Raw genomic sequence first — 131,676 nt, 5'->3', positions numbered from 1 at the left:
TGGTGTCGTAGTGGGTTAAGTGGGAGCCTGTGACACCAGCATAACCCATGAGCACCGGTTCCACGTCCCTGCTCATGGGCCTGGGAAAGCAGCAGAAGATGGTACAAGTGCTTGGGCCCTTGCCACCTGTGTGGAAGACCTGGATGGAATTCCAGGCTCCTGGCTTCAGCGTGGCCCAGCCCGGGCTGTTGTGGCTGCTTGGGGGGTGAACCAGCAGATGGAAGCTTTCTTTCCGTCTCTCTCTCTTCTCTCTCTCACGCTGCCTTTCCAATGGAAAAAAAAAGTTTTTTTTTTTTTTTTTAAAGAAAAAAGATATATTTTTAACCATTAGTGTCCTGAAAATCACAATGTGGTACATCACAGGTGAGACTTTTTTTCAATCCTTATTGTGGTAAGTGCTCTAAGCAGCAGACTCCAATATGGAATTATTAAGAACACCTCAGAAGGATTCAGGGAAGGTGCAGAATTAGGGGGAGAGGGCCTTCAGATGGCTGTTGACGGTTGACAACGGCAGCAGTGTCCATGTGAAGCTGGCTTTGCAGGCACGCAGAAGGCGAGTCAGTCATGGCAGCCTCCACCGAGATGGCGAAGGAAAGCTTGGGAGGCCAGGCAGACTTGTGCCGCAGGGTTCTGAGCCCTGTATGGGCCTCTGATGGGGCAATGCCAATGGACTGTGGGAGTGGAGCTGAAATAGAGACCTGACAGAGGCAGAGATACCAGCAACATGAGATGCCCACTGTGGAAAGCTGCACTGTTCCAGGCAAGCCTGGGAAAGCCACAGACAGTAGCATGCAGCCCCACCCAGCAGCTGTGTGGGCAGAGACCTCGGAGCTGTATAGGCGTGGAAGCCTCCACCTAGATTTCAAAGGAATCAGACAGCACTGGGGCTCAAGTGGACACTTTTGGCTTGGAGGGGGGGGTGGTGGATGGACAAAGCCTCTACTAGGGCTGTGCCATGTGCAAATTTGGAGTCAGGGCTGCCACAGAGAGTCTGTACTAGGGCAGTGCTAGTGGAGCTGTAGACAAGACTAAACTGTGGGGGCTGAGGTATGGGCTGTGACTAGGCTGTGACTAGCAAAGTGGTAGGAGTGGGACTGCCCAAGCCCTCTGGTAGCTAGACTTTGCCACAGTGTTTTCCAGATGGATCCTTTTTTTTTTCTTTTCTTTCTTAGATTTATTTGAAAAGGCAGAATTAGAATGTAGAGGCAGAGAGAGCGAGCGAGCGAGCGAGCGAGCTCTTCCATCCATGGGTTCACTTCCCAAACGGCTGCAGGGTTGAGTCAGCCAGCAGGCTTGTGGGTGCAGGGGCCCTTAAACTGAGGCCATCTTCTGTTGCTGTGCCCAGGCACATTACCAGGGAGCTGGCTTGGAAGTAGAGTAGCTGGTATCACAATGCCAGCAGTGAGGCTCTGGATTTCTGATTGAATGTTGCATAGAGTTAAGATTTTGGAACTATTGGGGATGGAATCATTTTAAGATTTACTTAATTTGAGAGGGAGAGTTACAACAGCAAGAGGGAGAGGGAGAAAGAGATAGGTCTTCAATCAGCTGGTTCACTCCCCTAATGGCCACAGCAGTCAGGACCGAGCAAGGATGCAGCCAGGAGCCTGCAGCTTCTTCCAGGTCTCCTATGTGGGTGCAGGAGCCCGAGCCCTTGGGCTTCCTCTGCTTTCCCAGGCCATAAGCATGGAACTGGATCTGAAGAGAACAGCTGGGACATGAACCAGTGCTCATATGGGATGCTGGTGCCGCAGGTGGAGGCTTAACCTACTACACCACAGTGCTGGCTGGCCCCAAGGATGGAATTATTGTTTTGTATGTGGGAAGGACTTGAATTTGGGGGGGACCTGGGGTGGATGCCATGGTTTAAACAGGATATGGCTCCCAACTCATGACAGATATTTAAACCCCAAAGTAATGGGTTAGTGGCGCTAGGAGGATGGGGCTTGATCTAATTGTTGTGATTAGCATAGGCTTTGTTGTAGGGGGCTGTTCCTTGGTTCACAAGGAGGGTGCCCTCACAAGGTATTTTCATGGGAAGATGTTTACTAAAGCCAGGTTGGACCTACCCTCTCTGCCTCGTGGCTCGCCCTGTGATGGATTCTCTACACATGCTCTGCATGGCCATCCTCTTGGTGAACCAGGGCTCTGCTGGACTGTGAACTGTGAACTGCCAAAACTGTAAGCCAAAATGAACCTCCTTTCTTTATGAGTAGCCTATGATAGGCAGTTATAGTGATGAAAGTGCACGAACACAATTGTCCTTTAAGATGAAAAATGGTCCAAATTAGTAAGAAACAAAATCATCCAAGGCCATCACCAAAACAAAATAGGCAACATTCTAAGAAATAGTAGCTGAGGATTTCCCAAGACCGACGAAATACATAATTTCTCAGATTGTAGAAGTGCTGAGTCCAAAGCAGATTAATAAGAGTATTGGAATTTGAAGAATATTAGATAATTTTTAACGAGTGATTGCTTTATTTGAAGGATGGAGTTAGAGAGTAAGATCTTCCATCTCCTGGTTCATTCTCCAAATGGCTGCAATGGCTGGAGTTGTACAGATCTGAAGCCAGGCCAAGAGCTTCTTCTGGTCTTCCACATAAGTTCAGGGGCCCAAGCAGTTAGGCCATCTTCTGCTGCTTGCTTAAGCCAATAGCAGGGAGCTGGAACGGAAGTGGAGCAGCCAGAACTTGAACCTTTGCCCATATGGGATGCTGGCACCACAGGTGGTGGCTTTTACCTTCTATGCCATGGTGCTGGCCCCTAGGAAAAAAACCACTTGTTTGACAGGCAGAGAGAGAGAGAGAGAGAGAGAGAGAGAGAGATCTGCCATCTGCTGGTTCGCTTCCCAAACAGCTGCAACAGCTAGGCCAAAGCCAGGAGCCTCAAACACCATCTGGGTCTCCCATGTGGCTGGTGGAGACCCAAGGACTTGGACCATCTTCCACTGCTTTCCCAGGAACATTAGCAGAGAGCTGGATCGGAAGTGGAGCAGCCAGAACTCAACTTGTGCCTACAGGGGATGTGGGCACTGATTACTGATCCTGGCTTAACCCTTACTCTATGCACCCCCCCACCTCCCCAGAAATAAAATCTTAAAAGCAATCAGTAACACATATTACCTATAAACAAACAGCAAACTGACCACTTTTCTCAATAATGATAAAGTTATCATGATAATGACTATATATGTTCACACAGTAAATGAGCAGTACATTCAACACTGAGAAAAAATATGGATATGGTTATCTATTTGGAAAAAGGAAGATATGTTCTTTTAAAAGGAAAAACATCAGAAACGAGCTTGAAGGGGACTGAAAATGAGCAGCTCTTTGCTATAAATATCCTATGGAGTAGATATATTCTTTAAGTTCAGTGGGTACTCATCAAGGGACTCTAACATTCACACAGGTTGAGGCAGCTGTCCTCTTCCTGTTCAGGGCGTGTGTTCACATGGAAACTGGGCAACTATTTGACAAGGTCCGAGGATATTTCTGTATTTGGAGGCTGGACTAGTAACCCTCCAGGATTACATTCAAATTCCAATTCTCCAGCTATTAGTAATAGCAGGGGAAACTCATTTTTGCATTTAGCACGTAATGTTTTTCCAAGTAATCCTGTGAAGGAGTTAAGGCAGCTGCTTTTATGCTTGTTTTCGATATAGCCTTAGGAGGCAGGTCTTTTAAATTTGGTCTTTAAAACTGTGGTTCATGAGGTTATATAATCTGCCTCATTTTTCAGTTCTGTTACAAGGGTCTGGATGTGGCAGATAGAACCAGAGACCAGAGACTCTTGGTTTGGTATGTGTAGTTGGGAAGTAAGTATTCTTCTTCCTATGGACTCATTATTAGGGGGGAACATTTGCTCCCAATCAAGACTTGCTAAGTCTCTTCTGTTTTCTAAATTGTTTTTCATTTATGGAAGAAGGCTAACACTTCAGTTGTAAAGAACTGGCTAGCTAAATACAATAGTATGCTGTTGGCTGAATTTCTTCTATTTTTTCCCTGTGGTATTCCTGAAAATGGTGTCTTAGTTCATGCTTTATTCATTATTTATCTTGGATAGAATTTATGCTGTGTTAAGTTCAACCTGAAATTGTAAGGCTTTTAGAAACTGTAAAATGAGAACATCATTACAATTGTGGATCTAGTTCAGAGAAGAAAAGTTCAAAGAAACAACCTGAACAGTATTTTGTTGAATACTTTACATAAATACACGATTGACTAAAGTTCATCTTCTGTCCTAAGCTCTTGAAATTATGAATCCTCTTTGGAGAAGAAATCAGATTCTGGTAGGCTTTCTTGGGTGGCATATTTTAATTATATAACTTTGGTTGTAACCTAAAGTAAAAGTAAGAAATAGTGAAAAATTGATGTATTTAAATTTTTTTTGTAAAGTGAAGGAACTAGACAAGTTGACTTCTAAAAGATTTTTAATTAAAAGTTTCATATGATAAACTGTCATTTTGTGGAATTTTTTTTTTAGCATTGATTCATTTATTTGAAAGGCAGAGTTTACAGAGAGAGACAGAATCTTCCATTCACTGGTTCAAACCCCAAATAGCCACAATGGCGAGAGCTGATCTGGTACAGTAGCTTCTTCAGGTCTCCCATGCAGGGGCACAAGGACTTGGGCCATTTTCCCTGCTTTCCCAGGCACGTTTGCCGAGAGCTGGATAGGAAGTAGAGCAGTCAGCCCACATGGGATGCTGGCATTGCAGGTAGTGGTTTTACCTACTATGTTACAGTGCCTGTCCAGGGCTTATTGTTTTTAAAAATTAAATATTTCAGACATAAAACCAGAATTCCAGCATTAAAAAAAGATCAGTTTTAATAAATTAACTTATGAAAACAGAAGCATGACCAGTTTTAGATATTCATTACTATTATTATTTTATATATATTTTAAAGATTTATTTATTTATGTAAAATTGGAGTGGTGGGGGAGGGAGAGGGAGAGGGAGAGAGAGAGAGAGAGAGGGAAAGGAGATCTTCTATCTGCTGGTTCACTCCCCAGATGGCCACAAGAGCCAGGGCTGGGCTGAAGAAGCCAGGCACTTCTTCCAGGTCTCTCATGTGGATGCCGGGGCCCAAGCACTTAGGCCATCTTCCACTGCTTTCCCAGGCCATAGAAGAGAGTTGGATCAGAAGAGGAACAGCTGGGACATGAACTGGCACCTATGGGATGCTGGCACTGCAGGTGGGGGCTTAGCCTACTCTACCACAGCACTGGTCCCTATTTTATTATTTAAAAGGTAGACATAAAGATCTCCCATTCCCAGTTTACTTGCCAAATGGTTATAACTGCTGGGCCAGGTGGAAGCCAGGAGCTGGCTTTTTCCATGTGGTTGTCAGGGACTCAAGTACTTGAACCATCATCTGCTGCCTCAGTGTGCACATTATTAGGAAGCTGGAATTGGGTTGGGAGTAGAGCTTGAACTTGAACCCAGGCTCTCCAATATGGCATGAGGATATCCACATAGAGTTTCAACTGCTGTGCCAAATATCCACTCCAAATATTTTATTTTTTTAAAGATTTATTTTATTTATTTGAAAGATAGAGTTACAGAGAGAGGTAGAGACAGAAAGAGTCTTCCATCCATTGGTTCACTCCCCAGATGGCCATAATGGTCGGAGCTGCGCCAATCCAAAGCCAGGAGCCAGGAGCTTCTTCCGGGTCTCCCATGTGGGTGTAGGGGCCCAAGGACTTGGGCCTCTTCTGATCCAGCTCTCTGCTATGGCCTGGGAAAGCAGCTGAAGATGGCTTAAGTGGTTGGGTCCCTACACCTGCGTGGGAGACCCTGAAGAAACTCGTGGCTCTTGGCTTTGGATTGGCTCAGCTCTGGCCGTTGTGGCCATCTGGGGAGTGGAGCAGCAGATGGGAGAACTTTGTCTCTGTCTCTCCATCTCTCTGTGACTCTACCTCTCAAATAAATAAATAAAATCTTAAATAAAGAAGTTTTGAAAATAAAAGCAGTACCATAATGCCAAGCCCATCTGCTACTCATTTAGTGTTTTACCAATGAACAGTTACTGTTTAAGAATTTGGACAGTATACAAAGTTCTTGATGAAGTAACAAATACCGAGTATCACTGACATCTATCCAGTCTGTTTTATTTCTTCTGGTCACTGTTCCTTTTCTATTTAAAGAGTCAGTTTTTGTCTTATTTTGCTATATAGTCCCTGTCATTTCAAATATTTAAATTTGCTCTTTTTTCACATGCCTTTTCTCCTAATGAATGTTGTTCAGATACAGTGATATAAATTAATTAAATCAATTTTAATATGGTGTATATTTTGACAAATGTATGATACTCTATGTGCTTGGTATTTTTAAGTGCACAGGAGACAGCCAAGAACAATAAGTTTTACTATATGGGGGGAGGTGAAGGAGGTGGGGAAGGAGGTAGGGAGAAAGAGGTAGGTACAATTGTAGATACAATTAACCTCATGCCCATCCATACCCATTCATGCTGTCATGTTCCACAGGTAAGCACTATTTGTTTTTTCAGTTAAATGTGTTTGTTTATGTACAATGTGTAGGTTTATTTGTCTTATCTTTAAAAAATGTTCCTAAATGGCATCGTTAGTTCTGCAAGGCCCAAGTTGGTCTAGAGTTGCAGGGAAGCAAGAGGCACTGTCCAGTGCAGTGGGGGAGCAGGCAGCCAGCCAGCAGTGGCAGGAGCATGTGCCGGGGTCGTAGGGGTGGCAGGAAGGAGCAGAGTGCTTACACTGAGGATGCTTTCAGAGCTAAGAGGCAATCAGTTGGTACCTGACACATACATGACTTTAGAAAGGAAAAGCAATGCTGAAAATTCCCCAGTGCTGAAGGACTCACTGCATTCTCCTACCGCTAGACCTTGGGGAGCCCTGGGTTTGCACTGGGAGTTGTGTCTGTACAGGCAGGTGGCCTTTAGAATACGTGAGTGTGGCTGCAGCTCTGGTTGCAGTGTCAAGAGGCTGAAGGGCAGTGGGGCTGCAGAGTTCACAGAGGGCCCTCATCAGCCTTGTGGCTGAGGCATGTTCCGCTGGGTGGGTATCTTCACACCTACACTGCCTGTCCTGTTAAGTCCTTCAGTGCCCTTACTGAGAAGTTAACGATGCTCTCATGCTAAAGGCTCAAGGAAAGGAAATGTGTTATGGACAGCATATGTTGAAGAATACATTCAGAGCCAAGAGGAAATAAATGGGTAACTGACACAGTATGAGTTTAAGGAGGCATGTAAAATTTCCAAATGCTCAAGCGCTAATAGCATATTTAAAAAATGATGGATGACAGGAGTACCAAATTATAACAGCATTTCAATTCTGTTACACTGAAAAATGTTTACAGTTCATTTTAAACTATTACTGTGTATATGTGTTAAGATTATAATAGTTTTATAGATTTAAGTTAATATATGAAGAGGTATACAGTTTTTCAAAACTTCTTTAGAATTTTTAGGGGTCATGAAAACAAGCTAGGAGACATGGTGTTAGTAGACTTGCAGAAGTCAAAGTCCTGGGTCATAGGGCACAGGTGACTTTTGACACTTTACAAGATACTGCAAATTTGCTACCATGGACACATCAATTCAAACTCCAGCTGTCAGTGTTTCCCTCTTCCTTGCCGTCACATGGTCTGTCTTGTCCTCAACTGTTCACTTTTTTGTCTTCCAGGAAGAAGGGAAGGATGATTCAAGTATCCTGAAAACTTGTTCATGACACATCTTGCTTTTTCTTTCCAAAACCCCCAACCTAAATTAGATCATACCAGGATGATGTCCCTCAAGCCCAGCGGGGGTTGGAGCTGGGGCTGAGAGGAGGGCTCCCTGGAGCCCTCTAAATGCCTTCCTGCATTCAGATACTTCAATCTGTTTGTGGCTGACGTGTGCTCCCAGATGTGGCTCAACTAGGGGTTGTGAGTGAGAGATTACAAATTAGAGCTTCATCAATATTTTGAAATACCTGTACTGGAAAAAATCAGTTTGATTTTGAAATTAATTCCCTTTATAGGAAACCTCAACATTATTTACCAAGGAAACAGTTGTTAAATTTCAGCTGGTTTTTGGAATGGTTAAAAAAAATTATTTCTGGGTGTTTCTCATTGGTGGCAGTATTAAAATTTTGAAAAGATTATCAGTTAAAATAATTGACAAGATTTTGAAAGTTCTATACAAATTTCCTATTTTTCCTCAAATCCTCTGGCTTTTCCATCAATTACATGAGAAAGGGTAATGCTCTTCCCTCCAGCCCTTCTAGTTAATACCAGTATGCTGTATTTTCTTTAGATGCCAAGACATAAAAAAGGTTAGAAAGCATTGATACCAAGCTAGTGCAGTCCCTGTGCACTATCCACACTGCCTGAGTACTACTCCCTTAGGACTGTTAGATTACTGGCTTCATAAAAATCCAGTCTGATTCATGCTGTAAGTCTCAAGCAAGCTTGTTTCTGCATTTTTGTGTCTGACTGTAAGCATCCTTCTCCCAGGCCTCACCCCATTAACTCTAACTTTTTCATTCCGGGGATGGTAGAGGATATCAGGAAGTAATTTTAATATGTAAATTTTACAGTTCAGTGTTTTAAAAATATTTAATACCTTTTTTCAAAGATGATCTTATATGTCTGTGAGCTGTTAGGTTAACAATAGTTGAAAATTTCAATGAAGAATCAGAATTTTCATAACCAGTGTAATCCTCTGTTTTACAGATGAGGAAACTGAAGCACAAAGGGGAGTGTGTGCTCAGGTGGCATCAGAGCCAGAACTTAAGAGTACAGCACAGATGAACAGTCTCCTGGTTCAGGGCCTTACTACACCTTCACTTGCGTGTTATTCACACTTGTTCAAGACTTCCTTTTTCATGCATTTTAACGACAAAAGTATGTCTGGGCAGTGCTGTGGCACAGTGGGTTAATGCCCTGGCCTGAAGTGCTGGCATCCCATATGGGTGCTGGTTCAAGTCCCGGCTGCTCCTCTTCTGATCCAGCTCTCTGCTATAGCCTGGGAAAGCAGCAGAAGATGGCCCAAGTCCTTGGGCCCCTGCACCCACGTGGGAGACCCAGATGAAGCTCCTGGCTACTGGCTTTGGATCGGTGCAGCTCCAGCTATTGTGGCCAATTGGGGAGTGAACCAGCAGATGGAAGACCTCTCTCTCTCTGTGTAACTTTGACTTTCAAATAAAATAAAATAAATTTTTTTTTTAAAGATAAAAGTACGTCAGTTCAATCAGAGAAGTTAGATATATCCAGGAAATAAGGGAGCGGTAGGTATAAAGACAATTCTTTATGAATACCGGATTATTCCAAGATGGGGCAGTACCTGGAAGGAAAATGGAAGAAGGAAAAGAGCCATTTTCTTTTCCATAAATGAGAACTGTTTGTCTCAACAAACAAGGATGATGATCATAACACCAAACTAAAGCAATATAGGAGTTTATGAAGTATTGGCATACTTAAGTACTTGCATCCAGAACAGGATTTTATATTCTTACTCATTTTTTATTTTGAAAGGCAGAGCAAGAATCAAAATGAGAGCAAGACAGATCTTCCATCTGCTGGTTTACTCCTCAAATGGCCAGAACAGCCAGGGCTGGGCAGGCTGAAGCCATATGCCAGGAACTCCATCTGTGGCTTCCATGTTAGTGGCAGGGACCTTGTACTTCAGCCATCATCTGCTGCCTCCCATGTGTATTGGAGAAAGCTGAATGGGATGTGGCTGACCAAAGTGATGGCTTAACCCATTATGTCACAATGCCCACATCCACAATAGGAATTTTTAAAAATAAGCTGTATACCATGTACTCCATGCATGCGGTTTTATCATTTCAATAATGTAGTCTAAGTGTACAATATACTAGGATTTTGTGCTAACCAGTCTAATGTCTGCTTTTAAGCTTGTATTCTCAAGCCAAATTTTTTTTTAAATTAAAAACTATTCAGCCTGTAGCTTTATGATATATTCCTAAATCTACGCATTATTGCACCTGAACATAATAGGAGCTAACATATGATTGTACACAATGTAAGGATTGTTGCAGTTTATTTAACACTAAAAGTTTCATGCTTCATGTACAACAAAATATATTACAATGATCAGTTTTTAATGTTTTATTCATTGATTAAAAGAATATACATTTAACATAAACCATACAACATCAGTCATCAGGTCAAACATTCAGCTGGTTTCCTTACAGTTTCTGTCAGGAGTTATTTTATCTGATCACATTTACAAGATAAAATCTCACCACATCTGGCATTTACACACACTGTGCCAGTGGATTCACACTACTGATGTACATATAAAATCTGCATGGTATGTGCTCACTGGAGACAAAACAGTGCACACCTGTCAAAAGGTCATTTTTAATATAAGATGGTAAAACCATTTGTAAAACACATATAAACTTTTTCCATAAATAGAATCATATCTGGACATCTGTTGCATAAATTGTGTTTCCAAAGCTTACAATATAGCAGCCAGGTCTCAGCACTGCTGGGCACCCACGTTGGCTACTTACTTTATTATTGCAGACTGTCCTATAACATTAAATGCACAACATTCGTACCACTTAAAACTGGGGTCAGGTGGAAGTCTCACAGAGACCACGTCTGTACCGCGGTTGCCCTGAAACAGTTAAATCGGCTTTTAAAGCCTCTCAGATATAACAAGGTTTTAAAACATACTTCATGGAATGTTCTTCATGTATCATAGCAGCTCATACCTGTGATAGAACAAGCTTTCAGTTTTTCCTTTCTTTCCTTTACATTCACTATTCACAGTGAAACAGGTGCATGGTTTTTTTTTCTTTTTTTTTTGTTTTGTTTTTTTCAGAGTTCTGAGGTTGCTGACTGAGCCACAGCACAGCTGTGTACCACAGGTCGAAATTCGACCTTAAATATTACAATCTAGCAGTATCCGGCTGGCCAGAGTGGGCCGGCCCCTGCCAGCATGTGGGCACTTCTTCATTTAAGTCTATTCTTTGGCAGCTGACACGCGTGCTGACAGAGAAAAATCCAGTGACTTGTTGCTAAGGATTTCACGACTAATGTCTGCTTGCAAGCATGTATGTTTACAACTCTGTAGTTTTATTCTCTTTAGGAGGTTTTACCCTGGAATATATAGTTTCTTTTTCCCTCCACTATTTGAAATCTGGGCTAAAAAGCTAACTTGAATATGTAATATAATTGATGAATAAAATTAGGTTACAGTTTTAAAAAGTACAACAATTCAGTTTTTATGTTCATCTAAATGCATTTTTTTTTTTTAAAAAAGGATTAAGCAATGTTCTAACCTAGTAATACACAAATTCAGAATGGTAACTGGTGATCAACTATTATATGTATAATGAAAATTAAAGTTGGCTTTTCTGTTACAGATAATTCATTTGGGATATTACTCTCCCTCTCCCATTTCAAAAATAAAAATGAGTGAAATGCTATCTGAATGCATGGATGCAGTGCATTGCATACAAATCCACCAGGCTATGGATATATAGCTTTATATGTATAAAAATATTTTGGCTCCTGAGCTGTGAACTCTGACAAAAATAAAAATATCAAAAAGGCAGAGTAACTCAGTGAAAAGTTAAGTTAGCCAGCAACCTCAGACAACCCTTCGGTTGTATATCCTTAAGGTTTGGTAACAAGTCCATTAACCGTGAAAACCCTACACATTGTCACTTTGAACTTCTAAACCAATACCTGACTACGTTCTTTGATCAAGAAGTAGAATATACATATATAATTCTATAAAGCTAATACTGATTAAACACAGCACAAAGGGATTAATTCACACTACTGGAAAAAAAAAAAACATAATAGGACCCTACTTGCATATGTAACCACAGGAATAGTACTTTAAAAAAAGCTAAATGTCTTCACTGAAGCTTTGCATCTCTCTGTAAAAATGGCGATTTGGTTCAGTGAAGACACTGAGTGATTCAATGTCCATGACTGCGTGCCAAGATTGACCCAAGCCCAGGGATACCTGCTCAATAAGGTTATGCACTGGATCCACATCCTGGTCAGCCAGTTCACCTTGGTCAAAATCAATGCTTTCTTCGGTGACTTCAAGCACTTTTAGATCAGAGCCACGAAGACGGGCAATGGCAATGAGGTTGTGTGCCCACACTGTGTAACCTTAAAAATAAGCCAAAGACAACACTGTTATTTCCTGGCATTTTATTTTCTTGTCAGTTAAGTCAGATTTCTCATTGTTCAGTGCTTCTTGCGAACCTCTGAATTTGTATTTCACTTAGCAATTTGGTCCTTTTCCTTAAAAAATATACTAAAATTGGAAAAGGAAACATGATTTTTAAGTACAGATTTTTTTTTTTAAAGGCTAGAAGTATGATACAGTCCTCAGGAACACCAATGTGTGTGTGTGGTGAATAATCTAAGTAGGTGATGTAATCCTATTCTGATACTGTTTCATTCAGTAAAATAGAAGACATTGAGTTTATGTAAAATATAAAATAGTCATGGGAATCATATGTACCAACCTCAGATTAATGGTTACCTCCTGTATTTAACATCTTGTTTCTTCAAAGAAGATAAAGGGCATTAAAAAGACTGCTTAAGTGAACCTTTAAATAATGTGACATTTCTTTATTCCTCACTTTTCTTAGTTCTTTCTTTTTTATTTATTTATTTTTTTGGACAAGCAAAGTTAGACAGTGAGAGACAGAGACAGAGAGAAAGGACTTCGTTTTCCGCTGGTTCACCCCCCAAATGGCCGCTATGGCTGGCGCGCTACACCGATCCGAAGCCAGGAGCCGGGTGCTTCCTCCTGGTCTCCCATGCAGGTGCAGGGCCCAAGCACTTGGGCCATCCTCCACTGCCCTCCCGGGCCACAGCAGAGAGCTGGACTGGAAGAGGAGCAACTGGGACAGAATTCGGTGCCCCGACCGGGACTAGAACCCCGGGGTGCTGGCACCCTAAGCGGATGATTAGCCTAGTGAGCCATGGTGCCGGCCTCTTAGTACTTTCTAACTGATCTATTCTATTCTTTGCTACTACCTCTGGATGACTGGCCAAATCATAAGCAAAGATGAAAAGCAAGAGATACACATTCTCAAATACAAGTTCAGGCTAAAAAAAAATTTCAAAAATCATGAAACAAAGTTACTTTCTCTTCCTCCTGTGCTGTTTTTAGCAGTCTTGTGACTGGAGGAAATACTTATCTATGGTTTTTTTTAACCTAAATTAATTTCACATGACATTTCTGTGAAATCCCACACGGCAGAACAAAAAGTAAGAGAAGCTGGAGAAGGACACTCAGCCTGATGTGATTTTCCTTTTGTAAATGATGTGTTTTATAAACTTTAAAAAGCACGAAAACAGCCAAGATTTACTAACATTATAAAGGTCACTGCTATCTTTTTACTGGCATAAAATGTTTTAGGTATAATGCTGATATAGAATTTTAGTGAACAAAACCACATACCATGAACTGCCAGAAGGGAGAGTTTTGTGCACCTCCATGCTAACAAAACCAACGGATCTTCATTTCGGTTGTCACTAAGATCTGGAAAGCCAGATGTGTCAATTACATCATTCATCAATATAAAATGTGTGAGGAACTTGTCATATTGCCTGGATATAAGGTCAACAATAGCCCCTGAAACACAAGTGATGTAGCTATCAAAATGAATTCTCTCTAGTGGTATACTGGGTTTCAGAATCTTTAACATATCTTCACTCTTGATATCAAATGCCATTATGTAGACCCGAAGACTGGCGCTCTTTCTTAACAGGGCTTTCCAATGCTCATCATTTGGCATGTTGTCTAGAGACTTGTGCATCACAGAAGCATTGTGGACCAGCAGAGACAATCGCTGCAAAGGCACATGGTTGCTGTCAGTTAAGACTCTTGCCATTTCAGCTGTAAAGTCACAGAAATCCAGGGCAAGTGAGCGCAGATTCACAAATCGCTCCAGTTCAACTGCAGTGATAAGAGTGCTGTTACCAGGAACATTGTTGTCCAGTAAACTCAGGTGCTCCATTGTGTTGGCAATAGAGTTAGGGAGAGATGACAGTGAAGTTGGGGTTACTATTTCCAGCATAAACCCACAGGACAGCCATTTCAGTTGCCTACTATTACTCAATATTTCTTCAAACAGCTGCTGAATTCTATAAGGAAAACACATGCCACAATGATCTCATTAACATTTAGCTCTACTCTTTTAATGCTGACTTTTGAAAATAGGCAATAAATGGCATGCACTGTTGAGATACATTTTTTATCATCAGCTAATCAATCCACAATAAATACCGTTAAAATCCACATTAAAATGTAATTAATAAGATGGCTTAACCACATTAGAAATGTTCTTCATCCACGGAAATTAGAATTTCACACCAATTTGGTAGAAAAGATTGATGACATCCAACTTCTTGTTATAGCAAAGGCAAGTTCAGAAATAACAATTTTAAATAGAAATATCTAGCAAGTTATCTGATTTGTCTTAAAGGTTTATGACATTGAGTTGTATATACTTATCACTGTGTTTCACAGTTAAGACATTTCCAGGACATGTTCATTTTAGAAAAAAAATCATTACTCTGCTGATTGTGTCTTATAATTTCTCAGAAAAAATGAGAATGACTATTAATCTAAACCCCTTTCCACTAACTAAATAACTTACTGCTTAATTTTTTTGCCATCAGGGTCCACCTTACTGAGGTATGTACTTGACAAACTTCCTTGCTGTTGTAGAACGCTTATGTCTCCAAAAAGACTAAACTTCTGGAGGTTCCTACAAGAAAAATGGTTTAAAATGATTTTCTAAATAATACAAAGATAAAAATATGCAAAAGGAATATTCTAGAAAAGCTTCCATTTTATAATTCACTTAGAATCAAGTCATTTCAGATTGTTTTATGTGTACAATGCAAAACTGTGTGAGGAACAGCATAAGGTTTAAAGAATGAGAACTGGTTTATAAATATAGGTTCAGTATTTCAATGACTATGGAATAAAGTCTTGCAATGTGCCTAAGACTTCTTCATCAGCAGTAACTATACCTACCTTATTGACTTTAAGGATGAGTAACAAAATGACATAAAGAACAAAATCTAAGTTTTATATAGATACTAATTACAGCATAAATTATATTGTAATTATCAACATGAAATATAAAAATTTCTCAAACCAGTTAACTTTGCCAATGTCAGTCTAACGCTCAAAGGCAGGGGTACTGCCCTGAAATTATCTTCTCAGTAAGAAATATCCTTTGACTAAAATCTTAAGACCCTTCTCCAGTTTTATGAGGTAGCAACAACAACTTAGTTTTATTTTAAATTATAAAACATCCTTTTTAAAAAATTATACAAGTTCAAAAAAGGAGGCTTAAATAAAAATACCAGTTCTTGAGAGTATGTCATATTTTCTCCAATTAGTAACCACAGTGTCACGAAAAAGCCCGAAGAGACTAAAACTTAGCTTGAAGAAAGGTAACGTATTCATATTCATACTCAACCAAATTTTCAGAGGGACTAAGTGCCAGGTGCTGTGCTATATGTGAATGACTTTACAGGGATCCAGTGCTGTGAAAGACAAGGATACGGTGCCAACTATCAGGGGAGTTATTTGTCACTGTGTAAGTCAGATAAAGATTCCCTAAATACACTGATTAAAACAGATCTTAAAGATAAGTGGCAGTTTACCAGAAAGAAGGTAGGAAGACAGTGTTACAGGGAAGTGGAAAATCATTTGCAGAGCCCCTGAAGCTGCAGGTGACAAAGTGAGCTGAAAGGAATACGGATGAGAAGAGAGTAAACATAAAATGAAATGTGGCTATCAACATAAATGGGGTTCTGCATCCAAGACAAAGTTCTAGTTTTGGTCTTAACAATAGAGAGCAGCCTAAACATGTTTTCAAGCATTATTACATTTGTGTCTGGAAAATATTACTGTAACATCAGAACAGCCTGGAAGGACAGCAAAGTCAAATGAGGAGATATTAGGAGGGTATTATAGTAATAAGATGGGAGTTGGGCAGGTGTTGTGGCATGGTGGGTAGAGCTGCTGACTGCAGTGCTGGCATCCCATATGGGTGCCAGGTCAAGACCCAGCTGCTCTACTTCCCATCCAGCTCCCTGCTATGGCCTGGGAAAGCAGCAGAAGCTAGCCCAAGTGCTTGGATCTCTGTACCTACGTGTGAGATCCGGAAGAAGTTCCTAGTTCCTGGCTTTGGATCGACCTAGCTCAGGCTGTTGCAGCCATTTAGGGAGTGAACCAGGGGCTGGAAGATCTCTCTCTGCCATTGCCTCTGTGTAACTCTGCCTTTCAAATAAATCAATAAATCCTTAAAAATAAGATGGGAGTTAACAATAGCTGGAGTTGGATGTTGGTGTGGTGGAGGTGGAAAAATGGATGACTTCAATATTTAGGAGGTACGATGTGTAGGAATGGGTTCTGTGTCAGCTACAGGGGTGAGGAAGACAGTCAAGAATCACTACCTAATTTTCTGGATCGTGGAATTGCACAACTGGTTGATCTTAGTGGGACAGGAATTACTAGAAATGAATTAAAAATAAAAAAATGGGGTGTTGGGGCCGGCACTGTGACGCAGCGGGTTAAAGCCTTGGCCTGAAGCACCGGCATCCCATATGGGCGTTGGTTTTAGTCTCAGCTGCTCCTCTTCCCATCCAGCTCTTTGCTATGTCCTGTGGAAGCAGTAGAAGATGGCCCAAGTGCTTGATGTGGGAGACCTGGAGGAAGCTCTTGGCTCTTGGCTTCGGATTGGCGCAGCTCCAGCCGTGGTGGTCATCTGGGGAGTGAACCATCGGATGGAGGACCTCTCTCTCTACCTCTCTCTGTAACTCTGTCTTTCAAATAAATAAAATAAATCTTAAAACAAAACAAAACAAAACTAATGGGGTGGGAGAAGGGGAGTGGCAGGCACTGTGGCAGTGTATTAAGCTACCGCTTGGGACACCTGCATCCCTCACTGGAGTGCTGGTTTGGATCGTGGCTGCTCTGCTTCCAGTCGATCTCTCGACTAATGCATCTAGGAAGCAGCAGATGACAGCTCAAGTGCTTGGGTTCCTGCCATCATGATGCAGGAGACCCAGATGCAGTTCCTGGTTCCTGGCTCTTGACATCAGCCTGGCTCAGGCCCAGCTGTTGTGGGCATTTGGTGGGGTGAATCAGCTGATGGAAGACCTCTCTTTCACTTGCCTTTCAAATGATACAAAAAATATCATTAAAAAAATTGATCAGGAAATTTTTTGGGGTGTGTGAAGGTGAGGCATGGAATAGATGATGAACTCCATTTTACACATGCTAACCATGAAGTACCTTTAAGATAGTCTTTTGATGACATAAAATGAGCAATGTGATACTCAAAAGTTTGCTTTATTAAAAAGGGCAGAACAACATAGTGAGAAAAATATATATGAGGAATGCTAGCTTGTAAACAATCTCACCTATATCAAGAACAAAAATATTAAGAATCCGAGTGGTAAATGGGAAAAGGTTATAAAACAGCCAATTCAGAACGTTTCAAGGAAAACAAGAGAGATTCCTAATGGTGGGGCCAACACTGTGGTGCAGAGAGGTTAGGCTGCTGCTGCTTGCACCACCAGCATCCCATATCAGAGTGCTGGGTCATGTCCTGGCAGCTCCACTTCTTCCTCTTTTTTTTTTTTTTTTTTTTTAAGATTTATTTTATTTATTTGAAAGACTTGGAGAGAGGCAGAGAGAGGAAGAGGGGTCTTCTATTCGCTGGCTCACTCTGCAGATGGCCTCAACGGCTGGAGCTGCACTGATTAGAAGTGGAGCAGCCAGGACTAGAACCAGCACCCATGTGAGATGCTGATGCATCAGGCCAGGACTTTTTTTTTTTTTTTTTTTTTTTGCCAGGCAGAGTTAGACAGTGAGAGAGTGAGAGAGTGAGAGAGTGAGAGAGAGTGAGAGTGAGTGAGAGTGAGAGTGAGTGAGAGTGAGTGAGAGAGAGAGAGAGAGAGAGAGAGTTATAGACAGTGAGAGAGAGACAGAGAGAAAGGTCTTCCTTCCATTGGTTCATTCCCCTAATGGCCGCTACGGCCGGTGCTGCGCCAGTCCAAAGCCAGGAGCTGGGTACTTCCTCCTGGTCTCCCATGCGGGTACAGGGACCCAAGCACTTGGGCCATCCTCCTCTGCCTTCCTGGGCCACAGCAGAGAGCTGGACTGGAAGAGGAGCAACCAGGACTAGTACCCGGCGCCCCAACCGGGACTAGAACCTGGGGTGCTGGTGCCACAGGCAGAGGATTAACCAAGTGAGCCACGGTGCCGGCCCTCAGGCCAGGACTTTAACCTGATGTGCCACAGTGCCATGGCGCTGGCCCCGGCAGCTCCACTTCTAATCCAGCTTTCTGCTTATCCTCCCGGGAAGACATAACATGGCCTACATAGCTGGACCCCTGTAACCCATGTTGGGAGATCGAGACGGAGTTCATGGCTCCTGGTTCCAGTTTGACCCAGTTGTGGCTGCTGAAGCCACTTAGGGAGTGAACCAGCAGATGCAAGATCTGTCTCTCCCTCTCTCTGATGCTCTTTCAAATAAACAGGTAACTAAATCTTTAAAAAAGATGACTAATGGAAATAACAATTATTTCATGACCTTTAAAAATAATTTTAGTTACTCTAGTAACTAACAACCAGAAAAACTGCATTCTTAAAAAAACTCAAAGGAAGACATCAAACTTTAAACAAAAAATTTTTTCTCCACTTACAAAAAAAGATATAAAACCATCTTGAGAGGATGCCTACCATATAAAGGACAAATAACTGTTTCATTTAAAGTATTTTCTCTCTCACTCTAAAGTTGCCACCACATAAGTAATTGCATAGAAGTTAATTCATTTCTTGTTATCTTCTCTAGAAAAAATAAGAAATTTAAATACTTCTAAATGAATAAATATTTATTTTTGGAGAATGAGTTTTTAAGATACACAAAATTAAATTCAACTTTAATATATTTAGGAGTCATACATCAATATTTTTCTCCCTTAAATTCAATATCCATTAGTTACTATTGTATATCCATAATGCTGCTTTCACTTTTTCTTTTATTTAAAGGTTGAGGGACAGTGAGAAGGAGGGGATGAAGGGGAGAAAGAAAGTAAGTGTGTGAGCACACATAAGTGCTTCCACCTGTTGATTCACTCCCCAAATGGCCCCAAAGGCTTGCCAGGGGCTGGGTCAAGCTGAAGCCAGGAGCCACGAACTCTATCCTGGTCTTCCATGAAGGTGGCAGGGCCCAAGTATCTGGGCCATCTTCACTGCTTTCCCAGGTACATTAGCGGGGAGCTGGACTGGAAGCAGAGCAGCTGGGACTTGAACTGTTGCTCTGATATGGGATGCTGGCTTTACAGGCAGTGGCTTAACCCACTGTGCCACAATGCTGGCCTCGGAGACGTTCTTTCAACAGGATGAAACTTTCATGAGAACTGTGCTCCTACTGTAAATAACTGCACAAACATATGAAACTGTTTTCAGAAACAGGACAGTAAGTAATACAGCACTGTGATCCCCGAAGGATGGGAAAAAGTAAGGTGAGTGCTGTGATTCCTCATAGCACAGCCTCGAGTTTCCTGGTCACAATGCAGGGCAGGGGAACTAAAACGTACCCCAGTACTCTCCTGACTTGAGCAAACAGACTAAGGGGAATCTGTAGGGCACAGTACCAGAAACTTGGCTGAGGGATGAGGGATTGGCAAAGATTTTACTCAGGTATTTTTTCCCCCACATTTAAGGGGTGAAACTGCAAAGGTCTAGAGGTATTACCTCTGGAAAGCAACAGAATACACAAACTGGTGAAAATGTTCCCATTTACCAGAGTTCAGCTATCTTGTAATCAGGCACATTGGACAAAGTTCTCAGAAGAGTCATGCCTCAAAAGTGGAGACTAATTAGCTTTAGGTGGGGCCAGCATTGGGGCTTAGCTGGTAAAGCTGCCACCTGCAATGCTGGAATTCCATATGGGCGCTAGTTTGTGTCCCAGCTGCTTCATTTCCAAGCCAGCTTTTCCTGCTAACTGGGAAAGCAGTGGAAGATGGCCTAAGTGCTTGGTCCCCTGCACCAATGTGGGAGACCTGGATGAAGCTCCTGGCTTCAGTCTGCTCTATCCCTGGCTGTTGTGTCCATTTTGAGAGTGAACCAGTAGATGCAAGATCTCTCTCTTTCTCACTCTGTAACTCTTGCAAATAAATAAATAAATCTTTAACGAAATTAGCTAAAGTGTGCTTTGGATTTGCCCCAACATAGCTTAAAAGTAAGCCTCAAAGGGTGGAGGTTTAGCCTACTGGTTAAGATGTCCTGTTCCATACTGGAATGCTGCTTGGGACACCATCGTATACAGGCTAACATATAATCGTAAAGATCAGCGGAACAGAACAAAGAATCCAGAAATAGACCCATGCTTGCAAGGTATTGTATCTATATAATGGATAAAAGATATGAGAAATGAAATAAAAATTAGCATTTTTGAAAAAGTAAAAAATCAATTCCATAGAAAAATTCTTTTCAAAAATAGTGCTGGGACAAATGAATCCTTAGCTCATACCATATAAAAATTATCTTAAACATAAAAGCTAAATCTATAATACTGCTGAAGAAAACATGGGAGAAAAATCCTAGAGATCTTGGGTAAGACAGCTTTTTTTTAATGCAAACATCATGAGCCAGTAAATAAGGGAAACTGATAATTTGGTCTTCATTACAGTTACAACCTGGGGTGGGTGTTTGGCACAGCAGTATGGAGCTTGGGATGTTCATCTCCCTACTGTAGGGCCTGAGTTTGAGTGTCCGCTCTGCTCCCAATTTCAGATACCTACTAATGGGCACCCTGGTAGGCAGCAGGTAATGGCTGAGGTACTTGGGTCCCTCCCACTCATGTTTTGTTTTGGCCCAGCCCCAGCTGTTGCAGGTATCCAGGGAGTGAGCCAGTGGTTGGTATATCTCTGTCTCTCTGCTTTTCAAATGAATCAAATAAAAACAACAAACACTTTAGACATATTTAAGAAGCTTTAAGACACTTAAGAGGTGAAGAGGCAAGGTACAAATTACAGAAGACATTTATAAGACATATTTAATTTAAAAAATTCAAAATACATAGAGAAATGTTACAGATTAAGACAAATCAGCCAGTGAAAATAAAGGTATCATATTTGAAGAGATTACACCAAAGATACAGAAAATGCAAACTCCACATGAAAAGATACCTGATCATCATCAGAAAAATGCAATTTTTTTAAAAAAATTAAAACCTTAATGAGATATCATTTACACTCTTAGAATGTCTAAAATTAAAAAGGAACAAGATTCCAAGATGGTGGATTAGGGAATGACATATTGCACTAGGCTGAAGAGAAAAAAAAAAAAAAAGAAAAAAAAAAGGTGTAGGAAGTGCACTCTTGGGAGACCTGGAGAGAAAACCACACGGGAAATCTTACAAGAGGAAGAGGAATGCCATGGACCTGTGTGGAGGGTGCAGATGCACAGCACAAACACAAGTACAAGCACAAGTGCAGCAGCTGAGAGCTGGAGCAGGCGGCAGCCTGGCGACGGATGTGAGACCACACTGCAGCAATCTGCAGTGATACAGCCGAGGGAGAGCATGGCGGGAGACCGGACTGGAGCCCTGGGGGCTACTGGTTGTGCGTGGTTGCCTGCAGACCCAATGGAAGTAGAGGGGGGCACGTTTATCTTGCCCCAAATTCCCCACAACAGTGCCCGATACCCGGATGAGAAAGGATGAGCACCATTCTGGGTTTGGGCAGGAGCTGCGGAAGACTTCATGCACGTACACAGAAACTGGCTGAGACAGGACACCATCTTCTCAGCAATACTGGCGGCAGTGGTGGGGAGAGAGTTAACATTTGGCTAGTGGCTCTTGTATACACGTGTGATCCAGAGATTCTAGTGGAGGGAACATCTGCAGTCCCCACTGACTTTGAACCTGGCTGGGAGGTCGCTGGGCAACCACATAGGACAGTGAGGTGCCTGCAGCCTCCCAGGGTCAAAACGCCTAGGTGGAGCTGTCTCAGGGAAAAAAAAAAAAAAAGAAAACTTAAAAAACATGTTGGAGATTTATGAGATACTATCAAATGACCCAACATGGGTCTTTGGAGTTCCTGAAGGCATGGAAAAAGAGAATTGCCTAAAAGGCCTATTTAGTGAAATAATTACAGAAAAGTTCCCCAATTTGGAGAAAGACTGAGATGGCCAAGTAGAGGAATCACAGAACCCCTAAGAGACATGACCAGAAAAGATCTTCACCATGTCACATTGTAGTTAAACTGTCGAGAGTAAAACATAGAGAAAAGATTCCAAAATGTGCATGAGAGAAATGCCGGATAACTTTCAGAGGCTCTCCAATTAGACTCATAGCTGACTTCTCATCAGAAACCCCACACGCTAGAAGGGAGTGGTGAGATATAGTCTCACCATTTAAAAAAACCTGTCAACCCAGAACACGGTAACTTGCAAAGTTCTCACTTATGAATGAAGGTGAAATAAAGACCTTCCATAACAAAAAGAATCTGAAAGAATTTCTCACCACTTGTCCAGCCTTACAAAAGATGCTTAAGGATGTGGTTCACACAGAAATACAGAAAGATAGCCATCATTTGAAAGAATGTGAAGGCAGAAAATCCCCCGGAAAAGTACAAAAGAAATCCAAAGTAAACAATAGGAATATTTTTGGAAAATTGGCAGGGCCAAGGAGTTACTTATCAATAGTCACCTTGAATGTAAATGGCCTCAACTCTCCAGTTAAACGATACAGACTGGCCAAATGGATTAAAAAACAAGACCCATCTATTTGCTGCCTATGAGAAACACATTTCACCAACAAAGACACACACAGACTAAAGTGAAAGGATGTAAAAAGATATTCCATGCTAATGGAAAGCAAAAAAGGGTAGGTGTTGCCATCCTCATATCAACAAAATAGACTTCAACATAAAAACTGTTAAAAGAGACAAAGAAGGGCACTATGTAATGATTAAAGGATCAATTCAACAGGAAGATATGACTAAAATGTATACACTCAATTACAGGGCACCTGGCTATTTAAAAGAATTGTCAATGGATCTAAAGGGAGACATAGAATCCAATACAATAGTAATGGGGGACTTCAATACCCTATTTTCATCAATGGACAGATTAACTAGACAGAAAATCAACAAAGAAACAACAGAGCTAATTGATACCAGGGAACAAATAGACCTAACCATTATTTACAGAATGTTTCACCCCGCAGTTGCAGAATATACATTCTTCTCATCTGTGCATGGAACGTTCTCTAGGATAGACCACATGCTAGGCCATAAAGCAAGTGTCAGCAAATTAAAAAAAAAAAAATGGGAGTAATACCATGCATCTTCTCTGACCACAATGGAATGAAGCTGGAAATCAACAACTCAAGAATCTCTAGATCATATGCAAGTACATGGAGCTGAACAACACGGTCTTGAATGAATAGTGTGTCATAGAAGAGAAATCAAAAAATTTCTGGAAATGAATGAAGTCGACAATACCTCATATCAAAGCTTATGGGATACAGCAAAAGCAGTGTTAAAAGGAAAGTTTATAGTAATCAGTGCCTACATGAAAAAATTTGAAAGATACCAAATAATTGTGCTATCAATGCATCTCAAGGACCTAGAAAAACAACAAGCCAAACCCCAAATTAGTAGGAAGAAATAATTAAAATTAGAGAAGAAACAAACAAAATTGAAACAAAAAAATTACAAAAGATCAGTAAAATGAAAAGGTTGTTTTTTTAAAAAATTAACAAAATTGATATACCACTGGCCCAACTAACCAAGAAAAAGAGGAAGAACACTCAAATAAAATCAGAGATGAAGAAGGAAATGTAACAGTAGATATCACATAAATACAAATCTTCAGGAATTACTATAAAGAGGTATATGGCAACAAATTGAGAAACCTAGAATAAATGGATAGACATATACAACCTATCAAAATTGAGCCATGCAGACACAGTAAACCTAAATAGACCAATAACCAAGATGGAAATTGAATAAGTAATAAAGACCCTCCCAACAAAGAAAAGCCCAGGACTGGATGGCTTCACTGCTGAACTCTACCAGACATTTAAAGAACTAATTCCAATTCTTCTCAAGCTATTCAAAACAATTTAAAGGGAGGGAGTACTCTCAAACTCCTTCTATGAGGCCTGCATTCCCTTAATTTCTAAGTCAGAAAAAGAAACAACAGAGAACTATAGACCAATATCCCTGATGAACTTAGATGCAAAAATCCTGAACAATTTATTAGCTAATTGAATCCAACAACACATCAGAAAGTTCACCCAGACCAAGTGGGATTTATCTGTGGTATGCAAATTCAATATCACAATAAATAAATGTGATACATTACATTAACAAACTGAGGAACAAAAATCATATGGCTATCTCAATACACACAGAGAAAGCATTTGATAAAATACAACATCCTTTCATGATGAAAACTTTAAGCAATTTGGGAATAGAAGGAACACTCCTCAACACAATCAAAGAAATTTATGACAAACTCACGACCAACATCCTACTGAATGGGGATAAACTGGAAGCATTCTCCCTAAAATACAGAACCAGCTAGGATGCCTACTCTCACCATTGCTATTTAATATAGTCCTGGAAGTTGTAGCCATAGCCATCAGGCAAGAGAAATAAAACAAAAGGATACAAATTGGAGAGGAGAAGAAAATCAAACTATTTCTATTTGTGGATGACATGATTCTATATAAATGGGATTCAAAGACTCTACTGAGAGACTATTGGAACTCGTAAAAGAGTTTGGTAAAGTCGCAGGATATAAAATAAACATGGAAAAATCACATCATGGCTGAGAAAGACCTTTCAAGATCAGTTCCAATCACAACAGCTACAAAAAGAATTAAATTCTTTGGAATAAATTTTACCATGTATGTCAAAGATCTCTACAATAAAATTCAAAAAACACTAAAGAAAAATAGAAGAAGACATTAAAAATGGACAAAAGACTTAATGGACATTCTTCAAAAGAAGAAATCCAAATGGCTAATAGACACAGGAAAAAATTTCCTTCAAGGAAATGCAAATCAAAATCACAAGGAGGTTTCACCTCACCCCTGTCAGAATGGCTTTCATACAGAAATCAACAAACAACAAATGCTGGCGAGCATGTGGAGAAAAAGGTACCCTAATCTGCTGTTGGTGGGGAAGTAAACTGGTAAAGCCACTATAGAAGACAGTATGGAGATACTTCAGAAATCTGAATATAGACCTACCATATGACCCAGCCATCCCATTTCTGGGAATTCTGCCAAGGGAAATGAAATTAGCATATGAAAGAGTTATCTGTACCCCTATGTTTTTTGCAGCTCAATTCACAATAGCTAAGACATGGAATCAACCCAAATGCCCATCAACTGAAGGATGGATAAAAAAATTATGGGATATGTATACCGCAGAATACTCTACAGCGTTAAAAAATGAAATCCTGTCATTTGCAACAAAATGGATGCAACTGGAAAACATCATGCTTAGTGAAATAAGCCAGTCCCAAAAGGACAAACACCATATGTTCTCCCTGACCTGTGATAACTAATAGAGCACCTCAAAGGCAATCTATAGAAGTGAAATTGACACTTCGAGAAGCAGTGACTTTGAACAGCCCTTCTCTCAACTGTTGAGGAACAGTTTTTTCTTTTCATACTATTTGTTGAGCTCTTTAACACAGAGTTAATCTTATGTGTATAAAATTAATTGAAAATAGATCTTAGTAAAAAATAAGAATGGGAATAGGAGAGGGAGGAGGAAAAGGTGTGGAGGGGTAGGAGGGAAGGTACGGTAGGAAGAATCACCATGTTCCTAAAGTTGTAATTATGAAATGTATGGAGTTTATATTCCTTAAATAAAAGGTTTCTGGGAAGAAAAAAAGTTTGATACATGTATGATATGATCTACTGTTTCTCAAGCCAATTATTTACTTAATAAAAATGAAAGCATGTACCTACACATCTCGGAAAAGGCTAAGAGAAGCTTTATTCATAATAGAAAAAAAAACTGGCAACAATCCAAATATCCATCTGGTGAATAAGCAAATGATGGCACAGTCATACAATGAAATTACTACTCAGCGATGACAAAGGATGAATTACTTATATATACTATAACATGCACTGAGAGCAAAAGCAGTGTAATATTTGTACTTTTGTGATTGGGTAATTCCATTATACAAAATTCTCAACAAATCATAGTTTAGAAAGAGTGGTTCATCAATACATAGGAAGATGGGGGACATGACTGACTAGAGAGGCACAATGAAAAATGTTCTCTATCTGGACTGTGGTGGAAACTGCAGAACTGTATTCATTTGTGAAAATCTCTTAAACTAGGATCTTAAAAATGGGTGAATTTTGGCTGGCGCCATGGTTCAATAGTCTAATTCTCAGCCTGTGGCGCCAGCACACCGGGTTCTAGTCCTGGTCGGGGAGCCAGATTCTGTCCCAGTTGCCCATCTTCCAGTCCAGCTCTCTGCTATGGCCAAGAGTGCAGTGGAGGATGGCCCAAGTGCTTGGGCCCTGCATCTGCATGGGAGACCAGGAGAAGCACCTGGCTCCTGGCTTCGGATCAGCGCAGTGCACCAGCCACAGCGTGCCGGCCGCAGCGGCCATTGGAGAGTGAACCAATGGTAAAGGAAGACCTTTCTCTCTCTCTCTCTCTCTCTCTCTCTCTCTCTCACTGTCCACTCTGCCTGTCAAAAAAAAAAAAAAAAAAAAAAGGGTGAATTTTATTGCACAAACATTGTATCTCAAGGAAGCATCAACTATTTTGCTGCATATAAATTATACCTCAATGTGGGGAGCAATCCGGACTGGACTGAGTTACTGGAATTAAGACTTATTCTATGCATCTGCTCTCCCACAATATGGCGCTGGGAGAGAAGTAAACAGCTTCCGCACAGCTGCCTCCAGTTCAACCAATAAACTGTAGGACTTGCTCCTGATTGGAGAGCAGCGTACTCGGCGTGTGGGCAGCCAAGTTAGGATTGGCGGAGGAGGACTATAAAGGAGGAGAGAGACGGCATGCACCGGGGAACATCTATGGGGAACATCTAAGGGAACCCGTGCAGCCCCCGAGAGAACCGGCCGGCGGTGTGCCGCTCCCCTGCGGAAGTGGGGAATGCGGCCAGGGGGAACTGCCCTTCCACGGAGGTGGAAGGGATAGTAGCCAACCCGGGAAGAACCAGCAGCAAACCCGGGGAGGGCCGAGCAGACGAAAGAACAGCGCAGGGTTCAGTGTTGCTCCTCCACGAAGAGGGGGAGCGACACCTCAAAGTACCAACTATGAAAAAGAGGAGTGAAAATTATGTAGTCCTTTATCAAACTTTTTGATAGTTTTTGGTAAAAACAGTTATTCTAAGACTCTTAAAGTATTTTCAACTAGTCTATTTCCCAAAACATTTTCCTACTGTGACCAACATACATTTAAAAAAAATTAAGACAAGTACAGAAACCTGAATTTTGTACTACTTTGATTAAAAATCCCTAAGGGATTGCACCTCTAATGACAATAAGAAAATATCCAAAACGCTAGTTTGGTATCATGATATCCCTCAAAATCTGAATCTAAAAAGCTATGCTGGCTACTTATATTCTATAAATGGAATCTGAGTACTAACATTGTCTCTCCTGGTCTTACTGATAAACTACTCAGCCTTCAATACCCCAATGTCACTTACTCAAAGTATTTTCTGAGGCAACCTTCTAAGCCTCTGTAAGGTTAGCTATACTATGGACTTTATAGAAGGCTTTAGAAATTTTTATTATGCTTCACTGTCATCAGTTACCTAACTTTCACATGAGAGGAGTAAACTCTTTTGTAAGTGCCTTCCAATAATGTCTGGCATAAAATAGGTGCTCAACAAGTATTTGTTAAATGAATACTCTGAAATGTCTAGGAGTCACCTAAACAGAAATAGTATAATTAAGAATATATATAAATTGGGGCCAGCACTGTGGCATAGTAGGCTAAGCCTTCGCCTGTGGCATCAGCATCCCAATTGTGCACTGGTTCTTGTTCCAGCTGCTCCACTTCCCATCCAGCTCTCTGCTATGGATTGGGAAAGCAGAAGATGGCCCAAGCCCTTAGGCCCCTGCACCTGTGTGAGAGACCTGGAGGAAGCTTCTAGCTCCTGGTTTCAGATTGGTGCAGCACCAGCCATTGTGGCCAATTGGGGAGTTAACCAGTTCCAAATAATATTATCAGCCATTATTCTGACTGCTTTTCTGATTAAGAAATGGGAGGAGCTAGGCAGGGATGGGGAGACAGCACGAGTGAGAGCATGTTCTAAAGTTTTCCCATTCCCAGGATTGCTCCTCAAATGTCCTTAATGGCCCTGGGATGGGCCAGGGGCTAAAGCCAGGTGTTAGAGATCAAATCTAGATCTACTGCACGGCCTTAAGGAACCCAACTAGTTGAGTCATCACTACTGCTACTAGATTCTGCATTAGAAGGAACTTGGAATTGGGAGCTAGAACTGGGGATAGAACCAATGCACTCTGTTATGGGACAATGACGTCCTAATCAGTGGTTTAACTGAGGAGCCACAGGCTAGCACCCAAAGTAGGGCTGAATAAAATATTTCTCCAGTTTATTTATTTCATAGTTGCTACATGGATTTAATGAATCTAAAACAGAAGTTTTTTCTATCTCTGCATCCTTTTTCTACTGTGCTAAATTCTTTTGCAATGTTACTGTCCTAGGTAATTAACTTTACTGATTTTAGAGCCCTCAATTTCCTCAGCTACCAAGCTATCTAAAATTCTTTACTGAGATCATGACTGTACATATTTCTGTATGTGCTTTATATATATATGTATGTGTGTGTGTATATATATATATATATCTCCAAATAATCTAGACAGTATTACTCAAATGACTTTTTTTGTAATTCAAAGCACTTCAAAAGTGTATCTGGAGGCTGGCATTGTGGTGGTGGGTTAAGCGACTACCATCCCATATTAAGAGTGAGTGCCTATTCCAGTCCCTACTGCTCCACTTCCCATCTAGCTCCCTGCTAATGTGCCTGGGAAGGCAGCAGATGTCCCAAGTGCTTTGTTTCTTGCCACTCATGTGGGAGGCGAGGCTTCAGTCTGGCTGAGCTGGGGCTGTTACAGCCATTTGGGGAGTCAACCAACAGATGCAAGATCTGCTCTTCTTTCTCCTCCTCTTTTTGATGTTCTGCTTCTTGAATGAGTAAATTGGTTTTTAAAAAGTACATATGAAAGATTTAGTCCACTCCTTAAATTTTCTTATCCAAACTTATCTATCCCTCTCCAATCCAATAGCTTCTACTAGCTGGAATCTATTCACTGAGTTTTGCTTATCATTAAACTCAAAGTACATAGATTACTTAACAACCAATGATGATGTTGAAAAATATCAAGTATTACATTTGCTTGGTACAAATAATTTAAGTATTAATAATTTTTCCATATACTGATAACACTGCTGGCCTGAATGAATGAGTGGTACAATCAAAATAAATCACATTATAATTAGCAAGGATAATGTTATTCAAATTTTTAAACAGTTGCCCAGGAGAAATACAGTGTTGAAAATGCACTGAAAGGGAAATCGGCTTATAAAATACAATTCTTTAAATTCCAATTTTCTAATCTGCAAAATAAGGAAGTTTCCAAGTTATTAAAAAACCTTTTAGCAACATTTAATTTCTTCTTTAAACATCACAGTAGTCATACAATGTTTAATCCTGCTCTAAGTTTGGTTAAGTCATTTTTCAACTTTAAAATTACCCCATTCTGTAAATTCAGTCATTGAATTTTTTTTTAAAGATTTATTTATTTGAAAGTCAGAGTTAGAGAGAGGCAGAGGCAGAGGAAGAGAGAGAGAGGTCTTCCATCTGCTGGTTCACTCCCCAGATGGCTGCAATGGCAAGTGCTATGCTGATCTGAAGCCAGGAGCCAGGAGTTTCTTCTAGGTCTCCCACGTGGGTTCAGGAGCCCAAGGATTCGGGCCATCTTCTACTGCTTTCCCAGCCCTTAGCAGAAAGCTGGATCGGAAGCGGAGCAGCCAGGACTTGAACTGGTGCCCATATGGGATGTCGGCACTGCAGCCAGTGGCTTTACCTACTAGGCCACAGTGCTGGCTCCAGACACTGAATTTTGATGTAAAAGCGCTGAAAGAGGGATGGGTGCTGTGGTGCAGCAGGTTAAGCCACTGCCTGCAATGCCAGCATCCCATGTGAGTGCCACTTCACTTCCTGGCTGCTTCATTTCTGATCCAGTTCCCTGCTCGTTTGTCTGGGAAAACAGAGGAAGATGGCTCAAGAGTTTGGGCCCGTTCCACCCACATGGGAGAACCTGATGGTGTTCCCAGGTCCTGGCTTCCACCTGGCCCCGCCCAGTCCTGTCTCTTGTGGCTAGTTGGGAAGTGAACCAGTGAATGGTAGATCTTCGTCTCTCATTCCCTCTCCCTAAATCTGCCTTTCAAATAAATAAATAAATAAATAAATAAATAAATCTTTAAAAAAATTAAAAGCACTGGAAAAAATTGTTCAGTTACAAATAAACAGTAAATTAAAAGCTATGATTTCACACTACTGTGTTCATCCTCTCCCATAAATTAAGCCTTTTGTCATTTAGGCTCATACTATCATTAATCTTTTCTTGGTTAATCTTTAAATTCAACAACTCCAGCAAACGCCTACAGTGTTAGTTAATTCTATTTTCTCAGAATTTCTAAGACTTAAAGCCATTAGTACTATTAATGTGAACAACAATTTCAATTATAAAGCTACTCTAATTGTTCTTGAAATGAGCTTTCTTTAATAGATTTTAAAACATTATTTATAAGAATTTAAAAATTATTTATTTGAAAGGTAGAGTGACATACAGAGACAAGAAAAAGAGAGATTGAGATTGTCTATCAACTGGCTCACTCCCCAAATGGCTGCAAAGGCCAGGGCTCAGCTGGGATGAAGCCAGGAGCCTGGAATTCCATCTGGGTCTCCCATGTGGGTGGCAGGGCCTCAAGCACCCGGGCCATCTCCCACTGCTTTCCTAAGCACATTAGCAGGGAGGTGGATTGGAAATGGAGTAGGCAGGACTTGAACTGGTACTCATATGAAATGCTGGTATCACAGGTACATTTAACCTGCCACACCACAACAGTGATACCTACAACATACATTTAAACTGAGTTATTTTATCCATAGATTCCAGTTTACATTAAAGTTGGAGCTTGAATTTGGAAAGAAAATAAATGAAAAATAATGGAGGGACTAAAGACAACACATATCCTGCTGCTATTGTCTGATGAACACTAACTACTTACTTATTTTTAAATTTCAGTGTTATTGCAAGACATTATATAACCATGTTCTGAATTGGCAGAACAAAAAAACAGACAAAATAATATAGAAAAGTAGTTCATAGTTTTTTAAATTAAAATCATTATATAAATACATTAAAATGATCTAAGAGCAAGGATTTGTAGGTTCTTAATTTGGAATCCATTGGCGAAACTGCTGGGAAAATACTGCATGTATGTGCATTTCTGGGAGAGGGATTACTTTCATCAACTCTTCAAAGATTATCTACAAATGATTAATAAAGAACCATTGACTGGGGTGGGTGTTGTGGCACAGCATATTAAGCTGTCATTTGGGAGCCTTCATCCACACTGGAGTGCCTGGTTGAGTCCTGGCTATGCCACTTACGATTCAGCTTCCTGCCAGTGTACCCTGAAGGAGACCAGGATGAAGTTTTTGGCTTCAACCTGGCCCAGCCCTGGCTATTGCATGCACTTGAGGAATGAAGAGTAGATAGAAAATCTTTTTGTCACTGTCTTTTAAGTAGATGGAAATCAATAAACATTAAAAAAAAAAAAAAAAAGAACCCATTGAGGCCCAAAGGCCTCCAGGAATATTAAAGCACACACACACAGACCAAAAAACCAGATTCTAGTAATATTTACCATATTTAAGAATGGTTACCCCTACTCATAACTTCCAAGTTCTAAGAGCCACTTCCCTCAATATGTTTAGTTAATACATCACAAGCATCTTGCAGACAATGACAGAGATTATTATTAAAGGTTAACACAAGGGGTCGGTTTTGTGGAACAGTAGGTTAAACCTCAGTCTTGCAATGGGGGCATTCCGTATGAACAACAGTTTTCAGTCCTGGCTGTTCCACTTATTATCCAGTTTCCTGCTAAAGCACCCAAGAAAGCAGTGGAAGATGGCCCAAGTACTTGGGCCCCTGCACCTACATGGGAGACCCAGATGAAGCTCTGGGCTCCTGGCTTCAGCCTGGCACAGCTGCTGACACTGTGGTCATTTGTGGAGTGAACCACCAGATGGAAGATACCTCTTTTTCCCTCCTCCTCTCTAACTCTGCTTTTCAAAAAAAAAAAAAAACAAAAAAAAAAAACAAAAAAAAAACTTGTAAAAAAAAGGATAGTATAATAGTAGATAAAAAGGAGAAGCAAAATTTAGTATATTTTTAGAGTTAATACACAATATAGTTTAGGCATATCACTGTATTTGTCCATTTGCTGATAAGCCTTCCAATTCTGAAAAAATGATTTTTCTATTAGAAACGTCACCTTTTAACTAACCTAAAGCACAACTGTCAAACACAAACAACTAAATTAAAGAAAAAAAAAACCACACACAAAACACAGAAGTTATCAGTAGTTTCCCAGTCTTGGTTCAAATACAAATTCTTTGGCAATTCTTAACTTTGTCACAAATAAAGCATTTGATTATCCTCAAAAAATTTCTTTGAACTCAACCTTTTCTTCATATTTCTCCCCTTAACCCCAACCCTCACCCCATATATGAAGAGGATTATTGTCTACTTGGTTATCTCTCCAAATAAAAGAGCTTTGACACTTCTTTTTTTTTTTTCTGTTAGTTTTTTGAGTATTGTTCTCATCAGCTCCCAGAGTTATGACAAGTTTGGACTTTTAAACCACAATTTACTTTTATATTTTCAGGCTATATTTATCTATAAAACTTATGAAAATATCGAATAATACTCAACAAGTAAGTAGCTTTCATTTAGTTTGTTGGGTTCTTGGATTGATAATTTTATGTGGAAATAGCATTAAGGCAAGTCAAGTATTTATTTTCTTTTTAATGAAAATTCTTGGATTCTGGGGTTAGCAGCCCTTCACATATGAAAATATCTGTAAATACAAGGAAGTACATACAGCTGAAATTGAAGGTCATTTATTTCAGATTTCAGCTGAGAAGTGGGTGGAAAGTGTGTGGCATATAAGACGTTTTTGTCTGTTGAGAATGCAGGCCTAATTAAATTCTGGCATTTTAAAGTCTGGTTTTTTTTTTTTTTTGGACATGCAGAATGGACAGTGAGAGAGAGAGACAGAGAGAAAGGTCTTTCTTTTGCCGTTGGTTCACCCCTCAATGGCTGCTGCGGCCAGTGTGCTGTGGCCAGCGCACCGCGCTGATCTGAAGCCAGAAGCCAGGTGCTTTTCCTGGTCTCCCTTGCAGGTGCAGGGCCCAAGGACTTGGGCCATCCTCCACTGCAATCCCGGGCCATAGCAGAGAGCTGGACAGGAAGAGGAGCAACTGGGATAGAATCCGGCGCCCCGACCGGGACTAGAACCCGGTGTGCCGGCACTGCAGGCGGAGGATTAGCCTATTGAGCCGCGGCACCGGCCTGATTATTTCTTTGAATGAAACCAAGATAACTAATTCTCATTTCTTGAATGAATACACAATGGTACATGGGATTGTTTTCTTAATTTTCTTTCGGATTGTTTGTTGGTAGTATACAGAAACGGAACTGAGTTTTGAATGATTTTGTATTTCTCAAATCTGCTGATATTGTTTACTAGTTTTAACAGGTTTTTTTGTGGAAACTTTAGTTCTAAATATAAAATATCATATCATCTTCAGACATAACAATTTTACTTCCTTGGGGATTTGGATGCCTTTTATTCCTTTTTCTTTCCTAGTAACTCTAGGTAGGCCTTCTAGTACCCTTTTGAGTAGAGGTGGTAAGCAGGTATCCACATCTCATTCCTGGTCTACAGGAAAAGCTTCTGCCTTTTCACTGTTGAATATATTAACTGTGGGCTTGACACATATTTTGTCTTTTTGATGTTGAAGTACATTCCCTCTTCACTAGGAAAAAAAAATGTTGGATTTGTCAAATGCTTTTCCTAAATATATTGAGATAATCATGATTTTCATCCTTCTTGTTTACAGTATCACACTTTTGATGTGCATACATTGAACCATCCTTGTATTCCAGGTACAAATCCTACTTGATCATGATGAATGATCCCTTTAATGTGCTATTATATTTGGTTTGCTGGAATTCTGTTGAGTAGTTTTGCACCTATCGTCATCAGGGAGGGAGGAGGGAGGAGGGAGGGAGGGGGAGAGAGAGAGGTTTTCCTTCTGCTGGTTCACTCCCCAGATGGCCACAATGGCCAGAGCTGTGCTAATCCGGAGCCAGGAGCTTCTTCCGGGTCTCCCATGGGGTGCGGGGGCCCAAGGACTTAGGCCATCTTCTACTGCTTTCCCAGGCCATAGCAGAGCTGGATTGGAAGCGGAGCAGCTGGGACTCAAACCAGCACCCATATTGGATGCCGGTGCTTCAGGCCAGGGTGTTAACCCACAGTGCCACAGTGCTGACCCCAAGCTTGTGATTTTCTTTTCTGGAACTGTCCTACTCTGGCTTTGGTATCAGGTTTTATAAAATGAGGGTGCAGGTATTTCACTGCTTTCTAATTTTTTTTTGAAAAAGTTTAAGGATTGGTATTAATTCTTATTTAAATTTCTGGAGGAATTAACCTGTGAAGCCAGCTGGTCCTGGTCCTTTCTTTTTTGGGTGGTTTTGGTTACGGATTCAACGCCTTTATTGGTGCTGATGTATTAATCTCTTGCATTTCTTCACAATTTAGCTTTGGTACGTTATACACTTTCAGGATTTTAATTTCTTCTAGGTTATCCAATTTTTTGGCATGTCAGTATTTACAGTAGTTTCTTACGTTCCTTAGTATTTCTATGGTATGCACTGTGTCTTCTGAGAGAGGGAGGGAGGGACAGACAGGTCTTCTATATACCTGTTCACTCCACAAATGGCTGGAGTTGCACTGATCTGAAGGCAGCAGTCAGGAGCTTCTTTCGCATCTCCCATGTGAGTGCAGGGGCCCAAGGACTTGGGCCATCTCCCACTGCCCTCTCAGGCCATAGCAGAGAGCTGGATCCGAAGTGGAGCAGCTGGGACTAGAACCAGTGCCCATTCGGGATGATGGCACTGCAGGTGGCAGCTTTATCAGCTTTTATTTACATCATAGTGCTGGCCCCTCTGCTCTAATCTTTATTATTCCGTCTTTCTGACAAGCATGGGCTCAGTTTGTTCTTTGTCTAGGTGTAAAGTTAATTTGAACGTTCTTCTTTCTTAACACAGACATTTATTTCTATAAATTTCCCTCCTGTATTGCTTCAGCTACATCCTGTAACTTTTGTTATGCTGTTTTATTTATCTCAAGATGTTATTTCATTTTCCTTTTGATGTTTGACCCATTGGTTGTGTAGACGTGTGTTAATTTCCACATATCTGAAATTTCCAGTGTTCCTGTTAATTATTTGTAACTTCACATCATTGTGGTAGGAAAATATATCTGATATGATTTAAATTTCTTAAATTAGTATTGATCTATCTTAGAGAATATCCTGTGTGTGTTTGAGAAGAATGTGTCTTCTGCTGCTGTTGAATGGAATGTTCTGTACTTACCTGTTAGGTCCATTTGAGTATGGTTAAGGTACAGTTAAGAGGGGAGTACTAGTAAAGTCTCCCATTGCAATTGTATAGTTATCTAATTCTCCATTCAGTGCTATTAACATCTAATTTATATATAAAGGAGCTCTGATACTCAATGTACATATAATTGTTATGTATTCTTGAACTGACCATTTTATTATTATATAATACCTTATCTCTTGGGTCATTTTGACTTAATTCCACCTTGTCTAAGATTAGTTACCTTTGCTGTCTTTTGATTACCATTTTCATGCAATTATTCCATTCCTTTACTTTTAGCTTATGCATGTCCTTAAAGCTAATGTGAGGCTCTTTTTTATTTACTAATTAAGGATTTATTTATTTATTTGAAAGTCAGAGTTACAGAGAGAGGGAGAGACGGAGAGAGCATTCATCTGCTAGTTTATTCCTCAGACAGCCACAATGGCTAGTACTGGGCCAGGCTAAAGGAAGAAGGTTTATTCGGGTCTCCCACACGGGTGGCAGGGGCTCAAGCACTCGGACCATATTATGCTGCTTTTCCCAGGCCATTAGCAGGGAGCTGGTTCCGAAGTGGAGCAACAGGGACTCAAAGTGCCACACATATGGGATGCTTGCTTCACAGGCTGTGGCTTTTCACACTATGCCACAATGCTGACTCCTAAAGTGGGGCTCTCACAGACAGCATACACTTGGAGCTTGCTTTTTCACCCATTCAGCCACTTTTTGTCTTTTAATGATGGCATTTAATCCATTTACACTAAAGTAATATTGACATACTTGCTACTGCTATTTTGTGGTTATCTATTTTGTAGTTTATCCCTTTCTTCTCTTATTGATGTTTTCATTTGTAATTTGATATAAAGTGTTATGTTTTAATATATTTTATGTATCTATTATATATTTTTTCTTTATGATTATCATGGGGCTTACAAAATTCATCTTTTAGATAAACTTAAGTGTATTTAAATAACTATGCTTGTATATAAGAATTCTAGACACCCCTCCAGTTACTGATGTCCTGCTTTCCTTATTTTTATATTATATATCCATTAGCTAAATACTATAGTTACATTTTTTTGTCAACATTTATAATAGAAATAGAGGGACTTATGCACAAATATAGCAGTTGTAGAGTATTCTGCACCTGTATATATTAACTTCACTAGTGAGTTTTATACTTTCATGGTTTGTATTGTGTCTTTTTGTCTCAACTTGAGGAACTCCCTTTAGTATTTCTTGTAAGGCAAGTCTAGTTGTGATGAGTTGTCTCAGCTTTTGGTATCTAGGAAACTCTTTACTTCTTCATTCCTGAAGAATAACTTTGCTGAAAATTATTCCTGGTTGACACTTTTTTCTTTCAGAACTTTGTATCATCCCATTCTCTTTTGACCTGCAAGATTTCTGCTGAGAAATTTGCTCAGTCTTATAGGAGCTCTTTTGTGTACACTAACTCATCTTTCTTTTGCTGTTTTCCAAATTCTGTTTTTAGTTTTTTTTTTTTTCTTTTCAAGATTTATTTATTTGAAAGGCAGTTACAGAGAGGCAGAGGCAGAGGCAGAGGCAGAGGCAGAGGCAGGCAGAGAGAGAGAGAGAGAGAGAGAGAGAGAGAGAGAGATAGTCTTCCATCTACTGGTTCACTCCACAAATGGCTATGAAGGCTGGAGCTAGGCTGATCTGAAGGCAGGAGCTTCTTCCAGGGCTCAGGGCATACGGGCCCAAGGACTGGGCCACCTTCTACTGCTTTTCTAGGCCACAGAAGAGAGCTGGATCGGAAGAGCCACTAGGATATGAACTTGCACCCATATGGGATGCTGGCACCTCAGGCAGTGGCTTTACCTGCTATGCCAAAGTGCTGGCTCTTGTCTAGCTTTTGATGAGTGTAATTGTGTTGGCATACATTACATTAGGTTCCTCCTATTTGGTAGTCTTTGGGCTTTATTATCTGGATGTCCATTCCCTTGACCAGATTAAGAAAAAATTTAGCCATCCTTTTTTTTTTTTTTTTTTTAAAGAGATATATATATATGTTTATTTATTTGAAAGTCAGAGTTACACAGAGAGAGGAGGAGATACAGAGAGAAAGAGGTCTTCCATCTGCTGGTTCACTCCCCAATTGGCCGCAATGGCCGGAGCTGTGCCGATCCAAAGCCAGGAGCCAGGCGCTTCCTCTGAGTTTCCCACATGAGTGCAGGGGCCCAAGGACTCGGGCCACCTTCCACTGCTTTCCCAGGGCATAGCAGAGAGCTGGATCGGAAGTGGAGCAGCCGGGTCTTGAACTGGCACCCATGTGGGATGCCGGCACTGCAGCTTTACCTGCTACGCCACAGTGCCAACCCCAGCCATTATTTCTTGAAGTAGGCTCTCTATTCCTTTCTGTGGTCTTCTCAGACTTCCATTGCTTATATTGGTTCACTTGCTGTAGTCATGTAATTCCTGCAGGCCACTTTTACTTCTTTTCATTCTTTTTTCTTTTGCTCTTCTGACTACACTTCAAGTGTCCTCAGTATACTGATTCTTCTGCTTGATCATGTCTACTTCTGAACTCCTTTAGTCAAGTTTTCAGTTCAGATACTGCATTCTTCATCTGTTCGTGCCTTCCACCCATCTTAACTAAGCACTTATACATTATAGCTGTAATTTTGAAGTTTGAGGTGTAACACCAAAAATAGCATAAATTCCTTTTTTGTCACAAGTTCATGGATAAAGTTTTTCCTAACATAAATCTTGGCAACTTTAGCATATGATTTTTTTTTTCATTCAAGTCAAGATCTGTCATCTTGACTTTATAGTTTTTTTTTGACATATCTGGATTTCCAGTAACACTATACACTTTTGGGCCATTATTAAGTGAGAAGAGGGTTATTTGAACACTAGCAATGTGATACTAGGAAATCTGATTTGATAACTTAGATGGCTACTGAGTGACTAATGGGTGGGCAGCATTTACAGCATGGATACAATGGACAAAGAAATGCTCACATACCTGGGAGGACATAGTAGGATGCCATGAAATTTTATCTTGCTACTCAGTATGCAATTTAAAAGTTATGAACAGCTTATTTCTGGATTTTTCCACTTAATATTTTTGGTCTACACTTGACTGAAGGTAACTGAAACAACAGAAAGGGAAACCACAAATAGGGATAACTACTTTGTGATTTCACTGATGTCTGTGCATTTAAAGAAAAGGCACCAGTACTTTTTTCCAAGCTTGGAAACTAGTGTCAGCTGTAGAAGGTGACTATTTTTCTGCTGTTTCCAACTGCCTAGATGTCCATGTTCTGCTGGCCCTTCAATACTTGTAATAAAGCAAAATGGAAACCAGCCCCTTGGGGAGTTAAAGGCTGGTGACCAAGTTTACCTCATTTTTCTCCTTCTCTTCAGGAGGAAAAGCCTCAGTTCCAAGTCTTTTCCCAATCTTGGTGCACAGTGCCAACTGCAGGAGGATGTTACTCCTTTTCTTTTGTTCTTAGTTACCCCAGGCATCTGGGCTCTTGACCAGTCTTTCAGTGTTAGGTATGGAGTAAGACAGAAATCGGCTTTTTGGGGAAGACAAGGAGGCCAGATGGCTAGGTGTATGCTCCACTTTTTTCCCACTATGGAAGAAGTCATGGGAGATCCTCTTGGCTCTGACCTAACCCACTTTCAGCAGGGGCAGATGTGGGCAAAGTGAATTTTTTTTCCCTTACTTGAAATGGTGTGAATTTTTTCAGCTTTGTGTTTTTGTAGGGAGCTATAACTTCTTAACCGGACTCTGGATTTCTCATAAAGGTATTTTATTGGCATATTGTCTTAGTGTTTCTGGGGGGGAACAAGTGCTAGTACTTATTGTTTCATCATCTTATTCTCATGACAGGAATGTTTGATAATGTAAAAAATGCATGCTATAAAGCACAAAATCATAAAATATTCTTCCAATTTTGCAGAAAGATATGTCACATTTTAGCAGTGATTATATGATGAGTTAAAAAATTTTTTCCATATTTTCTATTACCACAAACACATTACTTGGGAATTCAGAAAAAATTTAAATTATCTTTATATAACTCACATTTATAAAAACTTAATTCATTTCAAAATCATAAAAAAATTAAACTGCATTATAGTAAACTGTAACAAGTTAATATAACAAAACTCTCTGGAAGACTTCCAGTTATAGTTCCAGCTATACAGCATATTTAAATGTCTTAGCACTTTTAGAAACATACCACTCAAGAATATTGAGGAAAATTCCTTCTAACTACAGCAATAAAATGGTAGTAATTGTGTTATAGTAGAACCAACAATACACGCACAAACTTTCCTTACTGTTGTAATGACAGACATACTTTTAAGATTTATAGAATCATCCAATCTAATCCTCTTACCTTATAGAGGAGATTGAAGTGACTTGTCTAGGAATACAATGCCAGGTAAAGAACTGAGGTTTTGATTCCTACTTTGTTCATGCTGTTTCTTATAATTAAACCATATGTTTGAATATAACAGTCTTCAGGAAAGCGATAGGAAAAATTATGAGCAGTTTTAAGTAGCATATTTTAGAGCAAAGTCAGTTATGGAAAAAAGCTTTTAGATATTTTCCCATTCAAAATGGAAATTCAAGAAGTGATATGAAAAAAATTTAAATGTTAGAAACACAGAAAAAAATTACAGCTGACATGCAAGTTTTAAAGATATGCTGAAATTAGAATACAGATTGTACAGTAAATCCAAGGAACCTGCATATGGCTTCCAGGCAACTCATTATTTGTTTCAGATAAAATGAGACTGAAAAGCGCTATACAACAACACTAAACGAGAACCTACTGAACCATGGCAATAGATGCCCCATTTTGAGGCCAAGAGACTCTACCAATAGGAAATACCACATAATCTTTTTTAAATCTTAAAGGTGGAATTTGTCAGAGATTTATTTAGTTTACTCTCTTATTTATTGTTGAATAGTTAGTGTAACTAAAGAAGTTAAGTGGAGTTATTTCCTGCATAATGTCTGTCTGGAACATTCATGTGCTCAAAAGGCATGAAGAAAAACATTCTGGCAAAACACTAAAAGGTCTGTTAGGAGTATTTTTCTTCAAGATTTATTTTTATTAATTCTCAAATTAATGTAGCTTGGTTCTTATTGTAATATTAATAGGATACAGCCTATTTACTAGTCCCTTTCAAGTCTTAAGATGTGTTAGAAAATAGCACAAAAATCATAAACAGTGCTTGATAATCTTCCAAAAGCAGACAAAAGGCTATACTATCATCAAAAAGAACACATTTCTTCAAATTAAATGCATTTTTCTTTGTGCTTTAAAAAGTAATCAGTTCCAGATAACAGAGCAAAATCACCTAAATACGCATTTACTGAATTCCTTACAAACTTAGCTTTCAGAGTGCTCTCCTACTCTTTGCTTGTTCTATTGCTAAAAGAGGTACCGTATGCCAATGATGTGAAAAGTTAGGGTGGTGAAGTCCCATTTATCCAAGAGCTTGCTAGATTCTTGGAGCAGAAATCAGAGTTTGAAAAATATCAGCTTTTTTTTTTTTTTTAAATCAAGTGATATCAGGGAATCTTTCACTTTGTTAAATGAATTAATAGCACTATGATAGTATGTTCACACTTTTCAGAGCTGCATAGTGTGTGGGATAAAATACACTGTGTGTGGGATAAATACTTTGGTATTTAGGATTTGCTTTAAAATATTTCAGTAAAGAAAAGAAGGGCCAGAATTGTGGCATAATGGGTAAAGCTGCCACCTATGATGCTAGCATCCCATATGGGCACAGGTTTGTGTCCTGGCTGCTTCACTTCTGATCCAGCTCCCTGCTAATGCACCTAGGAAAGCAGTGGAAGATGGCCCAAGCACTTGGGAGATCCAGATGAAGCTCCTGGCTCTTGGACTTTGGCCTGGTCTAGCCTTGTCTGTTGCGGCTTTCTGGAAGTAAACCAGTGGATGAAAGATTTCTCACTCTGTCTCTTCCCCTCTCTTTGGAATTGTGGCTTTCAAATATATAAATAAATTTTGTAAGTAAATACATTTTGAAAAAAAAAAAGAGAACAAAGGTAGTAAAATCTTTAAATTACTAGATCTGAGTGATGGATATAATAGAGAGGTTCATGTGTCTCAGTTTTTATTTATGTTAAAAAATTTCACAAGGAAAATTACAAAACAAGCAGTCATTTCTCTTAACTGAGTAACCTACTTGCAACAAGTTCCCTTAAGTACTCTGTTTCAGTTTTACTACCTGTAAAATAGGAATAAAGATGACTATATCATTGGGTTGCTGAATACTGGAATTTCACTGGGAAACATAGTTGAAGATTTCAAGAGATGTCAGGAACATACTGTGGGGAGCAAACCGGACTAGACTGTTACTGGAATTAAGACTTATTCTATGCATCTGCTCTCCCACAATATGGCGCTGGGAGAGAAGTAAACAGCTTCCGCACAGCTGCCTCCAGTTCAACCAATTAACTGTAGGACTTGCTCCTGATTGGAGAGCAGCGTACTCGGCGTGTGGGCAGCCGAGTTGGGATTGGCGGAGAAGGACTATAAAGGAGGAGAGAGACGGCATGCACCAGGAACATCTATGGGGAACATCTAGCTGAAGGAACACCCGTGCAGCCCCCGAAGAAAGCCGGCTGGCGGTGTGCCGCTCCCCTGCGGAAGTGGGGAATGCGGCCAGGGGGAACTGCCCTTCCACGGAGGTGGAAGGGACAATAGCCAACCCGGGAAGAACCAGCAGCAAACCCGGGGAGGGCCGAGCAGACGAAAGAACAGCGCAGGGTCCTGTGTTGCTCCTCCACGAAGAGGGGGAGCGACACATACTATCCAACTCTCTATAGCACTGACACTATGAATGGGCCTTACCATAGCTCCATGATCCTGGGTGGTGGTGACTCCAGGAAGGGATGCATGAATTTTGATGTAGCTTTGGTATGAAAGGTGTGTGGCTTGAGAAGGTTGGGCTAAGCTAGAGAATGTCAAATACTCTTGCCTCTCGTGACTACTTTTCTTCTTTGCCTTGAACCAAAATTGTATTTTTGAAATTTCTAAGAATGGGATTCTTTTTTGAAGTTATTAGCAACATCTGAGTAACAACCAGATTAAAAGTTAGTCCAATGCTGGTCCCTATTTTCTCCCTTTTCCTTGTCCACATAAGAGCTGTAGTAGTAGAAGAGCACACATGATGAGTGTCTAGGTAGAGAGACATTTACCTGGGCCTAGTGTTTCAGGTGATGAGATCAGTGATTTGGGGGAAAGGGGAGGGAAGAATCCTCTTTCGGAGTGACACCTGCTTCTTTCTTTCCATTTAGTACTATCATTTTGAATCCACAGAGCATATGAGGGTCAGACCTAGGCAAATTCCAAGAAGTAATAAGTTTGTACAGATGCAGAAAAATGAGGGAAAAGAAAGGAAAAAAAAATCTAAGTGATTACAGTGAGAAAGGCTAGAATGATTCTGGGGCAATTCAACAGACTAACCCAAATTTATATAAAGTCTACATGAACAGCACACTGATATCCAAGTACTTGGTGGTAAAGGCGTAAAACACAAAAGATTAGTTATTTTTCAGAAAATAAACTGTGTCCAAACCCTAAGTATTTTCTTAAAAAGTAAAGTACAAATCATTAACACACACACACACACAAACACACACAAAGGGATATAAAATGAGTAAGAGCAACCAAAAACAAAAAAATATTTTTAAGCATATGTAGGGAATCAAGTAGACAGGCATGATAATGTTAATAGAACAACTATTTTTTATATTAGTATTCCACTTCTAGCAAACCTTCAGATAAAAATAAATACAAAAACAAACTACTCAGTAGTTCTGATACTTTTATCCTCATCCAAGCCACCTTCATTTCTTGCCTAGATTACTGCAACAGCTTTCTAATCCTGTTCAGTGCTTCTATTCTACCCTGCTGCAAGCTATTCCCAACACAGCAACCAGAGTGATCCTTCTGAGATACCAGATTATGTCAGAACTTTTTATTCATTCCTCATTGCAAAATAACAAAGTCCTTACAAGATCCTAATAAGGGCCTCTTGTGTGGCTGATTCTTCTACAACTTAATGCTTTCTGTGCTCTCTTAAATGTGCTAATTAGACTCCCACTGCAGAGCCACTCTACTTACTGCTACTTCTATCTGGAATCACTCCTACAGACACATGCACTTGTTCCTTACCTTCCTTATCTCCACCACTTCCATTTCCTATGCATTTTTCTTCATAGCATTATTACTAATTGATTTTATATCACTTCTAAATTTTTGTCTTATTTTTCCACTAGAACGAATTCTGTAACAGGGCTCTGATTACCAGTTGTTAGAACATGGCCTGACATTTAATAAATATTTGATGAGCAGCTTATTTACATTAGTTTATGACATAATTAAAGTCTACTTAGCCACACCTCACATTATAAATTGAGCCTGCAGACTAGTTTTCAGTTACTTTATAGACTTGGAATCCCTCTGAAAAAACATATTTGTCTAGAAAACTGAAAATTCTTTTATCAAAGTCTGTGATTTGCACTTATCTTTGCAACCACAGTAACTGAGAAACATGCAAGTTAAATATTTATATTAAAAGTTCACTGAAGGGGCCAGCACTGTGGCGCAGTGTGTAAAGCCTCCGCCTGCAGTGCTGGCATCTCATATGGGCAATGGTTCAAGTCCCTGCTGTTCCACTTCCAATCCAGCCCTCTGCTATGGCCTGGGAAGGCAGTAGAAGATAGCTCAAGTCACTAGGCCCCTGCACCCATGTGGAAGACCCAGAGGAAACTCAAGACTCCTGGCTTCGGATTGGTGCAGCTCTGGCCGTTGCAGCCAATTGGGGAGTGAACAAGTGGATGGAAGACCTCTCTCTCTCTCTCTCTGTCTCTCCTTTTCTCTCTATGTAACTCTGACTTTCAAATAAATAAATCTTTAAAAAAAAAAAGTCCACTGAAAAGAGATTTCTCATTTTCTCTTTAGCAAGAAAATTTCCTCACAAATTAAATAATGATTACAACTTCTGATAATCTCAAAAATACTTAGAAATACAGATTCAATAGGTTACTTTGGAAAATATTTTGTAAACAATATTAATTACTTAAGAGCCCAAAAAATTTTCCTCAAAGTCTAGCTGTAGAGGCCTGAAAATCCAATCTTTTTCTCAGATTCCTATCATACTGTTTAGCAGAACTGAGAGCCAAAGCTTCTAAGATCTCGGGCGTGATGATCTTGTTCTATCTTTTGTAGTTCAGAATTGGGGAACTTTATCTGTGGCAGTAACTTTGGCATGTTTCCTTTCATTCCAGAGAATCCAAAATTATTTTTTTGATGTAATAAATAGGACCAGTGGAAAAATGTGGCCACCTTAAAGTCAATACAGCTAAGTCTAATTAGTTCTGGAAACAGGGAATACAAAATAACTTGTTTCTTTTAAAAGATGCTCTTAGAAAGCTAAAACCCCAAATAAATAAATATTTAAAAAGGCTAAAACCCTTCTCCACGTCATAAAAGTGATATGAAATCCATCTTTCCCTTTTCTAAACTGATAAAAAAATAAAATAATCCACAACACTGCACAAAATTCTCTTGGGCCAATTCTATTCTCCTTAGTCCATACTCCATAGCAAGTGTTTTTATATCCACAAGATACTTTCCAGTAACACTATTTGCTCTTCTCACAAATGCTAATGAATTGCCATAGCCAAATCAAACAAAAACACATCCTTTCGAGAAATAAAGTCTACTCTGCCATGGATGGAAATGTTGAAAGCTGCACAATATAGCAGCCAGTAGCTACATGACTACTAAGCAGCTGAGATGCTGCTAATGAGACTAACCAAATCTTCAATTCAGTTTAAAATCTAAATAGCTATACATAGCTGGTGGCTACTACATCAGACATCATATTAGAGCCCAGATATAAGTTACTGGCCTATAATTTCATGTCTTACTAGCTTTATCAGGATCTGTTAACTGCAAGTTATTTCCCAGAATTTAGAAATATCACCTAAGAATAACCATCCTCTGGAGTGCACATCTGGTACAGCGGTTAACAAAGCTGTCTGGGATGCCTGTATTCCCTATTTGAGTGCCTGATTCCAGTCCTGGTAACTTTGCTTCCAATTCAGCTTCCTGCTAATGCATACCCTTGGAGGCAGCAGGTAAGGGTTCAAACATTTGGGTCCCTGTCCCCAGTATGGGAGACCAGGACTGATTTTCTAGTTCCTGGCTTCCTCCTGGCCCAGCCCTAGCTATTGCAGGCATTTAGGGGAGTCAATCAGCAGGGGGGTGGGGTGTCTTTGCCTCTCAAATAAATTTAAATAAATAGGTTAACAATAATAAAAAAACCCTAAAGGTTATACAAGAAATGTTTATTATTTAAATAAAACTAACACTTAAAATTGCTATTTAACATGCTAATACAAGATAATTTAACAATAGTAAGGGCAAGAAAATGGAATCAAAGAGAAGTGAAAAATCTTTCTTCCTTTTCTTTCACTATCTATATTCAATCAGCAAGTCCACTTAGTTGTACTTCTTAAACATGAGTACTCATCTATTTCAAATCCTCCTGTCTCCACACTTTAAGCTTCTATCATCTGTCTAGGTTACTATATCAGCTTAACTAGTCTCCCTTCATTCACTCCCTGTTATTCATTACACAGCACCCAGACTGTCTTAAAATGTAAATTAGATCACATTACCATTATCCTTAAATTTTTTTTCAATGACTTCTTCTATTCTTAGAATATAGTCCAACCTTTATTCCACAAGCCCACACAACCTCATTCCTTCCTCCCACTATCTTTCAGAACTCACTATGACACCCTCACTTGCCACGGTCCTGTCACTTTTTTTTCTTACCACTCCAACAATAAAAAGTTCGTCTGGCATAATTAAGGCTTTGGTGTTTCCTGTTTTTTGTGCTTGGAATGCTATTTGCTCAGATATTCAGATGAGTTGTAACATGAATGAGGAAAGTCACCCACAAGTTAGGAGGTTTTCCCTGACCACTCCATCTAACATTGTCCTCTAATCATTCTTTCATTTTTACAATTTAAAATAATCTTGCTTTCATTTGTTATTTCTGTCTTTCCCTTCTAGAATGCTGACTCACTGAAAACAGGGAGCTTGTTCTCACTGCTTAGCACATAGTAGGTTCTCAGTAATTGGAGGAAAAAAAAATCCCAGATTTTCTAAATTGGTCAAATTAGGCAAACTCTTACAAGGCTGTCTCAGAAAAAGTAGTACATTAAAAATGGAAACAGTTTAATCATTTCACTAAAGATTGCTCAACAGCTTCATTTAATAGCCAGGAAAAATAGCATTTTGTTAATTTTATTTTATTTTAGTTTTGCAACCTATCCTCCATCTATCAATAATCCTAAAAATGCACCTAGGAACTAGAGAGAGCCCTAATCCCTCTAATAGTGGCCTTCTTAGGAAGTTAAGTTCCTTTCTCAATGACCTTAAAGCTATCCTCTTGAGAACCACTTTAAGTCTTAAAGTAAGGGCTCTGTTGGGAGCACACAGTTCCACTTCCTTTTCTGCAGGCAACTGCCTCGGGCAGTATTAGACTGGTCAGAGTTTCATTATATTTTAAGGTGTTTATTCTGTAAGAAATCACAATGAATTAAGCTTTCAAAAGTGAAATAGTCTCTCGTGTATTTATTACACTATGATGGGGAAAATATTTGGAGGCAATTTCCTATTATTTTGGATGGTAATCTGAAATGCCCAATTTTTAAGCTATTTTATAATGTTTTTTAAAATGACTTTGTTATTATGTCGTGGTACACTAATATTAAAGAAACAACACAAATTTAAGACTTTCACTGTGTATGCCAAACCAAATTAAAAAAAAAATACTTATTTTCATCTTATTCAGTTGCTTATTTCATGTCTTACTAGCTTTATCAGGATCTGTTAACTGCAAGTTATTTGCTTATTCAGTCCCCAAATGCCCACAACAGCCAGGGTTGGGTCAGGCCAAAGCCAGAAGCCCGGAATTCAACTTCAGTCTCCAGTGGGTGGCAGCGACCAAAGAACCTGAGTCATCATCATCGTGCTGCCTCCCTGTGTGCATAATAGCAGGAAGCTGGATGAGAAGCGGAGTAGCCAGGACTCAAACCAAGCACCCTGTTATGGGATTTGGGTGTCCCAAGCAGGGACTTAACCGCTGTGCCACATGCTTGGCCCTAAACCAAATCTGGTAACTATTAATGCATCTTGTGCTACTAAGAGGGTTTATAAGTTGGCAAAGTTATGAAATATCAATTTACATATGACAGGGTTGCAAACCAAAAAATTTCACGAGAAAATTAACCTTAAACAAAATCTCTCATCTGCTACAAAGTTCATTCTTTTAAAAAAGGATTGCCCTCAATTTTGCATTTCCTCTAAGAAAAGTGTATGTAAAATACTTACACAGTTCAGAAAAGTACAAAGAAGATTACAATATGCTTATGGATACTATTTAAGAATATATTTTGGGGGGCCAGCGCTGTGGCCTAGTGGGTAAAGCTACTGCTTGCAGTGCCAGCATCCCATCTGAGCACCAGTTCAAGTCCCAACTGCTCTACTTCAGATCCAGCTTTCTGCTATAGTCTGGGAAAACAGTGGAAGATGGCCCACGTGCTTGGGCCCCTGTACTCGTGTGGGAGACCCGGAGGAAGCTCCTGGCTTTCGGATTGCGGCAGTGTTGTGGGCCATTTGGGGAGTGAACCAACAGATGGAAGACCTCTCTCTCTCTCTGCCTCTCTGTAACTCTGCCTTTCAAATAAAATAAATAAATCTTTAAAGAATATATATTTTATTAAGTCTATCCCATATTATAATAAATTTTATTGACCATGAACTTTCATTTTTCTTAAGAAGTCTGAAATACAGCATTTCAATAGGCAGTATTTAACTTGACAACCAGATTAAGTGCTAAGGACACATTTCCAGATTTAATGTTTTGAACTTCTAGGTACAATTTCTTATAGAATAACTCAGAAAAAAGTCAGCCTATTTAACCTCTAATGCAGTTGAATGAGTACTTAGTGTACTTCTATTTCTACTATTCATCAGGACAGCAGGTTGTTAGCCCCCTACAGAGAAGGGACCTGTCAAACCTGAAGGACTATTACCCTCTAAGAGGCACTTCAGAACCTCCTTGATCCTCATTAGTTGTTCCTAATACCTGTCAGTATGGCAGAGGCTATAATCATTCTGAGAGTACATGTGCATATGTAACTCAGGAATCAAAACAAAATTCCAATTATCCTCTCAGAAAATCAGCATCCTTTAGAGGTTCCCACAATTCAAGGCTACAGTTTTAGTTCTTTTCCTGAGGGAAGAAACCAAAATAGTCTGAATTGTATAAAGCAGTTCAACACAAAGCCTGGAAGCAGAATGTTTATCAATTTATATGAATCATACCCCTCTTTTCAACTTACAGAATGGCAGAAATCATACTGCAAAACCACAGTAAATTTAACTTCGAAATTTAGAGAACGAAATCTAATGTTCATTCTTCCCATTACTAAATTTTATGTTTCAAAACACACACAAACATGAAATGAAGCTATCATACACTATGTTTCTGGACTTCATTGAACTTAGGCCTGTACTTTTAAGTGTTTATGCAAGGAAAAGTTATTGAATCAACAACTTAGCTTAGAACATTTTCAGTTCTGTTAAAATTTAGAGGAAGACAATCCCATATATATTAACATTTGTATTAATACTTCAAAAGTACCAGAATATATCAAGACCTTTACAAAAATAAAGACGAACTTATTTGCATATAATTAAGAAAATCTTTAAAATGTCATTAGTACAAATGATACATGTAATTACACTACATTTTAATTTCAGATACAATGAATATGTTACCAAAGCAGCACCATGCCTAAAGCATGTAACAAGAAAACCTTCAAATCAGTTTGCTTTATTTGTGTAGAAGTGTTAGCTGACCCAGAAGGGAAGGCACAGGTGGCCTTCTAAAACAGTTAGATCGGGATACCAATAAAAGTGGTAAGGGTGAGGAAAAGAAAGAGAGGACAATTAAACAACTAAGGGAAGATGATCACAAATACTATTTTGCCTATATATGATCACCCATTCCTCCAGCCAGTTATTATGACATCTAAAAGGAACTAGGTTCAGTGCAAGGCTTATTCCTATCTAGAGTGAAGGCACAATTTTGGGGGGTGATGGTGGCACACAAGTGCTACGTCATCTCAGAACAGGGACCAGTGCTGTATGATAGCACGTTAAACCACTGCCTGCAGTGCTGGCATCCCAATGGGGTGCCGGGTTCAAGTCCTGGATGCTCTACTTGCGGTCCAGCTCCCTGCTAGTGTGCTGGGAAAGCAGCAGAAGATGGTCCAAGAGCTAATCTCAGAAGAGAAAATTCTAATTGGTTCTCACTGGATTTACCCACACACAGTCTTGGCATCATCAGAAGTACTCACAAACTTTCAACCTTTCCAACTTCTGGGCTGGCTAGTCCTCCAGCAGTATATTCAACTCTGAGAAAAGTCCAACCTGATCAAGACCATTTGTAGCCTCTCCTGCCAGATAAAAGAATAGTTCGGAAACAGAATGGTTTGTTGTGAAAAGCTGGAGAAATACACAGGCCACTGGAATAATCTGGAGTCAGGAGCTCTAATGCTTAACTCTTAATCTTCTGATTCAGACTCAGAATTATACATATCGCATAGCATTAAACAAGGGCCTGCTCTCAACCTCGTTTAACATAATGCTGGCAGTGTGTATACTGTATAAGGAAAGACACTGCTGTTGGAGGAAAATACTGTGTGACTACTGGTGCATCACTTGACCCTATTAAGCTTCAGTTTCGTTTCTATAAAACAGGGATAATGAACACCGCCCTTCCAGACTCACAGGGTCACTGAGAGGCTCAAAGGATAGTGAATGTGAAAGTACTTGTAAGCTCCCAAACTACTAACGATGCGTTATGTTTCCTTCGTGAAGTTTCAAACATTCTCCCAACTCAAGAGTGTTATTGTAAGGTAGGTACAATATTCAGGTGCTGAGAATCTAAACTATTAGGGTTTCGGAAGGGCAAGTGTTTGGCGCAGCTGCTTGAGATGCCCACATCGCTAATCTGGATGCCTGGGTTTGAGTCCTGGCTCCGCTTCCAATTCCAGCTTCCTGCTAATGCACACCCTGGAGGGCAGCAGGTGACGGCTCAAATACCTGGGTCCCTGCCACCCTTCTGGGAGACTGGGATTGAGTTTGGTTCCTAGTTTCGGTCTGGCCCAGCCATCGCTGTTGCAGGCATTTTGCAAATGGAAGCTCACCGTTTCACTCTCTGCCTTTCAAATAAATAAAAATTAAGACAGTGTTTTGGAGAAATGGAGACACGAAGGAAAACGTGAATTAGGGTAAAAGAGCCAGAACATGGTGAGTTAGCTACAGAAATACAGAATTCTGATGCAAAACCGGGGCAGTTTTTGTGCTTACCCTTTGCAGATACTGGCCAACTCACGCGTCCCCCAAGTTTCCAAGTTACTTTTAAATGAATCACTGAGGACAAGCTGAATACGGAAACGCAAGGGAAGGGACTTGCAATCCTGACAATCAACCTCTCTCCCGATACCCTTAACAAGCACTCTTCCGACTCTTTGGGCCTGGCCCAGTAATTCAAAACCACTCCTGGTAAGAAAATGGCCGTTAAAGACTTCTCTTAGAGGGTCTTGTACCTAAGGGACACCAGATGTGCACCTACTCCTCCCCGCTACCACGAAGCATCTACTTCTAATGGACAGGTGCAAAGTCAAAAACCACGGGTGTGTCTTGTTTCTCCCGACGCGCACCCCACCGGCCTCCCCCTCCACGCCTCAACTCTGCCATCTATAAAATGAACGACGACGCCAGTCAGTTCCATCCCATGGCCACCGAGAGAATGAATGACACAGTGCTTCGGAGGCGCCCGGAGTGGTGGCTGATGAACACCGAGCGCATCACCGTCTATAAAGTACAATGGCAAGTCCCGTTATGGCCTCTGCTCAAGGAAACCGCCCGGCGAGAACTGCCAGACCCCGTCCGTGGCGGGTGGGGGTGGGGGCGGGGGCGTACCGAAGGAATCGATTTCGGGGCCAGGGGGAGCGGGCGACCTCGCGTCGCCGGGGAGGGGGCGGGCGCGGGGCTGGGCCCCGGAGGCGCCTACCTGTTGTTCCGGATGCTGACCAGCACGCACAGCACCAGTTCCAAGTAGGTGCGCAGCACTTCCAGCCAACGTGTGGAGAGCTGCAGGGACTCGACGTCTTCCCCTCCAGTCCCGGTGTCCGAGCCTCCTCCGTCGCCTGGGCCGCCGCCTCCGCTCAGGTAGTTCTCGGCGGCGAACTCAACGCGCAACTCTCGTACGAACCAGCCGCACTTGCGCATGAGGAATTCGAGCCGAGGCTGCTCCGCGGGAGAGACACGGAGGCAGATGCGAAGCTGGGGCCAGAGTGCCGGGTAGAAGAGGCACTCGCGCCAGTGCGAGCAGGAGGCCGAGGCCCGCAGCCGGTCGGGCGCGGGCAAGAACGAGAAGATGTGCACGATCAACTCGCTAGGCAGAGATGCAGCGCCCGCCGCCTGCCCGCACAGAGCCATCCGGCCCCGCCGCCGGCTGCCGGCTTCCGGCCGCCCCCGCAGTCCTCGGAGCAGCCCCCGCAGCCGCCGCAGCTGCTGCAGCCGCTGCCGCCGCCACCGCACCACCCGAGCGGCCCCGACTCGGGTTCGAGCTCCCGGTGGTCGGGGCTGCGGCACTGACAAGAACAACAACATCAATGACAAGGAAGAAGGGGGCGGAACCGTCGTGGGTCTCGGCGGAACCAAGTGGAGCACAAGTTGAGGAGAGGGGGAAAAGCCTCTGCGCGGGTGGCCGGCAGAGAGCTAGCCTCCGGCCTCTCAAACTCTACCCGCACGCCTCCGAGGCCTGCACGTTCGGCAACTTCAAAACCCTCGCCTCTACTGTTTAGGGGCCCGGAAGTGGCAGGGCTTATCCTAAGGAAATGGCAGCCCTCCCCGCACCTGGAGGCGGAGGCAGAGCAGTGGTAGGAGCTGGGTTTGACGTCGCACGTGGTGGGAGGAGCCCGGCGCCGACGCGCGCGACTTCCGGAAGAGGGGCGCTCTTTCTGGGTTCCTGGTAGGGAAGGAGGCGAGGCACGTGATCCCTGACGCGAGCTCGCACGCACGCACGCCGGTTGGGCGAGACGGGAAGCGGCGTGGGGCGCAGGCGGCGCTTACTCTGGGCCCCACCCCCTCCCCGCCGCCTGACCGCGGCGTCCGCGCCCCTTCAGGGGTGTGCATCGGTTAACTCCTGCGCCCGGTCGGTGAAAAGCGGTTCGACTTGGCCTTCGGGCGAGAAGTCGTGGAGCTTCTCTGTCTGCGTTTCTCAGTCGGTGGACTGAGGGCCGAGGACTGAGCTGAAGTGCCAGTATGCAGGCTCCTTCTCAGCCGTCTCGCCTACCCGCAGGACTAAGAATTCTGCGCCTCTGCAGAGGGGGAACGGGCAGATTCTCGGGCTAACCCAAGTCAAGCAGGAGAGGCGCGGGCTGCCGAGGTAGCCTGGAGTAGCTCCGAAGCCACCAAGGGAGCCTCGCTCCTGGTGGGACCTTACAAATTGATTTCCGTGCACACCCTGGCATGTGGGGAAGGAGAGAGGGCAGCGCCACCCTTTGGACTGAGGGGGAGAGCAAAACCAGTTGGCCAATGAGTCTCACCTGTTGGTCCAGGGCCCCTGGAGAAGTCTCCTTTCCTAGTACTGAGGTGGTTGGTGATGACCTTTAGCCTGCCACCCCCAGTTTGAAAGGGGATTTGGAAACAGTGTCCCTTAACTTGACCACCGCCTGCGGAATGGTTAACTCGCGCTGCAAGGCGGGCAGTGAAGGATTTAAGTGGTTTTATGCAACAATTGAAGATTGCTGTAGGGAGGCTGCCTCTTCAGAGCTTGAACTGTGGTCTTGCAACAGCCTTATTCACTTGGGGTCAGCACCAAGAAGCGGTTCTAGATATTTTTAGCCCTTGGAGGGCGAAGCTCTGTTCGTGTTTCTTTGGTACCACTTGGTGCCTTGCACATAGGAGGTTAGTAACAATATCCTATTGTTACCTCTTTGGTTCGCTTCAGCTTAGTACCTGTTTAAAAAAAACACACCCTATCATTCATGGCAAGCCACTTGTATCTATTTCATACACAATTAGTAGGGCTGACAGCAGTGAGTTAGGAAGTTGAGACTTGGGTTTTAATTTTTTATGTTTCTTAAACTCATTGAAATATTTGGAAGTCAGCCAAGGATATCTGGATCTTCCACTTTTAGGTACATCAGTATGCATCCCTATAAAAGTAATATGGATGCCTATATAACAAAAATCATATGACATCCACCAAGCAATAGTTTTCTTGAGTATGTCTAGTATTTGATGTTTAGATTTACATCTGCCTTGTACAAACCAGGATTCAACCCAAGGACCACACGTATATTTGGTAATGTAGTTCTAGTTTTAATTAAAAAATTAGATAAATCTTTGATGGTTCCACCTGCCCGTAATTTGTTTATTTATTACACTCTTGATTTTCTAAGGTAAACAGGTGAACTTGTCCTGTAGGCTATCTCATTGTATTTTTTTTTTTTTTTTGACAGGCAGAGTTTGAGAGACACACAGAGAGAAAGGTCTTCCTTCTTTTGGTTCACCCCCCAAGTGGCTGCTACGGCCAGCACTGCGCTGATCTGAAGCCAGGAGCCAGGTGCTTCCTCCTGGTCTCCCATGCGGGTGCAGGGCCCAAGGACCTGGGCCATCCTCCACTGCCTTCCCAGGCCACAGCAGAGAACTGGACTGGAAGAGGAGCAACCGGGACAGAACCTGGCGCCCCAACCGGGACTAGAACCCCGGGTGCCGGTGCCGCAGCGGAGGATTATCCTAGTGAGCCTCGGCACTGGCCTTTCTCATTGTATTTTAATCCTTTCTCTTGGTGTTGAGTTTACTTCTCTAGTCCCTCTATTTCTTATAAATGTGGTCTTCAATGCTGGGCGGTTGAATAGGTTAAAGATTTTAAACAAGATTTTAAAATAGGTGATTTTGAATGGTTTACTTTGGATAAATGACACACTATCTTCTTGAACTAACCCATCTTTTTAAAAATTAGTCCTGAATTAGGTTAATCTCCCTCCATGTAAAGTTCTGTGTGGTTTTTTTTTTCTCCTTAGGTCTGTGAGGGCTTTTTTTTTTTTTTTTTTATTTGAAAGGCAGAGTGACAGGGAGAGGAAGAGGGATGGACAGAGTTTTCATCTTTCCTGAAGTGCCTGCAACAGCAAAGACTAGGCCAGGCTGAAGCCTGGAGCCAAGAATTCCATCTAGGTCTCTCATATGAGTGGCAGGAACTTAAACACTTGGTCCATCTTCTCCTGTCTCCCAGGTACATTGGCAGGGAGCTGTATTGCAAGTGTGAAGTAGCTAGGATTTGAATGTGGGATGCCGGAGTCCAAAGTAGCTGCGTAACTCACTGTACCACAAGGCCCGCCCACCCTTAGTTTCCTACAAACGTCCAACTTCTGCATCAATCATTCATTTAAAACTTCAGCAGTAATTGATAATTCTTGCCTGAGTCATCATTTTACTAGATGTAAAATGATCCTTTCTAATTCTTTAAGTTCATCTACATTTATTAGTTTGTGTTCTTCCACAGAGAAGTTTTCTGTCTTAAATCAGGAACAATACAAACATTGGAAAAAAATACTACAGTTCTTTTACTTTTGTTACTGACTTTGCTAGTAAGTTACATGGTTTTAGAGGATGACAAATTTTTCTAGCTTTTAGCTTTTCTGAATATTATTATGTATTCATAAATTTTTTGTAGGTTTGATGATTGTTTCTGATTCTCAAATTTTGATGCTTCTGGAACACTTCTGAGAATTCTTTCTATGTAATTATAGTTTTCTAAAATTCCTTTGAAAGTATTAGAAATAACACCTGAGTGGGTGGGAGGCTGGATTTTGATTATTTTTCGGTTTTGCCATGAATTAGCTGCGTGATCTTTAAACAAATTGCATAACCTCTTTGGTCTTAATGTTTACAAGCAGAATTTTGGCAAGGATACCTGCAGCTCTGATGCTCTCTTACTTTTTAAAAACCACTACGGAGATTTATTTTCCATAAAATTCACCCACTTAAAATACATAGTTCAGTGACTTTTTAGTAACTTTATCAGATGGTGCAGCCATCATTGTAAATAGTTTTACATGCCTATTTGCAGCTAGTTCCCACTCCCACCTTCCTACAACTCAGCAACTAATGCACTTTCTGTTCCCATAAATTTGCCTTTTGTGGACATTTCATACACACAGAATCAGTACAGGATCTCTTGTGTCTAGGTTTGATTTAGCATAAGTTTTGAAAAAAGAATTATTTGAGAGACAAAGAGCTCCAATCTGTTGGTTTACTCCCCAAATGCCCACAATGTCTCTGGGCCAGGGGCTAAACCTGGGAGCCAGGATCTCAATCCAGATCTCACATGTGAATGTCAGGGACCCAATTGCTTGAGGCCTTACCTCTTCCTCTGAACTAGCAGGAAGCTAAAGTCAGTTGCTGGAGGCAGGCATCAAACTGAGACACTTTGATATGAGATGTCAGCATCTCAACCACAAGGCTAAATGCCCTTTCTCAGTATGTTTCTGAAGTTCATCTGTGGCAGAATGTGGTTCAGTAATTAATTTCTTTTTCTTGATGTATAGTATTCCATTAAATGGATTTTTGTTTTGTTTTCTACCTAATTACTCGTTGGCAGACATTTAGAGTGCTTCTGGTTTGGGACTGTTATGAGTAATGATGCTATGAGCATGTGCAAGTGTCTGTGAGCATGTCTTTTATTTCTCTTGGGTAAGTAACAAGGCATGAATGTGATAGATTATGTAACAATTCTTTGTAGAACTTTTGGAGAAGTTGACAAGTTTCTTTTTAAAGTTTTATTTATTCATTTGAAAGAGTGATACAGAGAGAAAAGGAAAGGCAGAGAGAGAGAGAGGTCTTCCATCCGCTGGTTTGCTCTCCAACTAGCTGCAACAGCTGGAGTTGCGCTAATTCGAAGCCAGGAGCCAGGAGCTTCTTCCGGGTCTCCCATGTGGGTACAGGGACCCAAGGATTTGGGCCATCTTCTGCTGCTTTCCCAGGCCATAGCAGAGAGCTGGACTAGAAGTAGAGCAGCTGGGACTCGAACTGGCGCCCTTATGGGTTGCCAGCATTGCAGGCGGCAACTTTACCTGTCAATCCACAGCACTGGCCCCCAGTTTTCCAAAGTGGTTGTACTGTTTTCTCTTCCTACCAGCACTATATGAAGTTTTCCAATTTGACTTTTTGATGATCTGGAAAAACACTTTGATTGACTTGGGACTGATATTTTTTACTACCAACAAGTTACCTTCTCCTTGGACACCATTATTAGTCTTTAGTTGTTAGGAATATTTCTTAAAGAAATAGTTCCTAAAATATATCAATCTGCCTTAAAATGAAATTCTGATTCTTAGTGTTATCTTTGAACTGTTTTTATATAATCTGTAATTTTCTTTCTGTATTTTAAATTTTCTTATGATAGTTACACTGCTATTAATAACCACGAGCTAAGCTGTTATTTAAAAAGATATGGTCTTGCCCAATTACAATAATAAATCAGTAAATCAGTTACAATAATAAATCTAAATTTCATTAGTGCACAAAATTTGCCTCCTATCAAACTAACATCTTTAATATCAATAATATGTTTATATATATACTTAGCATGTTAGGTGAATTAGATATTTGACATAATATACTACTAGAGTAAGAAAATGTAAAGGACAAATGGAAATCACATTTTGTGAAGTTATAAAATCTGAACGATGATTCACAGTGTGGGAGGAAGTACTGCCGTTGTGAAGCTCATTAGAACCTAGTAGTACTAAGCTCCAGGTTCCAAAAGTGGCATATTGTCACTATAGCAACCACCATGCTTATTTGGATTTGAAACCCAGGCAACGAGTGGTGGATAGGGACTATAAGATGAATATGTGCTCTGGTGGGTTGATATGCCTGCCTGCTGATGGTCAATTGTTTGTTCTGTTTTCCTTACTGTATTTGTTATGATTGATTCTTTTAATAGAGATATGTTAATTCTTGCCAATGTATTTTTTTCAGGGAGAGAAATTAAACTGTATTCTTGTATTTCTCCTTTTCTAATTTGAAGTTTGGTGTTTTATCCAGTTAAGTAATTAAGATGTTAAATATATCTTTACTATAGAATTCTCTCCATTATTTCTTAAGTTTTGTAACTTTGTAACTTTTATTATCCTGGATCACTTTCAGTTTCATAACAGAAAAGAATAACCACCACATGGATTTTTATTTTAGCTTTATCATGAAAAGATACTTAAGGTTATCAGTAAACATGAAGATTGCTTAAATTCAAGCATTTTCTTGAAAAAATATTTTTTTCTTGAGTTAGGTATGTGTTTTGTACAATGTTGGCAGGTGAAGATGACATAACTCCCAACTATCTGCATGCATTCATACATTTATCTAGAGGTACAGGACCTTCTGGGAGAATCTGGGAGCCTGATTCATTTCTTTCCACCCTGTGCGATGGATGGGATTCCTACTGGGATCATATTATAAGGAAAACAATGAAGTGTTGAAGGGACTCTTTCTTTAGAGAGGTGAAAGACTACATTGGTGATCTGGGTGCTAGACAAAGATCAGATCATTGCTTTTATGCCTAGGTACTGCTGGTGCTGATTTCAGAACTTAGCTTAACCAAGCCACTCACAAATTGTTGTTTAAGATTGAGAACTAGAGATGCTATATCAATTAACTTTTTTCTCCTCACTTAGCAACGTGGAAAAAGTATACTTTCTCTCTTGATTATTTATGTTGTATTTGATCTGTGTCTTTTTTTTGTGAAAGGAAAGTGAGAAGAAGTGACAGTTTTGAGCCTGAGCCTTAAGAAGCACTGAACATTTCCACTTACCTTTCTGAGGCTCCCGACTTTTGTGTAAGCAAAATGTTGCCCAGGCATCTCCCAGGAGCAGAAATAAGGAACAGACTTCAGCTTGACCTATATAGCCTGAAGCAGAGCTGCCCCAGTTGACTTAAATAATTTATTTCTAAGTTAGAAATATGTTTTTTTAATATTCTACTGAAACTTTATGGTTGGTTGGTATGTAGAAAAAGTTGCCTAGTATAAAAATGTGTACCTAAAAGTGGAATGTTGGTCTAACAGAAACCTAAAATACACGGTATTAGCTTTGGGACTGGGTGATGGCCAACAAAAAAACTGCTACAGATGCTGGAAAAACTGGTGAACTATGTTATGTAGTAACAAAATATTTGATAATACTGGAAGACAGAATGTATAACTAATGAAGTTGTATTGGGCAATAATCTGATTGCTACTGGCTACAGATGATAGGAGTAATTCAACTTACCACATTGGATCTCTTGGTCATAATTACTCATATTCCTCCCATTCTACCTCATTTTTCATTTTAACATGTGTATGTAATATAACATAAGTGTTCCCTTTACTGTGTGTTTGTGGATCGAGAACTGACTGTCCCGTTCTGTGTTTCAGGTGCTACAAAGCAAGGCTTACCTCTGGGTCACTAAAACCATGGTGTAAAATTAATTTTTTTTTTTTCCTAGTGACCTTTTCCCTTCCCTCCCTTATTAATCAGAATGCTAGTTTCAGTAAAAAGTAACCCTAAACATTTCAGTGACTTAATGAAATAGGTTTTTAAAATTCCTATAATAGTCCAATGAAAGCGTTCTTATCAGCTATAGCTTTCCTTCATATGATGATTTAATGGCATGAATTTCTTGTTCTGATTTTGTTATTCTTAAAATGCCTTGTGATTCTCTGTCTCCTGACAGAGGAAAACGAAGAGAGAATGGAGAAGACCCTTAATTATTTTGGCAAAGAAATGACACATTACTTCTACTTACATTCTGCTGTCTAAAACTAGACATATGGTCCCACCTGTATGCCAGAGGGTCTGGGATATGGAAGTTTTGGCTAATCAGTCACATTTTTCTCTCTCTCTTTTTTTTAACCTTTATTTAATGAATATAAATTTCCAAAGTACAGCTTATGGATTACAATGGCTTCCCCCCCATAACGTCCCTCCCACCCACAACCCTCCCCTTTCCCACTCCCTCTCCCCTTCCATTCACATGAGGATTCATTTTTAATTCTCTTTATATACAGAAGATCAGTTTAGCATACATTAAGTAAAGATTTCAACAGTTTGCTCCCACACAGAAACATAAAGTGAAAAATAATAGATGATTTTTTAAATGATGATGAAATCAGATCAGACCTATTGTCATGTTTAATCCCAGTGAGAGTCAAGTTAGGAATTGATAATTTCTTTTTTTTTTTTTTTTACAGAAGATCAGTTTAGTATACATTAAGTAAGGATTTCAACAGTTTGCACCCCCATAGAAACACAAAGTGAAATATACTGTTTGAGTACTCGTTATAGCATTAAGCCTCAATGTACAGCACATTAAGGACAGAGATCCTACATGAGGAGTAAGTGCACAGTGACTCCTGTTGTTGACTTTACAAATTGACACTCCTTTTTTTTTTTATCTTTTATTTAATGAATATAAATTTCCAAAGTACGACTCATGGGTTACAATGGCTTCCCCCCCCCATACCGTCCCTCCCACCCACAACCCTCCCCTTTCCCACTCCCTCTCCCCTTCCATTCACATCAAGATTCAACAAATTGACACTCCTGTTTATGGCATCAGTAATCTCCCTAGGCTCTTGTCATGAGTTGCCAAGGCTATGGAAACCCCTTGAGTTCTCCGACTCTTATCTTGTTTAGACAAGGTCATAGTCAAAGTGGAGGTTCTCTCCTCCCTTCAGAGAAAGGTACCTCCTTCTTTGAAGACCTGTTCTTTCCACTGGGATCTCACTCACAGAGATCTTTCATTTAGTTAGTTAGTTAGTTAGTTGTTGTTTTTTTTTTTTTTTGCCAGAGTGTCTTGGCTTTCCATGCCTGAAATACTCTCATGGGCTTTTCAGCCAGATCCGAATGCCTTTAGGGCTGATTCTGAGGCCAGAGTGCTGTTTAGGACATCCGCCATTCTATGAGTCTGCTGAGTATCTTGCTTCCCATGTTGGATCACTCTCCCCTTTATTTATTCTATCAGTTAGTATTAGCAGGTACTAGACTTGTTTATGTGCTCCCTTTGACTCTTAGTCCTTTCATTATGATCAGTTGTGAACTGAAATTGATCACTTGGACTAGTGAGATGGCATTGGTACATGCCACCTTGATGGGATTAAATTGGAGTCCCCTGGTATGTTTCTAACTCTACCATTTGGGGCAAGTCAGCTTGAGCATGTCCCAAATTGTACATCTCTTCCCTCTCTTATTCCCACTCTTATGTTTAACAGGGATCACATTTCAGTTAAATTTCAACACTTAAGAATAACTGTGTATTAATTACAGAATTAAACCAGTCATATTAAGTAGAACAGACAAAAAAACTACTAAGAGGGATAATGTATTAAGTTGTTCATTAACAGGGCTATGCTGATCAAGTCACCGTTTCTCATAGTGTCTATTTCACTTCAGGAGGTTTCCTTTTTGGTGTTGTCATTGATCAGGGAGAACATATGGTATTTGTCCCGTTGGGACTGGCTTATTTCACTCAGCATGATGTGTTCCAGATTCCTCCATTTTGTTGCAAATGACTGGATTTTGTTGTTTCTTACTGCGGTATAGTATTCTAAAGAGTACATGTCCCATAATTTCTTTATCCAGTCTACTGTTGATGGGCATTTAGGTTGGTTCCAGGTCTTGGCTATTGTGAATTATGCTGCGATAAATATTAGGGTGCAGACCGCTTTTTTGTTTGCCAATTTAAATTCCTTTGGGTAAATTCCAAGAAGTGGGATGGCTGGGTCGAACGGTAGGGCTATATTCAGGTTTCTGAGGAATCTCCAGACTGACTTCCATAGTGGCTTGACCAGTTTGCATTCCCACCAACAGTGGGTTAGTGTCCCTTTTTCCCCACATCCTCTCCAAGGACTCTATACTATGGAAATGTATGAATTTTAGTTGACAGTTGGCCATCTTTGCTACAAAATGGGGTGGGGGGAGTGGATTCTCCTTTATTATTATTTTTTTGGTGGTGGTAACCACTAGGATGCTTGTATTTGCTACGGGCAAATGAAGAAAGTGGAGTATTTTATTGTTGTTTTTCTATATTCAGATCTTCAGTTAATCTGTGTTCTTACCCACCACTCTCACCCCTTCTGTACCATCAAACATTTCCTCAGGTGTCTCAGCCTACCTAGTATCTCTCTCCTAGGGTTCCAGGGGGCAGGTCAGGGTTCTTCTCACTTGCAGTTTCCTCCTGGCATGTTATGTTCTGCTGAAGCTGTCAGTGTTCTGTCTACTCACTCATCTTTCAGAAGTTTTTGGAGATCTCTGGATGGCCAATGATCATGTCTGTCTGTTTTTTTTTTTTTAAGTTTTAAGCTTTTTATTAAGTGAGAGAAATGCATAGGAGAGTAAGTGCTCTATCTAAAAGAGAGGGAAATCCGGGTTCATTCTGAGCATCAGGAACCAGCCACGTGGAGGAGCATGTGGGGCAGGTGGCCAAAAGGCCATGTGCCCTGAAGGCACGGGGGAGCAAGGGGATTTAGGGCAGTGAGGAAGAAGAAGAAGGGCAAAGGGCAAAAGGTGAAAAGGGGAAAAGAGGCTGGGCCCACTGTGTTTCAGGCCTTTAATCGACTCCCAAAGGGGAGTGGCTAATTAGTTGGATTGGCAGGTGGGTGCACAGGTGTGGTCAGGTAATGGGATGAGATCACACAGGGGTCGTGATGAAGGCATGGTCTTCCAGCTCACAAAACTGATCAATTTTATCCTATATGCCTGCCTACATCATTCCCCCCTCAGAGACTCCATTCCCTTAATCCTAAGGGATGTTGAAGGGCATAGAATCATCACATCTTCTATAGATGCTTCCTAAGTAGTGCAGGCCCTGACCATGTCTTTCTAGGTAAGTTCTCTTCATTACTAAACAGACTTGTTTTTTAAGTTTCAAGAGTCGAGATGAAGTAAATACAGAATATCTCCAACTAGTACCTCTAACAATTTTTATTTTTAAAAACTTTATTTGAAAGGCAGAGTTACAGAGAGATAAGGAGACAGACAAAGAGAGATCTTTCATCCACTGATTTATTTTCCAAATGACTGCAATGGCTAGGGCTGGGCCAGGCTGAAGCCAGGAACCTGGTACTCCATCCAGGTCTCCATGTAGATGACAGGGGCCCAAATACTTGGGCCATCTTCTGCTGCTTTCCTGGGTGCCTTAGCAAGGAGCTGGATCAGAAGTGGAATAACTGGGATGTGAATCAGCCTTCATATTGGATGCTGATATTTCAGGAGGCAACTTAACTTGCTCTACCACAACGCTGGCCCCCAGAATTTTAGTTTTTTAAAAAACACATGCTGCCTGAACAACATGCTTTTTTTTTTCTTTTAAGATTTATTTATTTGTTTGAAAGGCAGAGAGTTACAGAGAAGCAGAGGCGGAGGCGGAGGCAGAGGATGGGAAGGAGGGAGGGAGGGAGGGAGGGAGGGAGAGAGAGAGAGAGAGAGAGAGAGAAAAGAGAGATAAAAGAGAAGGTCTTCCATCTACCAGTTCACTTCCCAAATGGCTGCAACTGCTGGAGCTGGGCCAGTCTGAAGCCAGGAGCTAAGAGCTTCAAGGTCTCCCCTGAGGGTGCAGGGGCCCAAGTACTCTCTCTCTGCCTCTCCTCTCTCTGTGTAACTCTGACTTTCAAATAAATAAATATAAAAAAACACCATAGATGCTGAATTCAGCTTTCACTTTTTTCCCAAGTGACTTATCTTCATCACATTAGATTTTAATGATCTTTTTCCTCTGATCAACAAAAAAGCTTATTCACCTATATGATTTATTATTGTTTTACATTTGTTAATGTTCTTTCCCACAAAGTGTAGACTGCCTAAAGGAAATGCCTGTGATGGACACATTTTTGTTGGCCCTGCAGTGTATGGTATAGTTAAGAGTTCATATTGATTACATAATAACTATTTATTGACCAAAGCCCTGAATTGTTTAGTGCTACTCAAAGTGTGGTCTGCAGACTAGTACTGGTTCACAAACTGTTACTCCTTTCTTGTATTATAATATAAATTGAGAACAAGCTTTAGAAATATTATGGCAATTTGTCAAAGTAATTTTGTGTATTAAAATTTTTTTAGACAAATATATTTTAAAGATTTATTTTATTTATTTGAGAGAGAGATGTACCGAGAGAGAGAAAAAAAGAGAAAGAGAGGTATTTTCCATCCCCTGAATCACTCCACAAAAGGCCGCAATGCCTGGAGCTGAGCCAATCCGAACCCAGTAGCCAGGAGCCTCTTTTGGGTCTCCTATGTGGATGCAGTGGTTGGGGACTTGGACCATCTTCCACTTTCTCAGGCACAGTAGCAGAGAACTGGATTGGAAGTAGAGCAGCCAGGACTTTAAGCTGCTGTGCCACAGCACTGGTCCCTCATGTCTTAAAATTTATAATAAAAGCAACTTTTATTTTTCATACTTAAATTTCTGGTAACCATTTAATTTCATTTTATGACTGTCAATCCTTCTTACCACAGATAGCTTAAGAAGTACAAGGGATGTGAGAATTTAGATGTAGTGAAGAGATGAGTATGTTTGGGACAAGTGAAAGATTTCATGCTGGAAGTAAGATCACTGCTTGAAGAGTGAACAGGATTTGGATGTTTGTAAAGCACTGGGTGGTTTCAGGCAGTGATAATGAAAGTTTGGGCTATAAATGGATGAGAGATATGCTGATATGTTCCATGGTGAGCAGGGAGAAGAGAGTCATGGCACTGTTAAATATCATGGAGAACTGACTAGATACCAGACAACATGAGCATTTCCTAGTTTTGGTTACCTCATGAGCTTTGGCCTGATAAAGACTTTTCATTCCTTATCTGTTTATGGCTGATTTTCTTTTCTTTTTTTTTTTCTTGAAAGCTTTTATTTAATAAATATAACTTTCATAGGTACAGCTTTTGGAATATAGTAGTTCTTCCCCCCATACCCACCCTCCCACCTCCAGTCCCATCTCACCTCCTACTCCCTCTCCCATCCCAATCTTCATTAAGATTCATTTTTAATTATCTTTATATACAGAATATCAACTATTTACTAAGCAAAGATTTCAACAGTTTACTACAGACACACAAAATAAATAGTACTGTTTGAAGACAAGTTTTACCGTTAATTCTCATAGTTCAACACATTAAGGACAGAGGTCCTACATGGGGAGCAAGTGCACAGTGACTCCTGTTGTTGATTTAACAATTGACGCTCTTATTTATGATGTCAGTGATCAACGGAGGCTCTTGTCATGAGCTTTCAATGCTATGGAAGCTTTTTGAGTCCAGAAACTCTGACATTATTTAGGCAGGGCCATAATCAAAGTGGAAGTTCTCTCCTCCCTTTAGAGAAATAAACCTCCTTCTTTGATGGTCCTTTCTTTCCACTGAGATCTCACTCACAGAGATCTTTCATGTAGACCATTTTTTTTTTCCACAGTGTCTTGGCTTTCCATGCCTGAAATCCTCTCAAGGGCTTTTTAGCCAGATCCGAACATATGGCTGATTTTCCACAGGAGTCATAGTAGTGAGCACATTTTCAATTTTGCATGTTTGAAACTTTACCTGTAACTTTGAGTGTCATGGCTACCTCTGAGAGACTAGCAAGAGTTTGCACCTGTGGTCCAAAGTCCAGTGACCTAGTAAGGTTAAATTGTGTCTTAGCTGGGGAGACAATGATTTCTCCAGTTCCTTGGTGATGGTGGTGTCTAGGAGTAGTGTGGCTCAGAAACCTGGGAGTTGGCCAACAATGCGTAGGAATCCCAGAGGATTGATGAAATCTACAAATATGACAAAAAACAGCAGCAAGAAATCTTTGAAGCAAAGCTCTGGATGAAGAATTGCCATTTTCTTACTGCAAAATTTCAGCATTGGCTCTACTGAAAATGGTAGTGCATGCCAGATCAGGCAGCAACATGGAACTTAATGCTATTGATGCTAGGGAAGGTGGATGGTGAAAACTTGATGGTTATGGACAGTTTTGGCTTGCCGGTAGAGGGCACTGAACCCTGAAATGCTCAGGCTGCTACACAGCAGCAGTGCATGACTGCATACGCAAGAAATAAACGGCTGGCAGTGCAGCCACTCTGACTGTGCCGGCTGGCTTAGTGGGATGGATGTTACTACTCAGTGATCAGTCGGTAATTCCAAGAACCATTTGTAGCAGTGGTAATTGAATCACCAAGAGCATTATTGGCAGGGAAAGTGAATCTTGGCACCTTTAGGACATACCCAGAGTGCTGCAAGCATCCTGATGGATGGACCTTCTAAGTACCAGACTATCCCACTTAATAAAATAGAAGACTCTGATATACTCTGCAAACAATATGCCTCAGAAGTCTCACATTTCAAATGCTTTTTTGGATCACAAACTGCTTGAGCTTTTGTGGAGTAAATACTGGATTAATATGCCAGGTTCGTCTGGCTTGTTTACTAATGCAGGTCTTTCAAAAGCTAGAGCAATCAGAAGCTCAGGTGGGATAAAAAGTTTCACTTTGGTTTAGAAAACACATGACTGAAAGAAAACAAAACTTTCCAAAATCATGAAAGGCAGCAGTAAAACTGCCATAGAAACCATCCGTGAATTAATGTCTGAGGTTACTTAGAGTAAACTAATTAAATTAACATCTCTTAATCACTGTGTAGTATTTTAACTGAAAGCTGATATGAGAAAAATCCTCAAGGAACACTTTTTAAATAAAAAATATTTATTTATTCAAAAGTCTGAGTTACAGAGAGGCAGAGGCAGAGGCATAGAGAGATGGCTGCAAAGGCCAAAGCTGTGCCGATCTGAAGCTAGGAGTGAAGAGCTTCTTCCAGGTCTCCCATGCTGGTGCAAGGGCCTCAGGACTTGGGCCATTTTCTACTGCTTTCCCAGGCCATAGCAGAGAGCTGGATCAAAAGTGGAACAGCTGGAACTTGAACTGGCATCCATATGGATGCAGGCACTGCAGGTGGTGGTTTTACCCACTATAGCACGACACTTCAAGTAACACTTTAAAACCAGTTACCAAAAATCTGATTAGAAGTATAAAATACTCTTAAGTACACTGAATATTAACACTCATAATAAAACTATACAAAATGAAATTGTCCTTTAAAGATTTTTGTGTGTGTTTGAGAAATTTCTTTTTAATTTAATTTTTTAAACTTTTATTTAATGAATATAAATTTCCAAAGTACAGCTTATGGATTACAATGGCTTCCCCCCATAACTTCCCTCCCACCCACAACCCTCCCCTTATCCACTCCCTCTCCCCTTCCTTTCACATCAAGATTCATTTTCAATTCTCTTTATATACAGAAGATCAATTTAGTATATATTAAGTAAAGATTTCAACAGTTTGCACCCACATAGAAACACAAAGTGAAAAATACTGTTTGAGTACTAGTTATAGCATTAAATCACAATGTACAGCACATTTAGGACAGAGATCCTACATGAGAAGTAAGTGCACAGTGACTCCTGTTGTTGACTTAACAAATTGACACTCTTGTTTATAGCATCAGTAATCACCCTAGGCTCTTGTCATGAGTTGCCAAGGCTATGGAAGCCTTTTGAGTTCACTGACTCTGATCATATTTAGACAAGGTTGTAGTCAGAGTGGAAGTTCTCTCCTCCCTTCAGAGAAAGGTACCTCCTTCTTTGAAGACCTGTTCTTTCCACTGGGATCTCACTCACGGAGATCTTTCATTTAAGTCTTTTTTTTTTTTTTTTTTTTTTTTCCTGCCAGAGTGTTTTGGCTTTCCATGCCTGAAATACTCTCATGGGCTTTTCAGCTGGATCCGCATGCCTTAAGGGCTGATTCTGAGGCCAGAGTGCTGTTTAGGACATCCACCATTCTATGAGTCTGCTATGTATCTCACTTCCCATGTTGGATCGTTTTTTTGTTTGTTCTACTTAATACTATTGGTTGAATTCTGTAATTAATACACAGTTATTCTTAAGTGTTAAAACTTAACTAAAAAGTGATCCCTGTTAAATATAAGAGTGGAAATAAGAGAGGGAAGAGATGTACAATTCGGGACATGCTCAAACTGACTTGCCCCAAACGGTGGAGTTAGAAACATACCAGGGGATTCCAATTCAATCCCATCAAGGTGGCATGTACCAGTGCCATCTCACTAGTCCAAGTGATCAATTTCTGTTCACAATTGATCATAATGATAACAAGACTAGTGTCTGCTAATACTAACTGATAGAATTAAAAAGGAGAGAACAGTCCAACATGGGAAGCGGGATACACAGCAGACTCATAGAATGATGGATGTCTTAATTTAATTTTTGAAAGTAGATGGTTGACTTATTAATATGGTTTTCCTGAATTTAGTCTAGCTTTAAAACAGAGCTAAGCAAATAAAATACAGTGAAGAATAATTTATTAAAGATATTTTAAAGTGTTATTCCCTATTTTCCTTCATTAATTTCATTTTGAATAAAAACTTTTTCTTTCATTACTGAATTACAGTTATGAATTCACAAAACTGGAATTAAAAATATTGATATAACCATTGCTTCTGGTGAATAGCTGAGCTAGTTATTTTTTATTGTAGTAAAATATACATGAAATAAAAGTAACCACTTTGAAGTATATAGTTCAACAGTAATAAATACACTCACATTGTTAAACAACCATTACCATAATCCCTCTTCAGAACTTTTTCATTTTGCAAACTTCAATTTCCCTGCTCTCCTTTGGGCTAGTTATTTTAAATTTCTCTTTTTCTGTATTTCTTACATGTTCTGTTTGCCACCATAACAAATAAATATATCTAATATTCACTTATGTATATACACACATTATATATATATAATTGGCCCAGATTCTGAACGCAGTTGAATTACATTTATAAAGAAAGCAGCATGGTTTGCCATGATATTAGGTAGTTTCCTGGGTGATAGAGTCTTGCTGCATCATATTCTTTATCCTACATCCAATATCTAATCCAATTAAATGTGAAAAAGTACACAAGCTGTATTTTTGTTTCAGAGGTTACTAAGAAAATAATTACACCAATCTGATGTTTAAAAGTGAAGATTAAATTCTGTTTTGATTTCCTGTGAGATTTTGAAGACCCTAAATGAACATTTGTAAATTATTAAATATAAAAGTGGATAGTAGCTTGGTTATTTTTAAAAACCTGGATAAATTTTTATAGCTGTGTATATTTTGAGGTGCCCTGGTTTTATTTCTTCTTCTTTTTTTCCCACCTCTGTTATGTTCATTTGCACCTCTTCTATCCCCTGACCTGTTAAGTCCTCCTGTTTCCCATGGTTTTCTCTTGTAGTCTTTTGCTCAGTAATCTCACCTTTTTCAGTTTCAATTATCTCTCTGTGTGAAAAAAGCCTCCCAAGTCTATATTTCTTATCCTTGAGTCCCAGTTCTGAATCTAGAACTGTGACCTGAAATTTTCTCTTATATGATCTACTGTTAAGCAAAATATGTTTAAGGTTAGACTTGTCATTTATTTTCTCCATCCACTTTAAGCTTCTTTTTCCCTCCTTTAAATGTCACTACCCTTCTTATCATTATATAAGCTTGATACGTTGTGCTATTTCTGTTCCTGCTTAAGTAGTCACCAAGTCCTGCCAACTGTTTCCACCACATCTTCACCTTCCTTTCCATTTTTTTTTCCTGCACTCTTTCCAGTGTAGGGCCTGATCATCTCATGCATAGGCCTCATGTCCCACCAATAGAATTTTCTTAGGTCCTTTAGCACTTTATTTGTAACTCTCACATGAAAGTTGTGAATATTTGTAGTTTATGTGTCTATCTCACTATTTTTCATCTTTGTATCCCGCCGAAGCCTTGCATCAGAGTTTGTATTCAACAAATGTTATTGAGAATATGGTGTTCTGACTGTAATCTCCCTCTAGTGTATTTTGTACAGCATTTCCAGGCTTTTTCATACATTAATCAAGTATTTATTGAGTGCTTATTATGTGCCATCGACTTTTTAGGTACTAAGAATATAGTAATCAACAAGCAAAAATATGACCTCTGGTGGCTTATATTCTAGTAAAGCAGAGGAATGATAAATGAGTAAGCTACATAGTGTGTTAGGTGGTGACAACTGCAAAGAAGAAAAAAATTGAAAGTGAGAGCATAAGGGTGAGAGAATGACATCTTGATCACGTGGCCAGGAAGGCCCTTCTGTGAAGGTGGCATTTGAGTAAAAACTTGAAGGAATTAAGGAAGGCGGTGAGTGTCTGTGGGAAGAAGGTTCCAGGCCAAGGAAACAGCAGGAGCAAAGGACCTCAGGTGCAAGCATTCTTGGCATGTTCTTATATCAGGGAGGAGCGGAATGAGCTGAAAGGTGAGTAGTAGGAGGCAAGCATGTGGGTTAGGAGGAGATTGAATGGGACCTCATACAATTAAGAGCTTGGTTTTCATAAAAGTGAGATGCTCTGTCTTTACAGATTAACAAAATCACTCGGGCATCTGTATTGAGAGGAAAGCAGGGAATTCAGTTTGGAGACACAAATCCAAGTGAGATGACGATGGCTCAGACCTTAGTGAAAGAAATGAAAGTAGTGAGAATCTGTTTTGGGATATATTGAAGCAGAGCCAATAGAATTTGCTGGTAGATTGGATGTGAAGTGTGAGGGGAGATGGAGTCAAAGATTATTTGAAGATTTTTGGTCTGAGTAACAGAAGAAAGGAACTGCCTTTAACATAAATAGAAGTGGCTTTGAGAGAAGCTGGCTTGGCAGAGATTTTTCAGGAGTTCAGCTTTGGATATACGAAGTTTGCAGTGTCTGCTCAGTATCCAAGTGGAGTGAGACTGTCTAGGTTCCTGTGAGTATACTGGACAAGTTCAGAAAAGAGACCTGGAGTCATCAGTGGACAGATAACATTTAAAACTGTGAGACCAAACTGAGTCATCTAGAGTTGTGTAGTAATCTTTTTTTAAAAAAATTCATTTATTTATTTGAAAATCAGAGAAGAAAAGGAAGAGACAGAGAGATCTTCCATCTGTTGATTCACTTCCCAGATGGCTGCAGTAGCCAGGGCTGGGCCAGGTGAAGCCAGGAGTCAAGAGCTTCTTCTGGATCTCCCACATGGGTACAGGGGAACAAGCGGTTGGTCCATCCTCTACTGCTTTTCCAGGTGCATTAGCAGAGAGCTGTATGGAATGTGAAGCAGTCAGATATCGAAATGGTACCCATATGGGATTCTAGTGTCGCAGGTGGTGCCTTTACCTGCTACTCTACAATGCTGGCCCCAAGAAGTTAAACCTTTTCAAATACCTTACACCTTCATATTTCTGCTTGGTACATACCTGCAAAGGCCCTGGGTTTTCCATGAACTTCTGTAGTGTAGTGTCATATAAATCTCTTAACTTCAGCCAGACTGGAATATTTATGTTGCCTGAGCCTTCCTTTGACATTGCTACTCTGCTCACTTTTATTCCTTTTTCTTGGAATGCTTTCTTACTTGCTTTGTACTAAAATCCAGTTTTTTCTAAGTAGCTTTCTTGTCACAACTGAATGATCTCTTTTTCAGATACTACTTGTTCTGTTTTGTTTTTTGAAAATTCTGCACCTTTATTCCATCCCCTCTAGTCTTTCAAAGTATTGTAAAGTTCATATTGTTATCTGTGTCCTATTTTCTAAATAGGCCACTGAGATCTATTGCAGAGGGGCCTTGGTTTTATACTATCTCTTCCACAGTGATCAGAACTCCAGTTCTACTTCTCAGAGGCAATTTGTGTGGAAAAAGTTTTTCTGAATTCTAGAACACTGTGGCAAAGAGGCTGTTCAGAAAGATTTGAACATCAATTCTGCTTTCTCACCTTAGGTAAAGTTGCAGCCTTTTTGGTATTGAGTTTGGCTTAAAAATCAGCGGGAATCCAGATGTTTACAATTTCTTCCCATTAAAGAGTGTAGGTTATATGTGTTCTTTCCAAGATGGTGATATAAGCCTTGAACATAAAAGGGAAGTGGCACCATAACAATTAGGTTGTCAGATAGGGCAAAACTCTACTCTGGCTTCTCCCTGGTAGGGCACGGCTATGGAGGCCAGTGGAAGCTGTGCTGAGACAATCTGCCTCTGTTCCTGTTCTGAGTGGGCCCTCACTGCTGAAAAGATTCTGGATCCTTGGCTAAAATAAGTCAGGCACTAAAGCTATGCTTTTTGTATATATGTTCCCTCTAATTCATAGTTGATAGCTAACATTTATTTAAGGCTCACTCTGGGTCAGTCACTGCTCTAATCCTTACGTGTATTAACTCTTTTCATTTTTTTTATTTTTATTTTTTGACAGGCAGAATGGATAGTGTGAGAGAGAGAGAGACAGAGAGAAAGGTCTTCCTTTACCGTTGGTTCACCCTCCAATGGCCGCCGTGGCTGGCGTACTACAGCCGGCGCACCGCGCTGATCTGAAGCCAGAAGCCGGGTGCTTCACCTGGTCTCCCTTGCGGGTGCAGGGCCCAAGGACTTGGGCCATCCTCCACTGCACTCCTGGGCCACAGCAGAGAGCTGGACTGGAAGAGGGGCACCGGGACAGAATCCGGTGCCCCGACAGGAATTAGAACCCAGTGTGCTGGCGCCGCAGGTGGAGGATTAGCCTATTGAGCCGCGGTGCCGGCCAACTCTTCATTTTAATAACATGCATTTGAATTAGCCATTTTTAGATTATGGCCATTTTCACATAAGAAAATCTAGAAAAACAGATGTTGAATAACTTTCTTCAGTAGAGCTATTGGTACTAAGTGGAGGAATGGGATTTGATCTTGGGAAGTTTTGATCAATCAAAAGCTTATATTTTTAACTACTGCACAATACTGAAATACTGCAAGTCAATTTTAATGGTTTCTTTTGTCTGCTGATGGAAGTTTCTGTAATTTTAAGCAATATACTTCTATTTGAGTCATCAGCTAAGACAATTGTGCTACTCTATCCTCCTTCTTCAAATTTTATATAGCTACTATTACTGTTGATAATTACTCTTGGTTATTTTTTGCAACTTCAATATGCCTACACCTCTATTTCATGTTTCATTAACTTTTATCAGTATCTTTTACTTTTTTATAAAGTGAGTGTGTTATCACTTCAGCTCCGACTTCCTTCTGGCTTTTAACTTCTGTCAAATATCCATTTACTTTGAAATTAGCCACTTATAATATTTATATTACACTTAAGGAAGGAAGTATAACATTGTAGTTAAGAATATAGACATTGGAGCCAGGCTGCGTAGGTCCAAATTCGAACTCTACCACATCCTAGCTGTCTGATTTTGGCAAGTTATTAAATCTATCTGTGCCTTACTTTCCTCAACTCTAAAATAGGAATAATAATGGTACTTATTTCACATAATTATTATGAGGACTAAGTGATTTAGCATAGGTAAAGCATGTATATATAAATATAAATTATTATATAAATTATATAATTATTATATAAATACTATATAATATTATATAAATATTATATAAATTATATAATTATTATATAAATATATAAATATAAAGCCCAGTATATATAAATACTATATGAATGATTGATATTAGTGTTGTCATAATTATTCAGGAATCATAATTTATTACTCCATATTTTCAACTTATTCTAAAGGTTAAAATCAATAAACATTGATTTATATAAAGCAAATCAAGTAGTATACTATTTATCTCTCTGTCCAGAGAATAAAGTCTCTAGGATAAGGGTTAAATAAATTCTCTTTTCTTCTCCATAAATTTTTCAGAATTATATAATAGCTTGATTTATAATTAGATGATACATTCTTGTATAACTCCCCCCAGCACTGGAATTTGGAAATACCTTTTCTCTCCTTTCTTGATGAAAGAATAAATACTTTCACCCTATTATCAACATTATCTGACTTCTCTGTCATGAATTTGTAAGAACTCACTTTCTTCTTAGAGGCAATATTTTTACAATCCATGAAAGAAAAAATTGGACTATATCAAAATACATTACTTTTGCTGTGGAAAAGATATTGCTAAGAATGAAACATCAGGTTATATCTGAGAGGAGGCATTTGCAAATCACATGTTTGAGGAAAGATGAATATGCAAAATATATAAAGAATTTTTGAAGTTCAGCAATAAGAAAACAGCCAACCAAATTAAAAAATAGACAAAAGATATAAACAGACCTTTCAAATATTTATAGATAACCATAAAAATATGCTCAACATTACTTGTCATTAGAAATGAAAATAAATGAGATGCTAATATATACCTAGTAGAATGGTAAAGATCCAAAAAAGATTGGAGTTGATGTGGCACAGCAGATTAAACCACCACTTGCAATGCCAACATCCCGAATTGTACTGCCAGCTCAAGTTCCAGCTTTTCTACTTCTGATCCAGCACCCTGATAATGTGCCTGGGAAAGTGGTGGAAGGTGGTCCAAGTGCTTGGGTTCCTGTTGCCCATGTGGGAGACCTAGATGGGGTTCCAGGCTCTTGGCTTTGGGCTGGACTGACCCTACCATTGCAGACATTTGGAGAGTGAACCAGTGGGTGTTCCTCCTTCTGTCTCTGTCACTCTGCCTTTCAAATAAATAACTAAATCATAAAAACACAATGCCCAAATGTTGGTCATTGATGATTTTCATTAAAATTAGATAATGTCAAATGTTGGCGATCTCATACTTGCAGGTGGGAATGCAGAGTAGTATAGCCACTTTGCAAGACAGTTTAGAAATTTCCTGTGAAGTAAAACATACTCTTACCATATTGCCCAGCAATTGTACTCTTCGGTATTTACCAAACTTATCTGAAAGTATACATGTACGCATATGCTTTATTCCTAATTGCCAGTTTTAGTCATATTCATCAAAAGCTGGAGCCAACCAAGAAGTCCTTCATTAACTGACTGGATAAACAAACTGGTGTATCTATACAATGGATTATTATCTCGAGTAGGAATAAGTAATTAGTGAATATTAAAGAAGCTGGACTGAGGGCTGGCATTTTGGTATAGCTTGTTAAGCCAGTGCCTGTGATGCCAGCATCCCACATGGGGCTGGTTTGTGTCCTGGTACTCTACTTCCCATCCAGCTCACCATTAGTGTGCCTGGGAAAGCAGCAGAAGATGGCCAAGTCATTGGGCCCCTGCATCCATGTGGGAGAACTGAAAGAAGCTCTGGGCTCCTGCCTTCAGCATGACCCAGCTCTGGTTGTTGGGCCATTTGGGGAGCGAACCAGTGGATGGAAGTCTCAGTCTCTCTCTCTCTCTCTCTCTCTCTCTCTGTGTGTGTCATCTTCTCTCTCTGCCTTTCAAATAAATAAATAAATCTTAAAATAAAAAAGCCAAACTGAAAAGGCAATATATTAAATGATTATTTTCATATAGTGTTCTAGAAAGAGCAAAATCATAGGAATAACAAGCTGATCACTGATCTCAGGGATTTGAAGAAAGGGGGATATTTAAATAGAGGAATCATATAGAAGTTTTTAAAGTGATGGAACTAAACTACAGTGGTGGACACATGATGCTATTTGTCAAAATCCATAGAACTTTACAGCATAAATAGCTTACTGTACGTAAATTTTAAAGAATCAACTGAGGTTTGAGTTTGAGTGACCTCCATAGGGAATACAAATGGTGGTAAAAGATCTTAACACATGTTACAAATCGTGACATAACCTCACTGAAAGGATAGTGGGAAAGATGCTGATCTAATTAATGTAGGACTACTGTTTTGACTGGGAACTCTAAGGATAAAGACAAACCTATATACATATTGTACTTAGATGATAAGGTTGTTTCTTACAGGGATATGCTCTACATGTATACTGGACATTAACAAGTAAAGAAATGTGTAGTGATTGATGGGTGCTAAGTTTCTTACTTTTGGAGAGGGAGATTGCAGATGGGCAAGTGAGGAAGGATAGAATGAGCCATGTGGTGCTGAATTAGATTGAGACATCAGTATGAAATTATTTTTGGCTTAATTTAAATACAGCTGGCTTGACATAGGAATGATTTTATTTATTTAAAATTTTGTTATTTTCATTTTATCTGAAAGGCACAAAGACACAGACAGACAAATATTGCATTCATTGATTCACTTCCCAAATGTCTGCAATATACAAGGGTGGGTCAGGCAGGAACCAGGAGCCTAGAACTCAATCTGGGTCTCCCTCATGGAAGGCAGGGACTCAACTACTTGAGGCACTATCTGGAGCCTTCTAGAATGTGCAACAGCAACAAGATGGGAGTGGAACCCAGGCACTCTGACTTGGTATGCAGACTTCCCATGTGACATTTTAACTGTTGCACCAAATGTCTTCCTGAAGAAATAGTATTAGATATGTGTCTATATCTGGGTTAGTATATAAGTATACACATATATTTCCTAGTTCTGTCTGCTTAGAGGGATTAGAAGCAATGACATGACAGTGGCAATAAGCACATCCAATGCCCAGATCTTGGCTTCTAATATCATTCTTCCAATAAAAGGAACCTAATATTGTTCTTCAATAAAAGGGGCAGGGACCCTTGTAGAAATAACTGATCCTGGCGGTGAATATACAAGATGAGTCTGGAGTATTTTGTAGTGCCAGAAAACAAAGAAGTGCTTAAAAGACAAATTGATGGAGGCATGTCACAAGGACATAAAAGCCAACCAGAAAGAGCTCCCAATGGCCAAAGCTAGAACAATTTGAGCAATAACACAAAGCATAATAATATCGGGTTGTAACCCAAAGTATAAAATAAAAACTTATAAATCCAAACTGGTATAAATAAATGAGTAAAAAAGTGAAGAGGTCTCCCTCTCACTGTCTGTAACTCTACCTCTCAAATAAATAAAAAATCTTTAAAAAAAAACAAAGAGAGGAATTCTCTCATACAGAATAATGGCTTATTTAAGACTGTCCTCTTACAGAGGTACAGCTTAACTTCCCAGCTTCTGATTGTGTGCTGTTCTTAGTGACCTGTTTACAAAGACTAGAATTCTGAGAAGAAGGAAAAGTAAATGGTACAGAAACCTGTCCAGGTTCCAAGGTTAACATCATCAGTGATAAGTCATGTTGATGGTGTATACCCTTGATGTGTGTTGATGAGAATCACACTTGATCTCTGTGATTATCTTTCTAAAAAAAATTCTGTAAACTCCAGTTTAACCAAGAGAAAAATATCAGATTCAAATTGGGGTACATTCCACAAAATATCATCAATTTTCCTCAAAACTGTTAATGTCATCAGAAATAGATCTGAAATACTGTCTCCAGGTGAGGGTGAGAAAACATGACTAGGCATTTGGCTTAGTGGTTAGGACTCTCTTGGGATACCCACATTCCAATTGGAAGACCTGGGTATGAGTCCTGGCTTCACTTCGATTCCAGCTTTGTACTAATGCATGCCCTGGGAGTGATGACTCATGTAATTGACTTCCTAATACCCACTGAAAGACCTGGATTGAGTTTTGAGCTCTGAGCTTCAGCCATTGGCCCAGCCCAGGGCATTAAAAGCATTTGTGGAGTGAACCAGCAGATGAGCACTCTCCTTGTTCTCTCCACCTCCGACTCTCAAATAAATAAAATGAAAAGAAAGGAAACATGATGACTAAGTAAAATGTAGTATCCTGAGTGGATACTACTAAGAGTAAAGCCAATGAAATCCAGATAAAATATGTAATTTTTTAGTAGCAATGTATCACTCATTCCTTAGTTGTAAAGGATAATACTATATATTGTAAGATGAAATGGTCAGGGAAACTATGTGATTTATTCTTTGTGCTTTGATTATTCTATATGCTTTGATTTCTCAAGATTCTGTTTGGGAAGATTTTTATTTGGTGAGGAAATGAGAATTGGGTAAATAGCTCATGTATTGGAAATTTTCCAATAGAATATTAATGATTTTCTTCCTTTGGAAAAAGAAAAGAAAAAAAATCACACTGTATTTAAAATGTATATAGTGCGTTTTTGTTTCAAAAGTACAATAAATGGAAAGTGAGCTTAGGTAAGAATATTTTGATTGCCAACATTTTCTCTACCTCAGTAAAGTAAAATCATTGAATGGTAACTGATTCTCTACTTGTCTGACTGGGTTTCTGGAGAGAGATGGCAAATAAAAGATAATTCCATAATTTTTTTTTTTTTTTTTTTACAGGCAGAGTGGACAGTGAGAGAGAGAGAGAGACAGAGAGAAAGGTCTTCCTTTGTCCTTGGTTCACCCTCCAATGGCCGCCGTGGCCAGTGCGCTGCGGCTGGCGCACCGCGCTGATCCGAAGGCAGGAGCCAGGTGCTTCTCCTGCTCTCCCATGGGATGCAGGGCCCAAGCACTTGGGCCATCCTCCACTGCACTCCTGGGCCATAGCAGAGAGCTGGCCTGGAAGAGGGGCAACCGGGACAGAATCCGGCGCCCCGACCAGGACTAGAACCCGGTGTGCCGGCACCGCGGCTCAATAGGCTAATTCCATACTTTTTGATGCAACCACTTTGGGAAGGACAATCTGGTGAGAAGCCTGCTCACAGGTACAAGAACTTTGGGGTTGACAGCATTATTATAAAAAGATACAAGCCCTCATCCAGCAATATTGTGTTCTGTTATTTTTAATATATAGAGACAAAGCTCTGAGATGTAGCCCCTTTTTTGCAGCTAGAAGTTCAGAGATCTGCATACTTGATCCAAAATTCATAAGGAAATCATGACACTGTATTCCAATTAGCCACATCTATTCAGAGTGGAAGGGTACTTGAATATGAATGAAGGGAACCCTGCTTGTGGTAAAGCATGGGAGATTTTAGATAGTTATGATGAGGACAATATTAGCTCCATTATTATGTACCTAACACCCTTACCTTGAACTCCATTTCAGATTCAGTATACCTCAAACCAGACTCATGTCTGTTCTTCTAAAACCAACTTGTGTTCTAGTATGCCTTTTCTTAATAATCACCATCCATTCTGTTATTTTAGCCAGAAATCAACTAAATGTCCTTGAGCACACCCATATCCCCACTTACCATATACTGTGCAAAGCCACATACTGTCAATTTTACTTTCTAAATATCTCTGCAGTTAATTCTTTTTTTACTTCTGCTTCTACCACACTAGTCCATAATGGCATAAGTTATTATCTAAGTGTCTATTCATATCAATCACTGTAATAATATCTAGTCTTTTACAGTGGCAGCATTTCTCCACTCCTTCAGTTTTCATGCACCCATATTGGAAATTTATTCTTATTATAACTGTAGTATTCCTTACATAATGCAAATCAATTTTCCCTGCTTAAAAATATTAATATCTTTATCAAGCTCATAGGATGTCTAGAGCCTAGAATACAGTTCTTAGCAGAAACTAAAGGTAGGAGGTTATAGGTCATAATTCTTAGCATAGCCCATAAAGAACTTCTATAGTTGTTGAGGCCTGAGAACTGTGTGAGTTTGTGGGATAGCTAGAGATGTTCTAAGGTACCACTTTTAAAATTTAAGGATTTAAAGACTTATGATCAAGATGATTCCCCTAAATTGATGGTTAGTTAATGAAAGCAAACAGGTTTAACAAAGGTTGATAAATTTATAAAACTGGTGACATTTAAAATTTATAATTATTTGTGTCCACCTGTTTTACTATGTTCATCCTATTCTTGTCTTTCTAGTATTAGATAACTTGCTGGCAAAATGAGTGCTGCAAATCTATGCGGTGTCTTTGGGAATTTATGCAGAAAATAGATTTCTTCCTAATCATCTCTAAGTGTATGATGGGAATGGGCTTTGTAGTAGGTGACCAATGCCATTGTTTGCAATCTTCTCATTTTCACTCCCTCTCACTCAGATTACTACCAAAATACAGTAGCCTTTTTTTTCCCCTTGTCTATCTTTTTTGTCAATAGCCAAACTATTTGTTTACTCTTGGGAATAGATTATTGTACAAGATTCTAAGTAATTAGTCCAAATGCTAACTTTTGTAGTTAGAAGACTTTCATTTGTATCCTAAACAAAGGGAAAAAAATCTAGCTTTTTTTCCCTTTTGGGTAGCATAGGAGACTTTTCACTTTGTGGAGTGGAATATGAATGTCTGGGTGTACTGGGATTTCTCTTTTGGCATTTTTGCACATGCAAGGATTTATGCAACATAAGGATTTCTATTGTCCAACTCTCTTCAAGATTTTACTTAAAGATTTCCACTTAAGAGAAACTATTATGTAGAGCTAAAATACATAAAAATATAATTTAAATTTCAAAGTAGGCTATTAGCAAGTTGAGAAGTGGAACTTTTCCTGTTCCCTCTGGTTTTGGGCTGAGGTCCCAGAGCTGAGAACAATGCATAAAAGTTATTTGGAGATTCTAAAGAGGGATGTGGCTCCATATGTGTAGAACTTGTTATGGCTACAGTCCTTGCCAGGAAAGCAATTCCAAGCAGTTCTTTGCATATGGAGGCTCTGTGAAGTGCCATATGACTCTACCAGCTCTTCTATAGCTAATTCATGATTGTTGGATCCAGCACTCCCTCATTCCAAATGTAGGTAGGCCAGTGACTTACAAGAAGTTGACTTGAGTGCTGCCTCGATAGAGGTGATGGCCATTCTGCTTGTCAATGAGATTCTTTGAGTTTTGTTTCATTTTTAAACAGAAGTTACAGTAAAGACAGGCAGATGGTTCCAGGAGCAAAAATTAAAAAAGCACAGATAAAGAACCGAGTCATGTCAGTGTTGGAACATTAAAATAGAGATCCACCAACGCCTGCTAGAGCTGCCTGAAGTTATATTTTAAAAAATAGCTTTCCTCTGATTATGTTCTATTTTTTTAGTAATGATGGAGAACATGTTAATAGAATTTAAAGCATGTCATTTTAAAAATAAGATTTATTTATTTATTTTAAAGGCAGAGAATTACAGAGAGGCAGAGGCAGAGACACACAGAGAGAGGTCTTCCATCCACTGGTTCACTCCTCAAATGTCTGCAACTGCTGGAGCTGGGCTGATCAGAGGCCAGGTGCTAGGAGCTTCTCCCAGGTTTCCAACATAGGTGCAGGGATCCAAGCACTTGGGCCGTCCTCCACTGCTCTCCCAGGCCGCAGCAGAGAGCTGGATCTGAAGTGGAGCATCTGGTACTCGAACTGGCACCCATCCAGGATGCTGGCATAGCAGGCGGCGGGTTTACCTCCTATGTCTCGGCATATGTTCTATTACATTCTATTAAGTTTCATATAAGCTTGTTTTCAGGCATGAGAAGGTTTAGGCTATTGTCATTGTTGCTAATTGTCAGTTTCTGGGAGATATTTTTTTCTACTTTCATTCTCCATACATATTCCCTTGAAATCCTTATCTGAGTGGCCACAGTTGCACCAGTGATTCTTTTTGAAGTTTTCAATGTAATTGTCCATTTGAGTTATCAGGACTGATATCATCTTTGTTGCCATTATGACTCCTTTGGGCACAGGGAGTATGGTTAGAGCTTTGTATCTGTTAGGAAAGGAAAGCTTGAAGATACAGCTTATTTTACTGAGGAATACCTTAAATGTTATTCTCAGTTCTTTTCCCGAGTCTCATTGCCAAATAAAAACTCTGCATCTAAGGGGAAACATGTACTAGATAGGATTCAACATAGAATTTATGTTACTGGTTTTTGGTGGTTTGGAGATGAGATTAATGTATAATTATATGAGAATTTAATAGGTTAAATGAAAGAAAATAAAGAGGAGGAGGAATAGAAGGAAGGAAGGCTGGATGGACAGTAACCTTCTTTTGCAGGTTTATGCTTTCCACCATGAACCCAAGAGAGAAACCCACCCTCTACAAATAACTGCAGTCGGCACCTGAAGTTTCTATAAGGAAATTGTTTTGAAATTCTTGTGACCATCACTATCTCTGTTAAGTAAACAGTGGGGATGACCTTCTGACCCTTCTGCATTGATTTAAGTGAGTTAGAAACACAGAACACATAGGGGACTTGAGCCAGAGTTACTGGCTGCTCTGAGTACTTTTCTTACTTTTTCTCCTGGTGTTTTTTTTTTTTTTTTTTTTTTTTTGGTCAGGTACCACTAGTCTACCTCCCTCCTTGACAGCAACTCTTGATACTTTTTCTTATAACTGACTTTCATCTTAGAGAACTTTATTTAGCATTTGCTACTATTGCATACAGGGCTTTAGTCATCTTTTATCTCTAGTGCTGAGCACAGAGCCTGGCAGGTAGGAATGTTTAAATGAGTAAAGTAATGAGCCCTGGCAGATGGATAATTTAGAATTGCTCTCTCATCCCCATCTCTAAATGACAGTTTTATCAAGCATTCCTCCTAGCCTGCTATGGTGGTGGTGGGGGGTGTTCTTTTAAAAAGAGAACAATCATTTTAAGAACATTAACTCTACATATATATAAGTCAAGTGCTAGTTGTCATGGGAGATACAAAGATATGCACAATATAATCCCAGATCTCCAGGAGAATATAATATAGTGAAGGAAGCAAATATTAGTAATTTTAACACAAGGAGGGAGAAATTCCGCCAATACTTGCTGGATATGATGGCTTTTGAAGTGGTCTTTGCAGGCAGGAGGATGACAATTTGGCTATCGAATGGGAGAAGAAAGATTGTTATTTCAAGAGAGGAGCAGCATGAGCAGAATCATAAGAAAAAGGAAGCAGGAGGCATAATTAGGGAATGAAGGCAGCACAACGTGGCTTTGAATGTATAATGACTGGAAACGTAGTGTGGGAGCCATAGTTTAAATAGTTTTGAAGGCCAAACTAAGCATTTTGGATTTTGAGCAAAATTGAAAGCCATCAGTTTTGCATGAGGAAGCAATATATGGTAGAATTATATAGTAAAAATGGTTCATACATAGTGATATGCATGCAAATCTGTGAAGTTTATAGGAAATAACTTTGCTATTTTCTCATTCAGACTGGCTGACTCAGGATTTATGGAGTGGTATGTGGGTGTGTGAATTTTCAACTCCCCAGGTAATTCTGATGCAAGCTAGCAGTTAAGAACAACTGGAGTAGTATAATGCTTTAGCTATTTGAGGTCTCCTGTGCCTCCATATGATTTTTAGCATCATTTTTTTCCAGATCTGTAGATTCCCAACAGTGTTTTTTAGTTTATTAATTTCTTCATTTTTCCTTTGGTTTGACTGTATAATTTCCTGTGCTTTGTCTTCTAAGTCCAATATTCTTTCTTCTGCTTCACCAATTCTGTTGTTAAGGCTTTTTGCTGCATTTTAAAAAATATTTATTTATTTATTTGAAAGTCAGAGTTACACAGAGAGAGGAGAGGCAGAGAGTGAGAGAGAGGTCTTCCATCCGCTGGTTCACTCCCCAATTGGCCGCAACGGCCAGAGTTGTACCAATCCAAAGCCAGGAGCCAGGAGCTTCCTCTGGTCCCCTACGTGGGTACAGAGGCCCAAGGACCCAGACCATCTTCCACTGCTTTCCAAAGTCACAGCAGAGAGCTGGATCAGAAGTGGAGCAGCTGGGTCTCGTACTGGGATGTGGGCACTTCAGGCCAGGGCATTACCTGCTGTGCCATAGTGCTGGCCTCTTTGATGCTTTTTTTATTTTTTCTATTGAATTCTGCATTTAATTTTAATTGTAGATTTTTTTTATTTCCTAATTTCTTCTTCTTGTTTTTTTTTTCTGACTATATAATTTCTTGTGATTTGTCTTCTAAGTCGAATATTCTTTCTTCTGTTTCACCGACTCTGTTGTTAAGACTTTCCACTGCATTTTTTATTTGTTCTGTTGAACTTTTCATTTCCAAGATTTCATTTTGATTTCTCTTTAAGATCTCAATTTTGTGGGAGAAATTTTCTTTTTCATGTCATGTATGGATTTCATTAGTTCATACATTTGCTTCTGATTACTTCTAAGTAATCCTATCAATTTTTTGAATTCCATTTCTCACATTTCTTCAACCTTTTCATCTGCACAATCTAGTATTTAAGTGATATATTGTTTTGGGGGTGTCATGTTGTGTACTTTATTCTTGTTTCTTGTTTCTTGAATTTGTACATTTATTATTAGCATTTGTGGAAATATTCATTGGTTTCTTCTTAGTTTTAGTTTTTTTTTTTTTACCATGGCAGCTTTTATCTTTGGACTATCTGGATTAATTGGAGTGTCTGCTTTCAGGGAATACTTAAAGTCATGTGATGGGTGTGGCCAGGGAGCTCTGTCTAGTGCTCCAGGGTGAAGGCAATGTTAAAGTGACACCCAGGTTGGGCATGGTAAATTTCCTCCTTTTTTTTTTTTAATAAATCAGTGGGGAGGTTTCTTCTTATCTGTTGGTGTAGACTCAGCTCATTTCTTCTCCTCAAAGACCTGTGCCTCAGTGCTAGCACCAGTGGGTATATTTGTCCATACTTCCAGAAGAACTACAAAAATGATCTGTGCAGTGCTTGGTGTAAGCAAATTCCCCAGCAATATCCTTCCCCGGGGAATCAGGGAGCCCTCTCTGATAGGGACTACTCAAAGTCCCAGACATACCCTGAGCCTTTTCATGTAGCCTCAGTGTTTTCAAAGCCTCTCAGTCTCAGTGTTTTTACAGTCCTGGCACACAAGCCTCCCACAGTCACGAGCACCCAGCCCCCCGTTAGTGCTCCCTGCCAGACTCAGGTGTATTCGTTTGGGTGTGGATACAAGCTGATGCAGCTGTTACACATGTCCAAAATGGCACCCACTCTATTTGCTTGATACAGAACATCATTGCAGGGTGATCAGGAGAGAGAAATGTGCCTCCCCCTCCTTTTATTTTCTCCTCTTGTTTGACAAGTACATTAACCCACACAGGACTTCAAGCCAGATTCCCTCCAGCTTTTCCTGCAGCTTGGTCTCCTGCAGTCTGGTCTCACCTCTCTCTAAAGCTGGTGTAGACGCTCTCGGCTGCTGGGATCCTGTGTTGTGTGTGTTTACACCATCCACACAGGTCTACCACATCCCTCTTATTTACATGGAGTTTTTTCTGCCATTTTCTCCCTATCTCTTCCCTGAGACTGCACTCCCTCCACTTTTTAAAAACTATCTTCTCCAAGACTAGAGCAGTAAACTCCCTCCCTACTCTGCCATCTAATCCAATCAACAGCTTTATTTTAAGAGTCTAACCAGTAGCAAGGAAACAGACAATGGGTTTTATAAATTTCTTGCTTGCTTGACATACTGTATTCTTCATGTATAATAGCATGATCATCTTTTCTTTTTTAGTTTTGGAATTATCTCATTTGTTTTTCCCTTTTTCCTCTCTCTCTCTCTCTCTCTCTCTTTATTTTTTTGACAGGCAGAGTTAGTGTGAGAGAGAGAGAGACAGAGAGAAAGGTCTTCTTTCCGTTGGTTCACTCCCCAGATGGCTGCTATGGCTGGCACGCTGCGCTGCTCCGAAGCCAGGAGCCAGGTGCTTCCTCTTCGTCTCCCATGCAGGTGCAGGGCCCAAGCACTTGGGCCATCCTCCACTGCCCTCCCGGGCCACAGCAGAGAGCTGGACTGGAAGAGGAGCAACTGGGACTAGTACCCGGTGCCCCAACCGGGACTAGAATCCGGGGTGCCGGCGCTGCAGGCGGAGGATTAGCCAAGTGAGCTGCAGTGCCAGCCAAATTATCTCATGTTTTAAAAACTATTTGTTGTCTACCATGAATCAGTCTGTTGGAGGTACAGTGGTGAGCAAAAAAGTATTTTTGCCTTTGTGGACAATTGCATCCTGATAGAAAGTAAGTATATAAAAGGTGATTAATTACTGCAGAGGAAAATAAAAGTGGTGAAGGATAGATGCTTGTTTATGTATAATGGTCAAGAAAGCCTCTGTAATGGCGTGTGAGCAGAAGGAGAATGTGAGAGAGAGAGAGAGAGAGAGAGAGAGAAAGGTTTTTCCATCTGATGGTTCACTCCCCAATTGGCTGCAATGGCTGGAGCTGCGCAGATCTGAAGCCAGGAGCCAGGAGCGTCTTCTGGGTCTCCCATGTGGGTTCAGGAGCCCAAGGACTTGGGCTATCTTCTACTGCTTTTCTAGGCCACAGCACAGAGCCGATTGGAAGTGGAGCAGCCAGCACTCAAATTGGAGCCCATATGGGATGCCGGCGCTTCAGGCCAGGGCATTAACCTGCTGTGCCACAGTACTGGCACTGATATTACAGGGTTTTGAGTAGGGAATTAAAAAAATTGTGACTTAAACACTGTAAAAGGATAAATTTGGTTGTTATTAAATTTCCAGATAGAAACATGATGTAGGTAAACATATGTCTGGAATTTAGGGGAGAGGCCTGGGCTGGGGATACAAAATAGTAACAAATTTGTTGTCAACAGGTAGATGGTATTTAAATGTCTTAATTGTTCTTAACTCTTTTGATAAAGTCTTATCTAATGGAGGCAGTATGCCCCAAAACATTTTTTTATCTTTTATCTATTGGAATTAAAAAAAAAAGACATTATTTATTTGAAAGGCAAAGTTGCAGGGAGAGAGAGAGAGATCTCCTATCCTCTGGTTCACTCCCCAAATGGCCTCAACAGTCAGGGCTGGGCCAGGCTACAGTCAAGAGCCTGTAGCTTCTTTCAGGTCTCCCATATAGGTACAGAGTCCCAGGAACTTGAGCCATCCTCTGCTGCTTTCCCAGTCATGTAAGCAGGGACCTAGATGGGAAGTGGAGTAGTCAAGTCTCCAACAAGTGCCCATATGTGATACTGGCATTGCAGGGAGTGGTTTTACCCACTACACCACAATGGTGGCCCCATCTACTGGAATTTTTGAACATGATTTGATATAATGATCCAACATTGTATTTTTCTGTATGTATAAGAAATATAATTTATCAGGGCCAGTGTTGTGTTGCAGCAGGTTAAGCCACTGCCTTCAGTGCCAGCATCCATATGGGCACCAGTTCGGGACCTTGTTGCTGCACTTCCAATCCAGCTCCCTGCTGACATGCCTGGGAAAGCAGCAGAAGATGGCCCAAATTGTTGGACCCCTGCACTCATGTGGGAGACCTGGAATAAGCTCCTGGCTTTGGCCTGGTTCAGCCGCTGCTCTTGTGGCCATTTGGTAAGTGAACTGGCAGATGGAAGAGCTCTCTCTCCTCCACCCCCCTGTAATGTTGCCTTTCAAATGAAATAAAAAAAAATAAGAAATACCATTTATCAAATAAATCATTGTTTTATTTCATATGGATAATCAACCCCATTTATTAAATAACTAAGCATTCACAATGAATTTTTCATATGTGAAATTCTCTTGTATTATAGGATGTATTTCTGTGTTCTCTACTGTCTTTCAAGGATCTGTTTGTTTAATCCAATACCAGTACCACAGGTATCTCACTGAAGAGGTTTCATTGTATCATATTTGTCTGATTAGACTGGTCCCTCTATACTGTTTTTATATATATATGTGTGTGTGTGTATATATATATATATATATATATATATATATATAAAGATTTGTTTATTTATTTGAAAGGCAGAGTTAGAGAGAGAGAGAGAGAGAGAGAGAGAGAAGGAGAGATAGAGATCTTCTAACTGCTGGTTCACTCCTCAAATGGCTGTAACATTTGAGATTGTGCCAGACCAAAACTAGGAGCCTGAACACTATACAGGTCTGCCATATGGGTAGCAGGGGCCCAACCACTTGGGCCATCTTCTGCTGCTTTCCAAGGAACATTTGTAGGGAGCTGGATCAGAAGTGTAGCACCAGGTCTCAAACTGGTGCTTATATGAGGTGCCAGTGTCACAGGCAGTGGCTTAACCCACTGCGCCACAATACTGCCACCCTGTTTTTATATTTTTTGTATTATTCTCAGGAATTTTTCTTCTATATGAATTTTAAGATAATTTTGTGAAATGAAAACACACTACATTTAATGCATAATAAATGAAGAAGAAATCTTTAGTTTATGTTTTTCATGTGTTCAGTTGTTAGTTTGTGTCCTTCAGTAAGATTTTAATGTGTTCTTCTCAGAAGGTATTATTTTGTCTTAATTGTTTATTACTGCACATATAATTTTTCACCTTTTCTTCTAGTTACTGGATGCAATTATGAAGAAAAATTCTTGATTTTTCTACATTTAATTTCAGTCATCTTACCAAGTTATTTTATTAAATCAAGATTTTTTTTTACTGGCACATTTTCTAAATATATAATCATCAATAATTTATTTTTCAAAGTTTATATAAATCACTTCATATTCTGGTCTATTGTTTCTGATACTTTTAAAACATTCATTCCACAAACATGAGTACCTTATGTGTCAAGCACTTTATTTAGTGCTGGAGATTCAAAAATGAGTGAAAAAGACCAAATCCTTGCCCAATGGAGCTTGTATCAGTGAATAGTGTGACTCTTATAAAGCTGAATAACAAAGAAAAAAAGCAGGCTCTTATTTGCTTCCTGACTTTAATTGAAATGGCTTAGTGTTTCATTATTTGGTAATGATATTTATTGCAGGCTTTGAATAATAGACTTTTTCATATTTGTATTTGTATTGTTCCCTTCTATGCCTGTATTTCTCTTTTTCTTTTCTTTTTTTTTTTTTAAACATGCATTTGTTTTAAGAGGAAGAGATAGAGAGCTCCCATATGCTGGCTCACTCCTCAAATATTTGCAACAGCTGAGATTGGCCCTGGCCAAAGCTGGAGTCATGTACATAATCTGGGTCTTCCAGATATGGAATGTGAGCCTCTTAATCAGCATCTTAACTGCCAGTGCAAATGCCTGCCCCAGGTCTGTTCCCTCCCTTTCTCCCTCCCTTCCTCACTTTTTTCCTGCTTTCCTTCCTTCCTTCCTTTTAAGGATTTATTTATTTATTTGAAAGTCAGAGTTACAGGGGTGGGGTGCAGGGAGATATCTTCCATCTGCTGGTTTACTCCCGAGCTGGCTGCAATGGCTAGAGCCAGTCCAGGCTGAAGCCAGGAACCAGGAGCTTCATCTGAATCTCCCATGTGGGTGGTAGGGGCTCAAACACTTGGGGCATCTTCTACTGCTTTTCCCAGCAAACCAGTAAGGAACTGGATTGGAAATGGAGCAGCTGGGACACGACTGAACAAGCACCCATGAGGGATGCTGGTGTTGCAGGTGGCAGCTTTATGTCACAATACCGGCCCAGGTCTGTGTTTCTTAATTTTTTTAAGATTTATTTTTTTTTATTTGAAAGACAGAGTTACAGAGAGGGTAGAGACAGAGAGAGAGAGACAGGTCTTCCATCTGCTGGTTCACTCCCCAGATAGCCACAACAGCCAGAGCTGTGCCGATCTGAAGCCAGGAGCCAGGAGCTTCTTTTGGATCTCCCATGTGGGTGCAGGGGCCCAAGGACTTGGGCCATCCTCCACTGCTTTCCCAGGCCATAACAGAGAGCTGAATGGGAAGAAGAGCAGCCAGGACTAGAACCAATGCCCATATGGGATGCCGGAGCTTCAGGCTGGGGCTTTAACCTGCTGTGCCACAGCACCGGCCTCTTCTTAATTTTTTAAATTAAGAATGGCTAGTGACTTTTTTTGTTTTTTGACTTTTAAATATTTAATACAGAAAAGTATAGAGTTCAATGTGCACTCAAAGATTTAAACAATTTTGAACATTTTGCCATATTCACTTCATATGTAGCTAAACATAATATGTTTAAGGATATGTGTTGTTTTTTAAAAGTAGGGATAAGTACTATAATGTCATATAACATGAGATTCATGGCAAAGATCATAAAAAGAAGAAAGAATGGTATATTGTTATGTATGGGTCTAATTAAGTAAATATTGATTTTTTTTTAAAAAGATTTACTTATTTATTTGGAAGGCAGAGTTACAGACAGAGGGAGAGACAGAGAGAGAGAGAGAGCTTCCATCCACTGGTTCACTCCCCAAATGACCTCAATGGCCAGAGCTGGGCTGATCTGAAGCCAGGAGTGAGGAGTTTCTTCTGGGTCTCCTGTCGCTCCCCGTCTTCGTGGAGGAACGACACAGGACCCTGCGCTGTTCTTTTGTCTGCTCGGCCCTCCCCGGGTTTGCTGCTGGTTCTTCCCGGGTTGGCTACTGTCCCTTCCACCTCCGTGGAAGGGCGGTTCCCCCTGGCCACTTTCCCCACTTCCGCAGGGGAGCGGCACACCGCCGGCCGGCTCTCTCGGGGGCTGCACAGGTGTTCCCTCAGATGTTCCTGGTGCATGTTGTCTCTCTCCTCCTTTATAGTCCTCTTCCACCAATCCCAACTCTGCTACCCACACGCCGAGTACGCTGCTCTCCTCCAGTCAGGAGCAGGTCCTACAGTTTATTGGTTGAACTGGAGGCAGCTGGGTAGAAGCTGTTTCTCCCTTCTCAGCGCCATATTGTGGGAGAGCAGATGCATAGAATAAGTCTTAATTCCAGTAACTTAGTCTAGTCCGAGTTGCTCCCCACAGTCTCCCACATTGGTGCAGGGGCTCAAATACTTGGACCATCTTCCATTGCTTTCCCAGCCCATCAGCAGGGAGCTGGATTGGAAGAGGAGTAGCTAGGACTCGAACCAGTGTCCATATGGGATCCTGGTGCTGCAGGTGGAAGCTTAACCTACTAAGCCACAGCGTTGGGCCCTATTGCTTTTTATTTGCTACGTTTTAGCAGCTAATGATATGATTATCTGAATCTTCTCTTTTTAATGCTTTTTATATATCATTGATTTAAGTTTTTCTCTAATCAAGTATTCATTAGTATGAAGGCAAGATGCTACTATGTGTTTGGCATGAGTTAGCATTTTAGTAAATAATATGTTATTAAAAATGACAATGTTTCCCAAAGATGAACACAACAGTAACTGCTATCTCCCTGAGTTTTCCTGTAGTATAAATTTTTAAAGGTCTATTTTATTTATTTGAAAGACAGAGTTATCTGTTCCCTGTCTGAATTTGGGTATAAGTGTGATTATGGCAGAAGTGACACTGTGATCTCCAAGATGAAGCAGTAAAACGTTGTATGGCTTCCTGCTTTCCGGTGCTTTGCTCATGGAGCCCAGACATCATGTGAGGAAGTGCAAGCAGCACATGGAGAAGGGATGTGTAGGAGCTATAGCCTAACAATCCCAGCTCAGGGCTCTGCTGGCATAGACGACCAGATATGTAAACGAAAGAACCTTTAGGTGATTTCAGCTCCCAGCTCTTTTTTTTTTAATATTTATTTATTTATTTGAAAGTCAGAGTTATACACACACACACACACATACACACACATACACACACACACACACACAGAGGTCTTCCATTCACTGGTTCACTCCCCAGATGTCCACAATGGCCAGAGCTGTGCTGATCTGAGGCCAGGAGCCAGGATTTTTTTTTTTTTTGGGTTTCCCACGGGAGTGTAGGGACCCAAGGACTTGAGCCATCTTCCACTGCCTTCTCAGGCCATAGTAGAGAGCTGGATTGGAATTGGAGCTGCTGAGACTCGAACTGGTGCCCATATGTGATGCTGGCACTGCAGGCAGTGGCTTTACCTGCTATGCCACAGTGCCAACCTTGAGCTCCCAGCTCTTGAGTCACCATGTCTTTCCATGTGATGCCCCAGATATTGTGGAGCAGAGACAAATTATCCTGCTGTATCCATTCTGAAGTCCTAACTCAGAATCTATATGCATTGTGAAATGGTGGTTGTGTTATGATACTAAATTTAGGATAGTTTCATTTGGAAATAAGTAACTGAAGCAACAAGAAAAGAATAATTTATATGCAAAATAATTTTCCCCTCATTTTTATATAGCACACATTGTTTGTATTATGTAATCACATGTAACAATACTACCAACTTATTGTGGTGCCAAGAGTGTTTGAAGTCAGATAAGCAAGGTTCAAGTTGCAGAACAACAAATGTGTGTTTCATTTTGAGAAGTTCAAGTAATCTCTCCAAATAAGTTTTCTTTTATTTGAAATGGCAAAGAATGATAACAATCTGACTTGACTATAAAGTGGATAAAATAAAATAAATGTTGTTACTTACAAAGTGTTATATACTGTTGGTGTAAAACAAATAGTAATGAGTGATTTCAAGAGTAATTTGACATTTTAAATGCATGAACATTGTCAGTTACAGTTTTTTTATAAAGCTGTAATTCCTCTTCCTTTCTTATATTTAGTCACTACAGGAATTGGTCATTATTATTTTTTTTGAAGATTTGTTTATTTGAAAGGTAGAGTTTCAGAGAGATAGAAGCAGAGAGAGAGAGAGAGAAAGAGATCTTCCATGTGCTGGTTCACTTTCCAGATGGCCATAACAGCCAGAGCTGGGTGGATCTGAAGCCAGGAGCCAGGAGCTTCTTCAGGGTCTCCCATGCGGGTGCAAGTGCCCAAGGCTGAAGACCATCTTCTAATGCTTTTCCAGACCATAGTAGAGGAAGTGGAGCAGCCAGCCTGGAACCATTGCCCATATGGAATGCTGGCACTGCAGGGAGTGGCTTTACCCATTATGCCTTAGCACTGACCCTGGTCATTATAAAACAAACATGAAATATCCAATTGTCCTCTCAATGAGGTTTCTCTTCCCCAGAATAATAATAAAATTTCTCTATTTTAAAATTACTTTTATTTCTAATAAAGATATCTAACTTCATTTTTATGTAAATACATTAACTTAATCATATATTTCATGCTTATATTTCAGTGTGAACTTTTCTCCTCTGTTTTATGAGTTTCTTCTCTTTCCTTTCTTCTTTGACTCCTGCTTCCCTCTTTTCATATTAATAACCTAATGTGTTTTTCTGTATTTTTATCCATGCATATATAATCATGAGAATGAACACTTTTATAGTGCTTATGATAATGCCAGACACTATTCTAAGGGCCCTATATCTATTGTCTCTTTTACTCATCACATCAACTTTGTGACTTAGCCACTCTTATTGGCATGGAAAAGCAAGGAAAGTATGTGGATTTGAATTTGGGCAGTCTGACTCCAGTTTTTTTTAGCCACCGTACATATTGTCTTTGTATGTATCCTTATGGACATCTACAGTTAAGTGTTTTTTTTTTTTTTTTGGTATTTTATAAATATAAGATCATTTGTGTGCACTTTTCTGCATTTACCTTTATTTCAACAATATTTAACTGGCACCCATATGGGATGCCAGCATTGCAGACAGTGGCTTTACCCACTGTGGAGAGGCAGAGTTACAGGTAGAGAGAGAGAGAGACAGAGACAGAGAGAGACAGAGAGGTCCTCCATCCACTGGTTTGCTCCCCAAATGGCTGCAACAGCCAGAGCTGGGCTGATCCAGGGCCGGGGGCCAGGGGCTTCTTCCGGGTCTCCCACACAGGTGCAAGGGCCCAAGTACTTGGGCCATCCTCCACTGCTTTTCCAGGCCATCAGCGGGGAGCTGCATCAGAAGTGGAACATCCTGGACTCCATGTGGGATGCTGGCACTGCAGGCAGATACTTTACCTACTGTGTCACAGTGTTGGCCCCTATTTCTCTCTCTCTCTCTCTCTCTCTCTCATTTTTAAAGATTTTATTTATTTATTTGAGAGGTAGAGCTACAGACAGTGAGAGGGAGAGACAGAGAGAAGGGTCTTCCTTCCATTGGTTCACTCTGCAAATGGCCACCACGGCCGGAACTGCACTGATCTGAAGTCAGGAGCCAGGAGCTTCTTCCCGGTCTCACACATGGGTGCAGGGGCCCGGGGACCCGGGGACCCGGGGCCATCTTTTGCTGCTTTCCCAGGCCACAGTAGAGAGCTGGATTGGAAGAGGAGCAGCTGGGAGCAGGTCCAATACCCGTATGGGATGCCGGCGTCGCAGGCGGAGGATTAACCTACTGCACCATGCCCCCCCACCCCCATTTCTCTCTTTTAAAAATATTTACTTATTTATTTGAAAGGTAGAGTGATGGGGGTTGGGGGGGAGTGATTGATTGATTTTCCATCTGTTGATTTACTCCCCAAATGGCTGCAACACTCAGGAGACTGAACTCTATCCTTGTCTCCCACATGAGTGGCAGAGGCCCATCTTCTACTGCTTTTTCCATATGCACAAGCAGGAAGCTGGATGAGAAGTAGAGCAGCTGGGACTCAAACTGACACCTAAATGGGATGCGAGTGTTTCAAGCAGTGACTTAACCTGGTGTGCTACACACAGGCCTCTCAATCATTTCTTACATGAAAATAAACTTGTTGTTTAAAAAAAATATTTATTTTATTCTTTCCAGGATATGGTTTAGCTCTGACTGATTGTTTTAAAAGCTTACATAATATTCCATGATGAGGGAGGATTGTAATTTCCTGGCCATTCACCAGTTTTTTGTTTCCCTGTAGCATAGACCCTTATACTTATGTACTCAAATATCAGGGCTTCTATTTCAGTTGCATAGATTTCTAGGAAGGAGGTACTAGGTGGAAATGTGTCTGCAATTTCATTTTTAATAGATTGTCAGAAAATACTCTAGCACTTCACATTATCACCAGTGGTGTACAAGAGCCTTCTTTTACTCATATCTCACCAATGTAGATGTATAGCTCTTTTTTATGTAAAAATCTTTTGAATAAGAGAGAGCGAGTGAGCAAGAGCTGCCATCTACTGCCTAGGGGCTGAAAACTCAATCTAGGTCTTCCATATGGGTGGCAGGTACCCCACCACTTGAACCATCACCTACTGCCTCCCAGGGTATGTATTTGCAGGAAGCTGGAATAGGGAGTGAAGTCAGTTCTTGAATCTAGCCACTCTGACATGGGCAATGGCACCTTAACTGTTGCACAAAGCACCCACCCCTTGCAGTTCTTTTTAATTTTGCCAGTCTGATAGATATAAAGAGATTTCTCATTACTGTGTTCTGTATTTCTCTATTAGATAATCTTAGTGCCATTTGATTTTTTTGTGTGGATGTTTTCATCATAAAGAAATGTAAAATTCTGAGGAGATAGAGGTATTTTCCCTGATTGGAGTTACACAATGTACACATGTATTGAAACATCACATAGTATACCATAAATATGTACAACTTTTATATGTCTGTTAAACATTTTAAAATTTATTTTATTTTTATTTATTTTATTTATTTGAAAGGCAGAGTTACTAGGAGAGTGAGGGGGAGAGAGAGAGAGAGAGAGAGAGAGAGAAAGAAAGAGTGAGTTTCCATCTGCTGGTTCACTACCCAAACGACTGCAATGGCCAGAGCTGGGCCAGGCTGAAACCAGGAGACTGGAGTCTCTCTGGGTCTCCCCATGTGGGTGCAATGGCCCAACACCTGGGTCATCCTCCATGGCATTTACAGGGAGCTGGATTAGAAGTGGAGCAGCCGGGACTTGAACCAGCACCCATATGGCATAGTGGCTTAACTCCTGATGCCACAGTACTGGCCCATGTTAAACATTTTTTAAATAAAAATAAAAACTTCAAATAAATAAAACATAAAATAATGGCCTATTATTTTCTTTGTTTAATTTTCTTTTGAGTTGTGCATTTTTCTTAAGAAAGGTAACAATCTATGGTACAGAAAATAACCCTTTGTCATTGTGTTTCAAGTCCTTTTCCCCCAGATCTGTCATTTGAATCTAATTTTGTTTATGTTATATTTTTAAATATGCTAGTTCATCAATGAAATTAATTACATTTCCATAGTTCTGATATTGAATACCCTTATAGTCCTGAAATGTGGTATAAGATTCATTTGATAAGTTGTCATACTGTATTTAATGTACTTTATTTAAGGTTACTGTGTCTTTATTTATTTGGTAGGTTTTGTTTCCCTGTAAGGGTCACAATAATATTTCTATCCTCTCGTGATCTTCTAGGACATTAATGCTTCCCTGAGTCAAGAGATGTAGTCCATCTCCCTTACCTTGCATTTTGGACAGGACTTTGACTCCCTTGTGAGTTGAAGAAGTTACATTGCATGACTTCCATGGCTTATTGGAATTTGTGAGGAATCCCAGGCCGCATGGAGAGGCAAGTGCATGTGTCTTGCTTATAGCCCCAGTTAAGGTCTCAATGAACAGCCAGACTCAACCACCAGACATTTGGATAAGGCTTCAGATTATTTCAGTTCCTTGCCTTTGAGCAGCCTCAACTGATGCTCAGTAGAGAAATGAATTGTCCCAACTAAGCTCTTCCCAAATGATGAAACAATGGATAAAATAAATATTGTTGTTGTTCTGAGACACCAAAATTTGGAAAGTTTGTTATGCACTAAAATAAACTGAAGCAGATTTTGATATCTGGAAGTAGGGTGCTGTGTAACAGAATCCTAAAAATGTGGCAGTGATTGAAGCTAGTCTAGGACTAGACATTGGGCAGAAAATGAAAAGACCTTGAAGAGATTGTTTGTGGAAGCCTTGAGTAGGCTATCAGGGGCTTTAAAGGAAAGTGAAAAGCATATCATTGGGAGCTGGGGGGAAAAGGATCCTTTTTATGTAGTGACAGAAAGTTTAGCAACATTGCTATCCATGGGAATGCAGAAAGTGGAAAATGGTTATAATGAATTCTACAATAAGAGTATTTCCAGGGAGAAGGTTGAAGGTGTTGTCTGGCTGCTTCCTGTTTCTTAGGGTAAAATATGATGGGCGAGAGCTAAGCTAAAGAAAGAATTGTCAAATACATAAAGGAACAAGAACTTGTTGGTCTTGAAAAGAAAACGTTCTTTATTCCAGTTTTTCCAGATGACAGACAATTCTAAAATTAAGAAAAGGCTTTTGGAAGGGGATCAAACCTAGGATATTGTCAGGAAAATATGGTTTACTATGAAGCCAAGAGAGGGATTGTGACACTCTTAGTTAAAACCCCAGCAAAATTAATGTCATGCCTCATACAGCTATAGTCTCTCTAAGGAGCTCAAGGACATGCCATGCCTTGAAGATCCTGATCTTCATTAAACAAAAGGTCCTCTAAGAATTTTATGGCACTGTCCCTTGACACCCTTATAGGAAACTCAAAAAGTTATAGAGATTTGTGGGTATGGCATTTATCTAATGGAGTGGGTTATCAATTTAGTTTATTTATCTTAAATAGACTTTATTTTGCAGAGTTCAGGTTCATGACATGATTGAGCTGAAAATATGAAGTTCCCATAGACCCCTTGTCTCCTCCCTTAAAGTCTTCCCACTATCAGTATACTGTATCAGATTGGTGTGGTTTTGTTTTGTTTTTACATCCAATGAACTTTTGTTTATATTACCCTAAATTTGTAGTTTACATTAGGGTTCATTCTCGGTGTTGTATATTCTATGGGTTTTTACAACTGTGTAATGGCATGGATCCACAATTATGGTATCATACAGTGTGATTTCCTTGCCCTAAAATTTTCTCTGTGTTCTGCCTATTCATCCTTCTATTACCTCTTATCCCTGAAAACCACAAATTTTAGTTTTTATAATCTTAGAAGCCATAGGTTTGCATTTTCCAGATTGTCATATAGTTGGAATCATAGAGTATGTAGCATTTTCAGACTTTCACTTAGTAATATGTTCTTGTGTCCTCCATGTCTTTTCTTGCTTTGATAGTTCATTTTTGAATAACACTCCATTGTTTGGATATACTAGAATTTATTTCTCTCCTGAAAGACATCTTGATTTTTTCAAAGTTTTGGAAATTGTGATTAAAGCTTCTGTAAGCATCTCTGTGCAGGTTTTTGTGTGGATATATGTTTTCAGTTCATGTGGATTAATACCAAAAAGTGTGGATGCTAGATCATAATGATAAAAATGTGCTTAGTTTTGGAAGAAACTGCCAAACTCTTTTCTAAACTGGCTGTACCATTTTGTACCCCCATGAGCAATGAGTGAGAGTTCCTGCTGCCCCACATCTTCACCAGCAGTTGGCATCGTCCATGAATGGATTCTGGCTATTCTAATAGATGTGTGGCAGTATCTCATTGCTGTTTTAATTTGCAATTTGCTAATGACATATGATGTGGACATTGTTTGATATGATAATTTCCAAATTTTATGTCTTCAATGAGGTGTCTGTTCACAATTATTTCCTGCTTTTTAATTGGGAGGTTCACTTATTGTTGAGTTTTAAGAAATCTTTATGTATTTTAGGTAACAGTGCTTTATCAGATGTGTCTTTTGCAAATATTTTCTCCCAGTCTGTGGCTTTTCATTCTCTTGGTCCACACCATTTTTTTTTTTTTTTGACAGGCAGAGTGGACAGTGAGAGAGAGAGACAGAGAGAAAGGTCTTCCTTTGCCGTTGGTTCACCCTCCAATGGCTGCCGCGGCCAGCGCGCTGCGGACGACATACCGCGCTGATCCGAAGGCAGGAGCCAGGTGCTTCTCCTGGTATCCCGTGGGGTGCAGGGCCCAAGCACTTGGGCCATCTTTCACTGCACTCCCTGGCCACAGCAGAGAGCTGGCCTGGAAGGGGGGCAACCGGGACAGAATCCGGCACCCCGACTGGGACTAGAACCCAGTGTGCCGGTGCCGCTAGGCGGAGGATTAGTCTATTGAACTGTGGCGCCGGCTGGTCCGCACAGTTTTAAAAAGATTATAATCGACTTGGACTGAAAGGCACAGAGACAACATAAAATTAAGAGTTCTTTGGATCTCAAACTTCTATAAATAGGAAGCATGCTAAGAACATGGAGAGCCATGAGCCACAGAGAATTGTTTTGAAGCAGCCCAACTGAGTGTGAATCAAGGAAGCAGTACCATGAACCCTGTGCATTTCTGTCTTGGACCAATGACTTTTGTGTATCTCCTTTCTACTTTCTTGAATGGTGTAGCTATAGCATTTTTCTGGTATCTGTTCTATCATAATGTGTTTATGGTTTGTAGAAACAGATAATTTATCTTTTTTCAGTTTATACCCCTTTGGAATAAAAGGAAATGCACATAGAAGATTCCATTTGAGAAATTATAATTAAGAAGTTTAACCGTACCTGGGTTTCAATCATTCGTCTGATGTTGCTGATGTTAGGGAGGGAATGAGAGTTTGCATGGGGTTGGGTGTTGTGAACTACTATGTTCAGAGTGTAGACTGTGATGTGTTGCATTTGACTTCAGTGATAATTGTGGTCCAGCATGCTGTTTTAGAACTTCCCATTTCCCATCAAGGGATGGCATTCATATCCCCTTCCCCTGAACCTGGATTGGTCTTTACATTGTGGAGGAAGTGAAACTGCCTGACTTTCGAGCTAGGTAATAAAAGGTGATAACGTGTCTGTCTGGCTCTGTTAGATGCTTACCCTTGGAACCCAGCCATCTTGATGTAAGGAAACCTTGGCCACACACACAAGCCGTGTGTAGGTAACCTGGTCCCTGCTAAAGTCTCATCAGACAGTGTCAACTACTAGACATGTTAGTGAGTGAGTCTTCATATGATTTCAGTCCTCTGCCCTCAAGCCCTTCTAGTTGATGGGGACAGGGTCAGAGGTGAGTTATCCTCTGAATACTGTCCAAAAGGATTCCTAAGCAAAATAAATATTGTGTTAGGCCACTAGGTATTAGAATAATTTTTTATGTAGCCATAGGAATCTATAATTGGGTTTATAGGTTTTAGGTTTATTTCAAGCTAAGTGTTGCTAATAAAGTCACACTGGTTTTATGAATTGGGAAACATCTTACCATTTTCTTTGGCATGGAGTAATTTAAATAATGTTATAATTATTTGTCCTTTTAAAATTAGGTAGAACTCAAATTGAAAGACTTTTGGGGTATGTTATTATTGTCATTTATCTATCTATTTTTTGATAAGTAGTCATTTTTGGTTTTCTTTATGGTTTAAATGGGGTTAATTATATTTTGTAGGACATTAAACATTTCTCTTTATTCCTAGTCTTGCTAATATATGTTTTCTCTGACATTCCTTTTTTTTTTTTTAAAAAAAAAGATTTATTTATTTGAAAGAGTTACACAGAGAGAAGGAGAGGCAGAGAGAGAGAGGTCTTTCATCTGCTGGTTCACTCCCCAATTGGCCACAACAGCCAGTGCTGTGCTGACCCGAAGCCAGGAGCTTCTTCTGGGTCTCCCACAAGGACGCAGAGGCCCAAGGACTTGGGCCATCTTCTACTGCTTTTCCAGGCGATAGCAGAGAGCTGGATCAGAAGTGGAGCAGCTGGGACTCGAACCGGTGCCCATATGGGATGCTGGCACTGCCGGCGGTGGCTTTACCTGCTATGCCACAGCTCTGCCCCCTCTATGAAAGAATAGTGTCTGCAAATACTAGCTGATAGAATCAAAAAGGGAGAGAATGATCCAACATGGGAAGTGAGATACACAGCAGACTCATAGAATGGCAGATGTTCTAAACAGCACTCTGGCCTCAGAATCAGCCCTTAAGGCATGCGGATCCAGCTGAAATGCCCATGAGAGTATTTCAGGCATGGAAAGCCAAGACACTCTGGGGGAAAAAAAAAACCTAAATGAAAGATCTCCACAAGTGAGATCCCAGTGGAAAGAATGGGTCATCAAAGAAGGAGGTACCTTTCTCTGAAGGGAGGAGAGAACTTCCACTTTGACCATGGCCTTGTCTAAAAATGATCAGAGTCAGTGAACTCAGGGGGCTTCCATAGCCTTGGCAGCTCATGACAAGAGTCTAGGGTGATTACTGATGTCATAAACAAGAGTGTCAATTTGTTAAGTCAACAACAGGAGTCACTGTGCACTTACTCCTCATGTAGGATCTTTGTCCTTAGTGTGCTGTACATTGAGATCTAATGCTATAACTAGGACTCAAACAGTATTTTTCACTTTATGTTTCTGTGTGGGAGCAAACTGTTGAAATCTTTACTTAATGTATGCTAAACTGATCTTTTGTATATAAAGAGAATCGAAAATGAATCTTGATGTGAATGGAAGGGGAGAGGGAGTGGATAAGGGGAGGGTTGTGGGTTGGAGGGACGTTATGGGGTGAAGCCATTGTAATCCATAAGCTGTACTTTGGAAATTTATATTCATTAAATAAAAGCTAAAAAAAAAAAAGAAATTCTTAAACAAGACATTAAAGGTTTTCTGTTTTTAAAAAAGTTTTAGCTTTATTGTTTTTAAGTTTTTATAAAAATATTTGTTTTTTTAAATTTTTTTTGCACATACAACTTTTATTTAATGAATATAAATTTCCAAAGTACAGCTTATGGATTACAATGGCTTCCCCAGCATAACGTCCCTCCCACCCACAACCCTCCCCTTTCCCACTCCCTCTCCCCTTCCATTCACATCAAGATTCATTTTCGATTCTCTTTATATACAGAAGATCAGTTTAGCATACATTAAGTAAAGATTTCAACAGTTTGCTCCCACACAGAAACATAAAGTGAAAAATACTGTTTGAGTCCTAGTTATAGCATTAAATCTCAGTGTACAGCACACTAAGGACAAAGATCCTACATGAGGAGTAAGTGCACAGTGACTCCTGTTGTTGACTTAACAAATTGACACTCTTGTTTATGACATCAGTAATCACCCTAGGCTCTTGTCATGAGCTGCCAAGGCTATGGAAGCCCCCTGAGTTCACCGACTCTGATCATATTTAGACAAGACCATGGTCAAAGTGGAAGTTCTCTCCTTCCTTCAGAGAAAGGTACCTCCTTCTTTGATGACCCGTTCTTTCCATTGGGATCTCACTTGTGGAGATCTTTCATTTAGGTTTTTTTTTTCCCCCAGAGTGTCTTGGCTTTCCATGCCTGAAATACTCTCTTGGGCATTTCAGCCGGATCCGCATGCCTTAAGGGCTGATTCTGAGGCCAGAGTGCTGTTTAGGACATCTGCCATTCTATGAGTCTGCTGTGTATCTCACTTCCCATGTTGGATCGTTCTCTCCCTTTTTGATTCTATCAGCTAGTATTTGCAGACACTATTCTTGTTTATGTGATCCCTTTGACTCATAGTCCTATCATTATGATCAATTGTGAACAGAAATTGATCACTTGGACTAGTGAGATGGCATTGGTACATGCCACCTTGATGGGATTGAATTGGAATCCCCTGGTATGTTTCTAACTCTACCGTTTGAGATAAGTCAGCTTGAGCATGTCCTGAATTGTACATCTCTTCCCTCTCTTATTCCTACTCTTATATTTAACAGCGATCACTTTTCAGTTAAGTTTCAACACTTAAGAAGAATTGTGTATTGATTATAGTATTCAACCAAAAGTATTAAGTAGAACTAACAAAAAAAATACTAAGAGGGATAACATATTAAGTTGCTCATCAACAGTCAGGATGAGGGCTGATCAAGTCACCATCTACTTGAAAGGCAAATGAGTGAGAGTGAAAGAGGGGAGGGCAATCTATTCCATTTGCTGATTTACTACCTAAATGCCTGCAATAGCAGGGCTAAGTCAGGCTGAAGCCAAGAGCCAGCAACTCCACCCAGGTTTGCCACATCAGTGGCAGGAACCCAAGTACTTGGGTAATCATCTGCTGTCTACCTCGCTGGTACATTAATAGGAAGCTAGATCAGAAGTGTGGGGTAGCCTGGAACTGGCTCTTTGTTGTTGGGTGTGGGCATCCCAAGTGGCAGATTAACCCACTGCACCACAATGCCATCCCTCAAGGTTTTCTTTTTGTCTTATTAATCTTAAAAAACCTCACAAACTTTTGGAATTTTTTGCCAATTCCATTATTTTTTCCCTTGTATCACTGATTGCATCTCTTATCTTTATTCATTCATTCTCCAAATTTTCTTTTGGTTAATTTTTTGATTTTTTTTTGTCCCAGTGATCAATTTCTGTTCACAATTGATCATAATGATAGGACTATGAGTCAAAGGGATCACATAAACAAGAATAGTGTCTGTAAATACTAGCTGATAGAATAAAAAAGGGAGAGAATGGTCCAACATGGGAAGTGAGATACACAGCAGACCCATAGAATGGCAGATGTCCTAAACAGCACTCTGGCCTCAGAATCAGCCCTTAAGGCATGCGGATCTGGCTGAAAAGCCCAAGAGAGTATTTCAGGCATGGAAAGCCAAGACACTCTGGGGGAAAAAAAAAACCTAAATGAAAGATCTCCACAAGTGAGATCCCAGTGGAAAGAATGGGTCATCAAAGAAGGAGGTACCTTTCTCTGAAGGGAGGAGAGAACTTCCACTTTGACCATGGCCTTGTCTAAAAATGATCAGAGTCAGTGAACTCAGGGGGTTTCCATAGCCTTGGCAGCTCATGACAAGAGCCTAGGGTGATTACTGATGTCATAAACAAGGGTGTCAATTTGTTAAGTCAACAACAGGAGTCACTGAGCACTTACTCCTCATGTAGGATCTTTGTCCTTAGTGTGCTGTACATTGAGATCTAATGCTATAACTAGGACTCAAACAGTATTTTTCACTTTATGTTTCTGTGTGGGAGCAAACTGTTGAAATCTTTACTTAATGTATGCTAAACTGATCTTCTGTATATAAAGAGAATCGAAAATGAATCTTGATGTGAATGGAAGGGGAGAGGGAGTGGGAAAGGGGAGGGTTGTGGGTGGGAGGGACGTTATGCTGGGGAAGCCATTGTAATCCATAAGCTGTACTTTGGAAATTTATATTCATTGAATAAAAGTTTAAAAAAATTTTGTGATTTTTTTTGTTTTAAAAAATCCACCTTAAGTTAAACACATTTCATTTAGTTTTAGTCATTGTTCATAATGAAAGGATTTGGGACATCAATTTTGTCTAAGTATGGCTATTTCTAGAGTGTAAATTATAAAGGTGTGTTCTGTTTTTATCCAGCTTTCAATTTTTAAACTTTCAAACAGAAAATTCAAAAGACTGGTACCTAGATTCACCACTTTCTTTTGTGACATATCTGATTCAATAATGCTACTTCTTTAGAAATGGCCTATGCCAGGAAAAGTGGAAGGGGAGCCTGCATTGTTTTTACTTTTCAGAAAGCAAGAGAATACTCAAAGATTTATGGGGACATGTGAAAAGGACAGAAAGTACATGAAAGGAGATTTATTGGGGAGTGCTTTTTGGAAAAACATCTTGAAGAGAGTGGGTAAAGCAGTATTGCCAGAGGGAGAAGTTGAACTGTGATGCAGTTCATCTTCTGCCTGGGAAGTTTTAGAACTAGGTTGACCCTTAAGAGTTGTCCTGTACTGAGGCCTGGATGCTGGGCCCTTGTACCCCTCCTGGACCAATCATTTGATGTGGGCTTCCTTGAGAAAGGAGTCTTCTCTTTAGGTGAGGAAGTTCCCTTGAATATGGGACAGTTCCTAGGGGGGACGCCATTGTGAGCCTCCACATGCAACGTTCTTGCAGCCAAGGAAGAGTACCTTTGTCTAGAAGGAAGTCTTACATAGCACCTCCAAGCAGCCCCTACTATCGTGCATTTGCTTCATGTGATTAATTCACTCAAATCAGGAACAGCTCCTCTAGGATTCTGGTGGTCTCTTTTATTCTGAAAATAAAAGAGGAAGTTAAGTAGGAGTTATTTTAGTACCGGTCACTACAGCTGTTCTTGTGGGCACAACTATTCTCATTATCTCTTTGTGTAACCAACTCTAGTTTTTGTTTACCTTTGCAAATACCTCTACTGGTCTAGGCATCTTACCTAGTGAGCATTGAGGCCATTATCTCCTTGCTTTCCTCAGGCTGTGTCTATTGGATTTGCTCATTCACTATCAAAATTGGGCAAAGGAGTATGAGGAGGTATCCTTTGTATGACAAGCACTATATATTCATCATCTGGGTGATAAAAATATTATTCCCTGTATTCACTGCATGACAGAAACCCTACCTGATGATCCAGGTCAATTACCCCTGCCTGGATGTTGACTTCCTTTTTTACTCTCTGATCTCTGGTCCAAGGTCTTGAAGTGACCAGGTAGCATTTATAACTTGGGCTTTGATTATGGTTTATAGCCCTTATTTGTACTTCTGTGGAACAGTGGTCTTTCCATGTTCTTCTTGTTGAATTATTTATTTAGTGTAAAATTAAACTTGTGATTTTAAAGTAAATTGAAAATATGGTAAAAATTAAAACAAAGGGGAGGATTGAAGTATTATTATGTTCTTAAATTTGTATCTATGAGGCCATTTTGGACATTCGTAAAGCGGCGCCCACCATCAATCAAGCAGAAAACCTGACTCTGGTGGGGAGCAATAACAGGAGGTTAGGACCTAGTGGAAGTGTGGAGCTAACGAACTGAGACTGTGAAAATATGAGGGGGGGGGTGAGAGAACTCACCAAGTACACAAACTTGGTAACCTTGGCAACCCGGTGAGAGACTGTGGAGAAATTTGAGACCACACTGAGGGCTGCATAAACTCTTTGTGTGGTCCCAGGAATAGAGCAGACGAATACCCACAGGGGCCAGATTTCATACATCAACTACCCTCAATTCCACTCAGCTGTGTGGAATTACTTCCCTTTTGAATCAAAAAAAAAAAAAAAAAAAAGAGAGAGAGAGAGAGAGAGAGAGCGAGAGAACAATCTGGGTGAGTCACCTTTGGCACACCCTTAACCCTGAAGAATCAAACAGAGCTCTCTGGCCAACCCATCACAGCCTCTAAGGCTCCATCAAAAGCAGACAGTCCACTTAATCTAGAGTCTGAGTATAATGAGAAAAAACACCACAGCGAAGAAACCAAAGAATATCTCCAAAATGCCAAACAAACACAGAAACAGAGGTAACATGAACAAGGAAGATACTACGACGCCCCAAAATGATAGACACCCCAATTCAAGATTATGAAGATGATGAGATAGAAGAAATGCAAGAAGTGGGTCTCAAATGATGCAGCTTCTCAGACCACAGTGGAATGAAGGTGGAAATTAGCAACTCAGGAATCCCTAGAGCATATGCAAACACATGGAGATTGAACAACATGCTCCTGAATGAACAATGGGTCATAGAAGAAATCAAAAGAGAAATCAAAAACTTTCTGGAAGTAAATGAGGATAACAGCACAACATACCAAAACTTATGGGATACAGCAAAAGCAGTGTTGAGAGGAAAGTTTATAGCAATAGGTGCCTACATTAGGAAATTGGAAAGGCACCAAATAAATGAGCTTTCAACGCATCTCAAGGATCTAGAAAAACTGCAGCAAACCAGACACAAATCTAGTAGGAGAAGAGAAATAATTAAAATCAGAGAAGAAATCAACAGGATAGAATCCAAAAAAACAGTGCAAAAAAATCAGCCAAGTGAAGAGTTTGACACCACATTGGCCCAACTAACTAAAAAAAGAAGAGAAAAGACCCAAATCGATAAAATCAGAGATGAAAAAGGAAACGTAACAACAGACACCACAGAAATAAAAAGAATCATCAGAAATTACTACAAGGACTTGTATGCCAGAAATGGATAGATTCCTGGACACATGCAACCTACCTAAATGGAACCAGGAAGACAGACAAAACCTAAACAGACCCATAACTGAGACAGAAATTGAAACAGTAATAAAGGCCCTCCTAGCAAAGAAAAGCCCAGGACCAGATGGATTCACTGCTGAATTCTACCAGACATTTAAAGAAGAACTAATTCCAATTCTTCTCAAACTATTCAGAACAATTGAAAAAGATGGAATCTGCCCAAATTATTTCTATGAAGCCAGCACCACCTTAATCCCTAAGCTAGAGAAAGATGCAGCATTGAAAGAGAATTACAGACCAATGTCCCTGATGAACATAGATGCAAAAATCCTCAATAAAATTCTGGCCAATAGAATGCAACAACACATCAGAAAGATCATCCACCCAGACCAAGTGGGATTTATCCCTGGTATGCAGGGATGGTTCAATATTCGAAAATCAATCAATGTGATACACCACATTAACAAATTGAGAAACAAAAATGATATGATTATCTCAATAGATGCAGAGAAAGCATTTGATAAAATACAACACCCTTTCATGATGAAAACTCTAAGCAAACTGGGTAAAGAAGGAACATTCCTCAATATAATCAAAGCAATTTATGAAAAACCCATGGCCAGTATCCTATTGTTGGGGAAAAGTTGGAAGCATTTCCACTGAGATCTGGTACCAGACAGGGATGTCCACTCTCACCACTGCTATTCAATATAGTTTTGGAAGTTTTAGCCAGAGCCATCAGACAAGAAAAAGAAATTACAGGGATACAAATTGGGAAGGAAGAAGTCAAACTATCCCTCTTTGCAGACGATATGATTCTTTATTTAGAGGACCCAAAGAACTCTACTAAAAGACTATTGGAACTCATAGAAGAGTTTGGCAAAGTAGCAGGATATAAAATCAATGCACAAAAATCAACAGCCTTTGTATACATAGGCAATTCCATGGCTGAGAAAGAACTGCTAAGATGAAGCCCATTCACAATAGCTGCAAAAACAATCAAATACCTTGCAATAAACTTAACGAAGGACGTTAATGATCTTTACAATGAGAATTACAAAATATTAAAGAACGGAATAGAGGAGGATATCAAAAAATGGAAAAATCTTCCATGCTCATGGATTGGAAGAATCAACATCATCAAAATGTCCCTTCTCCCAAAAGCTATGTATAGATACAATGTGATACCAATCAAGATACCAATGACATTCTTCTCAGATCTAGAAAAATGATGCTGAAATTCATATGGAGAGGCAGGAGATCTGGAATAGCTAAAGCAATTTTGTTCAACAAAAACAAAGCCGGAGGCATCACAATACCAGATTTCAGGACATACTACAGGGCAGTTGTAATCAAAACAGCATGGTACTGGTACAGAAACAGATGGATAGACTAATGGCACAGAATAGAAACACCAGAAATCAATCCAAACATCTACAGCCAACTTATATTTGATCAAGGATCTAAAACCAATTCCTGGAGCAAGGACAGTCTATTCAATAAATGGTGCTGGGAAAACTGGATTTCCATGTGCAGAAGCATGAAGCAAGACCCCTACTTACACCTTACACAAAAATCCACTCAACGTGGGTTAAAGACCTAAATCTACAATCTGACACCTTCAAATTATTAGAGAACATTGGAGAAACCCTGAAAGATATAGGTACCGGCAAAGACTTCCTGGAAAAGACCCTGGAGGCACAGGCAGTCAAAGCCAAAATTAACTATTGGGATTGCATGAAATTGAGAAGTTTCTGTACTGCAAAAGAAACAGTCAGGAGAGTGAAGAGGTATCTGACAGAATGGGAAAAATATTCGCAAATTATGATACAGATTGTCGCTCCCCCTCTTCGTGGAGGAACGACACAGGACCCTGCGCTGTTCTTTTGTCTGCTCGGCCCTCCCCGGGTTTGCTGCTGGTTCTTCCCGGGCTGGCTACTATCCCTTCCACCTCCGTGGAAGGGCGGTTCCCCCTGGCCGCTTTCCCCACTTCCGCAGGGGAGCGGCACACCGCCGGCCGGCTTTCTCGGGGGCTGCACAGGTGTTCCCCTTAGATGTTCCCGGTGCATGCTGTCTCTCTCCTCCTTTATAGTCCTGCTCCGCCAATCCTAACTCGGCTGCCCACATGCCGAGTACGCTGCTCTCCAATCAGGAGCAAGTCCTACAGTTTATTGGTTGAACTGGAGGCAGCTGTGCGGAAGCTGTTTACTTCTCTCCCAGCGCCATATTGTGGGAGAGCAGATGCATAGAATAAGTCTTAATTCCAGTAACTCAGTCCAGTCCGGGCTGCTCCCCACACAGATAAAGGATTAATAACCAGAATCTACAAAGAGATCAAGAAACTCCACAGCAACAAAACAAACAACCCACTTAAGAATGTGCCATTGACCTCAATAGACATTTTTCAAAAGAAGAAATCCAAATGGCCAACAGACACATGAAAAAATGTTCAAGATCACTAGCAATCAGGGAAATGCAAATCAAAACCACAATGAGGTTTCACCTCATCCTGGTGAGAATGGCTTACATTCAGAAATCTACCAACAATAGATGCTGGAGAGGATATGGGGAATAAGGGACACTAACCCACTGTTGGTGGGAATGCAAACTGATAAAGCCACTATGGAAGTCTCTGGAGATTCCTCAGACACCTGAATATAACCCTGCTATTCAACCCAGCCATCCCACTCCTTGGAATTTACCCAAAGGATATTAAATTGGGTAACAAAAAAACCAGTCTGCACATTAATGTTTATTGCAGCTCAATTCACAATAGCTAAGACCTGGAATCGACCTAAATGCCCATCAACAGTAGACTGGATAAAGAAATTATAGGACATGTACTCTACAGAATACTATACAACAGTTAAAAACAATGAAACCGGTCATTTGCAACAAGATGGAGGAATCTGGAAAACATTATGCTGAGTGAAATAAGCCAGTCCCAAAGGACAAATATCATATGTTCTCCCTGTTCAGCGACAACTAACCGAGCACCAAAAAGGAAATCTGTTAAAGTGAAATGAACACTATGAGAAACAGTGACTTGATCAGCCCTTGTCCTGACTGTTTATGTGCAATTTAATACGTTATCCCTCTTAGTTTTTTTTTTGTTTGTTTGTTCTACTTAATACTAATGGTTGAATTCTGTAATTAATACACAGTTTTTCTTAAGTGTTGAAACTTAAATAAGTGTTGAACCTAAGTGTTGAAACTGTTAAATATAAGAGTGGGAATAAGAGAGGGAAGAGATGTACAATTTGGAACATGCTCAAGCTGACTTGCCCCAAATGGTAGAGTTAGAAACATACCAGGGGATTCCAATTCAATCCCATCAAGGTGGCATGTACCAATGCCATCTCACTAGTCCAAGTGATCAATTTCTGTTCACAACTGTTCATAATGATAGGACTATGAGTCAAAGGGATCACATAAACAAGAATAGTGTCTGCAAATACTAGCTGATAGAATCAAAAAGGGAGAGAACGATCCAACATGGGAAGTGAGATACACAGCAGACCCATAGAATGGCAGATGTCCTAAACAGCACTCTGGCCTCAGAATCAGCCCTTAAGGCATGCGGATCCGGCTGAAAAGCCCATGAGAGTATTTCATGCATGGAAAGCCAAAACATTCTGGCAAAAAAACAAACAAACAAACACCTAAATGAAAGATCTCCACAAGTGAGATCCCAGTGGAAAGAACAGGTCATCAAAGAAGGAGGTACCTTTCTCTGAAGGGAGGAGAGAACTTCCATTCTGACTACAACCTGGTCTAAATATGATCAGAGTCGGTGAACCCAGGGGGCTTCCATAGCCTTGGCAACTCATGACTATAGCCTAGGGTGATTACTGATGCCATAAACAAGAGTGTCAATTTGTTAAGTCAACAACAGGAGTCACTGTGCACTTACTCCTCATGTAGGATCTCTGTCCTTAATGTGCTGTACATTGTGATTTAATGCTATAACAAGTACTGAAACAGTATTTTTCACTTTGTGTTTCTATGTGGGTGCAAACTGTTGAAATCTTTACTTAATGTATGCTAAACTGATCTTCTGTATATAAAGAGAATCGAAAAGGAATCTTGATGTGAATGGAAGGGGAGAGGGAGCGGGAAAGGGGAGGGTTGTGGGTGGGAGGAAAGTTATGGGGGGAAATCATTGTAATCCATAAGCTGTGCTTTGGAAATTTATATTCATTAAATAAAAGTTAAAAAATATATAATTTCAAAGGAAAAAATTTGTATCTATGAAATATATCTATGAAATACATGAAATTTCTTTATATAAGTTAAAAAATTTAATAGGCCATGTTTCTTGGATGGAGCAGGGCTTCCAGAATAATAGAATCCATCTTTGTAGGGACCTGAAACACAAATATAAGTTGCTAATGGGGCATTGGGAATGATAGCATGTGGGACCATTCCTCCTTCTCCCTTTTGTTTTCTGGCTTTTCTGGCTTCATGTATTTTATTGATTGCAGATGCAGACACCACATAATGGTTTCTGAATTAGAGCAGAACTGCATCCTGGAGAAGGTTGCTCTGTCCTCACGTGTTACCTCTTACCAGGGGTATTTCAGCCTTATAGCTTCAGAATGTCTATTCATTGCTCTCTCAGGTTGATATCTGGATGTTATAATATGTGATAAGATCAATGGATCCTATGGTCATGTGCTCACATATTCTTTGCTATAAAAAGCCCCTTGGTCTGAGGAAATATAATCTGGGATATGGTTAAAATGAGCTAGAATTTTAAGATCTCAAATAGTGATGCTGGATAAGATTCTGAAGTTGAAAAAGGCAAATCTGTAATGGAACATGTTGATTCTTGTCATTGAAAACCACTGTCCCTTCTATAGTGCAAAGAATCCAGTATAATCCATTTGCTATCAATTCTCTGGTTGATATCTTTGAGGGAATATGTCAAATTGTAGGCTCAGTTTTAATCTCTGTTATTGGCAGTTTGTATATTGAAGTGGTAATAGTTAGTTCAGCCTTGGTGAGAAGGATTTCATACAGCTGGGCCCATGCATAGCCTCCATCCCAGTCACCATGGCTACTTTGTCCCATGTAAACATTTTTATGTAAACATTAAGGTGGCCTGTGACAGAAGCTGCATGATGTTAGTGGGTTGGTGTTCTGTATATTTAGTTATTTGGTCCCTTATCTGTGACAGATGTTCTCTGGTGGGTGTTAGTATATGATACAAAGATCTTCACACTTTTTCATTCCCATAGGCCTATTTCATCCTCTTTTCCCAGAAAAGCCAGCTAAGAGGCTTGGCCGTGCTTAGATGAGAGTTGAGGCCCTGAACTAGTGGAGTGGCAGTGAGAATATAAATAAACAATAACATCTGAGTAGAATTTCATGTTAGGATTGTGACATTTTGATACTCCAGTGTTTCTAATCTGATTGAGTAGGAGGATCAGAGATTCCTTTTTAAAACATTTAATATATCTATATTTAATATTAACTCATTACTGGAGTTTTATTTATAAAGAAATTAATTTTCCTTCAGGCAAAGGATTTAGGAAAAGTTGCTATGAAGGGTAGAAAAAGAAATTTTATTTTAGACTGTTAGACTCTTAGAAATGCTGGTGTTAAACTGAAGAAAGAGGTCATACTTAGAAATAAATACACACCTGAATCATAAGCCTACCCATGTCACAATTCAGAAGTGTGAGAAAATTTGTTATGGCTGCTCTAATATACCCTTTACAACATTCAACTTCTGGCTATTGAAGGATTGGGTGCTTGAAAGAACAAACGAAGAAGTGAACAAAAGCAAACATACAATGAACTTGAATTAATCAGGTTTAAAGCTTAACTTCATGTAAGAATTTAATTTTCCTTCAGTAATGCTATATTGGAATAATTGCTCAGGGTCTCACCTTGCCTTATGAAGAAAGCATCTGGTTATGTGGTTCAGGGATGGCATCTAAGACCTTATGGCTTGAAGAGTACAGGATTCTTTGATTTGCGTTTTGTCCCAAGGTTCTTTTGGTTTCCATGATTATGTCTTCTGTTGGTTGTCTGCAGTAACATTTGTATAGCTGGAGTTATTGGCTTTGCTGGCTTCTCAGAACCACAGTTTGGACAGAGCCTAATGCTGATTCCCATCTGACATGGCTTGTGGTATTAGGGACCCATTTGCAATTCGGCTGTGAGTTGCAGTCAGCTTAGGTTGAGAGGCTCATAGTGAGCCTTGATCCTCACTCCTATACAGAAACCTCTGCTGGCAAGATCCCTAGCTAGGCGCTCTTGACAGACTTAGGAAAGCTAAACCATTAGTCTTCTAATGACCAGGCTCTGTTGCCAAGTTCCTTTGGATATTCTTGATATACACACTAGAATATAAGCTCATCATCATGGGATCTTGTCATCTGGTTCAATGCTGAATTACAAGCTCCAAGATATGTACTTGTCACATGTTTGGCCCATAATAGATTTCTGTTAAATCAATGAAGCAAGGAAATGTTATTAGAAATCCAGTTCCTACCAGGGAAAGCACCTGGCTCCTGGCTCCTGCCATCGGATCAGCGCGGTGCGCCGGCCGCAGCGCGCCGGCCGCGGCGGCCATTGGAGGGTGAACCAACGGCAAAAGGAAGACCTTTCTCTCTGTCTCTCTCTCTCACTGTCCACTCTGCCTGTCAAAAAAAAAAAAAAAAAAAAAAAAAAAAAGAAATCCAGTTCTTGTCAATGGTACTGAGTCAGAATAATGAGGACAAGGTTTGAGGATAAAGGAAAGAGAAAGTTCAAGCTGCCAATACATGAGGACAATAGCAGACTGGGAGTCTTAATAACTACTGTCATATTTAGTGAGGGTGGCCTGGGGCTTTTAAAAAGTACAAAATGGGGCCGGCACCGCGGCTCAATAGGCTACTCCTCCACCTAGCAGCGCCGGCACACCGGGTTCTAGTCCCGGTTGGGCCACCGGATTCTGTCCCAGTTGCCCCCCTCCAGGCCAGCTCTCTGCTATGGCCCAGGAGTGCAGTGGAGGATGGCCCAAGTGCTTGGGCCCTGCACCCCATGGGAGACCAGGAGAAGCACCTGGCTCCTGCCATTGGATCAGCGTGGTGTGCCGGCCGTGGTGGCCATTGGAGGGTGAACCAATGGCAAAAGGAAGACCTTTCTCTCTGTCTCTCTCTCTCACTGTCCACTCTGCCTGTCCAAAAAAAAAAAAAAGTACAAAATGGATGTTGGGCTACTGAAGACGTTACTAGTGACAAGTTAAGAGTAGTCAAAAGGAAATGGAAGATAAGCAGATAAGTTCTACATTCTTCCCTCCTTCCATGAATTTCTCCTAGGCACTGTTTCTCTAAGACCATACAGCCTATGGGGAGACCTCCAGGTATCTAGCTGGTGGACATATCTGCCATGCCTCTTCAGGGTTTGTCATGAGGCAATGCCCAGCCAGGTACTATATCACCATGTTATACTTCCATTTCCTATTTCTAATGCCTTGGGTTTGCATCTCCAAAATAAAACACAATTTTTTTTTACCTCTCATAATCTTTATTTATCATCCACAAAATCTTTCTCAGACTCTCTCTGGCAATCACCAGCCAGCAGTATTTAATTCATGTTTAATGCTGTTTCTAGCTGAATTGGGTTGCAGGGACAAGAGAACATTAAACTGAGGCCTAAAAGAACCAATCCTACTGTATTTCTCCTTCTCCCCCTGCTTCTTTAGGTTCTTGGACTACCAAGTACCAGATATTCAGGGGCATGTCCTGCCCTGCTCTCCATGGCATTGAGGGGTGATGACTATCCTGGCAACTCAGGTAGTTTAGAGCCTTGTTTCTGGACTCAACAGGCCATTTTACTGACCAGCAAGCTAATAGTGAGGAAAGAACTTGGCCAAGATATCAGGTGGCAGAGCTAGAATCCCATCCAGGATATGCCTGCCCAGAGGTAGGTCTCTTCCTTAAGAGAAGGTGCCTTCTGTATGGTGTTGCCTGAGCCCAGTTTAGATTCACACACTGCCAGGTGATGGTCATAAGGAAATGAATCAGGCCTGGTTTCTGTGTTCTGGGGACCATCTTGGTCGAGGGGCAGAGAAGTCCACCAAGTCTACTGGACATAGGAAAGAGGGATCCCCTTCATGAGAGAGTAAGGAGGGCACTGAAGGAGGTGACTCTTGTGTCTAGTAAGAGAGTCTAACATTTGCTAATTTCTCAAATGGTGAAATACATGGAGCAGGTAAATGGAAAGGGAAGAGTATTCCAGGCAAAGAATATCAGACCTAGCAGGGGCTCATGGGAGAGTCAGCCTGCATACTTTTGTGATCACAGAGCACCAAGGCTGTAGGGCAAGGAACATGGAGACAACTAAAGAGACAACTAGAGAACGTGTCAGGGAAGAAAGACTTCTTAAGGAGGTGCCTGAGTCGGACCTGAAAGACTCCTGGGGATTAGCCATGCCCTGTATCTCCTGAATATATACCCTTGGTTGTGCCCTGTGCAGGACACTAGGATGCAGAGGTACACAAAAGAGCCCCACCTCTTTTGCATGGCAGCAAGATCATAGACAAAAATTCTCAATGTATTCAGTGCTGCCAAGGAGCTGCCCGGCTCTGCAGGCTCCCAGTTCTAGGCTGATTCCATCCTGTATGGTTATTTTGGACTGTGCTATTAGTGGTTTCAACAAAGCTAGTTGGGAATCCAGGTGCCCTTTACTCAAACTGGAGAGTGGACATGATAAAACAGGCAGGAGGGGCTTGTTTGTGACTTAATTACTGGCTCCAAAGATTGAAGTTCCTGGGTATGGAAAGTGTCTTTCATTCCCATCTGAACACATGTCCTTCCATGGATTAGGCCATCTTAGATTTGATGGGGCAGGGCTGGTCTCTGTTGCCACTCCAACTGGCTCACACATAGCCTTGTGGGTAGGGCTGGCAGGACCGATTTCCTGTTGTTGGAATCTAAGATGACAGATCTGGCTGGTGACTCATCACTTTTTCTGGGGAAGGGATATGGAGAGGAACAGAGTGGGCAATGGTATGTGATGCCCATTAAAATGGTGGCCAAAACGGGTTTCTTTGCTTGTAGAGGTCACAGTCTATTGGGGAGAGAGGTGTTTAGAAATGACTTACGCTATTAAAAATTAAAGGAAGAGTGAGTGAAATTCAACTTATTTTCTGTTGTAGCACCTATCTTACATGCATAATCTTTTGTTTATATGCCATTTAAAGAATCATAACATTAAGTGTTTTTTTTTTTTTCTAAAAGAGTAGATAGGCACTGAAGCTAGTTGTGGGTCTGATAACAGGGTATCTTGGACATTAACATACTTCCTTGAGAAACTTGCTTGCTGGTTTGACTTTGCCATGAGGAGGGAACAAGAGGATGTTCTGCACAACCATGCACTTACAAAGTGTTATTTGGTTGAGATCTGAAAGAGGCAAAGAGATTTCAGTATTTCATTAACTAGGATGAAGCTCAGCGTTACTCATTTGTTTGAGCAGACATTCTACTTAGTCATAGACTCATTAGATTTTGTTAATCAGAATTTGGAAAGGAAAGGAAATATGTATCTGGTGTGGTTACAGAAGGACAAAAATAATAGATGAAATCTCCAAGAAAGAAGATGTCAAGAGAGAGCAAGATAAGGACAAAACTGTTTAGTATATCTTCTTCCTTATGTTTAGAGATAGAAGGCAGAAGAGGCTCCAGGGAAGGAAATGGAACAGTTCAAAAGAAGCATGAAGAGACTGGGAGTGCAAAAGTGGAAAATACATTCATCAGCAAAGCATATAATCATCGTGGCCAAATGAGCAGTAGTACTGAATTTGGCAGCTAGGAGATTATTGATAGTACCTAGATATGAGCCTGGGAGAACTCAGGTTTCAAGAAATTTTTCGGTAAATCTGATAACAGAATTATTATGGGAGCAGGTAGTCTTTTATTAAGATTGGCAGTGAAATGAAGAAATTAGGATATTTCCCTAGTCTCTTCAGAAATGGGACTTATGGAGGACTATCTCCAAAGACTTAAAGAGACTTGGAGTGTCTCTAAGGAGGGAAGGACTGGTGGAAAGGACAAGGAAGAAGACTGAAGAGGGAGATGGGTTATGAATTAAGGTCTCAGAACTTAACTGAGAAGAGATGAGATTAGAAAATAGGAAAGATGGAGGAATGGATGGAAAATAGAAAATCTAAGGCAAATGGGAAGAGCATAAAGAAATTTATACCAAGTGTTGCTCCATGAAATAGATGTCCCAGTTATCTGCTACGAATGCATGTGTGCTGATCCTTTGTGAAGGAGGGCCACATCACAAGGTTTGGCTCCTTACCACCCGTATTTTTTGACTTGTCTTTTTTTTTTCACTCCAAATAAGTAGTCATATTACCTAGAAGTGCATTTCCCAGAGACTTCTGAAGGACACTTCAGTCCTTGTTTAGATTCAGATATGAGACTTGGTGGAAGGCCAAGTGTCTTCTCACAGGGAAATCAGGTTCCAAAGAGAGAGGCTTCGGTGCCAGGGGGTTTCCAAGAATTGATATGAGGATTGCAATTGATCACGAACTGAACTCTATTTGTGATCCTGGGTTATATCAATAATTTGAATCATTCAAATAATGTAAGTCTCATATTCCTTTGATCCTTACTAATTCTAACTCATCATAAAATAAATAAAATTTATTTATGCTGAATGTTTCTTCTTAGTTATTCTTCTTAAAGACTGAAGCCAAAGTTCATCAATATCTTATTTTAGGTTAGTCTATGATAACTAGTGAGATTATCATTCAGTCATTCATTTATTATACCATTTTTAAAAAAGGGAAATGCAAATTGCTTGCTTTCTTTTTTATTTTATTTATTTTTATTTTATTTTATTTATTATTCAAATAAAAAAAAGAAAGAAAGGCAGAGTTACACAGAGGCAGAGGCAGAGGCAGAGAGAGAGAGAGATGTCTTCCATCTGCTGATTTACTCCACAGATGACTGTAATGGCCAGAGCTGCGCTAATTTGAAAGCAAGAGCCAGGAGCTTCTTCCAGGTCTCCCTTGCGGGTACAGAGGCCCAAGCACCTGGGTCATCTTCCATTGCTTTCCCAGGTAGTAGCAGAGAGCTGGATCGGAAGTAGAGCAGCTGGGACTTGAAGTGGTGCCCATATGGGATGCTGGCACTGCAGGCGGAGGTTTTACCCACTATGCCACAGTGCTGGCCCCTATACAGTTTCTTTTTTAAAAGAGATTTATTTATTTTATTTGAAAGAGTTAGAGAGAGAGAGAGGACTCTCCATCTGCTGGTTCACTTCACAAGAGCCAGGCTGAAGCCAGGAGTTTCATCCAGGTCTCCCGAGTGGATGCAAGATCCCAGGGAATTGGGCCATCTTCTGCTGCTTTCTCAGGTGCATTACCAGGGAGCTGGAGCAGAAGTGGAGCAGCCAGGACTCTAACCAGAGCCCATAGGGATGCCAGTGTCAAAGGCGGCAACTTAACCCACTATGCCACAATGCTGGCCCCTGTTACATACTTTCTAGTAAGCTACATTGTCCAGGTTCTGGGGGAAAGATATATCTCCTGAATTTTTAAGAAGCTTATGGCTTAGTTATGGCAGATAGACATTGTAATAGTGTGAGTACAATGGTATATTATTGTGTGCTAAGAAAGAAAGACATATAGGATACAATAGATGAAACTAAGCTCCTACACAGTGTCTTTGATGCTGTTGCCAGACACTTAACAGGTCTTAGTCTCTCATAGTCTCCCAGCCTCCTCACATTAGCTTATGGTTTTCTTTTCCTGCTTTTAAGAAAATCAGTTCACTAAATGGAGGAAGAGGTACAGCTGGCTCCACAGGGTCCTTGATCACAATACTCATGGAGTCATTTATCTCCCCTATAACATCTTGTGTGTTTTTCCAGGAATCCCAGATACTGAGCAAGAAATAACTACTGCCTGACTGAAGCCTACTTTTCCATTATCAAAATTCCCCAAAGAACATGATATCACTAATCAATCGAAGGAGGGCCTTGAGCACTACAGACCCACCAGAGACTTGCATATAAGCTGAACATATACCACTCAACTGTAACTTCAATCTTTAAAGAACTTGACCTCTAAACTCTTTGGGAAATCCAGGAATTAAGGATAGCAGCTCTACTTCTTGCTGTGCACTTTACAATAAATATCTACTTTCTTCCACCACCTTGATGTCAGTGATTGGCTTGCTGTGTGTTATGTGAGTGGACTAAGGTCTTGGGGGTCAACAGGGCCCAAAGGAAGAAGTGATCGATTCTGCATAAGAAGGATGGGCGGGGATGTGAGGGTGGAGAGAACCTAGTATCAAGAAAGGTTTTACTGTTGAAATTGCACCTGAATCCTGTAAGGCAGGAAGGCATTTTCATCAAGGTTACCATTAACTGATAACATGTTTTCAGGCAAAGGACTTCATTTTATGCAAGTTTGTATTTCCACACAAAAGAATAATTTGTTAGTAAATGAAGGATTTCAAAGAATAGCAATCAAAAATTATTATAAAAGGCAGTTTTTATAAATACCAGTAGGTGGCAATAGTACCCCATGGAAAAAGACCAATCAAACCTGAAAACGACTTTCTTGAAATTCCAAACCTGGTAATGAGGGTCTTCTGGGTTAAAAATGGATGAGAAAAAGTGGCTTTAAATATTTTTCTATGAAGGCCACATTTTCACTGAACAAGCTGATGTCTGATCCCTCCCCTCCTGCTTCTCATTCATCCTCCGCCCAGAGATGTACATAACTGACTTGGACACCACCCATTCCAAGTGCAGTGGGAATCTGAAACCCTTCTCAAGATTTCTGCACTGCACTAACCCAGAAACAAAGCAGCTCCCTGCTTGATGTCCACTAAAAGCTCATTCACATAAAACATTCATGAGCATAAATGCCTGTAGTGAAGATTTGGGGAAAGGATGAAAGCCAAATTTACACAGGAGTGATGGAACAACCTCTGATGTATCAGGCAGGCCTGCAGAAGTCCTTTGGCTCCCCGTCACCATGGAGTTCTCCTGAATTCTTTTGCTTTAGCCTTTTGTCTGATTAGCTCCCCTTTTCTTTTCTCAGCCCTGGAACTTCCAGTTCTTCTCACTTGCTCCCATCCTTTTTTCACCCCATCTCTTTCTCCTCTTGCTCTTTCCTCTTTCTCTTTCCCTGTCTCCTCCATCTCCTAAACCCATAAAAATACTCTGTGGTAGAGGCCCCTTCACTTAGCACAGCCATGGTTCCCTAGAATTCAATGGTATCAATTTATGTTCTTGAAACAGAAAGAAAAACAGTCTGTTTTCAATGTAATAAAAATTATTCTAAAAGAATTTCCCTGCAGATTAAAAAATTATGATTTCAAGTTGTTGTGGTAGGTTTTTCACAAACGGGGCAATATTAATAAGTTTATTAATGTTCTTTACTTTTCCATCAGTCTTCCATGTGTCTGGAAAATAAATTTCAGTTCCTGCTGTGATCCTATTTTGTTTGTTTAGTTGCTTAGCTGTTGTTTTGTTTTGTTCCTCACCCCTCTCCTTACCTCTAGAATTCTTTGTGTGATTCACTGTGATCCCAGGAGTAGTGCCAATTTGCAAATGGTGCTTGGTCTGCTATAGGGAACTCACCTCTCCACCAATTTTGTGTTATGAAAATTTTCAATATAAAGAAAGACTGAAAGAATTGTTGAAGGAATTTATCACCTGTGTTCTATTATTGTTAATATTGTATTATATTTGCCTTATCATCATCTATGCAAACAGTGTTTTTATGCATTTCAAAGTAAATTACAGGCATCAATCTACTTTATTCATAGATATTTTAGCATGCACAACACAGGAGCTTAATATTTGTTTTCAGTTCCTTTTTTTTAGGTGAAGTTTTTGGACTCATACAATGAAATCTCACTCTTTAAGTATAGCATTCAATAAAGCTTAACAAATGCATACACCTGGGTTACTGAAACCCTTATCCAAATATAGGAAATTTCCATGGAAGTTTTTTTTTCTTAAACTAGACCTATTATTTGTTTAATTTATTTGTTAGTTTTTCTGCACACAGAATTCTAGACCTTTCCAGGTCTGAATAACTAGGGAGAGCGCATATTTATAGTAAAAGGGATTTTAGGTGGATTTTGTTTTTTATGGGTACAGAAACATCTCAGATGAAGGTTTCTATCTGTGCTTTTTGTTGTTGCTCCAGTTTGATCTTAGTGCATTACAAGTAAGCAGTAACACTCAAGTGAAACGACCAGTGCCTGTGAGCTAAGACCAGGAACTAGGTCTTTTTTTTTTTTTTTTTTTTTTTTGATGTGTATCTCAGCAATCTGGGATGTTTTATACTTTTGGCACTCAATAAATATTTGTTGCTGTGAGACAATCTGCCACAAAAATTTACTGGGTCTATTTTATGGCGATTGTTTGTTCACCTAGAAAATAATCATGGGATCAGGGAAGTCAAAGCCATAGAGAGTGGCACTCAGGTTTCTTAGCTGTTCATCTTTCACTACTTGAAAGTAGGGTTAAAGGGAGAGGAGATGATACTGAGAGCTTCTCAAGGGGACAGAGGTAAAGAGAGGAAAAAGAATAGCTAGACTGAGATAGAACAATGTCAAAGTGTCAGCAGAAAAAGATGTGGATTCTGAATCCTCTTATGCTTCCTGTTGGAGTTCTGACACAATGCTTGACCTTCCCAGGGTCTGCAGGTTGATGAAAATGGGTAGTTAACTATTCTTTCAAAATGTTTATTTGGAGAAATCCAGATACATGCTTATAGGAAGGAATATATAGCATGATATTTTACTCAACTAAGTTATAGTCAAGAAATTTGAATATATATTTCAATGCCACACTGAATGTTAACATCATAAATGGCTACTGAACCTGTTACAAACCATTGCTTGCTGATTTTTTTTGTTTGTTTATGAGTATGATTCCTCACTACAGTAGCTTTGTCAAAGATGCATAGTGAAATCTGTCTCCGAATTACCATGTAATCACAAATCATTTTATTCCCAGGTAGAAATTTTGTCCAGAAGAAATAATAGTGTTTTGGGTCATTGTTCAAACTCATTATAGCTTAAGCTGAAAAGAGATTCATCATGGAGCATTAAATAACTTACACGTGCTAGCTTGAACTTCTAGGAATGGTTTCTATAGCCACACTAGCTATCAAGAGATTGTGCCCTTTCCAAGATCCAGAAGCTGTGATATCAGAAACGTGTCACAACAGCTGTCTGCTACAGAGCTCTGCTGTGAGCTGAAAGCAGCCTCCAAGTTATGAAGCCTCTGCTGCAGCTGCTGTCCCATACTGTGTCACTGTGTTTCTAAGCCACACTGACAAAAAGGCCAAAGCCAAGTTTAACATTTGGTAATAGAATCTTAAATAAAATCTAGAACCCGGGTTTAAGGGGCTAGGAAATAGTTTTTAGATTTGTAACCTCACTATTTTAGAAGGAGTTAGAATGCATGCTGAGTGACTGGTGACTCCTGGGCATATTTAACATTTTTTCTTAAGGACTTAATTTCTTTTTAAGGACTTAATTCTTAAAACTATTCAAATTAATTAGGAAGTTAGGGTCTACTAGTTAGGTACTGTTATCTTAGCCACTTTTGCAGTTGAGGATATGTTACTAAGAAAAGTTGTTTGCTCAAGGTCATGTTATGGAGTAAAAACTCATTGAAGTTAGGATTTGAACCTTAGTGTGTTTGAAATATGAAGTCTGATCTCTTGCCAACTTTACTGCTTCTCCTAGTTTCTTCACTAGTTAATTTAAAAGAAATGAGTATCATCAAGATACTATTAGGATCTCTATAGTAAGTCATATTCAAAGGTAGCATTAGTCTCTTAGAGTTAAAATATGTATGTTAATTATACAAGCTAGGAAATATTATAAGAGTATAAATAAAATGCTTCTGGGACAAGCTGAGGTAGAGTTTTTCCTCTGAGAGAAATCAGAATAAAGGATAATAAACCAGACTTTGAGGGTAAATGGTTTTTGAACATGCAGACAAGACAGGAAGGGTATTTCATAGTCATGGAATTAGGAAATTTCAAGGCATGTGTAGACCAAATGCAAATTTTATAGCAATTGAAATGGAACAGAGGAAAATCATGTTGGAAAGGGCTTGAATATTAGACTAATTCATTTTAATTTATTTTTTTTAAAGATTTTATTTACTTGAGAGGTAGAGTTATAAACACAGAGGAGGAGACAGAGAGGTCTTTTATCTGCTGGTTCACTCCCCAATTGGCTACAACAGCTGAAGCTGAGCTGATCTGAAGCCAGGAGCCAGGATCTTCTTCCAGGTCTCCCATATGGGTGCAGAGGCCCAAGGACCTGACCCATCTTCTGCTGCTTTCGCAGGCCCAATAATAGGGAGTTGGATTGGAAGCGGAGCAGCTGGGACTTGAACCAGGGCCCATATGGGATGCTGGCGCTGCAGACTGGTACTTTAACCTGCCACTCCTCCAGCTCCTTTAATTTCTTTTTGTAGATGGTAGGGAGCCCTGAAGATCTTTGTGCCTTTAGGGTCACATAAGAAGTTTGTTGAATGAAGATTATATTAGCATCTTTTGGATAACCTGAAACTTGGAAAACAAGACATCAAATTATTTTGGAGACTGATATAATAGGACTATTGAGAAGTTGCAAAGAATTGCTGTAGCTTAGTGACAGTGGGAATGAGAGGAACTTGGTTATGATAAGAATAGCTGAGAGCGGCAAAATGGCGGAATAGGAAGGGAACACACTGATAGTCCAGGAAGAGACAGTTTAATAACAGTGGAGATACTGCAGTTTCAAGGAAGAGTAGGGGAAGAAACAGCAGAGGAAACTCTTCTGGAACTAGTGATTCACAGTGGACCTGCATGGAGAGTGTGGGAGCCCACAGTTTGGGACACCAGCGATAGACTCAACACACCAGCGCTGGAACACCAGGTGAGCCGAACCTCAATAGCCCAAGACACTGGCGGGCAAGGGGAAAGAGGAGACTAGAGGGAACGAGGCTTGAAACCCCGTGAGGAAAAGTTCACCAGGCTAACTAGAAGAGAGGGGAAAAAAAAGTGACCTATAAGGACACAAGTTTTTCTCTCTCCGCTCACCTCTCAAAGGCGAGCAAGACAAAGAGCAGGTGCCATTTTGGACATACGTCATAAGCAGGGCGACCTCAGGTCTGCACTGGCCCTCAGCCTAGCAGAAAAACCTGACTCGGGTGTGTGTGTGTGAAATAACAGGAGATTAGGACCTAGTGAATGTGTGGTGCTAATGAACTGGGACTGTGAAAAAAGAGATGGAATTCATGTGAATACTCTCCAGAGATGCTACAATTCGGTAACCTTGGCAACCCAGTGGGAGACTGCCGGAGAATTTGAGCCCACACTGAGGGCAGGACAGATTCCCTGTGTGGTCCTTGGGAAAGAGCTTCCAATCTCTGGCTCCTGTGGCTATATCATTTGCCTGCAAACTACCTCCAACTTCGTTCAGCTGTGTGGAATTACTTCCCTTTTGAATCAAAAAAAGAAAGATTTACCATGCCTAACCTGGGAGTGTCACCTTTGGCACACCCTTAACCCTGAGGCAACAGAGCTCTCAGGCCACACCCATTTCAAGCCTCTAAGGCTCCATCAAAAGCAGACAGTCCACTTAATCTAGAGTCATAGTATAATGAGAAAAAACACCACAGCAAGGAAACCAAAGAATATCTCCAAAATGCCAAACAAATGCAAAAGCCGAGGTAACAAGAACAAGGAAGACACTACCATGCCCCAAAATGATAAAGATGCCCCAATTCAAGATTATGAAGATGATGAGATAGAAGAAATGCAAGAAGTAGATCTCAAAAAATTGATAAGAACATTAAGAAGTACTCAAAAACAAATTCTTGAACTACAGAAATCCTTAATGGACAGGATAGAAAATCTCTCTTGTGAAAATGAAATTTTAAGGAAGAATCAAAATGAAATAAAGCAACTAGTAGAACATGAAACTGTGATAGTGGCGAGAAATCATAATGAAGTGAAGAATTCAATAGATCAAATGACAAACACATTAGAGAGCCTTAAAAACAGAATGGGTGAAGCAGAAGAGAGAATATCAGACTTAGAAGACAGAGCACAGGAAAATATACAATCAAACCAAAGAAAAGAAGAGGAAATTAGAAATTAGAAAATATGGTCGGGAATCTACAGGATACTATTAAAAAACCCAACATTCGAGTTCTAGGAGTTCCTGAAGGCATGGAGAGGGAGAAAGGATTAGAATGCCTTTTTAGTGAAATACTAGCAGAAAATTTCCCAGGTTTGGAGAAGGACAGAGACATCCTAGTACAGGAAGCTCATAGAATCCCTAGTAAACATGACCAAAGGAGATCCTCACCACGACACGTTGTAATTAAACTCACCACAGTGAAACATAAAGAAAAGATCCTAAAATGTGCAAGAGAGAAACATCAGATTACTCTCAGAGGATCTCCAATCAGACTCACAGCAGACTTCTCATCAGAAACCCTACAAGCTAGGAGGGAATGGCGAGATATAGCCCAGGTATTAAGAGAGAAAAACTGCCAGCCCAGAATATTATATCCTGCAAAGCTCTCATTTGTGAATGAAGGTGAAATACAGACCTTTCACAACAAACAGAAATGGAAAGAATTTGTCGCCACTTGTCCAGCCCTGCAAAAGATGCTTAAAGATGTGTTACACACAGAAACATAGAAACATGGTCATCAATATGAAAGAAGGTAAATGAAGGAAATCTCACACCAAAAGATCACAGGAAGTTCAAAACATGTATCAGAAAATAACTTTGGCAAATGGCAGGGCAAAGCTACTACTTATCAATAGTCACATTGAATGTTAATAGTCTGAACTGTCCAGTTAAAAGACACCGATTGGCTGATTGGGTAAAGGAACAAAACCCATCATTTGCTGCTTACAAGAATCACATCTTTCCAATAAAGATCCATACAGACTGAAAGTGAAAGGTTGGAAAAAGATATACCATGCCAACAGAAAGAAAAAAGATCAGGAGTAGCCATCTTAATATCGGACAACATAAACTTTACCACAAAAACTGTTAAGAGAGACAAAGAGGGACACTATATAATGATTAAGGGATCAATTCAACAGGAAGATATAATGAGTATCAATGTATATGAACCTAAATACAGGGCACCGGTTTATTTGAAAGATTTGTTAAGGGACTTAAAGGGAGACTTAGACCCCAATACAATAGTACTGGGGGACTTCAATACCCCACAATCAGAAATAGACAGATCAACAGGACAGAAGATCACCAAGGAGACAGTAGATTTAAAGGACACTATAGCCCAAAAGGATCTAACAGATATCTACCGAACTTTTCATCCTACACAGAAAGCATTTACAAGCTTCTCAGCAGTGCATGGAACCTTCTCTAGGATTGACCACATACTAGGCCATAAAGCAAGTCTCAGCAAATTCAAAAGAATTAGAATCATACCATGCAGTTTCTCAGACCATAAAGGAATGAAGTTGGAAATTAGCAACTCAGAAATCCCTAGAGCATATGCAAATGCATGAAGATTGAACAACATGCTCCTGAATGAACAATGGGGCATAGAAGAAATTAAAAGAGAAATAAAAAATTTTCTGGAAGTAAATGAGGATAACAGCACCACATACCAAAACTTATGGGACGCAGCAAAAGCAGTGTTAAGAGAAAGTTTATATCAATAGGTGCCTACATCAAGAAATTGGAAAGGCACCAAATAGATGAGCTTTCACTGCATCTCAAGGATCTAGAAAAACTGCAGCAAACCAGACCCAAATCTAGCAGGAGAAGAGAAATAATTAAAATCAGAGAAGAAATCAACAGGATTGAATCCAAAAAAACATTACAAAAAATCAGCCAAACAAGGAGCTGGTTTTTTGAAAAAATAAACAAAATTGACACCCCATGGCCCAACTAACTAAAAAAAGAAGAGAAAAGACCCAAATCAATAAAATCAGAGATGAAAAAGGAAACGTAACAACAGACACCACAGAAATAAAAAGAATCATCAGAAATTACTACAAGGACTTGTATGCCAGCAAACAAGGAAACCTATCAGAAATGGATAGATTCCTGTACACATGCAACCTACCTAAATTGAACCAGGAAGACATCGAAAACCTAAACAGACCCATAACTGAGACAGAAATTGAAACAGTAATAAAGGCCCTCCCAACAAAGAAAAGCCCAGGACCAGATGGATTCACTGCTGAATTCTACCAGACATTTAAAGAAGAACTGACTCCAATTCTTCTCAAACTATTCAGAACAATCGAAAAAGAGGGAGTCCTCCAAAATTCTTTCTATGAAGCCAGCATCACCTTAATTCCTAAGCCGGAAAAAGATGCAGCATTGAAAGAGAATTACAGACCAATATCCCTGATGAACATAGATGCAAAAATCCTCAATAAAATTCTGGCCAATAGAATGCAACAACACATCAGAAAGATCATCCACCCAGACCAAGTGGGATTTATCCCTGGTATGCAGGGATGGTTCAACATTTGCAAATCAATCAATGTGATACACCACATTAACAGACTTCAGAAGAAAAACCATATGATTATCTCAATAGACGCCAAGAAAGCATTTGATAAAATACAACACCCATTCATGATGAAAACTCTAAGCAAACTGGGTATGGAAGGAACATTCCTCAATACAATCAAAGCAATTTATGAAAAACCCACGGCCGGCATCCTATTGAATGGGGAAAAGTTGGAAGCATTTCCACTGAGATCTGGTACCAGACAGGGATGCCCACTCTCACTACTGCTCTTCAATATAGTTTTGGAAGCTTTAGCCAGAGATATTAGGCAAGAAAAGAAATTACAGGGATACGAATTGGGAAGGAAGAACTCTTTGCAGATGATATGATTCTTTATTTAGGGGATCCTAAGAACTCTACTAAGAGATTATGGGAACTCATAGAAGAGTTTGGCAAAGTAGCAGGATATAAAATCAATGCACAAAAATCAACAGCCTTTGTATACATAGGCAATTCCATGGCTGAGAAAGAACTTCTAAGATCAATCCTATTCACAATAGCTACAAAAACAATCAAATACCTTGGAATAAACTTAACCAAGGACGTTAAAGATCTCTACGATGAAAATTACAAAACCTTAAAGAAAGAAATAGAGGAGGATACCAAGAAATGGAAAAATCTTCCATGCTCATGGATTGGAAGAATCAATATCATCAAAATGTCCATTCTCCCAAAAGCTATGTATAGATACAATGTGATACCAATCAAGATACCGAAGACCTTCTTCTCAGATCTGGAAAAATTGGTGCTGAAATTTATATGGAGGCACAAGAGACCTCGAATAGCTAAAGCAATCTTGTACAACAAAAACAAAGCCAGAGGCATCACAATACCAGATTTTAGGACATACTACAGGGCAGTTGTTATCAAAACAGCATGGTACTGGTACAGAAACAGATGGATAGACCAATGGAACAGAATAGAAACACCAGAAATCAATCCAAACTTCTACAGCCAACTTATATTTGATCAAGGATCCAAAACCAATCCCTGGAGTAAGGACAGTCTATTCAATAAATGGTGCTGGGAAAATTGGATTTGCATGTGCAGAACCATGAGCAAGACCCCTACCTTTCACCTTGCACAAAAATTCACTCAACATGGGTTAAAGACTTAAATATGCGACCCAATACCATCAAATTATTAGAGAACATTGGAGAAACCCTGCAAGATATAGGTACCAGCAAAGACTTCCTAGAAAAGACCCTGGAGGCGCAGGCAGACAAAGCCAAAATTAACTACTGGGATTGCATGAAATTGAGAAGTTTCTGTACTGCAAAAGAAACAGTCAGGAGAGGGCCGGCACCACTGCTCAATAGGCTAATCCTCTGCCTAGCAGCGCCGGCACCCCGGGTTCTAGTCCCGGTCGGGGTGCCAGATTCTGTAGCGGTTGCCCCTCTTCCAGGCCAGCTCTCTAATATGGCCCCAGAAGGCAATGGAGGATAGCCCAAGTGCTTGGGTCCTGCACCCCATGGGAGACCAGGATAAGCACATGGCTCCTGACTTCAGATCAGCGCGGTGCACGGCCACAGTGCGCCGGCCGCGGCAGCCATTGGAGGGTGGACCAATAGCAAAAGGAAGACCTTTCTCTCTCTCTCTCTCTCTTAATGTCCACTCTGCTTGTAAAAAAAAGAAACAAAAAAAGAAACAGGAGAGTGATGAGGGAACCGACAGAATGGGAAAAAATATTTGCAGACTATGCAACAGATAAAGGGTTGATAACCAGAATCTACAAAGAAATCAAGAAACTCCACAACATCAAAACAAACAACCCACTTAAGAGATGGCCAAGGACCTCAGTAGACATTTTTCAAAAGAGGAAATCCAAATGGCCAACAGACACATGAAAAAATGTTCAAGATCACTAGCAATCAGGGAAATGCAAATCAAAACCATAGTGAGGTTTCACCTCACCCCAGTTAGAATGGCTCACATTCAGAAATCTTCCAACAATAGATGCTGGAGAGGATGTGGGGAAAAAGGGACACTAACCTACTGATGGTGGGAATGCAAACTGGTTAAGCCACTATGGAAGTCAGTCTGGAGATTCCTCAGAAACCTGAATATAACCCTACTATACAACCCAGCCATCCACTCCTTGGAATTTACCCAAAGGAAATGAAATTGGCAAACAAACAAGCTGTCTGCACATTGATGTTTATTGCAGCTCAATTCACAATAGCTAAGACCTGGAACCAACCCAAATGCCCATCAGCAGTAGACTGGATAAAGAAATTATGGGACATGTCCTCTACAGAATACTATACAGCAGTCAAAAACAATGAAATCCGGTTATTTGCAACAAGATGGAGGAATCTGGAAAACATTATGCTGAGTGAATTAAGCCAGTCCCAAAGGGACAAATATCATTTGTTCTCCCTGATCGGCGACAACTAACTGAGCAGCAAAGGGGAAACCTGTTGAAGTGAAATGGACACTATGAGAAACAGTGACTTGATCAGCTCTTGTGCTGACTGTTGATGTGCAATGTAATACTTTATCCATTTTAGTATTTTTTCTTTGTTTTGTTCTAGTACTATTGGTTGAACTCTGTAATTAACACACAATTATTCTTAGGTGTTTAAATCTGACTGAAAAGTGATCCCTGTTAAATATAAGAGTGGGAATAAGAGAGGGAGGAGATGTAGAATTTGGGACATGCTCACTCGGACTTGCCCCTAATTGTGGAGTTAGAAACGTGCCGGGGGATTCCAATACAACCCCATCAAGGTGGCATGTACCAATGCCATCTCACTAGTCAAAGTGATCGATTTCAGTTCACAATTGATCACACTGACAGGTCTAAGAGTCAAAGGGATCACACAAACAAGACTAGTGGATGCTAATACTAACTGATAGAATCAAAAAGGGAGAGAATGATCCAACATGGGAATCGGGATAAACAGCAGACTCATAGAATGGCAGATGTCCTAAATAGCACTCTGGCCTCAGAATCAGCCCTTAAGGCATTCAGATAAGAGCCCATGAGAGCATTTTAGGCATGGAAAGCCAAGACACTCTGGGAAAAAAGAGAAGACCTTAATGAAAGATCTCTGTGAGTGAGTTCCCAGTGGAAAGAACGTGGCCATCAAAGAAGGAGGTACCTTTCTCTGAAGGGAGGAGAGAACTTCCACTTTCGCTATGACCCTATCAGAGTCAGATTGAAGTAGGCGAATTCAACAGGCTTCCATAGCCTTGGTAACTCATGACTAGAGCCTAGGGAGATTACTGATGCCATAAACAAGAGTGTCGAATTGTTAAGTCAACAACAGGAGTCACTGTGTACTTACTTCTCATGTGGGATCTGTCCTTAATGTGTTGTCCAAAGTGCGTAATGCTATAACTAGTACTGAAACAGTATTTTACACTTTGTGCTTTTGTGTGGGTGCAAACTGATGAAATCTTTACTTAATGTATACTGAATTGATCTTCTCTATATAAAGAGAATTGAAAATGAATCTTTATGTTAGTGGATTTGGAGAGGGAGCGGGAGATGGGAGGGGTGCGAGTGGGAGGGAAATTATGGGGGGGGGGTGAAGGCATTTTATTCCATAAACTGTACTTTGGAAATTTATATTTACAAAATAAAAATGATAAGAATAGCTGGATTCAGTAGTTCATAGCAATTATTGTCATTAGATGTTCAAAGAAAGGGAGAGCATCAGATTATTCTGAGGTTTCTATCCAGGTTCATTAGAAAAATGATTTCATTTATGAAAGTGCAGAGGAGAAAGAATATATTTGTATAAGGAAGTAATAAGTCCAATTTTGGATTTTTCTAGTGGAAACACTGGTGGGATCCAGGAGAAACGTATAACAAATTTGGAAATGTGGAACAAGAGAAGTGAAGTCAGAAGTATAAGCATGGATGTTATCTCCATCGTGAAAAATAGCAATTCTCAATATAGTAGTACCTGGAGAGCTTTAAAAAATACATGCCCTAGCCCTCAGTTATCCTGATTTAATTGGTAGGTTCAGAGATTCTGATTTAATTGGCAAGGCTAAACATTTGTATTTAATTGGCCTGGCTGATTGAATTGTTGTTGGGTAGGAACCTGGCATTTATATATTTTGGAAGACTCCCTGATGATTTCTAACGTGCAATAAAGTTTGAAAACTACTGACAGATGTAAGTCATACGTCATGTAATTGGATAAGATTTGAAAAGAAGAATATATGTAGAGCAAAGAAAGTTAATGATAGACCCTTTTGTAGCATTTATGTGTATGTTCAAGAAGTAGAAGCAGGAGTCAGACAACAGAAGTTCAGAGAGATAGAAAGAAAAAGGCCAAAGCATTGAGAGCAAAATCAAGAATGAGGACTCAACAATGCCACATACTTCAGAGAGCAGAGGAAACCCCCTAGGAGAGGAGGTTCAAAAGAGACAGAGGGGTGGAACCAAAGGACGTACTATAATTTTCCCTTATAAGGGCTTGCTTGCCTTTCTTTTCTGGGTAAGCTACAGAGGTATGATTAAAAGGAAGGGACTGAAAGGTGAGAGAAGTGATAAGGGAGTCTGGTTTTACTGAGGTGTAATCCTTGAGATGACAATTTAGGTGAAGTTTGATTTTGTAGTTCAGGACCTCAAAAATGTAGCAATTATGTGTGATGGCAGAACTTTGAATATAGGTCTGACAGAGGAATCCTTCAGTGGAAAAGAGGCCAAGTTTGTTGTAGGGGGCTAGGTCAGACAGCTGTGCAGTCAGTCTTTTCATGTGCAGGATTAAATCAACTGCAACGTGACAGGATTTGGGGTATAAAGGACGATCCCGAGGCAAGTGACTGATGTCCTAATGAATGTGGGGGTGTGGTTTGGAGGTTGGTAAGGACAAAGAATAGGATGGGGAAGGAATAGGGATTACTTATAGTTGTGGGAGCTTCAAAGGATAGGGAACTGAAGGATGTTCCAATAGTGGCTGGAGACTAGAGAGAAATTCTCTGGCTACATGGATCAGAAGGTGACAGTTGGCAATGTTTACTTTCTCCCAGGGTCACTTTCCTCCTCTAGCCAGTCTGTCTTTGTTAAAATTAGATTCAGAGTAGCAATTTCCTTATTGATTACTCTGTTTTCTGAGAAGTGGAATTAT

At 40.2% G+C, this 131,676-nt stretch overlaps 1 protein-coding gene, 1 long non-coding RNA gene and 1 pseudogene across 3 annotated transcripts; 2 read left to right on the top strand and 1 right to left on the bottom strand.

Annotated features, from left to right (window-relative positions):
• Positions 1-10,075: 10,075 nt before the first annotated feature.
• FBXO33 (F-box protein 33) lies at positions 10,076-52,713 on the bottom strand. 2 transcript variants are annotated; one of them, XM_002718159.5, is made up of 4 exons: positions 51,967-52,713; positions 14,629-14,739; positions 13,428-14,113; positions 10,076-12,121 (listed from the first exon to the last, which is right to left on the bottom strand). In XM_002718159.5, exons 1-4 carry the CDS (start codon positions 52,566-52,568, stop codon positions 11,850-11,852), a joined length of 1,671 nt encoding a protein of 556 aa, XP_002718205.1. In that variant the 5' UTR covers positions 52,569-52,713; the 3' UTR covers positions 10,076-11,849. The 2 variants fall into 2 exon arrangements, with proteins under 2 accessions (XP_002718205.1, XP_069909831.1); XM_070053730.1 differs by lacking the exon at positions 14,629-14,739.
• A 331-nt stretch (positions 52,714-53,044) lies between these two features.
• Positions 53,045-58,218, top strand: LOC127483709 (uncharacterized). The gene is made up of 2 exons (XR_007910217.2): positions 53,045-53,867; positions 54,425-58,218. It is a non-coding gene; the product is annotated as an uncharacterized lncRNA (long non-coding RNA).
• Positions 58,219-65,547: 7,329 nt separating this feature from the next.
• On the top strand, positions 65,548-67,650 carry LOC100346483 (COP9 signalosome complex subunit 5 pseudogene; annotated as a pseudogene).
• Positions 67,651-131,676: the final 64,026 nt, after the last annotated feature.

Source organism: Oryctolagus cuniculus, chromosome 12, assembly GCF_964237555.1.
Source record: "Oryctolagus cuniculus chromosome 12, mOryCun1.1, whole genome shotgun sequence".
NCBI classification, from domain to species: Eukaryota; Metazoa; Chordata; class Mammalia; order Lagomorpha; family Leporidae; genus Oryctolagus; species Oryctolagus cuniculus.
Note: the sequence above shows the minus strand (reverse complement) of the source record. Positions and strands in the feature narration are given on the sequence as shown.

What these genes read in the sequence shown, in the direction of transcription:
- FBXO33 (XM_002718159.5), bottom strand. Translation starts at nt 52,568, where the DNA reads ATGTTGTTGTTCTTGTCAGTGCCGCAGCCCCGACCACCGGGAGCTCGA. An exon ending in GTCAGCATCCGGAACAACAG is followed by an intron (nt 14,740 to 51,966) that starts GTAGGCGCCTCC and finishes TTTTTCTTGTAG; the next exon opens with GAACCTCCAGAAGTTTAGTC. An exon ending in CTCCCTTCTGGCAGTTCATG is followed by an intron (nt 12,122 to 13,427) that starts GTATGTGGTTTT and finishes CTTATTTTTAAG; the next exon opens with GTTACACAGTGTGGGCACAC.